Source organism: Salvelinus namaycush, chromosome 39 (assembly GCF_016432855.1).
Source record: "Salvelinus namaycush isolate Seneca chromosome 39, SaNama_1.0, whole genome shotgun sequence".
NCBI classification, from domain to species: domain Eukaryota; kingdom Metazoa; phylum Chordata; class Actinopteri; order Salmoniformes; family Salmonidae; genus Salvelinus; species Salvelinus namaycush.
The window spans coordinates 5,094,802-5,213,917 of record NC_052345.1 but is presented as its reverse complement, the minus strand read 5'-3'; the positions used below and the strand labels follow the sequence as shown (position 1 = coordinate 5,213,917).

The 119,116-nt window shown below is 43.0% G+C and overlaps 6 protein-coding genes across 7 annotated transcripts in view; 3 read left to right on the top strand and 3 right to left on the bottom strand.

Annotated features, from left to right (window-relative positions):
* Positions 1 to 15,781: 15,781 nt before the first annotated feature.
* ldlrb (low density lipoprotein receptor b) lies at positions 15,782 to 36,307 on the top strand. The gene is made up of 17 exons (XM_038978645.1): positions 15,782 to 16,118; positions 24,769 to 24,894; positions 25,075 to 25,197; positions 25,855 to 26,232; positions 26,481 to 26,603; positions 26,764 to 26,886; positions 27,244 to 27,366; positions 27,576 to 27,704; positions 28,000 to 28,171; positions 28,294 to 28,521; positions 28,832 to 28,950; positions 29,217 to 29,356; positions 30,474 to 30,615; positions 30,744 to 30,896; positions 31,236 to 31,496; positions 32,211 to 32,374; positions 32,746 to 36,307. Exons 1-17 carry the CDS (start codon positions 16,040 to 16,042, stop codon positions 32,779 to 32,781), a joined length of 2,619 nt encoding a protein of 872 aa, XP_038834573.1. The 5' UTR covers positions 15,782 to 16,039; the 3' UTR covers positions 32,782 to 36,307.
* A 14,443-nt stretch (positions 36,308 to 50,750) lies between these two features.
* ap1m2 (adaptor related protein complex 1 subunit mu 2) lies at positions 50,751 to 58,887 on the top strand. Its single transcript, XM_038978992.1, has 12 exons — positions 50,751 to 50,967; positions 53,785 to 53,941; positions 54,167 to 54,234; positions 54,445 to 54,575; positions 55,489 to 55,636; positions 56,182 to 56,308; positions 56,503 to 56,645; positions 57,041 to 57,112; positions 57,191 to 57,349; positions 58,050 to 58,175; positions 58,374 to 58,449; positions 58,619 to 58,887. The coding sequence occupies exons 1-12, from the start codon at positions 50,926 to 50,928 to the stop codon at positions 58,642 to 58,644; spliced, it is 1,275 nt and encodes a 424-aa protein (XP_038834920.1). The 5' UTR covers positions 50,751 to 50,925; the 3' UTR covers positions 58,645 to 58,887.
* Positions 58,888 to 59,358: 471 nt separating this feature from the next.
* Positions 59,359 to 61,561, top strand: cdkn2d (cyclin-dependent kinase inhibitor 2D (p19, inhibits CDK4)). The gene is made up of 3 exons (XM_038979275.1): positions 59,359 to 59,502; positions 59,850 to 60,019; positions 60,474 to 61,561. The coding sequence occupies exons 2-3, from the start codon at positions 59,876 to 59,878 to the stop codon at positions 60,864 to 60,866; spliced, it is 537 nt and encodes a 178-aa protein (XP_038835203.1). The 5' UTR covers positions 59,359 to 59,502; positions 59,850 to 59,875; the 3' UTR covers positions 60,867 to 61,561.
* Positions 61,562 to 66,878: 5,317 nt separating this feature from the next.
* On the bottom strand, positions 66,879 to 76,024 carry si:zfos-323e3.4 (volume-regulated anion channel subunit LRRC8C). Its single transcript, XM_038978848.1, has 4 exons — positions 75,693 to 76,024; positions 72,640 to 72,788; positions 70,261 to 70,394; positions 66,879 to 69,992 (listed from the first exon to the last, which is right to left on the bottom strand). The coding sequence occupies exons 2-4, from the start codon at positions 72,778 to 72,780 to the stop codon at positions 67,811 to 67,813; spliced, it is 2,457 nt and encodes an 818-aa protein (XP_038834776.1). The 5' UTR covers positions 72,781 to 72,788; positions 75,693 to 76,024; the 3' UTR covers positions 66,879 to 67,810.
* Positions 76,025 to 78,941: 2,917 nt separating this feature from the next.
* On the bottom strand, positions 78,942 to 99,347 carry keap1b (kelch-like ECH-associated protein 1b). 2 transcript variants are annotated; one of them, XM_038979028.1, is made up of 9 exons: positions 99,220 to 99,347; positions 89,968 to 91,419; positions 89,000 to 89,101; positions 87,561 to 87,806; positions 85,752 to 86,048; positions 84,681 to 85,060; positions 82,605 to 82,810; positions 82,143 to 82,319; positions 78,942 to 81,166 (listed from the first exon to the last, which is right to left on the bottom strand). In XM_038979028.1, exons 2-9 carry the CDS (start codon positions 90,172 to 90,174, stop codon positions 80,889 to 80,891), a joined length of 1,893 nt encoding a protein of 630 aa, XP_038834956.1. In that variant the 5' UTR covers positions 90,175 to 91,419; positions 99,220 to 99,347; the 3' UTR covers positions 78,942 to 80,888. The 2 variants fall into 2 exon arrangements, with proteins under 2 accessions (XP_038834956.1, XP_038834957.1); XM_038979029.1 differs by lacking the exon at positions 99,220 to 99,347 and adding an exon at positions 98,552 to 98,573.
* Positions 99,348 to 114,289: 14,942 nt separating this feature from the next.
* The window catches only part of s1pr5b (sphingosine-1-phosphate receptor 5b), a 5,449-nt gene continuing 622 nt past the window's right edge, over positions 114,290 to 119,116 (bottom strand). Inside the window, exons 2-3 of the mRNA XM_038979308.1 lie at positions 117,458 to 118,089; positions 114,290 to 117,295 (exon numbers count right to left, since the gene is read on the bottom strand). Coding sequence (XP_038835236.1) covers positions 116,367 to 117,295; positions 117,458 to 117,764 — 1,236 coding nt within the window. The 5' untranslated portion in view covers positions 117,765 to 118,089 and the 3' untranslated portion in view covers positions 114,290 to 116,366. The remainder of the gene's footprint in view (positions 117,296 to 117,457; positions 118,090 to 119,116) is intronic.

The following is a 119,116-nucleotide window of genomic DNA, read 5'->3' as shown; positions in this document are numbered from 1 at the left end:
CTGAACCAGGTTTTCCTCTGGGATTTTGACTGTTCTTAGCTGCATTGTTTCTTTTCTATCCAGAAAAACTCCCCCAGTCCTTAACAATTACAATATGTAGAGTGGTACTCCGTAATGGATTTGCCCACAAAAACATTGCATTGCTTTTCCACATTTTTTGTAGTATTACTTTAGTGCTTTGTTGCAAACAGGATACAGTTTTATTCTTTATAGGTTTTCTTCTTTTCACTCTGTCATTTAGATTAGTATTGTGGAGTAACTACAGTGTTGTTGATCCATCCTCAGTTTTCTCCTATCACAGCCATTAAACTCTGTATCTGTTTTAAAATCACCATTGGCCTCATGGTGAAATCTCTGAGCAGTTTCCTTCCTCTCTGGAAACTGAGTTAGGAAGGACGCCTGTATCTTTGTAGTGACTGGGTGTGTTGATACACCATCCAAAGTGTAATTAATAGTTTCACCATGCTCAAAGGGATATTCAAAGTTTGCTTTTTTATTTTTACCCATCTACCAATAGGTGCCCTTCTTTGCGAGGCATTGGAAACCCTCCCTGGTCTTTGTGGTTGAATCTGTGTTTGAAATTCACTGCTCAACTGAGGGACCTTACAATTATCTGTATGTGTGGGATACAGAGAGGGGGTAGTTATTCAAAAATCATGTTTAACACTAGTCCATGCAACTTATTATGTGACTTGTTAAGCACATTTTACTCCTGAACTTGCCATAACAAATGGGTTGAATATTTATAGACTCAAGACATTTCAGGTTTTAATTTTTTATTAATAAAAAAATCCACTTTGACATGATGAGGTATTGTGTGTAGATCAGTGAAACAAAATCTCAATTGAATCCATTTTTAATTCAGGCTGTAACAACAAAATGTGGAAAAAATCAAAGGGTGTGAATTTTTTCTGAAGACACTGTAGGTGTGTGTTAATCGTCTATGTTGACAGAGGCCCTCTGTTAGAATTGCGACCGTTTCTTTCTGTGTTGGTTCTAGGAATCTGTGTACATTTGAGCAAGGCTCTGTCCTAAACTGACTTGAGTTGAAATGGAATTGACCCCAAGCTAAAACTGACATACAGTACCTGTCCATGTATTATACCATAACTCACCCAGTAACTGCACCAGAGACGCTGCTTACAGTAGTTGTAACTGCTATTACTATACACTCTGTTATTACTGACGATTGTATAACAATTTATTAAGCGGCAAATCCTATCTTCCATTTAGGTCAAATTTTCACTTAGTCTCACTTAGGCCTGGATTCAATCCGGAAGCGTGGATGATCCTCGTTATAGCGCATTTGACATTTAAAGGTAATTCCCGATTGAGCCTACATAGGCAGCGTTTACCGTGAATGCAGTCTCCGCCAATGCGGAAATGTCGACTTTCAATGGTGCATAGTCGGAAAGGGCCGATCGAATTAAATCTATCCCAAAGTCTCCCATTGACGTCAATGCTGACTACGTGAAAATGATATTTAAATGGAAGTTAAGTTTGCCCCTAAGTATTAATAATACATTAAGTAATGTAGCAGTAAGTGAAATTTCAAATGCTTCTATTTGGATGTTGTGCTGCTTTCCTAGCGTAGCTAAACAGAATGTCAGACTGTTTGAATCTACTTTTTTGCACATTTTCTTCCATGTTTGTTGTTTTTAAGATGACGGACCAGAGGGACAGTAGTTCTTCTCTGTATTAATGTATGCCTCATGGCGGTACGGTGTTAGATATCTATGGTTATGTCATTCTAGATATGCATGTATACACTGAGTGTACAAAACATTAGGACCACCTTCCTAATATTGGGATGCGCCTCCTGTTGCCCTCAGAACAGCTTCAATTTGTTGGGGCGTGGACTCTATAAGGTGTCAAAAGCGTTCCACAGGGATGCTGGCCCTTGTTGACTCCAATCCTTCCCACAGCTGTGTCAAGTTGGCTGGATGTCCTGTGGATGGTGGACCATTCTTGATACATATGGGAAACTGTTGAGCGTGAAAAACCCAGCAGCGTTGCAGTTCTTGACACATCAATAAGAGATCACAGCTTTCACCTGGATTCACCTGGTCAGTCTGTCGTAGATAGAGCATGTGCTCTTAATGTTGTGTATACTCAGTGTATGTGTGTAGGATACAATCCAATGTACTGTATTATTTCATATGACAAAGTTAATGTTATGAGTAGGTCTGAGTGTTTTGTGCAATTATGTGACATGCCTGGATTTGAACCTTTATTTAAAGCTTTTTCATCAAACTGTCCTCTTTTACTTTCATGTCATATAGTTCAGGGCCATCCTAAGTCAATTGCTTCGATTTTTGGTGTAATGATCATTTCTGGAAAAGGTTTTAGATACAAGATAAATGATTGCGCAAAACACAGGGCCCTAGAAGAGGTATCAACCAAAGCGGCAGTATTCGACTCCCTCCTTCGATGTTGGGGTGCTCAGTATCGTGTTGTCATTCACTGGATCTTCACGACTACAGTAAGGAAACCATTGAGAGATATAGGCTACAGTATTCATATTCAATTTCTTATAAAGAAACGTGATGATTTCCATTTCAGATCTACAGGTAATTGTGATTAGTGCATGATGGTGTAATGGCAGTTCTTGTCCACAGTGAGGCGATCTCACTCAAACCTTCCAAGCAGCCTTTCCCAGCTAAACTGAGGTGTGTTCCTATCTCATTAGTAGACTAGATAGATCAGATAGATCTTTACAATGCGTTTTTATTTCTGTTTCCTTCTTGAGTGTGTGTTAGTGGGGTGAGTGAGTGTGTGTTAGTGGGTGAGTGTGTGTTAGTGGGGTGAGTGAGTGTGTGTTAGTGGGGTGAGTGAGTGTGTGTTAGTGGGTGAGTGTGTGTTAGTGGGGTATTTTGACAACAGAGAAGCAGTGATGCGAAGAACACTTCTTGACAGGTCAACCAAAAACACATTTTATGTTATTCCACAGACACAAACTCTCATCAACAAGAGGTTGCAAGAGGTCCATTTAAGGTCAGGTGACTCAGGTCAACAAATGAATGTCTTTCTATCTAACCTGTTTAAACAACATGGAATACACCAATCAGAAGTGATGTTTAATTTTGCGGCACATTGGGTGGATTCGATTATGCTGAGTTGTGGGGCACCAGGCAAAGGCCCATCACCTCATTGGGCTAAAGCTAGTAGGGAGGAGCAGCCTTCTCAAATAGAACAGTTTAGGCCACTGGTTTATTATTTTTATTTTAGGAACTTTGTTGGGCTTTCAACTTACTCTCGAAAGTTGTAAAAGTAGAATGCACAAGGTGCAATTTCGAAATTGGGTAGTGCATCATCAGTATTCCTCTTGTCATGTCGGTCATTGCAGGCCCTAGAGAGCTATTTATAACTTGTCAGAAATATAGAGATCAACTAGCCCATGTCAGCTAACGTTTATTTTAGCTAGGTTTTTTTAGCCCATAGATTTTGTTGTAATGTTTGAGTCACTCAAATATCACATGATTAAACATTAGACATGGCAAAATGTATATAATTGCAAGAAAATTAGCTTTAAACTGCTAAATGTTCTCTCCGCCAACAAGAGAGGTGTGAACAGTTTGAAATAGACGTGCAGTGTGCGTACGTGCGTGTTCCCCAATGCTGGAAGGGGGACCTGAGTGAATAAGTTTGGGAACCACTGATTTAGGGGGTTAGAAATAAATTCCTACGCCACCCGTGATGTAGACTAGAATAGCTTTCTGGACATTTAGACCCTCTGTTAAATTACACATTTCTCGAGGTAGGAATATCACAAAAATTTGATCAATGGCTCATTCGAGAGAAGACATCCTCCGAGTTATGACATCGGCCAGTTTTGAAATTTGACACATATGATAGATGTTTTGGCGATGTAAAAGTCTTACACCTATTAACTTCCAGTGTAGTGAGAGACTTTATCACAGTGCTACGTCATACCGTCCGGATTTCTGCCTGCTTGAACGCTAATAACTCAGATACACGTGAAAACATGAAATGACTAAGGGAATCGATAGAACACCACTCAGAGATGCACAAAAACAATATAATATAAAACATCAGTGAACCTTTCCTTTAAACTGATGGATATCAATGGGGATTTTTTAAATTGTTACTTAGATTGATGCACTGGTGTGTCAATCAACTCTAGGGGATTAATTACAAACTGCAGCAAATGTTGTTATGCGTATGGAGCCTATATTTTTGTTTCTGGTTGATGTTAAGCCACAACATTAGGTCATAGTTCAACCTTACCTGTTAAAAACACATTTCATGTTTGTCCACAACATGACAAGAGGTCCAATAAATTACTCACTATCTGACTGATATCAACAACCTGGATTACACCAATCAGAACTGATGTTTATTTTTGTTGAGCATTGACAGTAGGCACAGGATAGAGAACGGTCAGTGTAGTGTGCAGTCTCTCTAGGGGGGCAAGTTGATGGCAATAGAGTGTGTGTGTGTTTTGACAGGGGCCCCAATGTTTGACTTGGAAGGGTTTCTCACTCTGGAGCCGTGCTTCGAGGAACACTTCCTGACTTCTAGGAACCCCTTGTCTGGACCTCTGGAGGAACGCGCACACACACATCCAGAGCAAGTCTCAGCGAGCTGTTCACATCTGTCAAGGGGGAGGGGCGGCACGTTCATGTTCTCCCAGTTGGAGGGAGGATGGGGAGCGGGAAAGCCATGTCCATAGAACGGGTCCTAAACGTGAGTAGAACAGGTAGGGTAAACACTACCTAACTTGGAAAACAAGTTGTTGTTTTGAATGTAGAGTCCTTAGGATTGCTATCTAAAGGCCATATGAAAAAGGTTATATGAAGTCAATCAATAGCCTCTGAGAAAATATGTTTTACACTCGCACACACCAACAGGGCCAGACAAGATTAAAGCTAAAGCCATCCTTTACATTACGAGGGATGGGGAGAGGTACCATTTTCACAGGCCACATGAGTCTGTCTGTGTGTGCGTGAGTGCTAGTGTGTGTGCGTGAGTGCTAGTGTGTGTATGGACACAATGGTCATCACCCCTCTTGCTGTACCAAAGTATGAAGCACTTATCAGAGTCAGAGGTCTTAAACGTTAGGCCCTAATTGGAGTAGAGTGTAGCCCTCTTCCTCCCACCCTATCCTAGCACTGGGCTTGAGATGCTGTATACAGAGTACAGGGCCGTGGTATCAGCTTCCAGTCCAACCGGCACATGGCCTGACTGGCTGCATCTATCGATCTGTCAAGGACACACACACAAAATAATCACTCTAGGACATGCAATGTTACTTGATTGAAGACTACTGCACTGAAAACCCTGTGTTGTTAGATAATGTGATATAGGATATTGCTGGAGTGTTGCCCAGGCAGGGTGTTTGGTTCCCACAAATGCTCCATGTTGCACTTTCTGTCTGAAAGGGAGATCAGTTGTCAGCCTCGGGGTTCGTTTAAGTTCAAGATTCCATTGTGTTTTATAGGAGTCAATGATTCAAATCAAAGTGCATTTAAAATCGCAACACACATTAGGGAAGTCAAAGCAAACAGGAGCAGTGAAAGAGATGCATAAAAGAACATAAAAACACAAAAGATGTCGAAAACAATCAAATCCAAGGTGTGACAGTGGTGTGAACTACCTTGATTCAGCACCTGAGTGAGCCAACTCATCCAGCATGCAACAGTAGATAGGATGGAATGTGATGAAAATGAGTCATCGTTATCAACAAGAAGTGTAGGAAAGTAATCAATACTTCACAGTTTCTGTTGGGCAATCATTTTTGGTAACGGTAGTAGCCCTAACCCTACCTTCATGTCCACATCCTATTTCACTGGCCACGTGTGTATGGACACAATGGTCATCTCCCCTCTTGCCGTGTCAGAGGATGAAGCACTTATCAGAGGCCTTGATAGTTAGACCTGAGTTGGAGCAGAGTGTAGCCCTCCTCCCGCCCTATCCTATAGAGCTGGGCCTGAGAGTACAGCAGTGGAGGCTGCTGAGGGGAGGACTGCTCGTAATAATGGCTGGAATGGAGTGGTATCAAATATATTTTGTAGTACCATTCCATCAACTCCATTCCGGCCATTATTATGAGCCATCCTCCCCTCAGCAGCCTCCACTGGAGTACAGGGCCGTGGTATCAGCTTCCAGTCCAACCAGCACATGGCCTGACTGGCTGCATCTATCTATCTGTCAAGGACACACACACAAAACATTCTACTGTTCAGCAGAAAACAAAACAATCACTCTCTAGGACGTACAGTGTAGACTACCACTGCCGCTGTGTTTTTAGATAATGTGATATAGGATAGTGCTGGAGCGTTGCTCAGGCAGGATGTTTGGTTCTTTAATGCTCTGTTGTACTCTGTCAGAGAGATATCCATTGTGATAGGAGCCACTGATTCATAGATGTGACAGTGAACGCCTTGATTCAGCAACCAAATAATCCAGCATGCAACAGTAGATGTGATGGAAATGAGTCGTCATTATCAACATGGAGTGTAGGAATGTAATTAATACTTACAGTTTCTGTTGGGCAAGCATTTTCGGTAACAGTAGTAACACTAACCCTAGCCTCAACCCTAACCCTAACCCTAGCCTCAACCCTAACACTAACCCTAGCCTCAACCCTAACACTAACCCTAGCCTCAACCCTAACACTAACCCTAGCCTCAACCCTAACACTAACCCTAGCCTCAACCCTAACACTAACCCTAGCCTCAACCCTAACACTAACCCTAGCCTCAACCCTAACCTCAACCCTAACACTAACCCTAGCCTCAACCCTAACCCTAGCTTCATGTCCACATCCTAGTTAAACCCTAACCCTAGCCTCAACCCTAACCCTAGCTTCATGTCCACATCCTAGTTAAGCCCTAACCCTAGCCTCAACCCTAACCCTAGCTTCATGTCCACACCCTAGTTAAATCCTAACCCTAGCCTCAACCCTAACACTAACCCTAGTTTCATGTCCACATCCTAGTTCAACCCTAACCCTAGTTAAACCCTAACCCTCAACCTTAACACTAACCCTAGCCTCAACCCTAACACTAACCCTAGCTTCATGTCCACATGTCGGTTCAACCCTAACCCTAGATTCATGTCCACATCTCAGTACAAGCCTAACCCTAGCCTCAACCCTAACCCTACAACAGAGTTACTATGGATACCTTAACAGGAAGTGTCAGTCAGGGAGTTGACCCAGATCCACTTCCTGCTCAACTATGTTCCTTCCTGTAGAAGTCAGAATATAATGTAGTTTACAATGACAGGAAGTCACAACTATCGTAAACCATGTTTAGTTTGATAACGTAAAGGAAGTCAAGGCCATAGAGGACATTGTATAGTGAACATTTCCACTTAATAAGTTACATATTTGACCACCCATATCTAAATTGGAATAGGCTGGAAGATAGTTTATTGCCCATGAACAAAAGATGACAGGAATTTGCTCTGACAATGATTAACTCGGTACAAAAGTATTTCTGTTACTACTAGTTCTTCTTCTTCAGTCATGCCATGCTGTATGTAGGTAGGTAATTAACGTGCACTTGTCTCTTTCTATGTCAGTCTGCCTACATTTATGTGCAGGTAAGGAATTAACATACACTAATTCATACACTTGTCTCTGTCATGTCAGTCTGTGTATTTATGTATGCATTTACACTACATGATCAAACTATGTGGACACCTGCTCATCGAACATCTCATTCCAAAATGATGGGCATTAATATGGAGTTGGTCCATAGCTTTGCTGCTATAACAGCCTCCACTCTTCTGGGAAAGCTTTCCACTAGATGTTGGAACATTGCTGCGGGGACTTGCTTCCATTCAGCCACAAGAGCATTAGTGAGGTCGGGCACTGATGTTGGGCGATTAGGCCTGGCTTGCAGTCGGCGTCCCAATTCATCCCAAAGCTGTAGGATGGGGTTGAGTACAGGGCTCTGTGCAGGCAAGTCAAGTTATTCCACACCAATCTCTACAAACCATTTCTGTATGGACCTCGCTTTGTGCACGGGGGCATTGTCATGCTGAAACAGGAAAGGGCTTTCCCCAAACTCTTGCCATAAAGTTGGAAGCACAGAATCGTCTAGAATGTCATTGTATGCTGTAGTGTTAAGATTTTCCTTCACTGGAACTAAAGGGCCTAGCCCTAACCATGAAAAACAGCCCCAGACCATTATTCCTCCTCCACCAAACTTTACAGTTGGCACTATGCATTGGGGCAGGTAGCGTTCTCCTGGCATCCGCCAAACCCATATTCGTCCGTAAGACTGCCAGATGGTGAAGCGTGATTCATCACTCCAGAGAATGCATTTCCACTGCTCCAGTCCAAATGTGGCTAGCTTTACACCACTCCAGTGGACACTTGGCATTGCGCATGGTGATCTTAGGCTTGTGTGTGGCTGCTCGGCCATGGAAACCCATTTCATGAAGCTCCAGACGAACAGTTCTTGTGTTGACGTTTTTTCCTGAGGCAGTTTGGAACTCGGTATTGAGTATTGCAACCGATGACAGATGATTTCTACAAGCTTCAGCACTCTGCGGTCCCGTTCGGTGAGCTTGTGTGGCCTACCACTTTGCGGCTAAGCCGTTGTTGCTCCTAGACGTTTCCACTTCACAATAACAGCACTCACAGCTGAGGTTATTGTAGCAGCAGCTGGGGCAGCTCTAGCAGGGCAACAAACTGACTTGTTGGAAAGGTGGCATCCTATGACGGTGCCACGTTGAAAGTCACTGAGCTCTTCAGTAAGGCCATTATACTGCCAATGTTTGTCTATGGAGATTGCATGACTGTGTGCTTGATTTTATACACCTATCAGCAACGGGTGTGGCTGAAATAGCAGAATCCACTAATTTGGAGGGGTGTCCACATACTTTTGTATATATAATTGTATGTACAGTATGTATGTGTGTGTATAGTTTATACACAATTACACGTACACTCGTCTCTGTTTTTCAACAACTGACAGGCCGCCCGCAGGTGGTAAAGGTAGGCAACAACACATCTGCCACGAAGATCCTCAACACGGGGACCCCTCAGAGGTGCGTGCTTAGTTCCCTCCTGTACTCCATGTTCACCCACGACTGCATGGCCAAGCACGTCTCCAACACCCTCATTAAGTTTGCGGACGACACACCGGTGGTAGGCCTGATCACCGATAATGATGAGACAGCCTGCAGAGAGGAGGTCAGAGACCTGGCAGTGTTGTGCCAGGAAGACAACCTTTCCCTCAACGTGATCAAGACAAAGGAGCTGATTGTGGACTATAGGAAAAGGAGGGCCGAGCTCGCCCCCATTCTCATCGACAGGGCTGTAGTGGAGCAGGTCTAGAGCTTCAAGTTCCTTGGTGTCTACATCACCAACAAACTATCATGACAGTTGTGAAGAGGGCATGACAATGCCTATTCCCCCTCAGGAGACTGAAAAGATTTGGCATGGGTCCTCAGATCCTCAAAAATGTCTACAGTGGCACCATCGAGAGCATCTTGACTGGTTGCATCACCCACCGCCTGGTATGGCAACTGCTTGGCATCTGACCACATGGCGCTACAGAGGGTTGTGCGTAAGGCCCAGTACATCACTGGGGCCAAGCTTCCTGCCATCCAGGACCTCTATACCAGGCGGTGTCAGAGGAAGGCTCCTTAACAGCTTCTACCCCCAAGCCATAAGACTGCTGAACAGTTCATAAAATGGCTACACGGACTATTTGCATTGGCTGGGCTTTTTTTACGCTGCTGCAACTCGCTGTTTGTTATTTATGCAGAGTCACTTTACCCCTACCTACATGTATATATTACCTCAATTACCTTGACTAACCTGTACCCCCGCACATTGACTTGGTACCGGTACCCCTTGTATATAGCCTCATTATTGATGTTTTATTGTTACTTTCTTAAACTTTCATTTAGTAAACATTTTCAAAACTGCATTGTTGGTTAAGGGCTTGCAAGTAAGCAATTCACTAAGGTTGTATTCGGCGCATGTGACAAAAGATTTGATATGATTTTATGTCAATCTGTCTGTGTTTGTAGGTATAGAAGGAGGAGCATGTCAGTCTTTCAACGTACAGTATGTCGGATGTTGCAGGAGGAGCTACACATGAGAAGAGTAAAATAGGTTAAGATTATGGCTGGGCTCTGTTGGCAACCCACTACTATATCTATGGTGATATACAGTTATTAAAACACTACTATATCTATGGTTATATACAGTTATTAAAACACTACTATATCTATGGTGATATACAGTTATTAAACTACTACTATATCTATGGTTACAGTTATTAAAACACTACTATATCTATGGTGATATGCAGTTATTAAACTACTACTATATCTATGGTGATATACAGTTATTAAACTACTACTATATCTATGGTTATATACAGTTATTAAAACACTACTATATCTATGGTGATATACAGTTATTAAACTACTACTATATCTATGGTGATATACAGTTATTAAAACACTACTATATCTATGGTGATATACAGTTATTAAACTACTACTATATCTATGGTGATATACAGTTATTAAACCACTACTATATCTATGGTGATATACAGTTATTAAAACACTACTATATCTATGGTGATATACAGTTATTAAACTACTACTATATCTATGGTGATATACAGTTATTAAACCACTACTATATCTATGGTGATATACAGTTATTAAAACACTACTATATCTATGGTGATATACAGTTATTAAAACACTACTATATCTATGGTTATATACAGTTATTAAAACACTACTATATCTATGGTGATATACAGTTATTAAACTACTACTATATCTATGGTTATATACAGTTATTAAACCACTACTATATCTATGGTGATATACAGTTATTAAACTACTACTATATCTATGGTGATATACAGTTATTAAACCACTACTATATCTATGGTGATATACAGTTATTAAAACACTACTATATCTATGGTGATATACAGTTATTAAACTACTACTATATCTATGGTGATATACAGTTATTAAACCACTACTATATCTATGGTTATATACAGTTATTAAACCACTACTATATCTATGGTGATATACAGTTATTAAAACACTACTATATCTATGGTGATATACAGTTATTAAAACACTACTATATCTATGGTTATATACAGTTATTAAAACACTACTATATCTATGGTTATATACAGTTATTAAGCCACTGCTAATGTAGGTCTGGATTGAAATCATTGCATGCTTCATCCATGGCCTGAAGGAGGTTGGTACGCTCATGGGGATGGCAATTGTACATCTTCCACCTGTATTGTAATCATGTATTGTATTTTACTGTACTTATGTATTGTTGTGGTCCTGTACGTGGCTCAGTTCATAAGAGCATGGCACTAGAGTTGTGGGTTCGATTCCCACTGGTGTCACATACCAAAATGTGTGGACTGTTGTCACTTTATATCAAAGTGTCTGCTACGTAAATGGCATATATTACAGTATTACAGTACCGTATTGGCCAATGCAATTTTAGTAAAGGGATGCATTTCTTTCTTGTTTTGGACTTTCTGGATTATTTGCGTATTGTATTATTGCACTGTAGAAGCTAGAAACACAAGCATTTCACTGCACCTGCTGTAACATCTGTTAATGTGTATTTTGGATCAATGGTTGCGTGGTGAAAGATGTTTTATTTTTTTATTTCACCTTTATTTAACCAGGTAGGCTAGTTGAGAACAAGTTCACATTTGCAACTGCGACCTGGCCAAGATAAAGCATAGCAATTCGACACATACAACAACACAGAGTTACACATGGAATAAACAAAACATACAGTCAATAATACAGTAGAAAAATAAGTATATATACAATGTGAGCAAATGAGGTGAGATAAGGGAGGTAAAGGCAAAAAAAGGCCATGGTGGCGAGGTAAATACAATATAGCAAGTAAAACACTGGAATGGTATTGAATTGAATTGAATTGGTAGATTTGCAGTGGAAGAATGTGCAAGTAGAAATAGAAATAATGGGCTGCAAAGGAGCAAAATAAATACAGTAGGGGAAGGGGTAGTTGTTTGGGCTAAATTATAGATGGGCTATGTACAGGTGCAGTAATCTGTGAGCTGCTCTGACAGCTGGTGCTTTAAGCTAGTGAGGGAGATAAGTGTTTCCAGAACAGAGATTTTTTCAGTTCGTTCCAGTCATTGGCAGCAGAGAACTGGAAGGAAACACCAGTTCAGTGAGATATATAAAGATGTCTACAAACATAATCAATGAACATTGAGTGGTCACTCAATGCTTAGCTGGTGGCCCAGCTAACAGGGGCCGACCAGAAGTGAACTGTACATTTCCCCTCTTGGAGGATGAATAAAGTAGTATCTTATCTTATAACTGATAACTAATTAACCCCTCCTCCTACTGAAACACAAACACACATATCACCCCATGGAAAGATTTCCTCTATTCTATAAATATTAACAAGGCTTCCCCTGATTACATGCACACACACACACACACACACACACACACACACACACACACACACACACACACACACACACACACACACACACACACACACACACACACACACACACACACACACACACACACACACACACACACTATCACCTCATGGAAAGATTTGCTCTGACACACACATTCTATAAACATTAGATCCACCCCACACTCTTAGAATCTCTCTCCATTCCAATGGGCTTGCTCACAGACAACCTCTAGGTCTTTCCTTTATCCACTAGGGGTGGGTGGGACATGTCATCTTGACATGTCATGTTTTTTGTGTTGAATTCCTGGTGATTTTACAGTAGAGAGTTCCCAGAGTTCCATTTAATAGGTTCTAGGAAAATGTATGACTTTCCAAGATGAACTGTAAACAACTAGAGGGGCTGGATCGAGGAGGGGAGGAGCGGTAGACTAGGAGAGAGAAAAGGGGGGCAGGATTTCCATCATCCTCCCTAGTCTTATTTCGGGAATCCCCAACCAGCCTCCAACCGATTATTGTACACCAACCTTGTGTATCAATACAGGCTGAATGGAGGGGACAACATGATGGCAGGAAACATAACATAAACATAATAACATAAAACGATTGTGTCAACAATGATTTTCATTTATTTTGTCCTTCCAGTTACTGAATCTGTGTAATACCAGATTTATATATAAATACTCACTAAATAGAAGAGTGATAACAATGTGGAGAATAGATATTGAATATACAGTGTATATACATAGATAGATATGATGGCTAATGTGATTTAAAGGTATCTTCTAAGTGTGACATCCCTCCCTGCTGGGATCTCCTGTTTGGCAGTCTGCGTGTTGCAGGAGGCCAGTGGGCAGAGTTAAGATCGTCAGCTGATGTGGCGCACCTGGGCAGGCTTGGCCTGCAGGCTATAAAGGGTTGTCACATCAGCCAACTCTCGGTCTTCCCTGACTGGCAGGCTGGCTTCCACCACCTTTAGTTATTTTTAGTCTGTTTTCACCATTCAACACCCTCTCCACTCATCCACACACTGCATACACTACTGATCCTACAGACGTCCACAGTATGTTTCTTATTATTTAGTTGAATAAATGTATTCCTTTTTACATTTAAGTCATGTGTGGTCTCCCTTTGTTGTTACGAACTATGAGTCAGGTCGTAACGCAAGTTACTAAATCTGTTTTGAACTGTCTGTCACACCCTTGGGAGTCCCGGCATCTTGCTCAACTCCCCAAATACCTCAGTTACATCAGCCAATAGGACTCCTATAAGGAGTAGCCTGTTCACTCTAGTCATACTTCACATACAGCAAATCATTTATGATCCACAAGACTTATGTTTTGCAATATTTATTATGCCATACATTTGTTTTGCAAATCTGCCCACGTTGCTGACTTAGAGAAACTAGGGTACATACAGGATGTGGTGGAAATGATGAACATTTGAATACAGATAGCATGCTGCCATTGGCTCAGGATAGACTTGACAGTATATAAAGTAGTGTCTAGTTGATTTAGATGTTTTAAATGTTCCATTCATTTACTACATTTTCCAAAACAAAAGTCTGTCTAGGTGAAGTTGAACTTTCTGCTGTGAGAAAGAGCCTTAGATTCATGGAGGAGCTGCTATTATTTCTATTCAAATTGATTACTGTGCAAGAGAATGGTTATTGGATTCTCAGACCGGTTTTGATATGGAATAGAATGTGACAGCTTACATCATAACTGTTATCTTGTGTAAATGGCACTTTGTTCCTGGGAGTAACATTGAAACTGTACAATTGTATTGTGTAACCGTTTTGAAATACTTTTCAATGGCCAAGAACATACCATTGAAGCTTAGATTGACACAGCTGCTGAAGGCTTCTAGTGAGTTTCCTAATATTGGACTTCTTGAAACTATCTTGCAAATTCTCTGCAAAGCATTTGGCAATGATTTCACTACTGAATAGGCCATTTTCTTATGTAATACTTACAATAGGCTTTGTGTAGTGATTCAACAAAGATACATTCCTACATGAACAGTAAAATAGCTTATTGTTGTTATTGTATAGCACGTACAAAAATTAAATGTGATTTTACCTCCACCAAACTTTACCCAGGTGGTAAATTCTATATCTTGAATTCATCCTGTTTAACTTTATTAAATGTTTAATTTCTTGTTTTTAATTATTCTTCTTCATGAACACAACAGAAAAACACAAGCTTTTCTTTTGCACATGATTTGTGTACATGTGCCAGCCACAAGACTATGGGCACAAAACCGTGACTCGTCAGTGAAGAACACTTTTTGCCAGTCCTGACTGGTCCAGCAACGGTGGGTTTGTGCCCATAGTGTTTGTGCCCGTTATTGCCGGTGATGTCTGGTGAGGACCTGCCTTACAACAGGCCTACAAGCCCTCAGTCCAGCCTCTCTCAGCCTATTGCGGACTGTCTGAGCACTGATGAAGGGATTGTGCGTTCCTGGTGTAACTGGTGTAACTCGGGCAGTTGTTGTTGCCATCCTGTACCTGTCTCGCATGTGTGATGTTCGGATGTACCGATCCTGTGCAGGTGTTGTTACACGTGGTCTGCCACTGTGAGGACGATCAGCTGTCCGTCCTGTCTCCCTGTAGTGCTGTCTTAGGCATCTCACAGTATGGACATTGCAATGTATTGCCCTGGCCACATCTGCAGTCCTCATGCCTCCCTGCAGCATGCCTAAGGCACGTTCACGCAGATGAGCAGGGACTCTGGGCATCTTTCTTTTGGTGTGTTTCAGAGTCAGTAGAAAGGCCTCTTTAGTGTCCTACGTTTTCATAACTGTGACCTTAATTGCCTACCGTCTGTAAGCTGTTAGTGTCTTAATGACCGTTCCACAGGTGCATGTTCATGAATTGTTTATGGTTCATTGAACAAGCATGAGAAACAGTGTTTAAATCCTTTACAATGAAGATCTGTGAAGTTATTTGGATTTTTACGAATGATCTTTGAAAAACAGGGTCCTGAAAAAGGGACGTTTCTTTTTTTGTTGAGTTGAGTTTATTTCACTTTTATCTACTTCACTTGCTTTGGCAATGTTAACATATATTTCCCATGACAATAAAGCCCTTAAATTGAAATTGAAGGTGGGGTCAGGCTAGGCAAGACAGGGAAGCCAGCCCAGCCAGATAATGATAACAGTAACATTGTGGTTGGGTGACTCTCTTTCTCTTACTCTCTGTCAGTGACTGCTGTAGCTCCACCCCTGCGGTGCTGATGTCGAATTTCAAGTATCACACCACTCTGCTGATCCCGCCCACTTGTAGGACCTCATAGAAATAGTCAGAAGTGACTCAAAAAATCTAATATTTCTCCCTGGCACTAGTCCTAGACACAGGCGCACAGTAAGTCTTCTCTATATACCCAAACAACAGTCATTTGTTTATCCCAGTTTGTTTTAGCTGTGACTGCAACATCCACAAAGATATAGAAGCATCTCTCAGTTGAGTTGAAATAGTGCTGTTCAGTAGGCTAGCTGTCAAACATTTTGCGTGCCGGGTGGTCGATATTAGACCAAGAAGAAACACTTCGAATTGCGTGGAAGCCCAAAGGAGAAAAGATGCTACCGACTCGTGTGGGAATCACCTGGCTGACGGCATGTTGCCTGGTGTTGCTTTCCCACTGTTTTGCTCCTACAGGTAAGGATGTGAAGTCAATTGTATCATGCAAGATGCTTATGATGCGTATTTTTGGGGCTGACTCCGGCTGAATGCAGAGCGGGTTTTGCCCTTGGGGTTCTCTAGTCTAAACGATCTGACATGAAATATGACATCTTTAAATTACTTATAACATGACATAGTTGTCAATTGCCTATATTTCAGTCAGCTTTTTATTTTATGTCTGACATGGAATTGCAAATGCAACCGTGCTGCTCACATAGAATAAATGGCAAAATTTACATTTTCTCAATTAATTTCTATTTTGGTGATTTAATACCAGTCGAATGTTAAATTAAACCAATGTTTATACCCTCGTGTCCTAGGCTGAACTTGTAATAGTGGGTTTAGTGCGCAGGAAGGGGGCATGTTCTTGACATTGAGAGTCAAGCGCTAGCTAACAGCTTTTCAAGACATCTTCCCTTTCAAATCCGATTTAAGATTAACTTAAACATATTGTCAACGAAAATGATAGTTTATCTATAAAAGTTCAAATGTATCAATTTCGTCCGTATGAACGGAAGCTACGCTCGGGAAGTCGATTGGCTGTTCTTCAAATAGTATGTAGCCGCGAGCCAATCCGAATGAGAAATAGGCTCGTCACATCCGGTAAACCTACTTGTCAAGGCTGTCTGGTTTTACCTGTGGGCTTGATGTGTTGGAGGAAAAAGACGGTTGTCAACGAGAAAGGGCGCGGCAAAAGGGCGTCTAGCCCAGCATCTATACCGTGTGGCAAGAGGTTATTTAGCCCAGCTTCTGTGCCATGTATGGAGGAAATAGAACAACTTCGATTTTTACAGGAATGGTTTTATATTACACCTTTGGATAGCCTGTTTTGCAAAATTCTGATTGTTGCAGACCTTCCTGATCACTCATTTTATGCATTTATAGGTTAGATGTAGCTTATGTCAAAATACATTCTCAATTGGCATTTAAAATCATAGCTTTTGTCATCAACAATGAAATGTAATAGGCTTATTAATAGATGCATGTTATTAGGATATGTTTATCACCTCAAGCAAAGTCTGCTTCCTTTAGATGTCTTGATATGATAAAAACCCACCAACTTCCTTCACCTTCTGTGGCCCCCAACCAGTAACCCACAGTAGGAACTAAACACACTATCATACGACTCACATGTCCATTAACTTATTTTCTAACATTATTACAATGTATTACATTGTATTGCAATGCATTAACAGCAGTCGAGGCAAATTCCTTATTGGTTTCAGTAGGTAGGCAAAGGGTGAACTTACCGGCCTCTAGGTTAATATTGTATTGTGTATTAGTCTAGTTGTAGCTCCATTCTGCCACCCCGTTCTACTGTAATCCCTCAATCTTTAAGGTTGCATCACAAATGGCAACATATTTCCTTTAAAGTGCACTACTTTTGACCAGAGCCCTATGGGACTATGCCATTTGCGATGCAGACTAGCTCCTGCTTCCAGGGATTTGAAGATTAGAACTTCCATCCAATGTTTATAGTTCAAGCTATACATTAATGTAGCGATTAAATCTGCTGCTGACATGTGCAGAGTGTGTATGTCCATGAGTGTATGTGTGTGTGTGTATGTGTGGGGCCCCAACAGTAGGTCAGCTGTTACTGTATGTGTGGGGCCTTAGCAGTACTGTAGGTCTGCTGTTACTGTATATGTGGGGTCCCAACAGTAGGTCTGCTGTTACTGTATATGTGGGGTCCCAACAGTAGGTCTGCTGTTACTGTATATGTGGGGTCCCAACAGTAGGTCTGCTGTTACTGTATATGTGGGATCCCAACAGTAGGTCTGCTGTTACTGTATATGTGGGGTCCCAACAGTAGGTCTGCTGTTACTGTATGTGTGGAGCCCCAAGGGGCTGTATTAGTTGACACCATGAAGAATAACGGGAAAATCCCTGTAGAGTTGCATCAGTGGTTCTAGAATAGAATAGATTCTAGAATAATCCCCATATGAATCATGCAGCCCCAAGAGCATCTGATAGGCATAGCATGATGTACATTCTCCTAACACACCAGATCTCTCAATCAGTCACCAGTGGCATGCAAAAACACCCTTAATAACCTCACAATGAAGGTCCAAGTGGAATTGGATGAACTAGTATAAATCAAGTGCAGTTAGATTAACTAGTATAAACCAAGTGCAGTTAGATGAATGACTTTAAACCAAAAATGCAGTTAGCTGAACTAGTACAGACTGAGTTCTGTTGGTTTAGCGTCTTGACAGACGACCATCAGTGCACGTGTCACCTAGTTCTAAATTAATCTGTGGCTATGGAAAGACCAAGCCCTGACCTTTGGCAAGATTTGTGTATACATACAAACACTTTTCTCGCCGTGTGGGTGTGTGTTTGTGTGTGCCACTGCCCACGTGCCAAAACAAGCAGAAATGCATAGGCAAACTAACTTAAAGAAACAAGCCTGTCACACACAATGACAAGGGCGTTGGTGATGACACCAATATTAGCCCCGCCTTTGACCTATATGGACCGTCCTCCTGTTGTCATCCAGTGTAGCCTTTCATACACTTCAACTAAAGCTGCAGACACTGTTGGTGTTGCTGCTAAACAATATAGTCTTTTCAGCTCTAGTTTTACATTGACATTTTAGTCATTTAGCAGACGCTCTTGTCCAGAGTGACTTACAGTTGGATTCATTCATCTTAAGATAGCTAGGTGGGACAACCACACATCTCAGTCATAGTAAGTACGTTTTTCCTCAATAAAAGGAGCTATCAGCAAAGTCAGAGCTAGTAAGGGGGAGGAGTCGCGTGCTAGTGTTGTTGGATTACTTAAGATACTCGTTGAAGAGGTAGGCTTTCAGATGTTCTCTGAAGATGGGCAGGACTCTGATGTCCTAGCTTCAGGGGGAAGATGGTTCCCCCATTGGGGTGCCAGGACAGAGAAGAGCTTTGACAGGGCTGAGCGGGAGCTGCACTCTCGTAGGGTTGGGAGAGCCAAGAGACCAGAGGTGGCAGAACAGAGTACTCGGGTTGGGGTGTAGGGTTTGCGCATAGCCTGCAGGTAGGGAGGGGCAGTTCCTCTTGCAGCTACGTAGGAAAGTACCATGGTCTTGTAGTGGATGTGATCTTCGACTGGAAGCCAGTGTGGAGTGTGCGGAGGAGCGGGGTGACATGGGAGAACTTGAGAAGGTTGAACACCAGGCGGGCTGCAGCTTTCCAGTTCAAATATATAAAAGGTTACATGGATGACATTTGGGGCTATTGGAAAGTCTATTGCAGACCAGGGTCTGGTTTTTAGTGAGCATGTTCTTCTCTTCCATCCGTAGCAAAAACACCAACGTTGAATGACCTTACATGGTCAAGTTGTCATCAAGCAGGCAGGCAGTGTTTATTAATAGAACCTGATGAAGATTGGGAGGTGGGGACTCTCTCTATAAAATGTTTCGCTCTCTCTTTCTTTTTCTCTCTCTCTCTTTTTGTCTCCCTCTCTCCCGCTCTCTCTTTCTGTCCCCCTCTAACTTTCTCTCTCCTTCACTGTCTCTTTCTATCTCTCTCGCTCTGTCTCTCCTCGCTCATCAGCACGGCTAAATCAAAGTGATTTCTGTTGTATGTTGGCAGCCATATGAAGGTCTATTCAGGTCATGATGTAACTTGGTCATGATACTAACCTTTGAAGACAGTAGGCGTACATTACAAGAAGTGAGCACTGTCTGTCTGCAAATAGGGCTTCCTCTATTTAACTGTGAGCCGGCAGCAGTGGATAGGCCTTTACAGTAAATTGGCATCCAACAAGCACCTAACTACATTAAGGCCCTGTCCGGATGGCAGCTGTGGTCAGCTGTGTGTCTCTGCTAAAGGTGCACGGGTCAGCTGTTTATTCACCAACACCCGCCCGCAATTGCTAATAAGCCATCCACAACCGCCAGATCAAGTGTAAATCTGAGGCCCACACCCAACCCACAAATATAGAACATGCACTATAGGCTACAGTCAAAGACGGCAGAAGATTTTTTGACATCAGTTTGACCAGTTGTAAGGAAAAAGAAAGCTGTGAAAACGACCCAACGTGTTTCTGATCAGATTTCAGTTGGGCTTCGATGCACATTTTATGTGGTTCAAATCTAAGTGTATTTGTCACGTGTGCCGAATACAACAGGTGTAGTAGACCTTACAGTGAAATGCTGAATACAACAGGTGTAGTAGACCTTACAGTGAAATGCCGAATACAACAGGTGTAGTAGACCTTACAGTGAAATGCCGAATACAACAGGTGTAGTAGACCTTACAGTGAAATGCCGAATACAACAGGTGTAGTAGACCTTACAGTGAAATGCTGAATACAACAGGTGTAGTAGACCTTACAGTGAAATGCCGAATACAACAGGTGTAGTAGACCTTACAGTGAAATGCTGAATACGACAGGTGTAGTAGACCTTACAGTGAAATGCTTACTTACAGGCTCTAACCAATAGTGCAAAAAAGGTATTAGGTGAACAATAGGTAAGTAAAGAAATAAAAAGACAGTGAAAAACAGTAGCGAGGCTATAACAGTAGCGAGGCTATAAAAGTAGCGAGGCTATAAAAGTAGCGAGGCTATAACAGTAGCGAGGCTATAACAGTAGCGAGGCTATAACAGTAGCGAGGCTATAACAGTAGCGAGGCTACATACAGACACCGGATAGTCGGGCTGATTGAGGTAGTATGTACATGTAGATATGGTTAAAGTGACTATGCATATATGATGAACAGAGTAGCAGTAGCGTAAAAGAGGGGTTGGTGGGTGGTGGGTGGCGGGACACAATGCAGATTGTCCAGGTAGCCAATGTGCGGGAGCACTGGTTGGTCGGGCCAATTGAGGTAGTATGTACATATGTACATGAATGTATAGTTAAAGTGACTGTGCATATATGGTAAACAGAGAGTAGCAGCAGCGTAGAAGAGGGGTGGTGGGGGGCACACAATGCAAATAGTCCTGTCCTGTTCCTGTTCAGGAGTCAAAAAAGGTTGAAATACTATCAGATTGTATGATGAAGACAGCACCTCTACAGACGGTATCTAACTGAGCAATGTATTCTCTCAAGATGCAGAAAGAAATCTTATTTCTCCACTCCTGTTCCCAAGTCCAAATTCAGCCTACATTTGGTTTATAATTTACCTGCAAGAAAGGCTACGTTTTGCAGGAGTTATTGTTAAGGCTCTGTGAGAGGTTATAGACCTACAGTCAGTGTCCAGATCTCACTTTCCATTTAACCCTTCTGAACAGTAGGCTACAGTTCCCTTGACATAGGCCTATTTTAAGTCCCGTCTTGTGACTGTCAAATTTGTATAGTGTCTCACAATCACACATAACACAGCAGCACTGCTATCCTCCGCTTTCACTACTTCACCAAATCTTTCCCAAACACCACCGTTCTCCTTATTTTCAACTCTCCTTTGGCAGCTTTTGTCTTATTGAATGAAATTTCAACCATGTCCTTAACTTTTTCTGCCTGTTTCCCGAAAGCATTTGGCGATTGGCTGTGTAGGCTATTTGGAGGGCAGCTAGAACCTGAAGCTTAGTCTTCTGCACTAATGCCAGATAGCCTACATTTATTAAATAAGAAGCCCAATGTAGCCTGTTGATAGAAATTGCACTAGAATTATACATTGATGGATATTTTGAAGGTATTGTTTCTCTTTATTTAACCTGCCTGCCACACACATCCGCCAATATTTAATGACCATGAACCCGTCCGCCCCGCGGATATAACTGCTGGGACTGCAGGTTATAAGTCAACCTCCTCATCACTAGTCTCTGCCTCGCTCTGTCTATTTGTCTCTGCCTCACTCTGTCTATTTGTCTCTGCCTCACTCTGTCTATTTGTCTCTGCCTCTCCTCCCCCGTGGGTCAAATTGTGTGGGGATGGCGTCAGGCATAGGAAGGAGAATGCGAATCAGGTGACTTGCCGGTAATTCCATTTGCAAGACAGACATGCGGGCGGGCGGGCAGAGAGACACCTAAGAATGTGCTGATTGGTGAATAAGGAAGGTTGCTTAATGGCTTTTTGGTTCTTAGAATCTGAGATCATTGTGCAATAGTTTACAGGCTGCATGCAGAGCTAGTTTGAATGTGATTTGTTGTAACTAATGGAAAGTACCCTGCTGGTAGAACTGTGTAGATTTGTTAAAGTAACGTTCCACTCGAAATACAACAGGATTTTCCCCACTCACTTTGTCTGAAGTCGATTCCCCAAGACAATTCTTTTCTGGAGTAATTGTGAAGAAAACCAATGCAATACAATACAACTATTATCCCTCAAGGAAACGCGACAGAGAAATCACCCCATATTTGTTATCTTGATTTAGTTTAGTCACAACCTCAAAGACAAATAAAATGCCCATATGGTGACTCACTGTACATACAGTAACCGTACAGACAGTAGGTGGACTGCATTAAGTGGGCCCATAAGGAAGTTAAGTAGACAGGAACCAAACTTCTATTTTATGATTGTTTAATAATAATTAACTGTAACCTGAACAGTGTACCACAAACAAACTTCCTCCGTCTTCTGTGCTTGGTTACTACGCCAAGTGCATGGCTTAGTTATCGATCAATGGTATGCACGACACGCACACTAATACACTCTGACGTCACGACACACCCACACTGGGAGAGAGGGCTATGTATTGCTATGGCGTGGCCCAACCTTTCCAGCCAGATGGTTTTGGGTTCAAACGTAAGCTAAACTTGCCCTCTGTCGTTGATAACGTCTCACATCCAAAGCAAGTCAATGGAAAGAGGTTTCCATTCACACTGGCTGGGCTTTTTTAAAAGATAAATGACTTACAACATCCTGGGAAAATAACTCTCACCCACTGCATTTCAATTAGAGACCATGTTGAATACAGTACAAGTCCTCTATTACCCAATGTTTATCTAATCGTATAGGCTACAAAGAGAGAGTGCAGTACAGTATGCTTGGGAATGGAGATTTGTGACCCAGAGAGAGAATGGTAGACATAGTTGTGACGTACAGTCTAACACACTGTACACACAGATGCATGTTGAGAGAGTACAGTGGGCTATGCTGCTGGAGGTTGAGCGTCTTGTGACCTAGAGAGAGAATGGTAGAGAGAACACAGTATGCAGCTTGAGAGGCTTGTACATTTGTAGATGATGGGACAGAAGATTAGCAGGAGAGAAAATGAAAACACAGACAGAGAAATAGGGGAAAGATGAGAGGAGAGAGACAGACAGAGAGAGAGAAAGGGGGAAGGAAGACAGAGAGGATCATGGAAAGAGAGAGAGGCAGAGTGCGTGTCAGGGCCAAGTAACGTCTCCGTTTTCACTTGAGCGACTGTATAAGTCTCAGGGCGAGCTAACAGTTGGCCGGCCTCGTAAATGTATCACCACTCTCTCCAAGAACAGCTGGAATAGGATGGGGGGGAAACTATTCCTGGAACCTCCACATCTGGTTGTGTGTGTGTGTGTGTGTGTGTGTGTTGGGTTCACTGGAAACACAGACACAGTCCTGGCGGTTACAGTGCCTGGGTATCATAATGGTTCAGCAGGTTTCAACAGTCGTTTTTTTCCCATGAAAAGCCCTGATTGATCAAGTCAGGCCAACATTTCTCAATACAAGATCGTCTTATGATATTATAGTCCCACATCTCTACAGGAAGGTGTGAGCATTGGTGACGTCACATGCCAATAGATGGAGCAAGCACCCTCTATCTTTTGAATCTACTTCACTAACTCTCTGTGTAGCAACCGACTTTACGACTTGAGTCATGCCTGTGTAGCCGCGGTTACTATTACAAGTGTCAACATCCGACAGCTTGAGTTCAGAAAATTCCTGGTGTTGTGACCGGTTGTGCCCCACCTCCCCCTGTTGCTCTCACTAGTGCTCTTGTTATGAGTATTTTGAGGAATGTCCCTCGAGGGCCAATCAGCAGCTGGTGGTGTGATTATGACTCCTCCCCCCTTCCATTGTCTTAAAGAGACAGCCTTGGGCTCTGACTCATACTCTGTTGCCTCAGGCACAGTGGAGGGAGAAACTGACTTAGTGACCGAGACCTTGCAGAATATTGAAGGCTCCATGCTAGCTCTACCTGATGGCTCTCACTTCCTTGTTGAAGACATCTTCACTTTGATTTGTCAGATGAGTTCAACGAGGTCTCTCCCATGGGAAACTCCTTCACTTCCTGTTTAGAAATGCTCCATAGTGTAGTCTTTTTACGTCATAATCCTTTATCTTTGGACTCTCACTACTGTAGCTCTTATCACACATAATTGCTGGTCCCAGAGGGGCACTACAAAACATTGTAGAGGATGTGTTCTTCTCACCAACAACAAGATATAATCCCAATCTTAATGGCCGCCAGATGACTGCCCTCTGTTGTCAGCGAGCGTTGTTGAACATGAACTAACCGAGGGAAGTTACTTAGTTAAATGTTAGTTAACATCCGTCACTACTACAGACCTTTTCTATCCTCTGCGTGAGCCTAATGTTATGTGGTACTAGTGTCACATGACAGAAAATATGTATAATGAATTATTGCCCTATATTGTAAAAACTCACTGAGTCAGTATCAAATACACTCTGTTAAAATGTCTACCTTGTATATTATATTTGTACTACCTTGTGTCCTGTTTGCCAATCATTTACAGTTCTCCTGGGTTTTTCCTCCCCTAGATGCTGCGTATACATGTGGGACAAGTCAGTTCAGGTGTGGCAACGGGAAATGTATCACCAGCCGGTGGGTGTGTGACGGAGGTGATGACTGTGGTGACGGAACTGACGAGCTGCCAGCCGCCTGTGGTGAGTAACTGACTCTTCCTCCTCTTTTACTCTTCTTCTCTCTCCTCTTTCTTTTCATACTCTCCTTCCTCTGTTCTCCTCCTCCTCTCGTCGTCCTCCTCCTCCTCTTCAGATAAGATATAGCTGTTAAGATGTGTCACACAGACTCTAATGTCTCTATCTGTCTCTCTGTGTCTCCAGAGGCTAAGACCTGCCTGCCCACTGAGTTCAGCTGTGGAGGCCCACTGAACAAGTGTATCTCCGGAACGTGGCACTGTGATGGCAAAGATGACTGTGACAATGGAGCTGATGAGAAGAGCTGTGGTAAGATAACAGTACGGATGTAGGATCTTAATTTGATCACTCTGTTGCAGGAGAACTTTCCTGCAATGCAGGACATCTAACATTTGTAGTGTATTTGAAGTTTAAGAAGGCTTATGAAGTACTTCACTTTGAAATTTGACTCGATTTTTCCTCACGAAAAATGTATCAACCTCTACAGAAATGTCCATTAATTATAATCCACGTAATAATTCACATTTCCGGTTGCTGCAGGATTATTTTCCTTCTGAAGCAAACTGTCTCAAATTAAAATCCTACATATTTGCATTCACTAGTCTAGTCCAATAGTGTATATGCTGTAGCCAACTCTTCTATCGTCGTCATGCCTGATAGACTGTAGTCATCACCATACTGAGGACAAACTGTTCTGTTCATCTCTGATTACCTCTGTAGTTAGTGCATGATGATGTGTTAAGACTTCAGTTTGTAATCACTAACTGGTACTATCACCACATGACTATGGTCCTTGTGTCTATGTGCCCATTGAACCCTTAGACAAAAACCTCTCGTTCTTTTAGTGACAATAATATTATTTATAGATATAATAACATCCTAAAGACACGAGTACAAATACTGTATCACCCAGTCCCAAACCTTCCATATTCCTAACCCTTCATCCCTCCATCACCCTCCCTCCAGCCGCAAAGAACTGCACGGACGACGAGTTCCGCTGCGCCAACGGTCAGTGCATCGCCGTCTCCTTCGTGTGCGACAAGGACAACGACTGTTCCGATGGTTCTGACGAGACTTCCTGTCCCGCCGTCACCTGCGGTCCCAACGCCTTCCAGTGTAACAACACTGTGTGTGTACCGCGTCTCTGGGCCTGCGACGGCGACGCCGATTGTGCCGACGGTTCAGACGAGTGGCCCCAGAGCTGTGGCGGGAGGGACACCAAACCGACAACAAAGCCCTGTGGGCCACATGAATTCCACTGTGGGAGTGGGGAGTGTATCCATAGGAGTTGGAGCTGCGATGGAGGCAAGGACTGTCATGATAATTCAGATGAAACCAACTGCAGTGAGTGGAAGGTTTTTTGACAATATTCTACTCTGCTTCTGTCGTTTCTCTCTGAAACATTTTTTTTCTCCCAAAGACAGAAATATGCTTATTTAGTTAAGTGTTTACAAAAACAAATGTTCATCTTCCAAGATATACTGTATGAACAGATACTAAACTAAGGGACTCTTAAGAGAAAATCCCAATCGCTCTTTTTCTGTCCATCTGTCTTGTTGTATTGTTTATCTAACCTCTCTCTCTCTCGGTAGGTCGGCCCACTTGCCAGCCAGATGAGTTTCAGTGTAACGATGGCTCCTGTGTCCATGGTAGCCGTCAGTGTGACCACCAGTTTGACTGCAAGGATCTGAGCGATGAGATGGACTGCAAGAGCGGTGAGGCTCAGCCCTAATGGACACACACACACACACACACACACACACACACACACACACACACACACACACACACACACACACACACACACACACACACACTCCCTATAGCTGTACTATATGTCTAATAATATTCTCCTCTTTCTTATTCTCCCCCCAGTGGATGTGTGTGAGGGTCCGAATAACTTCAGGTGTAAGAGTGGGGAGTGCGTCACCGTGGACAAGGTGTGCAACGGGCAGAAAGACTGCCGAGACATGTCCGACGAACCTATCACGGAGTGTGGTGAGTTGGAACCGTAGACATATTCTGCGTCCCAAATGGCACCCTAATCCCTGTTTCGGCCACTACTTTTGACCCATGGCCCATAAGGAACTCCCTTTACACCCACATACCATTCAGTGGAAAACAGAGGAGAGAGACCACATCCCAGCTAGGAAAATATGATGGAGACAGCTAGCCAAGTGGTTCAGGCCAGTCTGGTCTGGCCAAACTAGTTAGTGGTTGTAAAGAGTGAGGTGACTGGTTTAGTCTTGCCTAAGGAAAAAGGCTGTCATCATGGACATTGAGGATGATGGTTGTTTCTTATAGATTTCTAGATAGATATATTTCTTCTAACTGATTTCCGGTCTGATTCTGCAGGCAACAACGAGTGTTTGACCAATAACGGCGGTTGCTCTCACACCTGTACCGACCTGAAGATTGGCTTTAATTGCTCCTGTCCTGCTGGGTACAGTCTGGGGAAGGACAACAAGAAATGTGAAGGTGTGCGGAAATAAACATTTATACGACACTTTTCTAAGACTCTGAACTCAGCACAGAAGATTGTAATGACTGAGCTCTAAGTCACCATAGTGACAAGTGCCAGATAAGATCGCAGGACATTGGATTTGGATCAAATCATACTATGAATTGCCACAACTGACCCCTGACCCTATCTTCTGACCTCTAACCCTGTTTTCCTCCTGCTGTAGACATTGATGAGTGTGCTGACCCAGACACCTGTACCCAGATCTGTGTGAACATCCTGGGAAGTTACAAGTGTGATTGTGAGGAGGGCTACGAACTGGACCCCAAGACCAAGACCTGCAAGGCTGCCACAGGTACGTGTGAGATGGAGGGACACACTAGCTAAGCTACATTCCGACAGCCACCCCAGCATACCACTTAGAATGGATGCTTGATAGATTACTTGCTAGTGTGGATATATGAACAGAGCCTTGGGAGGAATTCTGATGTAGTCTGAACAAATCAAAGCAAAGAAGAGGTTTAGGTAGTTTCTCTGAGGCCTCATTATTAAACAACAACTTTCTAAATGTGATGTAAATATAGTTAAGTAAAGTGGCAGACTTGAGGTCGAAATCTAAAACTTTCTAAATATAATGGTATGTCTTCCAGGTACTGTCCCCTACCTGTTGTTCACCAACCGCCACGAGGTGAGGAAGATGACTGTGGACCGTAGAGAGTACGTCCCTCTCATCCCCAGACTGAAGAACGTGGTGGCCCTGGACATGGACATGCCTGGACACAAGATCTTCTGGTCTGACCTGTACCACAGGAAGATCTACAGGTGAGGACCTACTGGGGGAAGGGGAGTGTGTGTGTTTGTGTGTATATATATATATCTGCAAACAGACAATATACAGTATTTGTTCGTTAACAAACATCTATTTTGTCCCGCCCCTTCCCCAGCGCCAACATGAACTTGGCAGGGGACTCCTCCCACCACAACGTGGTGATTGACAGCCAGATGGAGGCGCCGGAGTGTCTGGCCGTCGACTGGATTCACGGTAACATCTATTGGACGGACAGCGTGCTCCAGACCATCTCCGTGGCAACCACGGACGGAACACGGCGAAAGACACTGATCAGCGAAGGACTGGAGAAACCAAGAAGCATCGTGGTGGACCCAGCCAATAAGTAAGACACTTTGGTTTTGATTGATTTTATTAACCTTGTTTGGGTCATAGGCTATTGATCTGAATTCATTAGTATCATGCTCAATAGGGCGTTGACTGCCATGAAAACCAAATAGATAAATCTTCGACAGGATGCTTTTGTTGTCGAACATATTGGAATAATTGAATGAGTGAGGATCTCTTTCGCAACAAGAAACATGGCAGAAGCTCAACGTGTCAGTGTGTGTGTGATTTTCTCTAAAGACTTCCAGACGTTGTGCTGAAGTGTGTTCGAGGTAGGAGTTTTGACTGACGGTACTGTCTGTTTCCAGCTTCATGTACTGGACTGACTGGGGCAACGAGGCCAAGATCGAGAAGAGTGGGCTGAACGGTGCTGACCGCGTCGCCTTGGTAACGGACAACATCATGTGGCCCAACGGCATCACGCTTGGTAAGAAGAGTCCACTGATTGGACACTGCAATGTAGTGATGTGTGATTGGACACATTGGTGTTTGCTGTCTCACATGATTCTTATACTCGTATACAGAACAGTTGAGATTTTGTGTTGTGTTATTGTTGGAAGTTATATCATACTGTAGGTGTACATTATTTAAATGCATTCAAATAATCTGCCTCGTTATCATGCGTGGAGGCATTGTTTATAAGTTCATGATTATACAGTTGGATTTCTCTAACGCGCTGTGCCTCTCGAACAGACATAGTTAACCAGCGTCTGTACTGGGTGGACTCTAAGATGCACACCCTCTCCAGCATCGGCGTAAACGGAGAAGGACGACACACACTTATCTACAACGAGGACAAGCTGGCTCACCCCCTCTCTGTCGCCGTCTTCGAGGTAAATGGTGATAGAATGTTAAGGTCTCCCTAACTGGAGTTCCATCTGGAGTATAGTTATGGACAGGTCCTAGAGGAACTGTAGGACGGGAAAGGGAGACTTAACTGAACCAGTAGAGTCCAGTCCATGAGGGCAATGGTTACAATCCAACCTCAGAACCTCCTCTAGGTCCCTGGGTCGAGCACCATGGTCTTCCCCCTCTACCCTGGCTGTGGCCCCAGAACCACCTCTAGGTCCCTGGGTCGAGCACCATGGTCTCCCCCCTCCAGCCCACACCAACCTGGCTGTGGTAGCTTTAATTAAAGGGGATTTCCAGGTTCAGAGTCTTATACACCAGCCTAGTTAATGAGTTTAGCCATGCAGCTAGCCAGCTTTAGCTGTATTACAGAAATCCATCCATGTAGCTGCTGAATGGAGACCAAACTGATCTTACAGTATCCAGGCCATAGGAGGTTAATAAGCCCCATATCTGAAACTGTTGGTTTCCCCCATTTAAATTAGGACAGATACATTAAGTCTTTGTTTGTGGATGGATTTGTAAGTACGCTATGTACTGACTATGATATGCACTGACTATGTACAGTTGGTTAACTTTGTAAGTACTGTATGTACTGACTATGGACAGTTGGTTAACTTTAAGTACTGTATGTACTGACTATGGACAGTTGGTTAACTTTAAGTACTGTATGTACTGACTATGGACAGTTGGTTAACTTTGTAAGTACTGTATGTACTGACTATGGACAGTTGGTTAACTTTGTAAGTACTGTATGTACTGACTATGGACAGTTGGTTAACTTTGTAAGTATTGTATGTACTGACTATGGACAGTTGGTTAACTTTGTAAGTATTGTATGTACTGACTATGGACTGTTGGTCAACTTTGTAAGTACTGTATGTACTAACTATGGACAGTTGGTTAACTTTGTAAGTACTGTATGTACTGACTATGGACTGTTGGTTAACTTTGTAAGTACTGTATGTACTAACTATGGACTGTTGGTTAACTTTGTAAGTACTGTATGTATGTACTGACTATGGACAGTTGGTTAACTTTGGGTAACCTAGTTTTTCTTCCTGTCTCTCTTTTTTCTGGTTTCTCTCATTTGTTTCACAGGAGAAAGTATTCTGGACCGACATGGGCGACAGAGCGGTCATGAGCGCCAACCGCCTGACAGGAAATGACATCACTGTACTGGCGGAAGACCTGATGCAGCCAGAGGACATCATTGTATACCACAACCTCAAGCAGCCCATCGGTATGGCAACGCACACTTTTTAAAAACATAACAAATCTCATATGAATAACTGTAATTAACTTTAAAAGCTGAATCAGGTGGTCTAACACTCACTCTCTCTCTCTCCCCCTTCTCTCTCTCTCTTATAGGAAAGAACTGGTGCACAGAGAAAAACTTTGTGAATGGAGGTTGTGAGTTCCTATGTCTGCCTGCTCCCCAGATCAACCAACACTCCCCCAAATACACCTGTGCCTGTCCTGATCACATGACCCTAGGCCTGGACATGAGGAAGTGTGTGGCAGGTATGTGTTTTCCTCTGTCGAACCCTATGGAACTTTAGAGAAGAAGGGTGCAACTCTTGCACTGTAGACCCCTTTCCTGCAGTTAAATGACCAGATCGCCCACCTCATGGGTGGAATGTTATTCATATTTTCATTATTAATCATCATTAAAATCCGTTTAAGACCAAATATTTTGTAGTTAAAAGCTAGTTCAAAAGCCAATGGATGTCAAAGTGTTAGTGTTTATCCTCATACTCACTGTTCATGGTCATTGTACCTTTTCTCAAACTAACTGACACGTTCTTGTGTGTCTAAGCTTTAACCTTCGGTGACCTTTACCCCCGTCTCTTATCTCAACAGCTCCAACAACTACCGCTCCCCCCACCACTCCCAAAACTGCAGCCCCCATCCCTACCAGGGCCCCAACCAAACAGCCAGCTGGTCCCACTTCAACTACAACTACCTCCTCTGCCCGCCGGGCCCAGCCTCAGGACCCTGAAAGGTCCTCGACCACTCACAGTCCACAGGAAACTGCGGTCACAGGTCAAAGTGGCTATGTTGCCATGCCCAAAGTAGCTGAGGCATCACACCATACTGTGCTCTACATTGTCTTACCTATCAGTGAGTATTTTACCTAGTAGTATCAGCATAATGTCTAGTGCACTGATAAATACAGTAGTACTGTAGTAACCTACTCTCTGTTTATGTGTTGACATACACTGAGTGTACAAAACATTAGGAACACCTGCTCTTTCCATGAGACTGACCAGGTGAAAGCTATGATCCATTATTTATGTTACGTGTTAAATCCACTTCAATCAGTGTAGATGAAGGGGAGGAGACAAGCCTTGAGACATTTGAGATATGGATTGTGTACGTGTGCCATTCAGAGGGTGAATGGGCAAGACAAAAGTTTAAGTGCCTTTGAACGGGGTATGGTAGTAGGTGCCAGGTGCACCGGTTTGAGTGTGTCAAAACTGCAACGTGGCTGGGTTTTTGACTCTCAACAGTTTCCTGTGTGTATCAAGAATGGTCCACCACCCAAATGACATCCAGCCAACTTGACACAACTGTGGGAAGCATTGGAGTCAACATGGGCCAGCCTCCCTGTGGAATGCTTTTGACACCTTGTAGAGTCCATGCCCCGACGAATTGAGGCTGTTCTGAGGGCAAAAGGGGGTGTAACTCAATATTAGGAAGGTGTTTCTAATGTTTTGTACACTCAGTAAAACACATCATTGTAAAAGTTAAACTGGCTTTACCTACCATACTTTATCAACAACAACAATTACAACAACAAGAACTGACCTTTGACCCCCTATCTCCTCTCTCCAGTGATGATGTGCCTGGTGCTGTTTGGTGCAGTGTTGCTATGGAGACACTGGAGGCTGAAGAACACCAACACCATCCACTTTGACAACCCCGTGTACCAGAAGACCACAGAGGACGAGTTGCACATCTGTAGAAACCACAGCCAGGACGGATACACCTACCCACAGGTACTGTCACTGTCACCTAGCAACCCACCAAGCAACCCAGTCACTGTCATATTACTTATGTAGACTACACGTGTCACCAGGGTTAGAGTTCATTCCATTTAAATTCTCATACTGTGTTAAGATCAATTCCATTTCGATTAAGTAAAATAATGGGATGATTTGCCCATCGTTTTCCTATGTGGAGTTGCAATCCACTTAATTTCCTGAACTGAGTTTAAATGGAATTGACCCCAATCCTGCAGGTATTCTGCAGTGGCCAACAGATAGCATGTGACCGTTGATTATGGATATAGCCTATGAAATACTGCTTGTAGCGGTTTTCAGTGTTGTGTGACTTTGTGTTTATCGTTATTTTCTGTCTCCCTTCACAGAGACAGATGGTGAGCCTGGAAGAAGACCTGGCATGACTAGTAGAAGAAGAAGAAGAAGAAGTGGATATGAAGAATTGTATTTAAAGAGAGAGAGATTTTTGTTTGAAAAAGTGACAAACAAAAAACGATGAAGGTCATTTTAACCCTAATGCTACTGAAACGTCCTTTCCAATCCTATGATGATGACCTCATCTCGATGACCTAAGTTCCTGGCTTCCTGTTCCGAAGATTCCGACCTCAACACTGTGCTGCCATCCAAGACGAAGAAGAAGGGAAAAAAGAAACTCAAAAGAAGAACAACTTGGTTGCCATGGAAACCAACCCCCCCAAAAAAGGAATGGAAGAAGAAGAAACATACAAACGGAATCGTTGTGGTCTCGAACACAACCCTGAGGAGAAAAAAACATCTGGAAGCCATTTTGCCAAACATCGGAAGGACTTGAAAATGAAAGACACAGTAAATGCACAGTTGGACTGTAGTCGTCCGTTCTTTCATAATGTAAGAGCTCTTACCTAGGTGACCTGGTCCCAAATGTATGTATTTTCGGCTAACTCCTCGTCAGAGAGAAGAATAATTGTCTAAGCACATAATGTACAGATTTGGTACCAGGCTAGGTCCTGGAACTTGGCTCTTTGACACATGGAAGTTCAAAATGACAACCATCTAACACAGCTTCAACTTTGTTTGTTTTTGTTACATATCACTTAGCAGCTCTTTTGTAAATGAGTGTACATTTGGCTACTTACTGTAAAATAGGCAAACTTTTGTTCTAATGTTGCATAAGATTGTGCATAGCACTGTACAGAAGACGTCCTACACTTCCAACCCATTTGATTCTTGAGTTCAGTTTGATCCCACTTCCCTTGTCAGCCTGACAAAAGCACTAGAAAACACAATTAGCACGATATGAAGAATGTGTTGAAGATTGTGAGTTTAAAACAGGCTGCAGTCAAAAAGCTGTCTTGTCAAAAACGGTACCTAGTTTGTATGTTTATGGTGTACTTAACAATGGACATTGAGACCTCTGGATGGCCTTACCATCTGACATTGACACATGCACGTGCCTAGTCACTTAGCACCAAACATCACCACATCTTAAAGTGGAGACTTTCCCAGGGGGGACATTGAACTATGGTGTGACACTACTCTGAGGTGAAATGTGTGAGTTGTCGGCACTACTCTTGAGGTGAAATGTGTGAGTTGGCGGCCCTAATCAGAGCTGAAACTTGTGAGTTGTCGGCACTGCTCAGAGCTGAAACTTGAGTTGTCGGCACTACTCAAAGCTGAAACTTGAGTTGTCGGCACTACTCAAAGCTAAAACGTGAGTTGTCGGCACTACTCAAAGCTAAAACGTGAGTTGTCGGCACTACTCAAAGCTAAAACGTGAGTTGTCGGCACTACTCAAACCTGAAACATGTGAGCTGTCATTGGTCTCTTTACATATTTGTGCCTTTGCCATCATCAATGCAAGCATTTCTATACTCTCTCCAGCAATGTGTGTAATGTCTAGTGACGTACATGTTCTTACGGTATGTGGCATACAGTGTTTAGAAGAACCCAAATGCCTTATGACCTCCTTTCACTATAGTCAACTATAGCTGCCATGATGGTTCTCTTGCCTTTGCACGTGCAGCAGACATCCTGTCTCTTGGTAAATATGATCTTATAGCCCCTGTCAACTGTTGCCTTACACAAGTTAGTGAGTTGAGTTGTTGCCTTCTATCTGGTTATGGCTTTACACGCCTTGTGCATTTTCGATATATTCCAATTTGTGCATCAGCAAGTTACATCCAAATCGATGAGCATTGTTTGTTTTGTGGACAATTTTAAAGATAGCTGAAGGCCAGCAGCTGAAGGCTAGTTGAAGGCCAGCAGCTGAAGGCTAGTTGAAGGCCAGCAGCTGAAGGCTAGTTGAAGGCCAGCAGCTGAAGGCTACTTGAAGGCCAGCAGCTGAAGGCTAGTTGAAGGCCAGCAGCTGAAGGCTAGTTGAAGGCCAGCAGCTGAAGGCTAGTTGAAGGCCAGCAGCTGAAGGCTAGTTGAAGGCCAGCAGCTGAAGGCTAGTTGAAGGCCAGCAGCTGAAGGCTAGTTGAAGGCCAGCAGCTGAAGGCTAGTTGAAGGCCAGCAGCTGAAGGCTAGTTGAAGGCCAGCAGCTGAAGGCTAGTTGAAGGCCAGCAGCTGAAGGCTAGTTGAAGGCCAGCAGCTGAAGGCTAGTTGAAGGCCAGCAGCTGAAGGCTAGTTGAAGGCCAGCAGCTGAAGGCTAGTTGAAGGCCAGCAGCTGAAGGCTAGTTGAAGGCCAGCAGCTGAAGGCTAGTTGAAGGCCAGCAGCTGAAGGCTAGTTGAAGGCCAGTAGTTGAAGGCTAACTGAAGGCCAGTAGTTGAATGCTAGTTGAAGGCCAGTAGTTGAAGGCTAACTGAAGGCCAGCAGCTGAAGGCTAACTGAAGGCCACTGGTTTTTGTCTGTATGCTGCTCACTGTTCTAAAGAGTTAAGCCATGAAGAAAACACCCTCCGTTTGATTTTTTTATTGAGGTGGAAAGCTGACATGGTGAATGATGGTGAATGACATCCTGGTATGACAATACTAATTATTTTTGAGAATATGTATATAGTTTGTTTCTGTAAATACTACATCCTCAGTTCGCTGTGGTATCACCCTGTTCATTTTGTACATTTTAAAACGTGAAAAATATGTTGTACATATTACAGATTTGTTTTATTTATTTATATATATATATATATATACATATATAAATATCTTGATTGGATGTTTTCTTTTCCCAAGCTCTTGTGTCTACTGTGAATGGTTACACAGTTGTTAATATTGTCCCATCATCATAACCAACCAACCAATGTTCATTATCCATTGAATCATTATCTTGGTTGTGTGAATGGTTACACAGTTGTTAATATTGTCCCATCATCATAACCAACCAACCAATGTTCATTATCCATTGAATCATTATCTTGGTTGTGTGAATGGTTACACAGTTGTTAATATTGTCCCATCATCATAACCAATCAACCAATGTTCATTATCTTGATTCATTATCCATTGAATCATTATCTTGGTTGTGTGAATGGTTACACAGTTGTTAATATTGTCCCATCATCATAACCAATCAACCAATGTTCATTATCTTGATTCATTATCCATTGAATCATTATCTTGGTTGTGTGAATGACACTGCTGGGTCTGAACAACAGTGTAAAGTTCAGATCCATATATCTATGGTTCTGGTGAAGTTAATGTTTGTTCTGTTATAAGGTTATGTTTTCATTCAAAGCTGATGGAAGATTTTACATTTTATAGACTAAATTGCCCCTGTTGTGCAGTGTTTTATGACATCAGGTGTGGTTATGGTGTGTAAAGCACAATGTTGTGTATCACCCTAAGATGTACGAGTCCACAGGACAGAGCACCAACTGCAGCTTGCCTGTTACATGCAAATTGTTCTTCTTGTTGATTCTTAATTTTCCTGTTCAGAGAATCCAATCTCAGTGACCATTGTTTTGTTTGTGTTTGTGATTATTTTGTTAAATAAAATAAAAATAATGATCAAGGTTTATCTGTCACGTCTCTTTCATCCCACTGCACAGATAGTGTCTTCCTTGTATGGCTGTGTCATCGTTAGAACAAAAAAAATACAGAACTAGAACGTTCTAGCCACTGAACATACTGTATTACTCAACCCGTTCCTGATAACGGTGGGAAGCCAATCTAATAAGGCTTTTTGATGTAGGCTTTCAGTTTTACAGTTTTTTCGGAACGAAGGCCTAAGCTACAACTTATTTTTGTTCTCAGTCAGTTGTTAATGTTTCCTAAAGTTGTTTTTTTATGCGCAGTATTGTATTCAGTCTCTCACTGACATCTCCTTCCCGTCAGTGTGTGTGTTTTACAAAGCCTTTTACCACCAGTGTAAGTCCAGCTTTTGTTATCACGTGTCAAGGTGAAGATACAACAAGGTATAAAATAAATAGAGCCGGCACACTCAAACTCCACCACGCACCTGTATTCATAAACAATGTTTCACCAGGACCTGATGAGGATCCTTGCAGGAACTAAACGTTGTGGTTAGAGCGTTGGGCCAGTAACCGAAAGGTTTCTGGATCGGATCCCCGAGCTAACGAGGTAAAAATCTGTCGTTCTGCCCCTGAACAAACTAAACGTTGTGGTTAGAGCGTTGGGCCAGTAACCGAAAGGTTTCTGGATCGGATCCCCGAGCTAACGAGGTAAAAATCTGTCGTTCTGCCCCTGAACAAACTAAACGTTGTGGTTAGAGCGTTGGGCCAGTAACCGAAAGGTTTCTGGATTGGATCCCCGAGCTAAAAATCTGTCGTTCTGCCCCTGAACAAACTAAACGTTGTGGTTAGAGCGTTGGGCCAGTAACCGAAAGGTTTCTGGATCGGATCCCCGAGCTAACGAGGTAAAAATCTGTCGTTCTGCCCCTGAACAAACTAAACGTTGTGGTTAGAGCCTTGGGCAGGTAACCGAAAGGTTTCTGGATCGGATCCCCGAGCTAACGAGGTAAAAATCTGTCGTTCTGCCCCTGAACAAACTAAACGTTGTGGTTAGAGCGTTGGGCCAGTAACCGAAAGGTTTCTGGATCGGATCCCCGAGCTAACGAGGTAAAAATCTGTCGTTCTGCCCCTGAACAAACTAAACGTTGTGGTTAGAGCCTTGGGCCAGTAACCGAAAGGTTTCTGGATCGGATCCCCGAGCTAACGAGGTAAAAATCTGTCGTTCTGCCCCTGAACAAACTAAACGTTGTGGTTAGAGCGTTGGGCCAGTAACCGAAAGGTTTCTGGATCGGATCCCCGAGCTAACGAGGTAAAAATCTGTCGTTCTGCCCCTGAACAAACTAAACGTTGTGGTTAGAGCCTTGGGCAGGTAACCGAAAGGTTTCTGGATCGGATCCCCGAGCTAACGAGGTAAAAATCTGTCGTTCTGCCCCTGAACAAACTAAACGTTGTGGTTAGAGCGTTGGGCCAGTAACCGAAAGGTTTCTGGATCGGATCCCCGAGCTAACGAGGTAAAAATCTGTCGTTCTGCCCCTGAACAAACTAAACGTTGTGGTTAGAGCGTTGGGCCAGTAACCGAAAGGTTTCTGGATCGGATCCCCGAGCTAACGAGGTAAAAATCTGTCGTTCTGCCCCTGAACAAACAACTGAACGTTGTTCCCCGATTGGCCGTCATTGTAAATAAGAATTTGTTCTTAACTGACTTGCCTAGTTAAATAAAGGTTAATAAATAAATAGGTGAAGCTTCTGAGTGTGCCGGTTCTTTATTTTATACCAACTGTTTTCAGCCCTGCACCCAACCTATGTATTTATTAACATTTACTTAACTAGGAAAGTCAGTTAAGAAAACATTCTTACCGATGAAACATGTCAGTTTGATCACACTTGACTACTAATAAGGAATGCAATGTGCAGGCTGTGTGTTCTAAGCTAATTTAAACCCATGTTTTTATTCTCACTTAGAGAATATTCCACTTGGATTACCATTGTGGGAGTAATGCAGTGTTGAGAACAGCCTAGAACTTTGGTCTAACATTTCCTGCCCCAATATGTCAAGGTCACCCAATTCTATTCTATGATAATCCAGTCATTCCCTGTGAACAATTAAGTTGCTGACTTGTGACAAGGACGTTTACAATGAAGTCCTTGCGACCCAAATTCTCCTTTACAATTATCCAGTCATTTTCATTATACAATAGAGTTCTGATGTATTTGTAACAAGGAAATTAGCACATTTTGGAAAGTCATAAGGCCCTCAGAAAGAACCCTCCAGTCAAGAATGACTCAACTGTACTGTACGTGTAATATCATGGTCCTGAAAGCCTAAAACTGGATTGCTAGGGATAAACTCATATTATACTCACTGCAGTATTACAGGGTATTTCAGTAACCTCACTGAAATGGGTTATTTAGGACAATTACAGTGTAGAGAGATTGATGAATGTGCACATTGTCGCGTTTCATGTTCTCTTTTAAAGTGGCTCATTGGGAACCACCCAAAGTGTACAGTTGGTCTTCACTTTAGAGCTGTTCAAAGGGAAACATCATGACTCTGCAATGATGGTTTGATTCAAGTTACAGTACATTGGTTTCCCTGAGTCATCACTTGTCTTTGCAATGGAAAATGTGATAGGTAAGGATGTATTCAAGGGTGTATAAACGGTGTGTATAAAGGTGTTTCTTTTAACGCAGGTTTTGTGAGGAATTGCCAGTAGACCTACAAATCTAAGTGTATTTCCATCCAGACTTCAGATAATAAAATGCATAATGTAATACAAAGTCAAATCAAATCAAATTTTATTTGTCACATACACATGGTTAGCAGATGTTAATGCGAGTGTAGCAAAATGCTTTTTTTTTTTTTTTTCCCACAACAGAGTTGTGGAGATCAGACAACCAAAAAACTTGGATTGATCTGGCTGTGAGACTACCCATACATTTCCCCCGAACATGGAATTACACACATGGGAGTTCTAGAATCTAACTGTAGAACTGTCTGTAGTGCAGATGGTCTCAAACTACAGACAACATCCTGTCATCATTTAACAGCATCCATAATTCATCCATAATGATGGATCTTCCCTCTATCCTCCCACTCTTCTCTCTATACACCAGAGACTCAAATCAGCACTCTACTTGCATAATGGAACAGGGAGAGAGTTCCGGAACAGGGGAATTAAGATGTGGAATCAACCACCAATAGTGAGTTGTGGGAAGAGAATCTACACTTATAGCACTCTATTGAAGTCAGAAGAGAACTCTGCAACATTACAGTCTTTGGTTCAAGATTGCTTTAACAGCTGGAGACGTTTGCTTGGAAACTAAACCAGAGAGGGAGCTGGGATTGAACAAACAAAGATCACACCACCAGCGGCGTGTATCCGTGTATACAGATGATTTATTTATTTTCAAATAATTTATTTAGTCTCTCTGTGTTTCATAATTTTCCTTCAATTCGCAAGAGGCTGAATGTATGTCACCGGAGAAAGCATCTGAGCGAGCAAAACAGCGCCCCTCTGTCTCTGTATGTGTAGGCCATCTATCTGATGCTGTCTGGTCCAAAAGGGTATGACATTATTGCCGCCTGTAGCATTGAATACAAGGGAAGCCAGTTTGGATTTGGCATCACTCCTATCAAATTCATCGGGAGTGTACGTCATTGACAGAAACAACTTGAATTGTTGCGTCTCGTTGTGTTGTTGTCCTCCAGTGGCTAGCTAGCTAGAATTGTCTGTTTCCTAAATTAGCCATGGATGGAGATAGGGATACTTAATTCTCTGTACTGGCAAATTATTATAATTGCGATTCTGATCCCACCATAAATTCATACATTGTGCCCCTGGCCTGAGAGGATGGAAGTTCAACATGTAGCTAGTAGGTTAATGTTAACTAGCTGGCCTGGCGCATCATTGCCCATGAAAGGAAGTTAGGCTAGCGAGCAAGCATTTTAGCTAGGTAGGCTAGGACAACAAAATATATGTGTACTGTATGACAGAGTGATAGACCGTTTCGTCAACATGAAAGAGAGGAGGATAGCATTGGCGTTTGTCTACAAGTAGGGTGAGTCAAAAAAAAGTATACTTGCACGAACGCACACACACACACACACACACACACACACACACACACACACACACACACACACACACACACACACACACACACACACACACACACACACACAGAAATCAGAACCATGGACAGCCACATCATATTTACTGTAGCTTACATTGATTGGACTAAAAGTTTTTGGTATATTTTAGTTGTCACCTAAGCATAGGTGGTTAGATGATGTTGAAATATTGAAGTTGAAATGGTGCTGGAATAGTGGAGGCAGCACCTGTTTTCTTAGCGACTTGCGGTACCTCTCCGTGGTTCTAAATCAATAGTTGTTTAGTGTTCCGAAAATGTCGGAAACATGAACTTGCTTGAAAATGATTATTTATTTATTTTTCTTCACATTTTCAAACAGTACATTTATATACCTAGGATAGGATAAAGTAATCCTTCTAACCCCCCCCTTAAAAGAGTTAGATGCACTATTGTAAAGTGGTTGTTCCACTGGATATCATAAGGTGAATGCACCAACTTGTAAGTCGCTCTGGATAAGAGCGTCTGCTAAATGACTTAAATGTAAATGTAAATGTATATTTTCCAACGGGGCTATACATTTGGGTAAGGTTTTTGTCTCGCCTGAGTAGCCTCGTTTCACTGCCAAAAATACAATTAAACCATCTAGTGTTCAGAGAAATAACAACACAATGTCAAATACAGGTAGCCTAGTCAAATAATTAGCATTCAATCACATTAACCGTTACTCTCTCGTGGGAAACCTTCACTCTTGCGCAGACATTTAGAAACGAAACATGAACATTTGAAAAATAAGCCACAGGAGTTTTTTGAGTGAGAATAAAGATGACTTTTAAGTAGTAAGACATGTATAAAAGCAACAGATACTGTTAATAAGAAAGGGCTAGAAGCATCTTATATGTTGAGCTACCGAGTGGCTAGGACAGGCAAGCCCCAAACTATTGTGGAGGACTTCATTTTTTCTGCTGCCGTGGATATGGCTGGGGCAATGCTGATGGAAAAGGCCAAAAAAACTATACAGACAATGTCTTCATCAAACAACACTGTTTCACGACGCATCAGTTACTTGGCAGGAGATGTTTTGAAACAATTACTGCTTCACATACAAGCCAGTTAATTCTATGCGTTACAGCTGGATGAGTCAACAGACGTGGCGGGCCTGGCACAGCTCCTGTTATATGTCCGTTTCGTTTAGAGAGGAAGACATCCTCTTCTGCAAACCACTGGAAACCAGGACAACAGGATAGGATATTTTTTAAGTACTGGACAGCTTTGTGACATCAAATGGACTTTGGTGGTCAAGATGTGTTGGTATCTGTACTGATGGTGCAAAGGCCATGACAGAGAGACATAGTGGAGTTGTAACGCGCGTCCGAGCAGTTGCTCTTGACGCCACTTGGGTACACTGCAGCATCCACCGAGAGGCTCTTGCTGCCAAGGGAATGCCTGACAGCTTGAAAGACGTTTTGGACATTACAGTGAAAATGGTTCACTTTGTTAAAGCAAGGCCCCTGAACTCTCGTGTATTTTCTGCATTATGCAATGATATGGACAGCGACCATGTAGCGCTTTTACAACATACAAGAAGTGTGTTGGTTATCAAGGGGCAAAGTATTGACACATTTTTTGGAGAGATAAGCTTAAAGTTTTCTTTATTGACCATCATTTTCACTTGTCTGACCGCTTGCATGATGACGAGTATCTCACACGACTGGCCTATCTGGGTGATTTTTTTTGCTCGCCTGAATGTCCTGAATCTAGGATTACAGGGACTCTCCGCAAAATTGAGACTATGATTTAGAAGTTGGAGCTCTTTTCTGTCTGCATTAACAAGGACAACACACAGGTCTTTCCATCATTGTATGATTTTTTTGTGTGCAAATGAACTCAAGCTTACGGACAATGTCAAATGTGATATAGCGAAGCACCTGAGTGAGCTGGGTGTGCAATTACGCAGGTACTTTCCCGAAACGGACGACACAAGCAACTGGATTCGTTATCCCTTTCATGCCCTGCCTCCAGTCCACTTACCGATAACTGAACAAGAGACCCTCATCGAAATTGCAACAAGCGGTTCTGTGAAAATGTAATTTAATCAGAAGCCACTGCCAGATTTCTGGATAGGGCTGCGCTCAGAGTTTCTTGCCATGGCAAATCGCGCTGTTATGACACTGATGCCCTTTGCAACCACATACCTATGTGAGAGTGGATTCTCGGCCCTCACTAGTATGAAAACTAAATACAGGCACAGATTGTGTGTGGGAAATGATTTAAGACTGAGACTCTCTCCAATACACCCCAACATTGCAAAGTTATGTGCATCGTTTCAGGCACACCCTTCTCATTAACCTGCGAATTTATTCTGCCACCGTGTCTTCTTATTGTCTCGGCCTTTAGGCCTATATACCATGGTCGCAAGGCATATGAACTAACAGGTTATAGAGCAAACAACGCAATTATCACAGCACTTAGGGTGTGATATGGCTTTTTTCTGGCTTCCCCAGTTATTTTGCCCGCAAACCGTTACTGCACACCACTCAGTGACAGTGCCATTGACAAGAGTGACAAGCAAAAGTCACACCATTAAGAGTACTTGACAAGAATGTTCCCTTTAGGGGCTGGTCATAGCTAGGTGATACTTAAAAGAGTCCAGTTATACCAGTCTTTCAAATAGACACCACCGTCTATCAATCAACCCCCAACTCTAACACCCCAGGCCGAATGTGTCAAGCGTCTCAGAGTAGGAGTGGTGTTCTAGGATCAGGTCCCCTCTTGTCAATTTAATCCTATTACATCTCTACAAGGCTAAACTCATCCTTGATCAGCTCCTGCTCTGAGACTCTTTGTGAATACTGGCACTGGTCCCCCCGTCCATCTTATTGATTCACAGCACTCCTGCTCTGAGACATTTGATACATTGTACATACAGCCCCTTATCTCCTTCCTAGACACAAGAGAGAATGCATCTGTGTACTGTAGATAAAGCCAAGGGCTTGGATCCCATTACGGCAGTCAAAATGATGGAGATTTGTTTCATTTGACCCAATACTCTCTCTCACTCCCTAACACAATCTTGTCTGCATGGTACCTCCTAGTACTAACCCTGACTGATAGCAATGTTGCAATGTTTCCTCTCACTATAGTCAAAAGATACGACACATGTATGTCAATATGATCCATTTTAAGTCATCAAGGTGTGGCGATTATATCACATTTTACTATATACAGTGCCTTGCAAAAGTATTCAGACCCCTTGGATTTCTTCACACTTTGTGTTACAAAATGGGATTCAAATTAATTTCATTGTAATTTTTTTTAATTAACAATCTACACAAAATGCTTTAATGCACAAGAGGTTGGTGGGATCTTAATTGGGGTTGATGGGCTCGTGGTAATGGCTGGAGTTTGAGAGGTTTCCTTCCTCTGTGGCAACTGAGTTCGGAAGGACGCCTGTATATTTGTAGTGACTGGGTGTATTGATACACCATCCAAAGTGTAATTAATAACATCATCATGCTCAAAGGGATATTCAATGTCTGTTTTTTGTTTTTTTTACCCATCTACCAACAGGTGCCCTTCTTTGCGGGGATTAGAAAACCTCTAGTCTTTGTGGTTGAATCTGTGTTTGAAATTCACTGCTCGACTGAGGGACCTTACAGATAATTGTATGTGTGGGGTACAGAGATGAGGTAGTCATACAAAAATCATGTTCAACACTATTATTGCACAGTCCATGCAACTTATTATGTGACATATAAAGCAAATGTTTACTCCTAAAGTTATTTAGGCTTGCCATAACAAAGGAGTTGAATACTTAATGACTCAAGACATTTCAGCTTTTCATTATTTATTCATTTGTCAAAATGTTGAAAAAGAAAACAATTCCACATTTAAAATATGTGGTGTTGCGTGTAGGCCAGTGACACAAAAATCACTATTTAATCCATTTTAAATTCAGGCTGTAACACAACAAAATGTGGGAAAAGTCAAGGGCTGTGAATACCTTCTGAAGGCACTCTATCTACCTAAATGACTTTGTACCCCTAGACATCGGCTCTGTACTGGTACCCCGTGTATATAGACAAGTCATCGTTACTCATTGTGTATTTATTCCTTGTGTTATTATTTGTCTATTATTTCTCTCTCTGCATTTTTGGGAAGGGCTCGTGAGTACGCATTTCACCGTTAGTCTACACCTGTTGTTTACAAAGTTTACATTTGATTTGAATGGTATTTAGCTTACTTATATAAAGTATATATAGGTGAGCTATGCAAGAAGTGAATGAGTAGATTAGTCTATGAGCTGTGATGTCGTTATCCACTCCTCAAGGACAGACCTGTTCTCTATCAATGAATAACATCTGACAGGAACTAGCAACCACATTCCTTAGTAGGAGTGGTCTACACGTGGAGTCTACCTAGACAGCCAGGAACATCCGATGGATAGAGAATACATAGGATCACCTTGTCATCCTCGTGATATTTCTGTCAGGTTTTTGAGCGGTACCTATGCATGTGCAAAAAGTTTGCCAACATTTATAATAATGTATGCCATTTAGCAGACACCTTTACTTAAAGTGGCTTATAACAAGTGATTGCATACATTTTTGTACTGGTGGCCCCAGGAGGCCCCAGCGGGACATTCAGTACAGTTTTACTGTAGATCAACAGTCTTCTGATAAATCTTTCAATTCAACATATAACTGCAATACAAAGCTGGGGGTGCAATTCTGGGGTTTTGGCCTAACCTTCACTCCCTTCGTTAGATGCACTATGTTGTATTGAAGCTAAGCTATAATAGTGTTATGATGGGTAAAGTGACACCTGCAGGTAAAACATGTGAAAGTGCAGAGCAATGGAAATTATACAGGGTCTGTATCCACATACACTCCATCAGCATCTCTGTTGACAGATGCACAAAGCTTTCCCTTTATAGCCATTCAAACGAGTCTAGATCCACAGTGTGCTAGACCCCTATGGCTTTAAGATACACACTGAAACACAGGTGACAAACAATGTTTGTCCCCAGGGGATAGGCTCATAGACACTATCTCCTGTATTGTCACCTCACCTGACTATTTACATATTGCCATTCCGCCGTCTCCCATTGGCCAGCGATGTCACAAAGGGGCGGGGTCAGAACATCACACCACTGTGACAGTCTATGAGGGGGAGTGTCTTGTGACATGCGAACAGGAAGTCACTTCAGGAACAGGAACAACAGGTCACTAGCCAGTTTACTAAACAGAACAGAGTGGTACTGGCTGTACTGGTCTGGTGATAAGCAATAACAATACTGGGTCTGGGTCTCAGAGACCCAAAGACTCCAGCCACTACCCAGAGCAATGTTTCCTCTCAGGCTGCAGGGGAGGATACACTTTGACACACACTGCTGCACTCAATCAAACACACCCAAACACATGTAGGCCAACTAGTCATAGGCCAACTAGTCGTAGGCCAACTAGTCACTAGTAGTTCTACCATCGATATCTTCAGTGGTGGCTCTACACTGTTGAAAATTGGTAGGAGTGAGAGTAAGACTGGTCAAGAGCATCACCACTTAGCTGGTCCATTACATTTCTCCATATGCCCCGGTCAGGCCTGTACATACCATGGTGAAGTCTGAGGGTTAAATGAACTGAGCTTGTGATGGTTTGACCCATCATGTGAAGGGGAGATGATTTGACCGGCACAGGTGTTCTTAACTAGGTCATGACAATAGCAGTTGCGTCAATGTGTCGTCTGTTGTGTATGTCTACCTCTTTATGGCACTCAGCAGTGCACTGAATGAACAATAGAATGTACAGTCATATCGACCCACTAGATGGCCAAGCTGCAAAGTCGTAAAAATGTATGGATTTGTTTTTGATTTTTTATCTTAATTTAAGGTAAGGGTTAGGCATAAGGTTAGCAGTGTGGTTAAGGTTAGGTTTAAAATCAGATTTAAAAATCAGTCGTTGGAGGGCAATTTGGGTCACGGTCATTTTCTCATTTGGGTCTTGAGCTGATAAAGTTTAAGAACCCCTGGGATAGATAGTAGCAAGAAGCTACTGTTGAACAGTTTAACTTGTTGACCTACTACATAGTAAAACCTAGAGAGGGAGAGGAAAAGTCATTTGTTTCCCTTGGAGTCTGTCTGACCTACAAGTCATTTGTTTCCTTTGGAGTCTGTCTGACCTACAAGTCATTTGTTTCCCTTGGAGTCTGTCTGACCTACAAGTCATGTGTTTCCCTTGGAGTCTGTCTGACCTACAAGTAATTTGTTTCCCTTGGCGTCTATCTGACCTACAAGTCATTTGTTTCCTTTGGAGTCTGTCTGACCTACAAGTCATTTGTTTCCCTTGGAGTCTGTCTGACCTACAAGTCATTTGTTTCCTTTGGAGTCTGTCTGACCAACAAGTCATTTGTTTCCCTTGGAGTCTGTCTGACCTACAAGTCATGTGTTTCCCTTGGAGTCTGTCTGACCTACAAGTAATTTGTTTCCCTTGGAGTCTATCTGACCTACAAGTCATTTGTTTCCCTTGGAGTCTGTCTGACCTACAAGTCATTTGTTTCCCTTGGAGTCTGTCTGACCTACAAGTCATGTGTTTCCTTGGAGTCTGTCTGACCTACAAGTCATTTGTTGTCTGACCTACAAGCCATTTGTTTCCCTTGGAGTCTGTCTGACCTACAAGTCATTTGTTGTCTGACCTACAAGCCATTTGTTTCCCTTGGAGTCTGTCTGACCTACAAGTCATTTGTTGTCTGACCTACAAGCCATTTGTTTCCCTTGGAGTCTGTCTGACCTACAAGCCATTTGTTTCCCTTGGAGTCTGTCTGACCTACAAGTCATGTGTTTCCCTTGGAGTCTGTCTGACCTACAAGTCATTTGTTGTCTGACCTACAAGCTATTTGTTTCCCTTGGAGTCTGTCTGACCTACAAGTCATGTCTTTCCCTTGGAGTCTGTCTGACCTACAAGTCATTTGTTGTCTGACCTACAAGTCATTTGTTTCCCTTGGAGTCTCTGACCTACAAGCCATTTGTTTCCCTTGGAGTCTCTGACCTACAAGCCATTTGTTTCCCTTGGAGTCTGTCTGACCTACAAGTCATTTGTTTCCCTTGGAGTCTGTCTGACCTACAAGCCATTTGTTTCCCTTGGAGTCTCTGACCTACAAGCCATTTGTTTCCCTTGGAGTCTGTCTGACCTACAAGCCATTTGTTTCCCTTGGAGTCTGTCTGACCTACAAGCCATTTGTTTCCCTTGGAGTCTGTCTGACCTACAAGTCATTTGTTTCCCTTGGAGTCTGTCTGACCTACAAGTCATTTGTTTCCCTTGGAGTCTGTCTGACCTACAAGCCATTTGTTTCCCTTGGAGTCTGTCTGACCTACAAGTCATTTGTTTCCCTTGGAGTCTGTCTGACCTACAAGCCATTTGTTTCCCTTGGAGTCTGTCTGGCCTACAAGTCATTTGTTTCCCTTGGAGTCTGTCTGACCTACAAGTCATGTGTTTCCCTTGGAGTCTCTGACCTACAAGTCATTTGTTTCCCTTGGAGTCTGTCTGACCTACAAGTCATTTGTTTCCCTTGGAGTCTGTCTGACCTACAAGTCATTTGTTTCCCTTGGAGTCTGTCTGACCTACAAGTCATTTGTTTCCCTTGGAGTCTCTGACCTACAAGCCATTTGTTTCCCTTGGAGTCTGTCTGGCCTACAAGTCATTTGTTTCCCTTGGAGTCTGTCTGACCTACAAGTCATTTGTTTCCCTTGGAGTCTGTCTGGCCTACAAGTCATTTGTTTCCCTTGGAGTCTCTGACCTACAAGTCATTTGTTTCCCTTGGAGTCTGTCTGGCCTACAAGTCATTTGTTTCCCTTGGAGTCTGTCTGACCTACAAGTCATTTGTTTCCCTTGGAGTCTCTGACCTACAAGCCATTTGTTTCCCTTGGAGTCTCTGACCTACAAGTCATTTGTTTCCCTTGGAGTCTGTCTGGCCTACAAGTCATTTGTTTCCCTTGGAGTCTGTCTGACCTACAAGTCATTTGTTTCCCTTGGAGTCTGTCTGACCTACAAGTCATGTGTTTCCCTTGGAGTCTGTCTGACCTACAAGTCATTTGTTTCCCTTGGAGTCTGTCTGACCTACAAGTCATTTGTTTCCCTTGGAGTCTGTCTGACCTACAAGTCATTTGTTTCCCTTGGAGTCTGTCTGACCTACAAGCCATTTGTTACCCTTGGAGTCTGTCTGACCTACAAAGCGCTTCCATATGTTATTGTTGGACCTCCAAGTACCCCATATGGGGAATATGGGAAGGCTACTGCAGTCAGTCAAATCTGCATCTCAAATGGCACCCTATTCCCTATATAGTGCACTACTTTTGACAAGTAGTGCACAATGTACGGAATAGGGTGCCATTTGAGACACATCCTAAGGCTGCAGCGGTGATGGCCTTTCCTTCTGGCTTCACATCCAGGCCACCACAACAGGGGAGGAAGAAGAGGTCCGACTAAGAATAGTGGGATTTAATGTTGATGTTTACATTTTTCACAGCTCTCCCTCTCTTCCTGTAGTCCATAATTGATTTGGAGTGTGGGGATGAGTTTTTAAAGTTTAAAATCAAACATTGGTGGAGGATGCTAAACTTTGATTTGGATAAACTGCCATCTTTACTAGTCACCCTTAACGTTACCTGTTTTAGACACATTTTGTCCAAAAACAGGTAAAGTTAAGGGTGACTAGAAAAGTTGGCAGTAGGCCTGCACTAACTGACTAAAACAAACAATGTGTGTGTCTGAAAAATACACAGAGCATTCCTTAGTTTGCATGTCACCCATTGGCCCACATCTGACCCTTTATTATTTTATAGATAGGCCACAGCCTTTGTGAATGTAGCATGTGTGTTTCACTAAGGCGTTGCTGTCTAGTTTACAGCTCAAATAGGTCTACAAATTCTCCTATCTGTGGGTTGGAAATGGCTACTTTAAGCTGGTGCAAACAAAGCTTTTGGACAAAATGAGCAATAAATTGACTAAGATTGACACATGTCCCAACCCTCCCATAACATACACAACTCCTACATGGAAGTCTGTTGTTGGCCATGGCCTTCCTATAGCCTAAATACACACACACACACACAGCTTTCCTATAGCGTGATAAAAGCAAGAGGAATGTACAGAGAGGAGAGGAAGAGAGAGGAAGGGAGATGTAGGGCACAAAGCCGCCTACAGAGGGACTGAGGCCCCAATGGGGAAGGAGGCGAGTAGAGGCACCATACATGTAAAGTAAGGGTTATAACAGATTAAGAAGCTGTAAAGGGATTGCACAAGACAAATCCAGACCTGGGTTCAAGTAGTATTCAATTACTTTAGCTGGGCTTGATTGAGCTTGACTGGCACAGTGAATAGATCCAATAGAATAGTCCCAAAAGTCCAAACTAATTCTGACCATCTGTCATCTTTATGCAGTCACAATCAAACACTCACACACTTTATGCAGGCACAATCAAAGTACACACACACACACACACACACACACACACACACACACACACACACACACACACACACACACATATATATATATATATATAAAAAGATGAATACTATTTGAACCCAGGTCTAGACAACTCCTTATAGGCCTTTGTAAAGATGTCAAGATAAAGAGACCAGAAAACGCTGAAAGGCCTGGGGTTTTGTAATGAAATAGTAAAGTGTCAGATCCTTTTGGGTGGGTTTGACTTTGAGGAGAAACATGTGAGTTTGTTGTTAGCCAGTTCTTTGCAAGGTTCCAAAAGTGACGTCAGAGCAATAAATATCACTGCATTAACTAACAAAACATCTTGACAGACATAATGCCTGTTAAAAGTCAAGGTCACCAGGTCAAAATAAATCTAGTTGGGAAAAGCTCCAGCCATCTAAAGTAAATTCTAGATATGTGAAGCAGAAAATAAAAAAATATAAAATATTTCAAGATCACATGAAACTGTTATCAGCAGGCCAGGCCTACAGACCATAGAGTCTATAGACTGTATGGCAGTGGAGGCTGCTGAGGGGAGGACGGCTCATAATAATGTCTTGAACGGAGCGAATGGAATGGCATCAAACAGATGGAAACCATGTGTTTGATGTATTTGATACCATTCCACTTATACAACTCCAACCATTACCTCGAGCCTGTCCTTTCCAATTAAGGTGCCACCAGCCTCCTGTGCTGTATGGTACAGAATCGATAGGTGTTTTTTTGTAATCGTTACTTTTCTAATGTACGTCTCCCCTCTTGTGGAAGTCGTGAGTATTGCGCTAAAAGTTCATACTTGCATTTCTGGATCTCTTGCGCCATCTCGCGAAATAATCGAGCAGTGCGTCCAGGCCTCTTTTTTTCCATACAGGTGAGTGCGATGTTGTTAATGTTTTACCTGGAGGCCCGTGACGTCAGATCTGACGTGTCCCTTCAAGAAGAGGAACCGTGGAAGCCATGAGTACATTTATACCCATTTAGACTACTTTACTGGCGAAAGGAAACGCTTAAAAGGTTAACTTGAATTTAAGCGGACAAGCTTGTAGTGGTTGAAATACTTGCGGAGTGATTCATTTGGTGCTGATAATGTCTGCCTCCGCTGTCTTCGTTCTGGACTTGAAAGGAAAGGTAAGATCACTTCTCATTTTGATTGTTGCCATTGATAACGTTATAAACAATGTCAGTTTTAGCTTGACTTGACCTTAACTCGCGTTTGTTTGTGATTGAAATCGAGTTTGTTCAACGTTTGCTCTTGCCATTAAACATTAATAGATAGCCTCGTTAAAGATTAATTCGTTGCCTGTGACATTTCCATTCAAGCCTTGCACAAGTCACTTCCGGGACACAAGTGGATAGAAACAGGTCATAAGGCCAGTGGCTGCATCCTTTTTAGACTTGACAAATTCTTATACCAGGTGTTATGAAAAAGGCTATGACAAAATAATTACATATCATTTCCAAACATGAAAGTGAATATAGTAAGTGAGTCAAAGTTGCCTGGCACTTGTCATCTTGTGTACATTGTAGAAGGATAGTGCAAAGATTAACACATTATAAATCACATTTGGTTGGGCAGACAACACAGTAATTCCTGTTGTAAACAGAAGAGAATGCTCAATTCAGGTTTCTTATCCACTAACAAACATTGACCACAACCAGTATAGCCTGAATCTCTCACAGCTAGAGGTGTAATTTGATAAAAATATTCCATCCCTCTACAATAGGCCTAGAAGTCATGGGAGGACAATAGGCCTAGAAGTCATGGGAGGACAATAGGCCTAGAAGTCATGGGAGGACAATAGGCCTAGAAGTCATGGGAGGACAATAGGCCTAGAAGTCATGGGAGGACAATAGGCCTAGAAGTCATGGGAGGACAATAGACCTAGAAGTCATGGGAGGACAATAGGCCTAGAAGTCATGGGAGGACAATAGGCCTAGAAGTCATGGGAGGACAATAGGCCTAGAAGTCATGGGAGGACAATAGGCCTAGAAGTCATGGGAGGACAATAGGCCTAGAAGTCATGGGAGGACAATAGGCCTAGAAGTCATGGGAGGACAATAGGCCTAGAAGTCATGGGAGGACAATAGACCTAGAAGTCATGGGAGGACAATAGGCCTAGAAGTCATGGGAGGACAATAGGCCTAGAAGTCATGGGAGGACAATAGACCTAGAAGTCATGGGAGGACAATAGACCTAGAAGTCATGGGAGGACAATAGACCTAGAAGTCATGGGAGGACAATAGACCTAGAAGTCATGGGAGGACAATAGGCCTAGAAGTCATGGGAGGACAATAGGCCTAGAAGTCATGGGAGGACAATAGGCCTAGAAGTCATGGGAGGACAATAGGCCTAGAAGTCATGGGAGGACAATAGGCCTAGAAGTCATGGGAGGACAATAGGCCTAGAAGTCATGGGAGGACAATAGGCCTAGAAGTCATGGGAGGACAATAGGCCTAGAAGTCATGGGAGGACAATAGGCCTAGATGTCATGGGAGGACAATAGGCCTAGAAGTCATGGGAGGACAATAGGCCTAGAAGTCATGGGAGGACAATAGGCCTAGAAGTCATGGGAGGACAATAGACCTAGAAGTCATGGGAGGACAATAGACCTAGAAGTCATGGGAGGACAATAGGCCTAGAAGTCATGGGAGGACAATAGGCCTAGAAGTCATGGGAGGACAATAGGCCTAGAAGTCATGGGAGGACAATAGGCCTAGAAGCCATGGGAGGACAATAGGCCTAGAAGTCATGGGAGGACAATAGGCCTAGAAGTCATGGGAGGACAATAGGCCTAGAAGTCATGGGAGGACAATAGGCCTAGAAGCCATGGGAGGACAATAGGCCTAGAAGTCATGGGAGGACAATAGACCTAGAAGTCATGGGAGGGGAAAGAGGACATGGTTTCAGGTGGCACAACAGCAAGAGGTTGTATTAGGCTACATGCAAATTAGTAGGCCTAGGCAACTATATGCAGCAGCCGGACGATTATGGTCGAGGGGCCAGAACATCATTATAATAATTTGTACACTGCAAATTGACCACAACTAAGCCAAAAAGACATATTTGAAAATAATAATTTCATACCTTGATTACATTGAGACATGATCATTAAAGTAAACTCAATTTTAGCTGAATTCTTGTTGATTTTAGTCCTTTTTTTTAACAAAAACTAAAATCCTAAAAAAGATATATTATATGTTGATTTTACAAAAAAAAATATCACTTGGGACGGTTTTGGGCCGCCTGTTGCCGAACCCCTGGCCTAGGCTGACACAACAACTGACAAGCCACAATAACCACCGTACTACTGTACACCTAGACTTTGTTGGCACTGCAACATCTTGACTGAGTGACAGGTGTAGCTCTGGAGCCCAATCTCAGCCATCTGATCTCTTGTCAAGGCAAAGAGTTGTCAAGCCCTTATGTTCTTCCTTCATTTACCAATCCTTAGAGATGGAACATGTACAGGACTCAACATGAAATATTGTGTAACGTTTATGAGACCTCTTCGCCTGACACATCCAGAAGGCTGCTGGAATGATGATCTCTAGTTCTACTGTTCCCATATCTGCTCTGTTACATTACCTCATCACCTCTCTCACCCGTTGACCTCTACGTTACATTACCTCATCACCTCTCTCACCCATTGACCTCTACGTTACATTATCTCATCACCTCTCTCACCTGTTGACCTCTACGTTACATTACCTCATCACCTCTCTCACCCGTTGACCTCTACGTTACATTACCTCATCACCTCTCTCACCCATTGACCTTTGTTACATTACCTCATTACCTCTCTCACCCATTGACCTCTAGTAGGACCATGAGTTTTTTAAATCACGTCACATGGTTAGGAAAAACTCAGGTGCCTTAAGGGTGACCTTTGACCCATATAGTTTATTGTTTTTCTTTCCCTATTAATTTCCCCTCTTACCCTGCAGGTGCTCATATGTCGGAACTACAAGGGTGACGTGGACATGGCTGAGATTGACCATTTCCTGCCTTTGCTCATGACACAGGAAGAGGAGGGGCTTACCTGTCCAATCATGTCGCACGGCAATGTTCACTTCCTGTGGATCAAGCACACCAACCTGTACTGTATCCTTATAATGATTTTAGTCGCTAGCCAGCTAAAAGTTAATCATTACCATTTTGTAGCCTGTATAAATAATGTTAGCTTTACTAATGCGATGCTAGTCAAACCTACACAAAGACAAATATGTATTTTTCCCTAGAGTAAAGATGATAATGAACTTTTTAAACATATTACTCTAGGACCTTAGAATAGGCCTGTGTGTTCTATCTACCTTGACGCTCTAACAGTGGTGGCCACTACCAACAAGAACTCCAACGCCTCTCTGGTCTATGCCTTCCTCTATAAAGTGGTTGAGGTGAGTCAGAGGTCTGTCTGTGCTGTCTTAACAACTCCATTGCTGTCATTTTCACCCCAATGGCTGAGTCAGAAGTGTTTCTCACTACCAAAAGACCTGCATAATGTGTCTACTGGTTTCTCCCTACCCATTTGACATAACATGTTCCAAACATGATCATAATTCACATATTATTACTGAGGTTGCCAATCGATGTTGTGTTGTTTCCAGGTGTTCACAGAGTACTTTACAGAGTTGGAGGAGGAGAGCATACAGGACAACTTTGTGGTGGTCTATGAGCTACTGGACGAGCTCATGGACTTTGGCTTCCCCCAGACCACCGACAGCAAGATCCTGCAGGAGTGAGTGACACCCGCTCACTTACTTACTTGCTTATGGCTGTCCTTCGATGATGACGCTGCTCCCAATTGTGGTTATTGTGTGGAGTTGCGTCAGTGCCGTGGCTGTGCAGGCCAATTCCAGACCCGCGTGGTTTGCCACATGGGGGGCAGGTGAATTCTCCACCTCAGAGGGGTGTACCTGCTGCATGCTGGTGTCGTTGTGCAAGACGTTTCAATTCTCCTCTCTGGGATTGTGTCCTGGAGGTGTGTGACACCCAGGTGGAAGGTGGGACGCCAGGTATGGCAGTTGGTTGTCAGGCTCTCCGCTTCAGGAAGGTCTTGCTGTGGTCCTTGATGCGCTTCTTCTGCCCCCTGGCAGACCTCAGTCCATTCGTCAGCTGACCATAAAGGATCTGCAGAGGAAGGCGGTGGGGGAGCCTGCCAATCACAACACACACTGATACACATGTTCCCTGTTACAATATAGTCAATTAGTCATACACGTGTACTGGGTAAATGGAGAGAACGGACTGAGTATGGTTGAGTATGGCGCTTCTAACGCCAGGGTAGTGAGTTCGATTCCCAGGACCACCCATACATAAAATGTATGCGCGCATGATTGAAAGTCGCTTTGGATAAAAGCATCTGCTAAATGGCATATTTATTATTATTATAAGATGCAGCTTTAATAGACAGATACTGGTTCTAGACCCAACATCATAAAGTAAGGACAAGTTTTGGGACTTCTGAAAGTCCAATCAGACTGATCTCCATACTGTCTGTCTCTACTACAGGTACATTGAATGTTATCTTGACTTAGCCTGATTCCAGATCTGTTTGTGCTGTCTTGCCAATTCCTGGTCCTTGTAATTCGTTGTCATACAAAACAGATCTGGGATCAAGCTACTGATGTCCATACTGTCTGTCTCTCCAGGTACATCACACAGGAGGGCACCAAGCTGGAGGTGGCTAAGACCAAGGTTCCCACCACTGTCACCAACGCTGTGTCCTGGAGGTCAGAGGGCATCAAGTACAAGAAGAATGAGGTCTTCATCGATGTCATCGAGTCCATCAACTTACTGGTGAGTGGTTTACCATAAGGACGTTGGGTTTGATGCAATTCGGCAATGAATTTGCTTGTGTTTGGGCAATATCAATAATTGTCATAATTGGTTTTGTGTATATAATGCTTTAATCTCCATAGGAAAATATTGATCACTGAAAATACCAATAACCTTTGCTTTCTGAAAATGTGATTTATTTAATTGATTAAAGCTGGAATCCTTAATTGGATGAACTGCCACGTCTGTTTGTGATAAAACAACAACAAAGAAGTTACTGGAAACAAGGAACACAGTTTTTTTTTCCTCAGACGTCACTGCACGCGCGAACAGCAGAATATGTAGGCCTACTGCGATTGTTTTCCCCTACTGCCGGATGCTCCTCTCCGCCGTATCTCCTCAACAAAACAAAAACAATGCTGAAGATGCTGGAGTGAACACTGATGCTGTTTCCCCTAATGTGGATTTGATCTTTAATTGACTGAGCATTCTCTCAATAAATCAACTAGCTACTGTATAAAAAGTCTCCATCAGAGGTTAACCCCTGTGTCATGCGTTGACCCCAGGTGAATGCCAATGGCAGTGTGATGAGCAGTGACATTGTGGGCACCGTCAAGCTGAAGACCATGCTGTCTGGCATGCCTGAGCTGAGACTGGGACTCAATGACCGAGCGCTGTTCGCCCTCACTGGCCGTATGTACAATACACACACAGGCTAGCAGTGAGCACACACACACACACACACACACACACACACACACACACACACACACACACACACACACACACACACACACACACACACACACACACACACACCACACAGTCACTGCTTCTCAGATGCAATTGCATTTTTGATGTTGATGAAAATGAGTGTGTGTGTTCAGGAGACAAGGGGAAGACTGTAACAATGGAGGACGTTAAGTTTCACCAGTGTGTTCGTCTGTCCCGTTTCGAGAGTGACCGCACCATCTCCTTCATCCCTCCTGACGGAGAGTCTGAACTCATGTCCTACCGCATCAACACTCACGTGAGTTACCTTAATAAATTCATATTGTATCTCTGAAAATGTACACGTGTCCCTCGTAAATGACCTCCCTAATAGCCTATATCCCTCCCTCATACAGTTTCACTCTTCCATTGCACTGTTACGGTACTGTACTGAAATCAATACTTGAGTGAGCTGTAAAGCCCTGTCTGTATCAAGTACAGGTGTGTAGTGGAGGGTAAACACTTCATGCACCATTTTTTATTTTGCCACTTTTTGGGGGAAAAATGCATTGAAAATAAAGGGAGTGTTACTTGACTCACCGCGAACGGCGATCAGCGTTTATTCACCTATTTTTCTACCACTACATCACTGATCAAGTAGTATCATGTCTTTCCAGTTGACGGTAGAACTAACTACATTCTGTATCCCTACAGGTGAAGCCTCTGATATGGATTGAGTCTGTCATCGAGAAGTTCTCTCACAGTCGAGTTGAGATCATGGTTAAGGTAGTGTTATATAGTAACACTCAGTGTATGAATCTATGCATTGTCCTATGCTACAGTTGCCTTTCTCTATTTCCATAGGCTAAAGGTCAGTTCAAGAAGCAGTCAGTAGCCAACAACGTGGAGGTGCGGGTTCCCGTCCCCAGTGACGCTGACTCCCCCAAGTTTAAGACCAGTACGGGCCACGCTAAATACGTCCCTGAGAAGAACCTGGCTGTGTGGACTATCAAGTCCTTCCCTGTAAGTGCTTCATCCAAGCAGCACTTCTGTCTCCAGCCGTTCTTCCCTGTTGACAAAACTCGAGGCCAAATATATAGAGCCATTTTTTTTGTTTACAAGCAAACGTCCCGTTCGAGGGAAGCGTGCGCATCTTCGCAACAAAAAGCTCTGTAGCAGGATAGCTAACCCTGATGTCGGGACCTTGACAAACTTAACAGTGAGAGAGTGATGACCATGAAAACACATAAGACTGATGGCTATAGCTATGTTCAACAAGTATATTATTCTCCTGGCTTTATCTAGCCCTAGTTGTGGTATTTTACCTTGCCTCACTGGCTTGCTAACTTGCTAGGTAATCAATCCTCTGATGACAATGTTGTAGACGATAACCATCTGATTAATTGCACACGCTGCATTTGAAGCCAGAGGATTCTGTATCCCACTCCCATGTAAATAAACCCCTTTATGATTCTGAACTGTGTGCAACTTTTCATGATGTGGCCGTCGGCCGGGAAATGGGTCTATAATGTACCCTAAAATTTAGAACATTAAGGCTCCTGACCTGGAAAAACTCCAGCCTCTTTTTCTGGTCAGGACACATCATCAGAACGAAAAACTCAGGGCCCTATATGAACCATCTCACTCTTTCTGTAATTTTTATCTCTGTATCTCTCCGCCCCCCTCTCTCTTTCTTTTTCTCTCTCTCTCTGTCTGTCTCCAGGGCGGTAAGGAGTTTCTGATGCGGGCCAGCTTTGGCCTGCCCAGTGTGGAGAATGATGAGATGGAGGGCAAACCTCCCATCACTGTCAACTTTGAGATTCCATACTTCACAGTGTCAGGGATACAGGTGAGCTGTGTGTGTGTGCTCGCGCATGTGAGTATACTGTATTGACCTTTGAAAACAAGCTTATGCGGAACCAAAGTGGTAACTTACTTAGCATAAACTAGCATAGGCTACAAGTGCCTCATTTGGTTAGGCAAAACAAATGGTCCATGATATCAAGTTACACTGATCTCTCTCCTCTGTCACTCTGTGTGCCTCAAGGTGCGGTACATGAAAATTATAGAGAAGAGTGGTTACCAGGCCTTGCCCTGGGTCAGATACATCACACAGAGTGGAGGTAGGACTGCCATGCTCTTTAGATATAGCTTACTCATGTATAGCAAAAAGAGACTCATCATTTAGTCATAGAGAGAGAGAAATTTAAGAAAAAAAATATTTTTACTTTTTAAAAGTAGAACTAGTATTTATCCTATAGTATTTTTATTGTTATATTTTCTTTCATTTAGATTACCAACTACGGAGTAACTTCTAAACCATGGTGGTTAACTTCTTCCTTTGCTTCCAGAGATCATTGTTCAATTTAATTGCACACTAAAAAAAGGAAAATGTCTTTGAATTTCATTGAAATGCTCTACTTAATAATGTTACTGTATAAAATTGTTTGTGACTTGTATTTTTATTTCATGCAATGTAATTTGAGATTTTAATTGCTTTACTCACTGTCTCTTAGATTGTTAAATGTTTATATTAAACTATAGCCTTGAAATACCTTTTATGGGGGTGTTTTTCTTGTGTATTATTACATTTAATGAACAAAACATTTTAGCTATGAATGTATTGTTTTATATCATCCAAAATGCTAGCTGCTATTTTAGCCAGAAAGTATATAAAATCACATATCAAACGTTTTTCACACCCATTGGCGCATTTTTCTTCAATAACCCGCCTTTTTTTCTACATGACTTTGGAGACTTACTATCAAATTTCTGACTTTGGAGATTTACTATAACATTTTAGAAATATGAATGAATGTACTTTGAAGAAATCAACGTCCGCAAAATTGCCCGCCTTCTACGCTATGGCTTCTCATTGGTCGACTCAACTGTTACCACAGTGATACTGTAGCAACCAGTGACTGTATGGTGGCAACCAAGTCATTACTCCACCCACCTCGCCATTCAACGCGCTGATTGGTCGAGATACGTTCTGTCCAATGTTTGTAAATGTTGGTTGGGTAAACGGTAGCGTAGTTCTCAGCGCGCAAATTAAAGGTCCTGCAGCCTTCAAAGTTATTCAACATTTACCTGCTGTGATTTATTTCAAAAGTATCTCGGAAAAAGGACAGAAAAGAAGAGCCAGTAACGGTCGGGATCTTTTCAAAACAGACAAGGTAACTAACTACCTTTTCATATGAGTTTTGATATCCCCTTTGAGACTGCTAGCTACTAGCTAGCATTATTATCCTGCGCTACTAGCTAGAATTGGGCTCCACAATTTCTAAGAAATAACTTTGTGAAGTGTGTGTAATATATATATATATATATATGCATTTTGTTCTCACTATAATGTGTTGGTTGAACTACTCGCAACTAGCTTGTTAACGTTTGCTGGTTGGGGATAAATGATAGTGAGCTAGCTAACGAGACGAACTGGCTAGCGTAGCTAGACTATAACAGTTGATTACAATTAGATACTGGGTAGCTACTCAGCTAGCTATTTCTTCTATTCATATTTTAGGGAGAAAATATAGAAATCCGTCCACAATGGTCCTGAGTCAGAGTGATGCGGCCAAGAGCCTGACCGCTGCCGCAGCCAAGGGAAATACGGACGAGGTCAGGAGGATGCTAGGGCCGGAATGCAGAGTGCACCCCGACACTGTCAATCAATTTGGCAAGACCGCTCTCCAGGTAACCAACTTCCTCATTGAACTTTCATTGTGTCCTGGCCTGTAATATTACGACTCAAACTGTGTTGGCTTTGAATGTAATATAGGTAGCTAACTAAGTCTGTGTGGGTGGGAGAGGGAGACAACAACAGATCTGTCAGCCCATGGTTGCTTCCTCAGAATGGTTTCTTATACCTTGTTTGAATGAAATACAGTGAAAACCAGAGTTAAACTATTTTCTTTGAAGCATCAAGTAACAACCTTGTCTATTGCTCATTAATAGCTAAAGTGTTGGACAACAATTCTGACAAATGTACCTAACCTAGCTACCTATATCCTTTATAATTACCCTACATAAAATTAAATTGTTACAATCCCATGAACTCTCTCCCACTAGGCCTGTCAAACACTGCATCATGTGATGAATAACATTTGGTAACGCCCTCTAACATCAAGTCTCCTTCTGTTCTCCCTAGGTGATGATGATGGGCAACTCCAACGTGGCCAGCTTACTGTTGGAGCACGGAGCCGACCCAAACATCACAGACCGGCGAGGAGTCTCACCGGCACATGATGCGGCACGCACTGGCTTCGTGGACACACTCCGGGCTCTGGTGGAGTTCGGCGCGTCAGTCAACAGGCCAGACCACACCGGCACCCTACCCATCCACATCGCTGTCCGAGAGGGCTACCGGGACGTCATTGAGTTCCTTGCACCACTCTCCAACCTGAAACACCCCAACGCCAGTGGAGAGACAGCGGTGGACCTCGCTCGAGCCTCATCGTCATGTACACCGGACGTGGTGGAGCTTTTAGAGAGACAGCTGGAGTCTAAAGTGTTCTCTCACTCCCCACCTCTCCCTCTTTAGGAGTTAGATGGACTCTACCACCAACCCCCCTCTCTATGCCAAATTGGATGATGCATAGACTCCCCTTCTACACCTACCTTACCTACACTCTCCTCTCAAAACCTGGTGACTTGAATTCATTGATGTAAACTTTACTTTGTAAAGTATGATTTTTAGTAACTGGTCGAGGTTGACTTGTGTTTACCGTCCTGTTTTGGCAGCTTATGGAAGAATAAGTATGGTGGACATTATTTGGACACCATTTTTGCACAGAGCAAAGCACCTTTTGATGGTAAATTTGACCTCTTCCCCCCCCCCCCTTTGATTCAGGAGTGCACACTTGTACATGGCTTTATTATTGAGTGTTTGTGATGACTTATATTGCATTATTATTCCTCATTGTGAAGGAAATTGAACTGTTTGTGATTTTTTTCAAACTTTGATATTTTGACTTGACATGGTGTACCCCATGATGACTGCATCGCATGGTAGTTGTGTTTATCTTTGAAAACTTGTCTTTTATTAGGCATATTTAGAATTTTTGGGAATTTTACATGTATTTATTTATTGAAAATATTCTTATGAACTTTTGTAAATAGCTACATTTATTGTCGGTTTTGTTTTTTTGAGATGTTATTTATATACAAATACTATTGAAAATGAAGTATTCATTCCTTCTTGGAAGACTGAAGCACAAAATAAAGTGTTTAACTTGACCTTTTTCTTTTTTGCTTCTATTCTATGGGACTTGGCTAAAGAGTTACTGTTGGTAAAATAGCAATAACAGGTTATACATTTAGAAGTATGTCTGACTATTAAAATTCAGAATCTTGATCAAAAGAATCTTCTATATTATTACACCCATGAAGTCCATATACAAGGATTTTGATGACAAGTGCAGTTCTCTATTGTGGCCACAGGAGGTCACTAACTAGAGTTGAGGAGCCAAGAAGGGAGGCAAACCCATAGAGATAGAGGACTTATCTTTAGATCTGTGCCATTATAGCGTCTGTGATAGGGAAAGGAGGGTACCTAGTCCGTTGTCCAACTGAATGTATTCAACTAAAATGTGTCTAACGCATTTAACCCAACCCCTCTGAATCAGAGAGGTGTAATCGACATCCACGGCACCCGGGGAACAGTGGGTTAATGAATGACAGATTTTTACCTTGTCAGCTTGCGGATTCGATCCAGCAATCTTCCGGTTACTGGCCCAACGCTCTAACCACTAGGCTACCTGTGGCAGCGCTATTGAAGCTACAACCCATAGGAATCCCCACCCAGTTGACTTCTTTAAAATGGTGGGAGCCCTCAATGGCAATGTTCATGCTGAAACGAGTTATATCCACGAGTCTTCTCTATCTCTACGGGCAAACCTGACTAGGTGCAGGTGTCCTCATAACACTTTTGAGATCACAATGTGGTGGTTTCATGCAATTTCAAGAACCTTCACAAATTCATATGATTATGGACAGAAAATATTTTAAGGCTTAAGAGTCTTCTCTTCGTGACTGTCATACCTTTGTATTGTAAACCCAATCAGTTGTGTTATTAATCTATTGTATTGGCATTTCTAAAAAATCTTACATGAGGCCTTTTGACACGGCATTCTCTTAACTCTGGGCTAAGGAGGCTGTTAGCCCTGGGCTAAGTGCAGTGTGAATGTGGCTACAGAGATAGAGTACACTTCTAGATCGAGTACTTTACCTGAGGTAACATTGTCCATTGTATTCTGTTTTGCACTCATGAGTGTTAACTCCAAGGTGAGTCAACAAGGACATTTCTAATGACTCCACAATGGAATGTACTACACAGAGAAAACACAAAGGTAACGGCAGATATCTGGACATATACGCACGGACGCATGAATGAAGGCCCTGTTTGGTTAAGAGTGGTCCAGGCAGTTTACCCAAGTCCAGGCATAGAAGGGCACTGCCTGGCACAATGGATGTGTTGTTTTCCTACAATATGTGCCACAAGCCAAAATTCACCTAACAAAACATCCAAAACGTTCTCTTGACAATGGGGGGAAATAATCTGATCCTAGATCTGTGCCTATGGGCAACCTGTATTTGGGGCTGAAATAGTGCTTAAGCAGTATGGTGACATAATGATAATGTTATGATAACAATGAACTTTCCTAGTCTGGCTACCAGTAGGTTTAGCTATCATTCCACTCCTTGCCACTCCTTGTCATGCTAAACATCTTTGCCATATGACACGGAGAACAAGGAGTGGAACGTTAGATAAACAGACTGGTACCCATGCTAGACCTTTCCATCATACCGGTTCAATTCCTGTATATTTAGCATGCATGATGAAGTAATATAATGAGTCATTATGAGCTTATCACATCTGTTAGGATAGGAAACATTGACACAGTTCCTGCCTCCCAGATATAGCCTGGTCCCAGATCTGTTTGTGCCGTCTTGCCAACGCCTATGGTCATTATCACGCCAATGACCATAGGCATTAACAACACAGCACAAACAGATCTGGAACCAGGCTATCCCAGATATACAACACGCTGAGTAACTTAAATCACGCAGTTGGGACACATTTCTCAAGTTTGCTGGAATTAAATTATATTGCTGGGAGGCAAATAGAGGAAGTATCTTCACCTAGAGGAGATGAGATCAACATCCTATTTGTGTAAATATTGCATTAGGATGGCCAGACCTGTTGGCTGGTACACACCGAAACAAACATAACATGATACGCATTCAGAGACTTGTGCTCGTGCTCTACTTGCTAAGCAGCACAGTTTAGAGTCAACACCCAACCTATTACTCCTTCCAGGAACAATCCCTAGCCCCTCTTGTGTAGATCTGATAGTGATTTGTTAGGTGTAAACAATACGGTAAGAACTCCACCCAGCCTATTAAAAGGCCAGAAGAAGCAATTACCATACTTTGTGCACCTATCGAATTCTATCAGCTCTAGCGGAGTGTCTAGGCCAGAGGTTAGGGCTCCGTTCGGGCTTGTCTATGGCTCTGTCTCAGGGGTTATTCAACTGGGTTGTGTCTGACTAATCCTGGACGTCATTTCCAAACTCCAGATCAACCTTTAACTGACACTAAAGGGAAAGGAAATGATTGGCGGAGAAGAGAGGGACGCGTGTGTGTGTGCATGTGCATACCACGGACACACTGGTGTGACAAACAGTGCTGTCTGCACACCTTTGGAAATTTCCACTGGCTGCTCTCTCTCTATCTCTCTATCCACTCCCCCACCTTCTAACCTAGCCTACTCCCCTACTGTAGCTCCAGCACGAACAGGGAAGTGCAGTTTCCCCCCATTGGCCTTGTCTGTGATTGTGAGTGTGTGGGCTGGCCTGTGTGATTAGGTATTACTGAGGTATGTATGTTCCTGGCTTGGCTGATATGAACGCTTGTTATGGAGACAAAAGGCAGGGCATGACTGGGCTCCTTCTACAGGAGGAGAAACACAACACACTGACAACAGGAACGCTTTGGTGTTTGTGTGTTAACATGGCTGTGTCTGACCTAGTCCATTGAGGCATTGTGCAGTAACTTGCATCTGTAAATAATCAGATCAATGGCCTGATGCCTTTTGTACATGTCTGTGTGTTCTAAACTGGCCCCTGATACCTCCTAGCAGTGTTGTAGTACTCCAGTCTAGGACTGTGACTCGACTTGGACTCAACCAGTGGGGAATTGGACTTGGACTTGGACTCAACCAGTAGTGACTGTCAGAAAACCTCTAATTGAACATACTGTACTAGCTACAACAGCAAATGTTAGAGAGCTGTGTTATCTAGTTATCCTTACAATGTGCAACATATTAACAGATTTGACATTTAAATTTTTTTTGAACCGCAGCTTTTAGCACTACCAAGGGACTCGTGACTCAACTCGTGACTCAACTTGTGACTCAAGTATAAAGAACTTGCAGTCAAGGTTTAGTGACTTGACTACATCCCTGCCTTCTAGTACTATCACTATAGTGTAATACTGTAAAGTATACAACCTGTTGAAAGAGCTGAGTTCTCATATTGCTACAGTATTACTACATTATAGTACTGTCAGCTGACTCCTTACACTGCTACAGTATTACTACAGTATAGTACTGTCAGCTGACTCCTCATACTGCTACAGTATTACTACAGTATAGTACTGTCAGCTGACTCCTTACTACAGTATAGTACTGTCAGCTGACTCCTCATACTGCTACAGTATTACTACAGTATAGTACTGTCAGCTGACTCCTCATACTGATACAATATTACTACAGTATAGTACTGTCAGCTGAGTCCTCATACTGCTACAGTATTACTACAGTATAGTACTGTCAGCTGACTCCTCATACTGATAAAATATTACTACAGTATAGTACTGTCAGCTGACTCCTCATACTGCTACAGTATTACTACAGTATAGTACTGTCAGCTGAGTCCTCATTCTGCTACAGTATTACTACAGTATAGTACTGTCAGCTGAGTCCTCATTCTGCTACAGTATTACTACAGTATAGTACTGTCAGCTGACTCCTCATACTGCTACAGTATCACTACAGTATAGTACTGTCAGCTGACTCCTCATACTGCTACAGTATTACTACAGTATAGTACTGTCAGCTGAGTCCTCATTCTGCTACAGTATTACTACAGTATAGTACTGTCAGCTGAGTCCTCATTCTGCTACAGTATTACTACAGTATAGTACTGTCAGCTGACTCCTCATACTGCTACAGTATTACTAGAGTATTGTACTGTCAGCTGAGTCCTCATACTGCTACAGTATTACTACAGTATAGTACTGTCAGCTGACTCCTCATACTGCTACAGTATTACTAGAGTATAGTACTGTCAGCTGGGTCCTCATTCTGCTACAGTATTACTACAGTATAGTACTGTCAGCTGAGTCCTCATTCTGCTACAGTATTACTACAGTATAGTACTGTCAGCTGACTCCTCATACTGCTACAGTATTACTACAGTATAGTACTGTCAGCTGACTCCTCATACTGCTACAGTGTTACTACAGTATAGTACTGTCAGCTGACTCCTCATACTGCTACAGTATTACTACAGTATAGTACTGTCAGCTGACTCCTCATACTGCTACAGTGTTACTACAGTATAGTACTGTGTACAACCCTTTATAGTGCTGACCTTAGATTCAGCCCTCATTTATTTCTTAACATTGGTTGTGTGACTCACATGCTGAAAATGTAGTCAAAACCACAAGGGATGACAACAACAAAGGAAAAAGGAAGCTTCACTTGGGTCCACGTCATTCACTCATTACAGGTGCATTGTAAAAACGTTGTGAAATACATTTCTGCATTGCCTACCAGTGTCATCATTGTGTTGTTGTGGTGCACTACATTGTAAAATAACACGTTTCACTTTGTGAATGTACTGCAGTGTATCATAATGAAGCCTACAGTATTACTGTATATGATTAGCTAGTTGAATTGGCCTCCATCTAGTTTCAACTGATATGCATAAAACACAATGAAAAACATTCATTCAATGAGTTACTCTCCAAGTCACTCAGTTGATGTGGGAAAAGGTCAAACTCCCAAGACACCGGCATTGAAAAGATTTCACTCTGCGTTTGTCACATCTCCATGACAGTGATACAAAAACCCTTTGTGCTGCATGAAACAACCAGTTGAACAGGATACAGGATCCCCATCCCTTTTACCCTCTGGCTGGATGCAACTGAAGTTCTCTCTTTAGAGATCTCAGAAATATATGATTCCTCTAGTCGGACACAACTAATCTACTACAGAAAATAGTACTCCTGAGGTGCTGACTTGCTGCACCCTCGACAACTACTGTGATTATTATTATTTGACCATGCTGGTCATTTATGAACATTTGAACATCTTGGCCATGTTCTGTTATAATCTCCACCCGGCACAGCCAGAAGAGGACTGGCCACCCCTCATAGCCTGGTTCCTCTCTAGGTTTCTTCCTAGGTTTTGGCCTTTCTAGGGAGTTTTTCCTAGCCACCGTGCTTCTACACCTGCATTGCTTGCTGTTTGGGGTTTTAGGCTGGGTTTCTGTACAGCACTTTGAGATATCAGCTGATGTACGAAGGGCTATATAAATAAATTTGATTTGATTTGATTTGATCTAGCAGGTAAATAAATTGAACAAGAGAGGTATAATCTTTGAGAAGAGAGAAACTGATACTTAGATGTTTTCCTCCCACTACCTTGTATCATGTGCGTTCATATCACCCTCCATCCTTTCTATGGCATAAAACAGTAACTCACTTTGCCAGTTTTTCTCTGTAAACTTAAGGCTCTAATCAATCCATATCATGGAAATTCAGAGTTAGTGGAGGCTGCATTCACGGTAAACTTTGCATTGGTCAGCTCAATCGGGAATAACCTTACCAGTATTTCTAGTGTGCAATACACTTCAGTGATACAGATTGAATAGTGCCCTTAACAAGCCTGCAAGACAGCCTTCATGAGCAACGATGTCCAAGCCACCAGCAAGTTAAATAAAAAAAGAGAATCATCATATGACATACGCTTTAAGGATGACATTTCATCAAGGACAATTTGATAGACATCTTTGTATTAAAAAACATATTAAAAAGTATAGTCATGGCAATAAGTAGGTGAACATGATTTGAAGATGATTTGACCAAAATATATTATATTTGCTAATTATTCTATTGCTATACTGTATGTCCCTCCAAAAAGTCCTTTCTTGAACCTTATATGCTACGGTATGTCCATAGTTCCGACCTTACTTGTCCCCTCGTACTTTCAGGCTCTTATTTGCCTTTAACAAAGTGAATCCCTCATGTCCTCACAACTGCAAACCCACTCAGAGGTCCAATCCTTTCCCACGGAGCTGACAGCTCTGACCAATCAAGTGTCACCAAACCTGACCCTTTATCCTATCTCTCAATTGTTGTCAGCAGCCTATGCACCAGCAGGAGTAAAAAGCCCTTTAAAGTAAGCAAAGTAAGTGTCTCTCAACTGTCTTTCATCCTGCTCCGTACATCAGACGGCAGTAGATCCAGCAGGTTGTCCTCTACCACAAGATTACTGGTCTTCAACAGGGGACAGTCCCCTATCTCAGGAGGTAGAGAGTCTAGTCTGTTCCCCTTGAGCTCCAGGCGCACTAGCTGGGCCAAGTTAGCCACCCTGGGGCTAAGCGAGAGCAGGCAGTTGTTTCCCAACGCCAGGGTCTTGAGCCTCTTGCAGGAGAACAGCTCCTCCGGCAGCTGTTCCAGGGAGTTAAAGGCTGCTGAGAAGAACTGGAGACTCTGGAGTATCCCTACCTCGGCTGGTAGCGACGTGAGCTGGTTGTGGGACAGGTTCAAGTGCCGGAGCTTGGTGCAGTAGAAGAGACGTGACGGAAGTTTCCGGAGCTTGTTCCAACTGACGTTCAGCGTCTCTAAGGACTTCAGCTTAGCAATGTGCTCAGGGATGTAGGTGATGCCGTTGTGCCAGAGACGAAGAGTTACCAGGCGCCGGCAATGTTGTAGACTCAGGATCTCCTCTACTGTCGTCAGCTTGTTTTCCTTCAGGTCCAGTTCCTGAAGGCTTGACAGGCTGAAGACCGCACTGGGGATGCGCTCCAGCTCGCATCCTGTCAGCTCCAGAGAGGCCAGGTTGGTCAACTTCTTTAGGCTGCTGAAGGCTTGTAGTTTGAGGCCCTCATTATAGATGCAGAGACGCTGGAGGTTGACTGCCACATCCCCAACACTCGGAGGGATCTTGGTTAGGCGGCTGCGAAGCGTCAGGACTCTTAGAGCTTTGAGTTCTCTCAGGGAGTCTAAGGTTGCACTGCGGGAGAGTTCGTGGGTCAAAGGGCCACTCAGGTGAAGCTCTTCGAGACTCTGAAGTGTGTACATCCACATTGGTACCTGCTCCAGTCCTTCAAAGGCTAGCCGGAGGACCTTGAGGTTCTCTCTGAGGTGGGTCAGGGCAGCCAGGTGGAGCTTGGCTGGGCAGTGGATGAGGGACAGCTCCTGGAGAGAACCTAGCTGGATTACACTGGAGGAAATAGTCACGTTGTTTAGCAGCTCCAGTTTGAGAGATTCCACTTCAGGGACATCGAAGACGGTGTCGGGAAGACCCGGGAGCATGAAGAGATGGAGTTCCTGACGGTTGTCGGCGTTCCGGGAGAGGCGTCCCCGCAGCTTCTTGCCGGGCCACTCGTGGTTGAGGTTGACCTGGCGAAGACGGCTCTCGCTGACCTCGGAGAGGAAGACGGCGAAGCGTTTGGAGTAGAGCGCATCGTACTGGTCGCTGAGGTGGAGGAGGAACGCAAAGTCGTTCTTGACATCTGGGATGTCGTTGATACCCGTCTCCAGTCTAACATGCTCAAAGGAGTACTCTTTAAGAGGTCGATGGAAGAGCCAATAGAGGGTGTAGATGCACAGAAGTCCGTAGACTCCCACAAAGCAGATGTAACAGTAGCACAGCTTGGAGAAGAGGTGGGCTTTCGTGTGGTTGCAGCAGTAGATTTCGAAGCCGGTCAGCTCCGGAGGAACTGAGCAACGAACTACAATCTCAATGTTGGGGACCAATGCAGCGCTGTAACAGGTGATGAGGACGAACTTGAAGACCTTGAGGGAGGTCTGGAGAACGTACATCAGGTAGAGCAGATCCGCCTCCTCCACATGCGTTCTGAACTTCTTCACCTTCTCGAACAGAGCTTTAGCCTGCTCCCCTTCCTTCTTGTCCAAGAGTGAATCCGCTGGCTGTAGTTCCGGGTTCTTCTTCTCTGGATTTGACTTGATGGACGACTGCCGGAGAAGTCCCACCATCTCCTCCTCCACCCCTGGCTCACTGTCCGGCGAGGCAGCGAACGCCGATGCCATCGACTTCGACATGGTGTTCTTCCTCCATATCACCATCTTTTCCTCGCCACGCTCCTCAGACACCTCACTCAGCGCCCGGGTGGTCCATGGCGAGTCGAAACACTTCCCCAGGATGGTGACAAAGATCTCGATCTTGGACGACGTCCCAGGGAACTTGAACCAGAAGCTGCTGGCCACCATGAAGATCAATGTGTGGATTACCACCAGGTAGGGGAAGTACTTGCCGTACCAGTGCACGGCTCGTTCGTAGCAGTAATGGTTGACGAAGATGTACTGGTGGATGTCAAGGTTGTTCTTGCGTCCGTACACCTCCCGGATGATGGGGCTGTAAAAGAAGAATTTGGATAGTCCATCTGTAGATGCTGTACAGACTATCAGTAACATTTGAACTAACTATCTACTAACCTCGCTCTAACCCAAATACTATACTCTAAACGTAAACCTTATTCTAAACCTAACCCTAACCTTAGCAAGAAGTTGCTTATCAACAGATCCAAACTATCCAAATAGACATGTGTCTTTTTGCTTTATCTGGCCACCAGATTTCCCACCTTAGGAGCTGGGATTCTAACCTCTAGCTCTAGGCTACCTACCTGACGGGCTTGACTAAGGTATGGTGCTCCCATGTCTTGTTCTCGCCGTGGCCGCGGATGTGGCTGCAATCGATGGCCTCTGGAGTTGAGCTGGAGAAATGGCTGGGAAGGCAGGAGATCTTCTCCTGGGTGAGCTATGATGGAGAGAGGGAGGGAAAAAGAGAAAGAGAAGCAGAGTGAGTGCTATTGGAAAGATTAGGTAATGGAACAACATGCAGAGTAGCCACCTACATAACATAAGGCTTAGATTTTTGGGATCTTTTTCTTTCCTGTTCCAGTTGATATCTAACAGCCATGGGTTCAAATAGTATTTGTTTTCTTTCAAATACCGCTTGAACCCAGGTCTGATATCAACCAATGATTAGGATCGTGTGATGAGAAGATGACATATTAAATACAGAGTTAGTGACCTGATTCCAGGGGAAACATTGGTCGATTTAGCAGCGGCGGTATATATCATAATATAGGGGAAACACTAGTTAATGTGTCTCTCTTTTCCCTTCCCATTTGGAGGTCACCACCACTGATAAGAATGCTTTGTTACGTGGCAGGAGTAGATTCAAACAGGACACACTAATCAAATCTAAAATGTTTTCATAATCCAGGGCCAAATGCTTTCTACATATGATTGTACATTAATTCTCTTTTTAAGTTGACCTCACATATCACTAATAACAGGTACATTTATTACATTTAATTTACATAAAGTAAGTAATGCCAAGTATTTTTATTTCATATACTGTAGGCACACCTATTCTTATCGCTACAGGCTACACACTGCCAAAACCTGTCTAGATCCAACAGTTCCATTAGGTGCTTACATTCAGCTGTTGCAATGATGCCCCGGGGGCTAATCTGCTATGTGCTTTAAAGACGCACTCCAGCTATCTTTTGAATTTTTCCTGTTGAAAAACAATATCTCAAGAATAAATACAGTAATATACACGCACTTAAGGGTAAAAAATAATGTTTTGAACAAAATAGTATTTTTTTAAACAAAACTGCAAACTTCAATAGTTGGCCATCATTACTCTGACTGATGTCATCGGCCTCCATAGCCTCAAGAAGTAACGGTGCTGAGGGTGCTGCAGCACCCACTGATAAATCACAATAAAAAACCTACAAATATTAGAAGAAAAATACCCCCCCTCCGATTAGAACGGTGCCTTACAAAAGCTTGACTTTCTCAGGTGGGTCAGCCTGAATTTAAAATGGATTAAATTCAGATTTTTTGGTCACTAGTCTACACACAATACCCCAGAATGTCAAAGTGGAACTTTGTTATTTTTCTTACAAATTAATAAAAAATGTAAAGCTGAAATGTCTTGAGTCAATAAGTATTCAACCCCTTTGATATGGCTAGCCTAGATAAATTCAGGAGTGCAAATCTGCTTAAGTGAACAAGTCACATAATAAGTTGCATGGACTCACTCTGTGTGCAATAATAGTGTTTAACATGATTTTGGAATGACTACCTCATCTCTGTGCCCCACACATCCAATTATCTCTAAGGTCCCACAGTCGCGCAGTGAATTTCAAACACAGATTCAACCACAAAGACCAGGGAGGTTTTCCAATGCCTCGCAAAGAAGGGCACCTATTGGTAGATGGGTAAAAATAAAATAAGAAACAAACATTGAATATCTCTTTGAGCATGGTGATGTTATTAATGACACTTTGGATGGTGTATAAATACACCCAGTCACTACAAAGATACAGGCGTCCTTCCTAACTCAGTTGTCAGAGAGGAAGGAAACCATGAGGCCAATGGTGACTTTAAAACAGTTACAGAGTTTAATGGCTGTGGTTGGAGAAAACTGAGGATGGATCAACAACATTTTAGTTACTCCACAATGCTAACTTTATTGACAGAGTGACAAGAAGGAAGTCTGTACAGAATAAAAATATTCCAAAACATGCATCCTGTTTGCAACAAGGCACTAAAGTAAAACTGCAAAAAAATGGAAAAGCAATACACTTTTTGTCCTGAATACAAATTGTTATGTTTGGGACAAATCCAATACAACACATTACTCAGTAACACTCTCCATATTTTCAAGCAGAGTGGTGGCTGCATCATGTTATGGGTATGCTTGTAATTGTTAAGGACTGGGGATTTTTCAGGATACAAAAGAAATGGAATGGAGCTAAGCACAGGCAAAACCCTAGAGGAAAACCTGGTTCAGTCTGCTTTCCACCAGGCACTGGGAGATGAATTCACCTTTCAGCAGGACAATAACCTAAAACACAACGCCAACTCTACACTGGAATCGCTTACCAAGAAGACAGTGAATGTTCCAGTTTTGACTTAAATCTACTCATCATTCAATGAAAATGTATACCTTCATTGGTAGTTAGTTAGTTTGAGTTTAGTCTTACCTGTAAGGTGCATCCGAACACTCCAATCATGAGCATGGCGATACATAGGTATTCCGAGAACACATCCCACCATGGCTTTAGAACCCGGAACTCGGGGTTCTGTGATGAGGCAAAGTTCCGGAACTCAGTTACTGGTATCATCCTGATCACTGTAGCAAAGTGAGGAAGAAGAGGAGGATGCAGAAAGAATGAGGAAATGACCAGTTGAGGATTAAACCAAAAATAAGCATATCATAAGCAACATATGACTATATCATAATGTATGGATTTAGTTATAGTCACTATATTACAAAATATCCATGTTTAATGTTATAGTAAGCCTGCCTCACATTAGAAGATGCAGGTTGACGTTTACTGTCATGAATTTTGCCCTGGAGGCAGAACCGAACGATTTCCGCTATATGGGCAAGCTGTAAAGTCAAAATTGACTATATTGTAAAAATGAGCTTTTTGGTCTGTATTTAAAGTTAGGGATTAGGGTTAGCAGTGTGGTCAAGGTTAGGGTTAAAATCTGATTTTATGTCTTTGTGGCTGTGCCAGCTAGTGACCACTCTGCAGAGCTGCCTACAGGGTGCCCCAGTATCTGTGCGTTAGAGACCTCTCTAGCGCCCAGGAAGCTCCGATTCAAACTCCCATTCACCAACTCTGAAAGCGTTATAATGTCAAAATATGTTTGTGACTCACCAAAGAGTTTCGCTGAGCAACTATCTTCATTTACCCCCGTTACGGCCGGTAGGTACTTTCAAATAAGGTCTAAGTAAACATTTACAAGCAACCTTTTTTGGAATTGCATACCGGCCGTTACGGGAGTAAATGAAGATAGTTGCTCAGCGAAAATTTGGTGAGTAACGAACGTACATGGCCAATTTATTAGGTACACCTATAGAGTATCGGGTCTGGCCCTGCTTTGCCTCCAAACAGCCTGACTTTTTCGGTGCATGGCATTCAATTGTTGCTCAATTGCTATCAAGGGACCTAACATTTGTCAGGAAAAAATTCCCCACACCAGTACACCACCGCCACCAGCCTGTACCGTTGATACCAGGCAGGATAGGGCCCTTTTGTTTGTCGCACCATTTTCTGTAAACTCTAGACAGTGTCATGCGTGAAAACCCCAGGATGGCGGACGTTTCTGAGATACTGGATCTGGCGCGCCTGGCACCAACGATCATACCACGCTCAAAGTCCCTTAGGTCACTCGTTTTGCCCATTCTAACGTTCAATCGAACAGTAACTGAATGCCTCGATGCCTGTCTGCCTGCTTTATACAACAAGCCACAGCCCTGTGACTAAGGAGCGATCCATTTCGGGAACAGGCTGGTGTGCCTAATAAACTGGCCACTGAGTGTATTTTGACATTATGACGCTTGCAGGGCTGGTGAATGGGAGTTTGAATCTGAGCTTTCTGGGCATTAGAGAAGTCTCTAACCTCCAGGGCAAGATTCATGACACTAAATGCCAACCTGCATAGAAAACTCATCTTACACAAAGACTGGATTATAAGCAACATGTCTCGACCTGATAATAACCTATAATTTAGGAAGAAAGATTTATTTTGTGTTTTCGAAAGGGGTTGGGGAGGGAATAGAATATGTTTCTCCTGAGGTGTCTCCTACAGTATCTATGAGCCTTGCATGGGAAAATGAGGGGCCGGGCTGTAACCGGAACTGTAGTCCAAAGTGGACAAAGTACACTGAACAAAAACATGAACGCAACATGTAAAGTGTTGGTCCCATGTTTCATGAGCTGAAATAAAAGATGCCAGAAATGTTCCATACGCAATAAAGGCTTATTTCTCATGTTGTGCACAAATTAGTTTACATCCCTGTTAGTGAGCATTTCTCCTTTGCCAAGACAATCCATCCACCTGACAGGTGTGGCATATCAAGAAGCTGATTAAACTGCATGATCATTACACAGGTGCACCGTGTGCTGGGGACAATAAAAGGCCATTCTAAAATGTGCCGTACACAATTCCTAGAAGCTGAAAATGTCCCAGTTCTCCCATGGCCTGCATACACACCAGACATTTCACCCATTGAGCATGTTTGGGATACTCTGGATCAACGTGTACGACAGCGTGTTCCAGTTCCCGTTAATATCCAGCAACTTCGTACAGCCATTGAAGAGGAGTGGGACAACATTCCACAGGCCACAATCAACAGACTGATCAACTCTATGTGAAGGAGATGTGTCGTGCTGCATGAGGCAAATGATGGTCACACCAGATACTGATTGGTTTTCTTATTTAAAAAAAATATTGTTATTTAACCTTTATTTAACTAGGCAAGATCCATGTCCCTAACTTTTTTAAAGGTATCTGTGAACAACAGATGTATATCTGCATTCTCAGTCATGTGAAATCCATAGATTAGGGCCTAATGAATTTATTTCAATTTACTGATTTCCTTATATGAACTGTAACTCAGTAAAACCTTTGAAATGTTTGCATATTGTGTTTATATTTTTGTTCTGTAATGTATGACAAGACAACAATGGCTGATCAACAAAGAGAGGTCTCTAAGGAAAGTGATACAGTTGAGGTAATCATATCTTGAGTGTTTTAAATTCAAGAGGTACATGACCATTTCACAACAGGTTTAGTAATTTTGTCTCCCTCGTGTCAGTGTATTTAAAGCAAATAGCCTAGCTAATGACTGAGAATGCAACTACTTCATTCTGAAAACCTTACTTATATTGACCAAAACCATGAACATTTCGACATGCTTTGTGAAAGTATCCTACACTTTTATGACACATGTATTACAGTACACTACACAATGAATCAGGAAAACACAGCTTATTGCACATGAGCCAATTGATTTTACAGTTCTTTATGGCCTCTGCCATACCTTGTGAGAAAAGCATCTGTCACACACAATTGAAGACACAATTTTCGTTTACAAAAGTAGTTTGTAATCTTTTTCACATAATCTATTTTCAAAACAATTCATAAAAGTTATTTTTTTAAGTTCAAATGTATGAAAGATAAAGAATACGTTTAAAGAACCAAAAGTTCTCAAATATTTCTGATATGAATTGTTTCAATTTACCTGAGCTCGTGCGAGATCCACCGGGGGGTAGTCCGCGAGTTGCCCTCCTAACAAAAAGTATCAGAACTCCGACCCATGGCTGCCAGCAAGTTAATAGGCTATTGAGGCGGGGAAATACTTATTGTTTTCGGCTTTTAGTCGATGACAACATGGACCCAAGTTTAAGTTTGAGATAGCTGTTTGAGTGTGAGGTGTCGTTCAGTAGCCTACCACCCACACAGGATTGTCGAAGTCCATACAGGTAATGCAAGCCTTCCGCCTCCTAAAATACGTACGACGCATCTACTCTTACGCTTCGAACACACCGACTGCGTCGTTGCGTTTCGATACACCAGAAGTACGTTCATTTCCAATGGAACGCTGCATTTGCCTTGCAGCATTGCGTTGCAGAGGCAGTTGCAGTGCGTTCTGTGTGGTGCATACGTTCGATAAATCGAACGTATGCATCAAATTGTATGAGTGGACTTGACAGAAAGTAGCAAAATATGAATGTAGATTTTTTTTGTTGCACACATTCAGTAAAAATTTGGGATTACATAAAAACAGTTTGATTGCATAATTTCTTTACATTTTTTATTTATTTATTTGCCAAGTATATTATTTATTCGATGACATCCTCAAATTAATTGTGAGAGCCTATAATATAATTTCCCTCCAATGCAGTTTTGGAGCGAAATGCAATAATAAATAGTCAAGATAGGCAGAGTAGGCTCTTTCAACAATGAGACCAACGTTGAGGAAGGTGGTCTTGATCGCGCTGTTGGGCCGGGACCAGCCCCGCCGAAAGCTAGCTAACGCTAACTAGCCACATCTAGCACAAGCTCACTACTAAACTGACCTGGCAATCCTACTATCGTGGACACTTGTCTCCAAGCAGCATTTTTTGTGTTTATGTCCCTGTAGCTGTCAGCAGTTGTGTCAAAAAGACACGGTTTTGAGGATATTGCGAAAATGATTCTCTCCTCCATGTGTCCAACCGCATGCGACCATTTGCAAAAGGTACCTGCATCAGTATAGTTGCCTAGCTGCGCAAAATGTTATGCAGCAGTGATGCAATGACGCTGTCGGTGTGTTCGAAGCGTTAATCTTACTTTGACTTGCCCACCCAGTGACAGTGTGGCAAAAAAAAATCTACGGATGTGTCCATTTTTTGCTTACATAGGCTATTAAATAGGAATGTCACCTTGACATTGATCTAGAATGAAGAGAAGTGCATCATCATTATTATTCAGCATTTTTTGTTTCTTTCTTGGTCAGTATAATCATTTATATAACTCAACTCCATACTTTTCAATGGAGCCGAGTTGCGATGAGGGTCGGCAGAGTGTACCTCCGACTACATTGAGTCAGTATCAGTCGATACTTGCAGTAATGCCCATTCTTTAATGTGTACCTTGTAACTGTTTGGCAGCATTTTACGCGACCTCCACCAAGGGAGCCATTGAGAAGGAACAGCTTAGTTTTGGCAGGGGATGCATAGAATGCCATTTTTTTTTTTTATATAAAAACTATGGATTGCAACACCCACTGACAACTCTATAACAATCAGGACAAGCACAAGTACACAGTTAGCGTTAAATAATGTATCTTTATAAAATTATCCATAAGACTGGCAGTGCATGCTCGAAGTGGCAAACTTCAAACTCTATTGGATTTCGCGGCGCAATTTGACAGGCATCACTTTATATAAAATGCTATTTTTTCCCAAAACTATAGATTGCAACACCCAGGGACAATAACGCAGATAACCATCCGCAAACCCAAGCGTCGACTGGAGTGGTGTAAAGCTTGCCTCCAATGGACTCTTGAGCAGTGGAAACGTGTTCTCTGGAGTGATGACTCACTCTTCGCCATCTGGCAGTCCTACTGACGAATCTGGGTTTGGCGGATGCCAGGAGAACGCTACCTGCCCCAATGCATAGTGCTAACTGTAAAGTTTGGTGGATGAGGAATAATGGTTTGGGGCTGTTTTTCATGGTTCAAACACCATTGGGATGAAATGGAACGCTGAGTGCGAGTCCGGCCTAATTGCCCAACATCAGTGTCGAACCTCACTAATGCTCTTGTGGCTGAATGGAAGCAAGTCCCCACAACAATGTTCCAACATCTAGAGGAAAGCCCCAGAAGGGCGGAGACTGAAGTAGCAGCAAATGGGTGTACAAACTCCATATTAATTACCATCATTTTGGAATGAGATGTTCGACGAGCAGGTGTCCACATACTTTTGGTCATGTAGTGTATATGGAGTTGAGTTTAGGCTACTTATCTAAATCTACTGTAGCCCAGTGCCTATTTTGCATACCGCTGCCAGATTCACCAAGGGAATGCGAAATGTCAAGTCATCATGAATGGTCAGTACTTACACTTAATTACTTGGTTTATAGCCTACAGCTTGTAGTTACATTATAAAATAAGAAATAATATTGAACAAATGTGAAACAAACCCTTAATAGTAAAATATGTTAACTATTATTTTAATATTGCAAATTTAATCCATAATCCACATCATCAATGTTATCATCAATCATTTGTGATATCGTGGCCATCTGGTGGTATGACGAAAATCTGTGTTTAGGCGCCATCTTGTGGCAACATGATGCAGATCACAGAGTTTCTAAACCCAGAGGAGCAATATTGCGAGACTTCCGGGGACGCTTGTGAAGCAGACCAGGTCGGAGTTTGGCGTTAGAGAAGTCAATTAGAGAAGTGGAAAAAAATCTTCCTTGGTGGTAAACGTTTTCGAAATCTAAAAGGCACAACCGAGATTCGAGACAATGTCTTAAGTAGCTGAGCATGTTAAGACTAACCTCCTGAAAGTGACAAACTGACAAGTTCTAATTTTCGTCAAAAACAACGATATATCGAAGGCATGCCTTTGATTTGACTGCCTGCGCAGTTTGGCGCGAGTAGAACGTTAGAACCGATTACGTGTTTCTGCACATGAATTTAGCGTGATCTGGGATTTCTATTAGAGAAGCAGTTTCTGCCCATTGTCGTATTGTACCGTCTTTGTGTAGTCCCTGATTAGGGCCCGGTTTCCCGAAAGTATCGTAAGGCCAAGTTCATCGTTGGTTCTAACGAACCGGATCCAGGTGCCTTTCTCTCAAAGCTAATTGGAGTATTGCTAGACTAGGCTCAGATCCCCCTCTATTCATTTTGATCGAAAAGGCAAAAACGTATCCTATATCAGCACTTTTAAATCAGACGCTGTGTGAATACGAGCCCAGAACTGGGATTTCGACAAACATATGCCACTGTTAAAATAAACATATTTTAATATACAATGTGTTTTGTACAGTGTTTGTTTGCTGAAAAATGTACAAAGCATTTCTTTAAATATTCTATTATATTTCTTTAACTACTAAGAAGAGGGGAAAAAGCCCCTTTCAAAAGAGGCAACCTTTCTTTACAAATGTAGGCATTCAACAGGCATGCCTAAATACAATGCATGCTTCTCATTAGCAGGAAAACAATATCAGAGTCCAATTTTAATACAAAGTCGTTGTAGTCAGTCAAAGCAAACAAGAAAAAAAGGACAAAATTAATAAATAAAAAACTTCAGCTCTTAAATTCTTCTGTACAAGACTCTATTGGAATATAATATCAATGTACAAAACATCACTTAAAAAAACCTTTGTAGTTTAATTAAACCGCTGTTACAAATACATTTCTTTAAGTAGCCTGTACTAAATAGCACTCTATTCCCAATTTAGTTTTGGCAGGCTCCGGCCCACTGACATTCCTTCTCCATCGAGAGAGCAGCGGAATTGAATTCAGTGCGAGTCATCAGGAAATATTTAGTGCACTACTCTTGATAAGGGCCCATAGGGCTCTGGTCAAACATAGTGCACGATATAGGGAATAGGGTGCCATTTGGGACTCCGCCCTTTTTTTCTCTTCTTCCCATTTAGTGACATTATCAATGTGACTTAATGCACAACAATGGTCACTTGACCCGTGGTTTGGCCAGATGTGCGTACGAGTGTTAAAACCCAAAAGCAATCGCATGGGGGAGATTGGAGATATATTTGTGTGTAATGTTTTAAAATTAATTGACACTTCTTTGTCCTTATGGGCGGTCCTTGTGAGTTCCCTACTCTAAACACTTTTCAGTACATTCCCGTCCCACATATTCTTTATGATTGGTTTGCGACGCTATTGAGCCGATAGTATCTAGACTCAGTCTTGGGGCTCTCTAGGCCTACTTCGACCACTGTAGGCTAAGTCTCCAACCCTCAGCCCGAGCACCAACGTGCTTTCTTGCCACCAGAGAGTGGTCTGTATACTGATGGTGGTAATCATGCCAGCAGGCATAGTAATGGCACTTATATTAGGAAAACCCTAAAATTCCCCATTTGTCCACAGACTTTGCCAAAAGTACTACAGATGTAAGATCTTTCATTTGAGCCAGTTTGCTACAGTAGGAAAATAATCCTACAGCAACAGAAAATGTGAATTATGTGGATTATAATTAATAAGGGACATTTTTTGTGTAGGGTTGATCCATTTTTCATTAGGTAAAATCAAATCTAACATTTTTAAGTGGAAAATTCAAACTTTAGAAGCCTTTTTAAACCTTGAATGCACTACAAGTTTGCATTTACTGCTGTTCAGGAAAATTCTCAGCAAAAGGTACTTTGTCTTACACTTTCTTGTTGTTTGAAGGTATGCAATGTTGTATATTTCTTCCCCTCCCAAAAATATTTGGTTTATCTGCACAGGCTGGTCTTGAAATAGAAAAAAAGTGACTACTAATTTAGTAGACAGAGGTTAGTTAGTAGCCTTTCAAATACATTGTACAGCCCTTTCTCCTCTTGGTGTAGACCAGGGAAACATTGGTCCAAGAGGGAGCTATAGTGCTACTGTGGTGGTATGGGATGGAGCACATAGAAGTAGATTTGAACAGATTAAACAATCTAGAACTCCTATTTCTATGACTTTGCCCATCTGCATTGTTATCGCGGGAACAGTGAGTGAATCAACGTGCTAGATCATAAACTATATACAATTTATCATTAAACAACTTGTCACATATGACTGAAGTTGTGTGAAACCAACATGGCTAGGGAGGGCCTCTGAGATCTTGTGTTTTTCAGAAGACCTGTGTTTCTGTCTTCTATTCAAGGCGGGGGCGCCTTTCCATGGAAGACTGAGGACTGAAGAGGACTGAGCCAGGGATGTTGGAGAGCGTCCGACTCAAGTCCCCTTGCCGAAGGCACCGTGTCTGGAGTTATGGTACGATCCAGAGTCCCCTCCTGTCCCTGAACACCCCAAACTAACACCCTCACAACCGCCAGTGACCTCCGTCCTCTCATGCTTCAGACACTGGGCCAGGTCCTTTTGGCAGGGCTCCATGGTAACGGCCACGCCCACGCCACTGCGGCCCGACATCATGCGGGTCACCTCCGACCACGTGTCCGTCTCCGGTTCATAACACTCCACGCTGTCCAGGAACGTGTTCCCGTCATAACCTCCTGTAGAACGGAGAGGAGAAGCACTCTTTAGGACATAGGATGGGATTTATAACACTTTTATAACATATGAGAATTGTATCTCAAATGTAAATAATAATACATGTATTTTATATAGGTCTTTTCATTACACGTTGAATCGCAAAGTTGCTTTAAAAAAACAACAACAACAATTTAACAAAAAAAAAATGTAGGAGGATCTGGTAGTTATTGGGCGATGGTCTTTCATCATGGGCAGTTCAGAAAGGTAGTATTATGGCCGGAGGAAGCATTGATGGAAGCCAGGCAGGGAGGTAGAGACATCTGACAGACAGGCCATGGAACTCTTCATCAAGTACCTCGTTGTCTGTCGATGCTCACAGCTCCTCCTCTCTAGATCAGGCTGGATCATCCACTACTGAAATGTAGCACCCACCTGGGTCATGCTTCGGGGACTGTAAAAGCGCAAATAAGACCACCACACCTCAGCAGTAGTCCTGAATAGCGCCCTACGAGGCGAGCCTCTGCATCACCTCACGCCGCAGTCCACTTCCCTCTAGGAACCAGAGCAGGAGGCCAAAAAGCCGATGCTGTTTACCAGGTGTTGCTGCTGCATCATTCAAATGGAGCTAGCTGACAAATATAATGACTTGCCATAATCAGTCCTGTCCTCCCATGAGTCACCACCAGATACGTCTCTCAACAAATGATCAAATGATCAATAAAAATGCAACAAAATAAATCAATAAAAACAATAAGATATGCTCTCTCTATGTCACTTCGACACTGGACAACTAAACGTGTCCTAAACACTGTAGTACTAAATACTGCACATCGTATGGGGGTTGATTCTGTCATAATGTATTAGCTAAAACAACATGGGTATTTGGGGCTCCAGGGCTTTGTTTACGGTGTTCAAAGAAAGAATTCTTGCCCCCGAAGCAAATGACTCATAATTACGCTAAAGCATTGTTGCAGTGGAACCTTTTACAATACCCACCCAGTACATAGATCTTCCCATGGTGCGCGGTGACCCCCAGGGCAGAGCGCCGGTGCCTCATGGAGGCGGCAAAGCTCCAGGTGTCAGTCTCAACATCGTAGCGCTCCACTGTGTTCAGCTGGTTGGTGCCGTCGTAGCCCCCCAACACGTAGATACGGTTCCCCAGCGCACACACACCTGATGGGTCAAAGTTCATTATTAGAAGGGCCTTCTTGACACAGGTGGGACTTTAGGCCTACACACAGGTTTCACTCTGAATCTCCCCCCTTCACCCAGAAAAGTGCATTTAAAATCAATTTGAAAACATTGGATTTGTGCAAACACGGCTGGAGAGTCTCTACCATATTCCTGTCCATGCCTTTTAAATAAATGAAGGGGCGTATAAGTACACACGTCGAGAGAAGGGTAGAGAATCAAACCGTAAATTCTGTCCAAAGTCAGTGTGCTCCCTTTGCTCCTCACCTGCCCCAGAGCGCACAGTGTTCATGGCAGCCATGCTCTTCCACTCATCCCTCTCTGGGTTATAACACTCTGAGGAGGAGAGGCGGTGTGTTCCGTCGAACCCGCCCACCGCGTACAGCAGCCGGTTGATGACCGCCACGCCCACCCCAATACGCCGCGTCAACATGGGGGCCACCAGGTGCCACTGGTCCCTGTCTGGGTCATACCTGAGGAGGAGGGGACAGACAGACACTGTCAGTCAAACACACTGACAAAACCTGCGGAGCAGGATAGAGATACACGCCCACAAAATCAACCAACTGGACTATATTTAGTGTGAGGTTGGAAAATCGTGACAAAGTAATTTCTTCCTAGTTTATTTTTAGGCACAAACAACAAATACTTTCCTTGAGATAAAAAAATATGTCCTGTATATAAACGCAGCAAAAAATGAAATGTCCTCTCTCTGTCAACTGCGTTTGTTTTCAGCAAACTTAACATGTGTAAATATTTGTATGAACATAACAAGATTCAACAACTGAGACATAAACTGAACAAGTTCCACAGACATGTACAGAAATTGAATAATGTGTCCCTGAACAAAGGGGGGGGGGGGGGGGGGGGTCAAAATCAAAAGTTACAGTCAGTATCTGGTGTGGCCACCAGCTGCATTAAGTTCTGCAGTGCATCTCCTCCACACGGACTGTACCAGATTTGCCAGTTCTTGCTGTGAGATTTTACCCCACTCTTCCACCAAGGCACCTGCAAGTTCCCGGACATTTCTGGGGGGGAATGGCCCTAGCCCTCACCCTCCGATCCAACATGTCCCAGACGTGCTCAATGGGATTGAGATCTGGGCTCTTCGTTGGCCATGGTCAACAATGACATTCCTGTCTTGCAGGAAATCACGCACAGGACGAGCAGTATGGCTGGTGACATTGTCATGATGGAGGGTCATGTCAGGATGAGCCTGCAGGAAGGGTACCACATGAGGAAGGAGGATGTCTTCCCTGTAACGCACAGCGTTGAGACTGCCTGCAATGACAACAAGCGCAGTCCGATGATGCTGTGACACACCGCCCCAAACCATGATGGACCCTCCACCTCCAAATCGATCCCGCTCCAGAGTACAGGCCTTGGTGTAACGCTCATTCCTTCGACGATAACCGCGAATCCGACCATCACCCCTGGTGAGACAAAACCGCGACTTGTCAGTGAAGAGCACTTTTTGCCAGTCCTGTCTGGTCCAGCGACAGTGGGTTTGTGCCCATAGGCGACATTGTTGCCGGTGATGTCTGGTGGGGACCTGCCTTACAACAGGCCTACAAGCCCTCAGTCCAGCCTCTGTCAGCCTATTGCGGACAGTCTGAGAACTGATGGAGGGATTGTGCGTTCCTGGTGTAACTCGGGCAGTTGCTGTTGCCATCCTCTACCTGTCCCGCATGTGTGATGTTCGGATGTACCGATCCTGTGCAGGTGTTGTTACACGTGGTCTGCCACTGCGAGGACGATCAGCTGTCCGTCCTGTCTCCCTGTCTTAGGCGTTTCACAGTACGGACATTGCAATTTATTGCCCTGGCCACATCTGTAGTCCTCATGCCTCCCTGCAGCATGCCTAAGGCACATTCACGCAGATGAGCAGGAACCCTGGGCATCTTTCTTTTGGTGTTTTTCAGAGTCAGTAGAAAGGCCTCATTAGTGTCATACGTTTTCATAACTGTGACCTTAATTGCCTACCGTCTGTAAGCTGTTAGTTTAACGACCGTTCCACATGTGCATTAATTGTTTATGGTTCATTGAACAAGCATGGGAAACAGTGTTTAAACGTTTTACAATGAAGAGCTGTGAAGTTATTTGGATTTTTACAAATTATCTTTGAAAGACAGGTTCCTGAAAAAGGGCCGTTTCTTTTTTTGCTGAGTTTACTTCCTTGTATAACATCACTTTTCTCCGGACAGAAAATACCAAGTCCTATGGCGCAAAGGGCACTGTTCCAATCCTACATACCTAACCAATCATAACCCCAACCTAAGGACATAAAAACGCAACTCCCGCTCCCTTCATCAAACCTCCCAATCAGATCTCAGTTCTACGAACCTCTCCACGCTGTTATGATGAATACATCCATGCGACCCTCCGACAGCATAGATCATCCCGTCAATCACCCCCACTCCTATCCTGTTCCTGGGTACACTCATGGGAGCACAAGGCAACCAGCAGTTGTTCATGGGATTATAACAATCCAACGTGTTTGAGTCCATATTCCCGTCAGGAGCGTTGTTCCTTCCTCCGACAGCGTAGAACAGCCCAGAGATGACCACGGCAGCCAGGCCACTCCGGGGGACCTGAAGGTCAGCTAGCCTCAGCCAGGCCCCAGTACAGGGGTTGTAGGCTTCCAGATAGGACAGGGACTGACGGAAGTATCCCCCTGCTGTGTAGATGAGCTGGGGCACTTTGGGCGTGCGGCACGAGATCACCTAGGAGGACCACATAAATGTATCAATCAATTGATCCATCAGGAGATTACCTTGGAGAAAAATACATTGGAAATATTTTTGATATTTTTTAATCCCCTTTTTTCCCTCCCAATATCAATTCCGATCTTGTCTCATCGCTGCAACTCCCCAACGGGCTCTGGAGAGGCGAAGGTCGATGACCCACCAAACCACGCTCCTTAACACCAGCCCGCTTACAACACCCACCCGGAAATCAGCTTCACCAATGTGTCGGAGGAAACACTGTTCAACTTACGACCGAAGTCAGCCTGCAGGCGCCCGGCCCGCCACAAGGAGAGAGCAATGAGCCAAGTAAAGCCCCCCCCCCGGCCAAACCCTCCCCTAACCTGGACGACGCTGGGCCAATTGTGCGGCGTCCTATGGGACTCCCGGTCACGGCCGGTTGTGACACAGCCTGGGATTGAACCCGGGTCTGTAGTGACGCCTCAAGCACTGCGATGCAGTGCCTTAGACCGCTGCGCCACTCGGGAGGCCGGCTTTGTAGTTTTTTAAAAACTTTATTTAATCAAGGTTCTTGGCATCAGTATTGAACGTTAAGTGCTAGATACAGCAGCAAGGTCATTGATGCACATCAGAAACAATGGAGGGTGGAACTTTTGAACTTTAACTGTAAACATTTTATTTTACACAAAATACCAACCAACCATCTCACCTTGGTGGGTTTGTGGAGGGTGAGGTCCTGGAAGATCTGAGCCAGGTAGTCTTTACACTGGTCGTCCCACTCCAGAGACTGCAGCTGGGCTTGGAGGAAGTGTGGGGTGAGGGAGTGGCACCGCACGGCCTGGAGCAGGGCCTGGACGTAGGGCCGCCGGTTCTCCCGGTCGTACCGGACCCACGCCACACAAGCCTGAAAGACCACCGACTCACAGCGCACGTTGAGTTCGTCGCGGCTGATGAGAGTGACCAGCTGGCATTGGGAGAGGTTGAAGAACTCCTCCTGGGTCGCCACCTACAGGTGAGGAGGAGGAAAAGAGACTGTTCTAAGAAAAGCATCACTTGGTTGCCAGTCTAAAATGAAGTCATGGAGAATAACCAGGAATTATTGGATATGGTGCCTGGGCAATTGTTAGGCTTCTAGAATTAAAAAGGGGAGTAACGAAGCATTTTGAAAACATTTTTATTCAATGGAGTACACTGAATCACACAGTACACCTTTGGTATTCATCTTATTATGACTCATGATCATTCTTTTGGTTGTGTGTGTGTGTGTGTGTGTGTGTGTGTGTGTGTGTGTGTGTGTGTGTGTGAGAGAGAGAGAGAGAGAGATAGTGATCTTTGCAGAATATATATAAGACATCTCTCCCTGTTAACCAGCCAGCCAACCAGCTCTTCCATGGTAACAGTTTCAGTCTGACTCCCTGTGAAGTCATGCAGACTGACTGCCTGTACATTGAACATACAGGTAAACCCCCATGAGCCCGCCCACACAACGCTCTGATTCCACACGACTCACCCAACTCACGCACAAAACTAACCCAACACACACTCACCTAACCCACTACCACACAATAGTATGATTATTCATGTTGAGTGTTCACCAAGGGCCAAAGCAGAACAGAAACGAAGATGGTGTACAGTAACAGCTGAGACTATTTGCTCAGTGATGACACACTGTGGTGCAGGTGGTGGTGCTCCACCCTAGCAAAGCCTTGACGTTTCCCTTAACTAAACACAGCGAGTCACTTGAGGAAACGGTCTCTGGCTTTTCAAAGACACCAATTACAGGAAGGGACTACAGATCTGAGAAAAGCCATTCATCTGTATAGCAGCTGAATGGCCTGACGGTGACGGTGAAACTAACGATAAGGTTGACTGAATGACTCATCCATATCAAATGAAGATAAGGAGAGACGCACAGTATCTGCTTGAATTATTTCAACTGATCGGAGTCAGGCGACGTGGTCATTTCCTGGGAAAACCCATAGGACATATCGAAAGGTCAAGGAGCAAAGTGTCATGGTGAAACACTTCGTACCATCAACAGTGAGCATGCTCTGGATACTGGACTTTTCCAACTCGTGGGGAGAAAAGAGACTATCATTCTCTCCGAAGTGTGTACTTGTTCACTCCCCTCATGAGTTTAAAAGGATTCTACCTCTATGGTTTGGAGAATCGCAAAACCCAAAGGACGAGGTTAGGCAAAGCTGATCCTGAATCAGTTATGAGGGGGGAAAGCTAACTGGATGTGTGTGTTTTAAAAGGATACTTCGGGATGTTGGCGATGAAGCTTGTTATCTACATCCCCAGAGTCAGATGAACTCGTGGATACCATTGTATGTCTCTGTGTCCAGTATGAAGAATATTAGAGGTCATAACATGCTTGTTAGCATTGGCTTGCGAAACTACCTCCAACTTCCTTCATACTAGATGCAGAGACATAAAAATAGTATCCATGAGGTCATCCGACCCTGGGGAAGTAGATATTTGCTAAAACCCAGAAGACAGTATCTACACCACATACCTGGCTGAAGTTCATGTAGATATATTCCCGAGCTTTCTGATGGAGTTCCGTGCAGCTGATTTGCTCGGCGAAGCTGGCTATGCCGATGGCGTTGCTAGGGTCCAGCTGCGTAACCAGGAAGTCGCAGCAGGCCTTGACCACGCTGTCGATCTGGTACATGACGGCGCCGTTCATGACGTGGATCACACACTTCTCCCCCACAGAGATGCTGGCCGTGTAGGCAAACTCTATCAACCTGCCCATCACCTGAGAGAGAGAAGGAGGGATGTGGAGAGAGAGAAGGAGGGATGTGGAGAGAGAGAAGGAGAGATGTAGAGAGAGAGAAGGAGGGATGTGGAGAGAGAGAAGGAGGGATGTGGAGAGAGAAGGAGGGATGTGGAGAGAGAGAAGGAGGGATGTGGAGAGAGAGAAGGAGGGATGTGGAGAGAGAGAAGGAGGGATGTGGAGAGAGAGAAGGAGGGATTTGCAGAGAGGGAAAGGAAGAGAAAAGATTGGAGATGGAGAGAAGAGATGGGACAGATGGAAAAGAGAGTGGAGGGCAGGTGAGAGAGAATGAGACGAGAGTAGTTAGAACAGTTAGAAGAGACAGGAAGGGGTTGATTCATTTACATCATTATTGTTGCATGAGGGTCCAGACTGACACAATCTGCCTCAGTACTGAGGAACTACACAATCAAATAAAACCGATCGAATCAAATTGTATTTGTCACATGCGCTGAATACAACAGGTGTAGACTTGACCGTGAAATGCTTAGTTACGAGCCCTTTCCCAACAATGCAGAGTTAAAAAGTAAGACAATCGCAAACAAAAACAGTAACACAATAAATACTATCAAAGCCGTGGCAGTGTGGCACAGTTCTGAGTTAGCCTATGACAGAGAGCAGTCAGAGAGCTGCTGGTTTATCAGTTCCCTCATTAGTCAACATGGCTAATCCTGCACTCTCTGTGAGCTTGGTGTGTCTGTGTGTGTCTGCTTGTCTAAAGGCAGCGGCATGATTACGATCTCGGAGCTAACTCAGTGGGGTTGTACGCACCAGCTGGAACAAAGAAGCCAGCGATAAAAGCAGGTGTGTGCGTGCGAGCGCGTATTTTTACCACTGAAATACAACTGTCTTTCTTATGGAGTCAATCTTTGGTCCCTCGTAGGAAAACGTGGAGTGACTGCCTTCCTATCCTGAATGCAACGTGGATAATTACAACTGGGATTTCTAAAAGTCTAGCTCTACTGACACGCCTGGATGAAAGGCGGTCTTCCCACCCTCCTACTTACGCAGGTCTCCCTCATCTATCCAGTGTTCACTACTATTACTCACCGATTCTCACATGAAAATACAGTTGGTTTCAATAGAATTGGTTAACACTTTACTTTAGGCCAACAGTTAGAAAGGTTTATTACATGCCTGTGGCAAGTCTTATAAAAATGTGTTGTAACACTCACCCGGGGGTGTATCCCCTCGATGGGCACCACCTCCATCCCACACTCCTTCAGGCCGTTGGTGAACATGGCTCTGAAGACCGGAGAGGACGATGCCAGCACCACCTGTAGACGTGAACTGTCAGCTTGATATCTCAAACATAGAAAAGTAGGGCTCCTACCGTGTACAAACAATTCAATGAAGCAATATATCTGTTAATCAACTTTTCCAATGTGTTATGAGATTCCCCGAGATCACCATGCACTCCTCTTTCACAAGATGGTTTTAAAGGTCCCCTGAAATCACTAGCATAACCATTTTATTTATATATATTTGTTTGTTTTTTAAGGTCAAGTGCTGTCAAAAACATAATTTTCCTGTGTTTTATATACATTTCCACACTGAAGTTGGAATAATACTGTGAAATTGTGAAAATTATGTGAAATTGTGAAAATTATGATAATGCCCTTTTAGTGTAAGAGCTGTTTGATGGAGTTTTGGCCTGCCTGGTGACATCACGTTAACAGACCAATAAGAAAGAGAGTTCCAAACCTTTCTGCAAATAACAGCTAATTTTCAGTTTTCCCCTCCCCATTCAGATTACTCCCAGACAGTCCTATCAAAATTCTTGCTTGAGAAATTGCTCTTTGCTAGGAAGCTATTATTGTTTATTTTTTACAATTTTAATTGAAAACAATCACAGTAAGGTCCTTAATTGTTACCCAGAAACGATTTGAGATAAAAACAGCTGCATTGGAGCTTTAAAGATCAGAGTGCCAAACATAATTTTTTCCCGACATTTTGGGGGGGAGTTTCACAGAGAGAAACGTGTTAGAAACAAATCTGGGGATAGACAAAGCATGAGGACTAGAAGAGAAGGGCACAGACCCCCCCTGTCGCCAAGGGGGCACGAGTAGTCCGAAGTCAGGAGCATTACCGCTACACCAGACTCCATCCATAGCATAACCGTTATTGACACAATGCTACACACCTTGTGTGCCACGAAGTCCACGGCCTCCAGGTCGTTGTAGCACACGCGAAGCGTCACGTCGCACAGCTGGCCGTCCAGCCGCAGCTCGTTCATGATGGCAAAGGCGGCCGCCGTGTGGCTCTCCAGAGTGTAGCTGAAGACGCGGTGGCCGTTGCGCGTCGACGGCGTCACCACCGCCTTGCACTCCGTCGGGCACTCATTAGACATCCTGACTGACCAAGGATCCGTCCTGGTGCTTCTGTTGAAGCTGTGACAACAACTAAGAACAGTGTTGGGAGTGACTACTGCCAGACATCCTTGCTCACTGAGGGGCAAGGAGACAAGGGAAATGTTGAAAACTGGAGGAGCTAGGGAGGGATTGTAGAAGGTTAGGACCCTTTTCCTAGGGTCTTTGTTGTTTTTTTGGTTGAATGTATGTCTGTGACTATAGAGTTCAGAGAGTACCAAATCGGCTTTCTTAGAAAAGGTTCAAAAGACGGTTTCTTAGCCCTTACTCCTCAATTCCAGCCATTGTGTCTATAAGAGTTTTTCGTACAGTCTTACTTATTCCACAAGCCCAGCCATAGTGCACATTCAGGTGCTATTGTAAAACTAAAAAAAATACTTCTACATGAACTGCCAGTCATGGTTATGTATGTTATAACCAGGCCAATCGTAATCCACCACGATTTATGGCATCATTCAAACCAGTGTTCTAGATTCTCTCCCACCTGCCCTTGAGTAAACTTCTCTTCTCTTGTCTTTTAATTAAAGGAACAGCAAGATGTAATGGTCTTTACGGCAGGAAGTATGCAGCAAGTCCGAAAAGACGCATTAGGGAAATTACTGTTATTCACGTCCGCTTGTTGATATGTTTTTCTCCTAAAGGGGAACTTTCTGAACAAAGGAGAGAGTCAGCAACAGTCAGAAAAACAGACAGATGTGTCTAGTACTCTGACATCTTCTCTCAAGTCCAACTACTCCGTTCAGAAGTTGTCTTTTTTTTAAGTGAAGTTATTTCAAGCATCCACAGGAAATCAATTTCCAACTGAAAAATGTTTTGCCTGTGAAGATAAGCGATCGCAGGTCAAAACTTGCTTATCCATTTTTTGCTCTGAGGCCCAAAAAACAGACACTGATATACTACTGCATCTTAAATGGTGGTCATAATTATAATCAGGACTTAGCTCATGGAGCTAGCTCCACTTCTGCCCAGAGTTGGGTAGAAGAGGGACAAGGATAGGGTAGTAGAGGGGTGTAAACTCCTAAACTCTGTAGAGAGAAAAAAAGAGCAGGTGCCAAAAATGTCGTCAGCGTAAGCTAGCAGCCCTGAGGATTCAGGAATGAGGGGGGGCTCAGTTTAGTTTGGTTGATCAGTTGCTCCACTCTAGAAGCTTTCCCAGAAGTCGCCCCGCTCTGGAATCTCAAATTGCACTGTTGTATTTACTGGGAAGGTCTGGGCGCTGTTGGCAACTAGAAGAGAAGAGAGAAAAGACAGGACAGTTAGGTGTTAGGGTGGATAGGGTTTATCTAATAGTGATGGGGGAAAGAAATCAATACATTTACATATCGGGATATACTTTATCATACTGACAATATTTAAATAATATTTTTGCGCTAGTTGGCTGTACCTGCACCAAAATGTCCGTATTTTCCCTTCATAGCTTGCTCACCATCTTCCTTTAATTTGTTTTTAGCACTTATTTCCATGTCTGATCAAAACAGATAGCAGTCTGGAGCTAGAACTTTCATTTTCGAGAGTGATTTAGCATGTTATATGACAAGCGAATGACTCAGCTAAATAACATCCCGAAGCCATCCAACCTCAATCACTCCAGTCAGAACAAAGGACTGTCCTAGAACAGAAAGAGATATACAACGTAGATAGATATACCTTTAAGGTAATCAAAGAGTTTACAGTCACACCCATGAATCCTCTTGGGAGGGGTCACAGTTTCTCTTAGTCACTGTGACTAGAGCCAACGTGCTTTTAGACAACATCACAGCTCTAGGAGAGCTTGGGTGTCTCCACAGATTCCACACAAGGGAATGCAGAGTCCCCCCCTCCCACCAGACCTGGGTTCAAATACCATTAGAAAGCATTTCAAATACTGCATCTGTGCTTGATTGAGCGTACCTGCTGCAATGGAACCAATAGAGATGTCTCAAAAGTACAAACCCCACCCATCTGGCTCTTCAGGCAGACTAGAGCAAATGCTCAACGTATTTGAAAGATTTGTAAAAGAGTCTGAACCCAGGTCTGGCGGGGAGTGGGTAAGATAGCCCAACCACTAGTCGAGAGTCTGATCCCAGTGATGTACTGAGGAAGACAGAGTGAGTGACTTGAATTAGGACAGAATTGAATTAGTCATCGTGACTGAGTGTTTTTTTCTCCCTGGACTGTCCTGTGACCAATCTGGCTACAGCAGTGGAGAGTAGGAAAATAGCCTCTCTCTCTCTCACACACACACACACTCGAATAAGTACGCTACAGGCTATACAGGTGTTAAGCCTGTCCATTCACAACTAGGCCAATACAAAAGTCACTATAGAGAGTCATAGTTACTCAGCAACAATTGTTATCGTGTTATTGCAGCTGCTCTGGCCTGAGTGGGTAACATAACTGCAATGTTACATTTTGCACATAATGATTACCTGTACAAGTAGATAAGAGAACTGACTGGCTGAACTGAAGGGCTGGAGGACAAGTTATATGGCCAACCTGTTCTACATGCCTCCCAAATGGCACCCTATTCCCTATATAATGCACTACTTTTGACCAGGGCTTATAGGACTCTAGTAGTAGTGCACTATGTAAACTCTTAGAAAAGAAGGTGCCATCTAGAACCTAAAAGGGTTCTTCGACTGTCCCCATAAGAGAACACTTTGAAGAACCCTTGTTGGTTCCACGTATAACCATGTTGGGTTCCATGTATTGCTCTCTGTGGAAAGAGAGCTACATGAAACCCAAAACGGTTATACTTGGAACCAAAAGTGTTCTACCTGGAACCAAAAACAGGTTATCTTATGGGGACAGCCGAATAACCCTTTTGGAACTCTTTTTTTTCTAAAAGTGTAGGGAATAGGGTGCCATTTGGGCGCAACCTTAGTTGTATGGTCTGCCTACCTACAGTTCTATCTAGGTAATTATACTACCCTCCCTCTATATTACATGAAATCCTGTACAACTCTCTGAAGTGAAACCAAGATTAGACTAATATTATGTGGTTGGACCATTCTCTGTAAAGAAGACAATGCTTACATTGGACACTGATATATTATTACAGTGTGTAGGCCTAACTAAAGTCAAGTTGGGCCATTCCTACAATGCAGTGCCTTTTGGACCTCGTAACTTTGGAAAAAGGAAAAAGTTCAGAAAAAGGACTTTTGACTTTCAGATAAACATATTGGTCAAGCTCAGGCACTTAATTATTATCATTTTTTAACCGGTTAGGCGCATAATCCTAACAGGGTGGAACCTAACCGGGTGGAAATGTTGAGCCTAAATTAGCCATCGCACTGTGAGTGAGCAAGATTGAGCTTAAATGACTTCTACTTCTCTATCAAATATATTTTAAGCTTTTGAAATGTGGTAAATTCTCTCTATAATTTAGCCTAACAGGGTGGACATTTATGAGTTGGACATACAGACTAACATGAAACATGGACAAATAGATCCAACTGGGTGTTTATATTTATTTAGCTTTGTTGTTTTCTCACCAAATAAATTAAGGGGTTGTTTTCTTAAATGGAGAATTACAACAAACTATATCAGGGATACACAGACAATCTTTAATAAAATAATTATGAAAAAAACATTGTTGAGAGAATTTAACTAGGACTATAAAATAATGAAGAAAGATTAATTATTTTATGGCTTATATTTATTGTGGAAGTTGACGAATAACACCCAGAGACATGGCAAAACACCTACATCCACTAAGAAAACAGTTCCAAATGCATTACAATTCAGTTTTAATATGCATATTTTTGTGTTTAAGGTAAAAGGACACCTGACCTTATATTTAAATCCTTTTGGATTCCACATTTTACACTAAAGAAGAAGTGATATTTCCTGGGGTAAGAAAAGGCACTGCATTGTAGGAATGTATAGTTACCCATTATAGCTTAACGAGGAGATGTAGGAGTTGTAGCTTAACTAGGAAATATAGCTTAACGAGGAGATGTGAGAGTTGTAGCTTAACGAGGAGATGTAGGAGTTGTAGCTTAACGAGGAGATGTAGGAGTTGTAGCTTAACGAGGAGATGTAGGAGTTGTAGCTTAACGAGGAGATGTAGGAGTTGTAGCTTAACGAGGAGATGTAGGAGTTGTAGCTTAACGAGGAGATGTAGGAGTTGTAGCTTAACGAGGAGATGTAGGAGTTGTAGCTTAACGAGGAGATGTAGGAGTTGTAGCTTAACGAGGAGATGTAGGAGTTGTAGCTTAACGAGGAGATGTAGGAGTTGTAGCTTAACGAGGAGATGTAGGAGTTGTAGCTTAACGAGGAGATGTAGGAGTTGTAGCTTAACGAGGAGATGTAGGAGTTGTAGCTTAACGAGGAGATGTAGGAGTTGTAGCTTAACGAGGAGATCTAGGTATAACTCCTACATGTAGGCTACACAGCAGCAGTAGTAGGCCTAGTGGTAAGTAGACCTATATTGTGTCTTTGTTGTGTGAAATCTCATGGAAGGCCTATCCCTCACAGTTCCTTGGGAAAGAAATGTCACAGTTTAATAGTAGCCTGTTGCTCACTGACTCTGACAACTCACATAGTGTACTCATCATGGAAGAACTCACCCCCTCAACTAGCGGAGTTTACTCAACGATGATATATACACTGAGTGCACAACACATTAAGAACACCTTAATATTGATTTGCCCGTTTGCCCTCAGAACAGCCATAATTTGTCGAAGCAAGGTGTCAAAAGTGTTCCACAGGATGCTGGCCCATGTTGACAAAACTGTGAGAAGCATTGGTCAAGTTGGCTGGATGTCCTTTGGGTGGTGGACCATTCTTAATACACACGGGAAACTGTTGAGCGTGAAAAACCCAACAGCATTGCAGTTCTTGACACAAACCTACTACCATACCCCGTTCAAAGGCACTTAAATCTTTTGGTCTTGCCCATTCACCCTCTGAATGTCACACATACACAACAATCCATGTCTCAATTGTCTCAAAGCTTAAAAATGCTTCTGGTCTTTAACCTTCATCTACACTGACTGAAGTGGATTTAACAAGCAACATCAATATGGGATCATAGTTTTCACCTGGTCCATCTGTCGTGGAAAGAGCAGGTGCTCTTAATGTTTTGTACACTCAGTGTACATCTCGATGGAGTTTAGACGAGTGTAGGTGGACTGTAGGCTACCTCCAACTACATCGAGCCACCATCAGTCAATACTTGTAAAAATGTCAATTCTTTAATTTTTTCCTTGAACCTATGTTTGTTCTGTGTAGCTGCAAGCTTTTCTTTGTTTACTAAAATCTGTATTTTTTGATAAAAGTAGCATTTTACATGAACCCTGTCAAGGGAGCTATTTGTTAACTGAGAAGGAGCAGCCCATCATGGCAGGACAGACTTTCAGTTTTGGAAGCGGGCGTAGAGAATGCAATTTTATCAAAATATGCATTCTAAATTCAACTGACAACTCTATTACAATCAGGACAAGCACAGGTACACAGTTAGCGTTAAAGAATGGATATTTATAAAAGTATCGTGTGGTGGTGCATGCTTGAAGTCGTAACTTCCTACTCCATTGAAAAACTGGATTACGGGGTGCAATTTGACAGACTTCACATAAAATTAAGTTTTTAATCAAAAACAACAGATTTCAGCACCCAAAGAAAAGCCTGCAGTTACAAAGGACAAACATATGCCGCGTTCACGTGCTAGTCGGAACTAGGAAACTCTACAATTTCCGACTTGCTAACTGGTTGTAGTTATACACGTGCCGCGTTCAAGCAGTTAACAAGTCGGAAATGTCAGTTTCTTTGATCCGACTAGCACAAGAACGCAGCAATAGGTACAAGGGAAATCATTAAAGGGATAGTTGATCCAAATTATAAAATGACACAATGGTTTCCTTACCCTGTAAGCAGTCTATGGACAAGTTATTACAGCAATTCATGCTTCGGTTTAGTTTCCCTGGCACTGGTTCCACATGCTAACGTTTCAGTATTTGTGGCACAAATCCCATTCACATCATGGGAAAATATCTCAAATTGATTGTGAAGCTCAACAAAGTCACTTATAAATGATTTGAACATTATGCGCAGAAAAAGCTAATATCGGTCCCATGACTTGTGGTGGTACCATAGAAATAGAATGAATAGAACGGGCGTCCCCATTCAAGTCATAATGGGTGGACTGGCAGCAGTGGCTGTCGGTGCCATTTAATATGAGGGAGGACGATTTTTTTTAATGAGCATAGCCTTATTTCTATTACAGCATATTGGATGACTGCTATTCACATTCCATTCACCCAGCTCAATGTAACATTGATAGGTTTCGGTTACTACACGATACTCAAATTTCCCCTATACCCATCATGAGGTTGCTACAACCTAGCCTATGAATGAAAGTTTACAACATAGGTGCACAAGTTGAGAGAAAAATTTGAGTAATCAAGGTTACAGACATTGACACATTGAATACCGCCTTGCACTCTCTTGCCTGCATCTAGCTGATTTAGGGTGTAATCATTAGTCCAGCAGTTGCAAATGAGAGTTTCTATTGGAGAAATTCATGTGTTAAACCCATTTAGTTTGTTTCTGTTTAAGAAACGTTTATCAACAGAATCGGCAGAATGAATACTCCCCTGACCACATGCAAACACAGTTCACTTTCATAGCAGCCACATACAATCAGCATGATCACTTTGCTTGTTAATTCCTTCTCACATCTTCGCGCTCTCCTCCTCTCAATTTTTCCCCTTTGTTTGTGGACTTCAGTGCACAACACATCAGCTGTCTGTGACCAGGCGGAAAAAAACTTCCAAACCATCATAACAGCTACACACAGCCTACATCTTTGTCACCATATTAGCTAACATCATACTCATAAACAACATAGCTACTAGAACTAAAGCATAGTAATCGCTACAAATCATGCAGTACAGTCAGCAAGCAGTTTAGCAGTTACACCTGCCAGCTCCGGTGGCAATAAATTAATCAAACCAAAAGCTTAGCTTGACTTGGAAAAAAGTTCCAGTGTTGGATAGTCATAGCCTGCTAGCTAACATGGCATCCCTCTCTGTTTGAGCAATGTTTGAGTAGGCTAAACTATCTAGCTGCATTCGCTAACTAAGTAAGTGAAAGTGGAGAAAACACAATAAAATATAGTTAGCTCTTGCTTATTCATTTTTTAGGAAATGAAACTGTTCAAAAATTGTCTCTCTCTTTGAGTCAACTACTCACCACATTTTTGCACTGCAGTGTTAGCTAGCTGTAGTTTATGCTTCCAGTATCAGATTAATTATCTGATCCTTTGGGTGGACAACATGTCAGTTCATGCTTCAAGAGCTCTGATAGGTTGGAGGACCTCATCTGGAAGTTGTCATAATTACTGTGTAAGTCTATGGAAGGGGGTGAGAACCATGAGTCTCCTAGGTTTTGTATTGAAGTCAATGTACCTAGAGGAGGACGGAAACTAGCTGTCCTCCGGTTACACCATGGCGCTACTCTACAGAGTGCTGTTGAGGATACTGCAGACCTTCATTGCAAAACAATGTGTTTTAATCCATTTACGTGAATATATTTAGTATAGTGTTATCTAAAAAGGTTACCTTTAATGTTTCGCTATTTTTATGAAATTCACTCCTGAGGAGCCTCCACTAACTGTCACATTTTGAGTGTACCCATGCTTAGGTTTAAGATAGGAAGGTTAAGACAGACAATGGAGTCGCAATAATGCAGAGGGTCTACCGCTCTGAATCAACCATGGGACCAGCTCAAGCATAGTAGCTACGCTGCTTAGGCAGAACGCATGCGGTCTGAAGCAGATCATAAGGTTGGTGAAAAATTGTAATTGAAGCTAATGCAAGACTAAAAACATATATCCAGCTAGTTAACATAATCTTCAACCTACACGTTAAGACAAAGGGGTTCTAATATCCCATAACTCTTTGCAATTCATGGGACCAGCTTTGTAAATTAGAAACTGCCCTCGTAGTCAATTTGTCTATAGGCTACACTCTTCTGGGCAGACCACGCTGGAACCCTGTATGGAAGATATCCCTGTTACAGGGATTTACACTACAGCTATCCCTCAACAGGCCTACAATCCCCGGCCTAAAGTGGACACTTTCTCCGCGCCAAATACGATAACGTTACTTAGCAGAGAACGACAATATGTTTCAATTTGATGTGCGACATGAGAGATACGCACTTGCAACAAAGTAGACTACAAAATTGCTGGATTGTCTGGGAAAATCTGTATTGTTGCTTAATCGGAGTTACACTAGTAACTCGATCCCATAACTTTCTCGCGCTTCTTAAATAATTAATTGAGAAAGACATTGCACATTTTGACACTAGACGAAAGACAAACTGATCGTCTACCGGTAGCCTAACCGTTCCTAAACTATCTGAAACAATGCCCACCTGTATTAAAAACGAAGGCTTATTTCAAACAAGATTGATAGAGACTGGCAATGCGCCTTCGCCAGTGACTCATCTTATCGTGGACTGTAACTAGCGCTGACTGTGATGAGGGAGCAAATTACGGAACTGCGTGTACCAAAACATGACCCAGAAGTCAAGAGTCCTTATGTAAACGGACATAAAGAAAGTGCTTACCGCGCAATTATATAGCACCATATGATTTTGCTACAGATTTCAGACAAAGGGATGGCGATTTCCCAACAAATAGGCTACAGTGATACATTTAGCTTGCTTGGTGAGTCACACATGTAACAGTTATAGCTAAACACATTGAAGTGTTGGCATGCACTAACGTTAATACTTCACTACTCGTTCACAACAGATATGACCATTAGGCAACCAATCGATGTACTATTAGGCTATAGCAACAAAACACCACGGCTATTAAAAGCAAACGCTGTGAAAAACAGTGTCAGACAATCAAAATTAGCTTCGCTGTCAGTAACTGCCTGGCATTATTGGTGTCGACTCGATTCGTGGAAAAAAGGTTGCCGATTGGAATCGGAAACATCATTCATGAACATTAACATTCTCGCGACAAAATCACTAATATTATATATCTTCAAAATCAATCGTGATCGGCTTTCTTAATAGTAAAATAGACTCACATAGCTGAATAGTTCCATCGCTGTCTGTGCGCCACATAGGAACGGGGGAAAGCTGTAACTCACCATGACTAAGCATTGTACAAAACTGATTCTCGCTGCCAAAATAAGAGTGGGCCTCAATACGAGTCTGCTGGCCTCCATAGACAAGTATGAGCGGAGGGAGGGGACTTTTACGGAAGAGGAGTTCTTAGAATAAAGGATGCGGGACTAGTTCTGCAACGTTCTAAACGCGTTTCTGACAATCAAATATTGACAAAATTAGCCCAATTTTCTAAAAATATATATTAGAAAGCCGTATTCGAAGAGATTGTACAATCTGTTAAATAAATGTGTGTGCACTTTACAGAAATAAGGAAGACAGCTTTGAATGAAGTGCTGGCTATGCACTTTTCAATAAAACTGAGTTACAAGTTCACACAGAAACAAAGCACAGGGAAAACTGAATGAATCATAACAATGAACTACAGTAGATTGAATGAATGAAGCTAGCTTTTACACTGACAATGCATATATTTTTTTGAATGAATGACGTCATTCTGAAATAGACAGCTGTTCAGTTGAATAGGCCTATATGAAAATATACATTTAGTTTCATTCAACAGCCCCATAATAACATATTATGATATGGCTCACCTGATATAGCTCACTTCATATTCCCATGGATTTGAACCTTTGGGTACATTTTCCATTCAATTTCACGATATGATTATTGTACAACTGGACACGTAATATATACTGCTTGTTCCAGGTGCGGAAGGTGCTGACACACCAATACATACATATTGTTCTCCCCTGGGCAGTGTTCTGCCTCGAGAAAATACGTAATTCCAGCAAGTACTGTAAATTCCAGAACAGAGCCACAAGGTGGCACTGAAAGCTTAGTTTGTTATGTTGGGCACACACTACACTTACCCCATTTCCTTGTCCCAAATATTTTATTCCTCGCATCCTCAACCCCAGGACGTGGGTGCTCGCATTACACGATCATTTCCTAGTTGATCCTGCCTGGTGTTCTACAGATGGAATTGAAGGTGAAAACGTAATATGGACAACTGCATCCTCTCCACAGCTCCACCAATAAACCCCGACTATTTCTTCCATTTCTCTTCTTAAAATATCATTTTATACCTAAACTTAACTACACCGCTAACCTTATACCTAACCCTAACCTTAAATTAACGCCACCAATTATTATTTTTTTTTTCATGAATATTTATGATATAGCCAGTTTTGACTATCTGGCTGTTGTAACCAGTGACAACATGCGTGTTGTTGTTGCTTTCCTCTTCGCCATCATGTGCTTAGTGCTTATTGGCTATTGGCAGTAGTCATTGTCCAATTGCGTCGTAGCACATGCTCATACTACAGTTGCAGACAATGAATGATCAGCTAGGGAAAATCAGATTTCCAACATTTTGATGCCATATTTCCAATTATATAAAATACACTACATTACCAAAAGTATGTGGACACCGTGACACTTGCTTGTCAAACATCTCATTCCAAAATAATTGGCATTAATATGGAGTTGGTCCCCCCCTTAACTGCTATAACTGCCTTCAGGGAAGGCTTTCCACTAGATGTTGGAACATTGCTGCGGGACTTGCTTCCATTCAGACACAAGAACATTAGCGAGGTCAAGCTCTGATGTTGGGCAATTAGGCCTGGCTGCCAGTCAGCGTTCTAATTCATCATTAAGGTGTTCGATGGGGTTGAGGTCAGGGCTCTGTGCAAGCCAGTCAAGTTCTTCCACACTGATCTCGACAAACCATTTCTGTATGGACCTCTCTTTGCACAGGGGCATTGTCATGCTGTAACAGGAAAGGGCCTTCCTCAAACTGTTGCCACAAAATTGGAAGCGCAGAATCATCTAGAATGTAATTGTGTGCTGTAGCGATAACATTTCCCTTCACTGGAACTAAGGGGCCTAGCTTGAACTTTGAAAAACAGCCCCAGACCATTATTCTTCCTCCACCAAAATGTACAGTTGGCACTATGCAATCGGGCAGGTAGCGTTTTCCTGGCATCCGTGAAACCCAGATTCATCTGTCGGACTCTGATGGTGAAGCGTGATTCATCACTCCAGAGAACGCGTTTCCACTGCTCCAGAGTCCAATGGCGGCGAGCTTCACACCATTCCAGCCGACGCTTGGCATTGCGTATGCTGATCTTAGGCTTGTGTGCGGCTGCTCGGCCATGGAAAACCATTTCATGAAGCTCCCGACGAACAGTTATTGTGCTGACGTTTCTTCCAGAGTCAGTTTGGAACTCGGTAGTGAGTGTTGCAATTGAGGACAGACAATGTTTACGTAAATGTTTACTTCAGCACTCGGCGGTCCCGTTTCTATGAGCCCTATCACTTCGCTGCTGAGCTGTTGTTGCTCATAGACGTTTCCACTTCCCAATAACAGCACTTACAGTTGACCGAGGCAGCTCTAGCAGGGCAGAAATTTGACGAACTGACTTGTTGGAAAGGTGGCACGCTATGACGATGCCACATTGAAAGAACATTCTTCAGTAAGGCCATTTTTATTTTATTTTTATTTAACCTTTATTTAACTAGGCAAGTCAGTTAAAAGAACAAATTCTTATTTATAATGATGGCCTAGGAACAGTGGGTTAACTGCCTTGTTCAGGGGCAGAACGACAGATTTTTACCTTGTCAGCTTGGGGATTTGATCTAGCAACCTTTCGATTACTGTCCCAACGCTCTAACCACTAGGCTACCTGCCAATGTTTGTCTATGGAGATTGCATGGTTGTGTGTTTGATTTTATTCACCTGTCAGCAACGGTTGTGACTGAAATAGCCAAATCCACTCATTCAAAGGGGTGTCCACATACTTTTGTGTATAATAGTGTATTTGTAACACATGTTCCACCAACAGGTTTCTGTGCCAATGCACCATTCAACCAATAAACAAAACATACTGACATGCTTTGCATTTTCAACACCACAATAAATATACTATGTCAATTTCAACAAACAGCAAACACATCCCTCCCTGCCTTGTAGGCATAGCCGTGGGAAGTAGGGTTGCTGTTCATTAGAGTTACCAGCCTCAGACATTTTTGCCCAAATAAATGCTTCACAGAGTTCAAGTAATAGACACATCTCAACATCAACTGTTCAGAGGAGACTGCGTGAATCAGGCCTTCATGGTGGAATTGCTGCAAGGAAACCCCTACTAAAGGACACCAATATAAAGAAGAGAATTGCTTGGGCCAAGAAACACAAGTAATGGACATTAGACTGGTGGAAATCTGTCCTTTGGTCTGATGAGTCAAAATTTTTGATTTTTGATTCCAACCGCCATGTCTTTGTGAGAAGCAGAGTAGGTGAACGGATGAACGGATCTTTGCATGTGTGGTTCCCACCATGAAGTATGGAGGAGGAGGTGTGATGGTGTGGGGGTGCTTTGCTGGTGACATTGTCAGTGATTTATTTAGAATTCAAGGCACACTTAACCAGCATGGCTCCCACAGCATTCTGCAGCGATACACGATCACATCTGGTTGGCACTTAGTGTTGTTAGTGTTAGTGTTGTTTTTCAACAGGACAATGACCCAACACACCTCCAGGCTGTGTAAGGGCAATTTGACCAAGAAGGAGAGTGATGGAGTGCTGCATTAGATGACCTTGACTCCACAATCACCCGACTTCAACCCAATTGAGATGGTTTGGGATGAGTTGGACCGCTGAGTGAAGGAAAAGCAGTCAACAAGTGCTCAGCATATGTAGGAGCTCCTTCACGACTGTTGGAAAGCATTCCAGGTGAAGCTGGTTGAGAGAATGCCAAGAGTGTGCAAAGCTGTCATCAAGGCAAAGGGTGGCTACTTTGAAAAATCTCAAATATATTTAGATTTGTTTAACCCTTTTTTGGTTACTACATGATTCCATATGTGTTATTTCATAGGTTTTTATTATAATAACAATGACATACAATAATAATGATCAAACAAATTATTATAAATAATGTGACTTCCAAAATGTCATCCTACCTGAATAGGGAGTTGTGCAGTAGCCTGTATTAGTCTCATCTTAGCCCACTACAATATTAAAACGTATATTCAATTCCCCTTGTAGGCTTTTCACTATAGGTATACGCTTTTCCCTCTAACTTTTGTTTTACTTCAATGAAAAATGCCTCCATCTTGACAATCAACAGTAGCCTAGGCCAAGGCTCCTCTGCTGCTCTCTCTCCTCAGCAGCAGGCGCACCTGCCAGCAAGGCGTGAGAGAATGATGCTGAAGCGCACATTTGGGGGTGTAGGCTACCAACCTCGTCACTGTGCACTTTCACCACCCTGTGAAGTTCATAATAACTTTGTTTTTTATTCAAAATTCCGGAAACAGGCATAAAAATGCCAAATTAATATCACCAATCAATGACAAGCGAAAATTAATCTTGGATTAAATTGATAGATGCCTCCATCGCCCTTAACTAAACCCTTATTGGAGTGCCAATACATATTTCTTTGTCTTTTACAATGTCTTTTTGTCTTTTTTTTGTCTTTTATTATGAGAAGCACAGTGTTTAATAACAAGAAAAATGTGTTCTTACCTTCTACAACTTATAAACAGCTTTTTGTCTCCCCCTCAGGATGATCAGTCCCTCAGTTGGTGTCTAAAAAACTCTTAACACTTCTATCAATTAGGTAACCTTAACCTCAAAATCTATCTTAAACTAAAAAGCTACAGGAAAAATCTTCTTCCAGCAGGCAACAGGTTCTTCTAGCAAGCTCAAAGAGAGTTGTACCTCTCCCTAAAATCCTGCCTCTTTTATACCATACCCCTCATCTTCTGCTAGCTCATCGTGGCTAACACCTGCCCCGATGACGCGTTCAGTGGTTGATACCTAATGTGGCCATTTCTCAAAAGGTGCTTTTTCAGCACCCACTAGCCCCCACCTTATCCTCGCCTAGGCAAGAGGTGCGCCACCACAGGATGTCCCCCCACCCCCCTCCTTGCCTCCCCTGGCTGCTCTGACCTGGGGATTTCCACCCTTAATATACTTTATTAACATTACCTTTTAAAACCTTATTTTTTAAACATGAACCTTTCTTATTCCCTTCTAACTTCACTCAATGCTAATCCTACTCCAATTTAATTTATTACTCCAGTTATATCTTGAACACCCAACATTTTAAATATAATTTATAACATTTAATCATTGTGACATTTTATTATCAAACCTTGTCCTCCAAGCCTCTTCAACATAATCCAAATGTGCTGTACGTCAAAACAAACATTATAACATTATTAACCAGTTTACTACATTACTTTAATCCCCTTTAATAATTTTTCAACCTTTAACATTCAACATATTTAACCTTCAATAATCATCTTAATAAATCTCTGTACCAATTTTGGCTCTGTCCATGTCCATTTTCTTTCAATATTCATTCTTCTTTATGCTCCGTGCAAGTGAAACTTCATGAGTGTGTGTGTGTGTGTGTGTGTTAGTGGGGCCCTCCTAGCCATGCCCTCTGTCACTAAAATGTCAAAGAAAGCTAGGCCTTAGCCTGCTATTCTTGACAATATATTGAAGCGTTAGGTTCTAGGTGCGCAAGGAATAGCCGCTCGGATTGGGGAGGAGGCAGAGCATGTGTTAAACTTTCCTGAATAACTGGGCCTGCCGGGAGCATATGTGGCCACATTATTATAGGACGACTTGGGAGAATGATGATCTGCAGCAGACAGCGTATTCAGAATCAGAAGTAAAATACAGCCAGACTGGCCTGCTACTGTGCTTTTCTAGACCTTATAAACTGAGTAGAACCACAACTGATCCAAATCAAATTCACTTTTGTTTTTCCGCCGTTATTCAAATGACATTTTCACTGCAGCCTAGAGTAGGCTAGAATGTTGTACTCACTTGAAAACAATAATGCAATTATTCATTGTGGTGTTATAGGCTAGTCTACACTCTTAGAAAAAAAGGGGTTCCAAAAGGGTTCTTTGGCTGTCCCCATAGGACAACCCTTTTTGGTTTCAGGTAGAACCTTTTTGGGTTCCATGTTGAACCCTCTGTGGAAAGGGTTCTACATGGAACAAAAAGGTTTCTTCAAATGGTTCTTCTATGACAGCCGAAGAACCCTTTTAGGTTCCAGATAGCACCTTTTTTTAACAGGAGTTTAGGTAGGATAATTGTATTGTCCCTAAACAAGATCAATAGGGAAGATGTTTGAGCTGTGTGTTACGTTTTCACTGTTCTTTCATTGATGCCTATTGCATATCTGGACAAACAATCCACCTACCACTATTCTCACTATGGATGGTGGATAGAGGGCAGGATAGACCGATAGACTGGTAGACTATACTTAGCTGTAGTATAGTAAAAGTTAGCACATGGAAAAGCGTAGTGCATAAGGGAAGTACCAAAACACCTTGATATAGGGGAGGTGCATGTTACGGAAGATTTCCTCCTCTTCGTCTGAAGAGGAGGTGTAGGGATCGGACCAAGACGCAGAGTGGAAAGTGTTCATTATTTAATGAAAGTAAACTGAACACTTCAAGATACAAAAACAACAAACGTGACCAAACCGAAAACAGTCCCGTGTGGCACGAACACTGACACGAAATACAATCACCCACAAAACCCAACACCAAACAGGTTACCTTAATATGGTTCTCAATCAGGGACAACGATTGACAGCTGCCTCTGATTGAGAACCATATCAGGTCAAACACAGAAATAGACAAACCAGACACAAAACAATGAATGCCCACCCAACTCACGTCCTGACCCACTAAAACAAACAATTAACACAATAACTAGGGTCAGAACGTGACAGTACCCCCCCCCCTCCCCCCAAGGTGCGGACTGCGACCGCACCACCTAAACCTATAGGGGAGGGTCTGGGTGGGCATCTGTCCGCGGCGGCGGCTCTGGCGCTGGACGTGGACCCCACTTCACCCTTGTCTTTGTCCGCTTCTGTGGCCTCCTCAAGGTGGCGACCCTCTGGGCAGACTGGCAGTGCAGGCGGCTCTGGGCAGACGGGCACACCTGTAGGGAGGAGACGGAGAGACAGCCTGGTGCGTGGGGCTGCCACAGGACCCACCAGGCTGGAGAGACCTACAGGAGGCTTGATGTTAAGAAGAGGCACCTGAAGGACCGGGCTGTGGGGGAGCACTGGAGCTCTGGTGCGCAGCCTTGGCACCACTCCCCCAGGCTGGAATACTACTCCAGCCCGTACCCTCCAGAGTGCAGGCACAGGTTGAACCGGGCTGTGGATGAGCACTGGAGATCTAGTGCCTACTACGCGCACCTCTCCCTTAGGCTCCACTCCCACATTTGCCCGGTACGAGCGGAGCGTAGGCATAGGACGCACTGCACCCTCCCAGCGCCCCGGAGACACAGCACGCAGAGCCGGCGCAGGATACCCTGGCCCGAAACTGCGTACCGGAGACCAGACGCGCTGAGCAGGCACAATACACCCCGGCTGGATGCCCACACTCACATGACACTTTCGGGGGGCTGCCCTATAGCGCACCGGGCTATGGGCACGCACTGGCGACACCGTGCGCTTAACCGCATAACACGGTGCCTGACCAGTAACGCGTTGCTTATAATAAGCACGAGGAGTGCGCTCAGGTCTGCTACCTGGCTTAGCCACACTCCTCTCTAGCCCCCCCCCCCCCCCCCCAAAAAAAAATTCTGGGGTTGCCTCTCGTACCTGTCGCGCTTCCTCCAGCTCAGCTTTGGGGCGGCGATACTCCCCAGCCTGTGCCCAGGGTCCTTCTCCGTTCAAAATCTCCTCCCATGTCCAGGAGTCCTGGGATTTCTGCTGCTGCTGTCGCTGCCCTTTTCCACTCCGCTTGGTCCTTTGGTGGTGGGTGATTCTGTTACGGCAGATTTCCTCCTCTTCGTCTGAAGAGGAGGTGTAGGGATCGGACCAAGACGCAGAGTGGAAAGTGTTCATTATTTAACTTCTTATGGCTGCAAGCCCGACGTCGGTACACTTATGACAACAGCCAGCTCAAGTGCAGGGCGCGAAATTCAAAATATATATTTTTAAAATATTTAACTTTCACACATTAACAAGTTCAATACAGCATATGAAAGGTACACATCTTGTGAATCCAGCCAACATGTCCGATTTTTAAAATGTTTTACAGGGAAGACACAATATGTAAATCTATTAGCTAACCACGTTAGCACTTTTTTTACTCCACCAGTTTTTTACTCCATCAGTAGCTATCACAAATTCGACCAAATAAAGATATAAATAGCCACTAACCAAGAAACAACTTCATCAGATGACAGTCTGATAACATATTTATTGTATAGCATATGTTTTGTTAGAAAAATGTGCATATTTCAGGTATAAATCATAGTTTACATTGCAGCTACAATCAGAAATTGCACCGAAAGCAGCCATAAAACTTAGACACCAACGTCAAATACCTAATTACTCATCATAAAACATTTCTGAAAAATACATAGTGTACAGCAAATGAAAGACAGGCATCTTGTGATTCCAGCCAATATTTCCGATTTATTAAGTGTTTTACAGCGAAAACAAAATGTAGCGTTATATTAGCTTAGCACAATAGCCAGAAACACTTGGGCGCCGACGACTAGTTCGCATCTACGACAGATATATGAAATAGCATCATAAAATGTTTCTTACTTTTGCTGATCTTCCATCAGAATGTTGGACAAGGTGTCCTTTGTCCAGAACAGTCGTTGTTTGGATTTAGAACGGCAACTTTCCCTCTTCATTTAGCACGCGCACTAGCCAAGTGGCACGGATCTCTCCAACGTCAACAAAGTTAGAGAACGGAACACGGCAAAACTCCCGAAAAAATTTCAATAATCTGATTAAACTATATTGAAAAAACATACTTTACGATGATATGGTCACATGTATCAAATAAAATCAGAGCCGGAGATAGTAGTCGTCCATAGCGGCAGCTAAACAGAAGGCAATCCCACTGTCCACCTCGCGCTCCCAAGAGTACCGGAAATGAGGGACACGTCATACAAAGAGCTTGTATTCAACTTCAGACCAAGATAAACACTAAATTTATTCTCTCACAGCCTCTTGACATCCAGGGGAAGGTCTATGAAGTGCACGTAGACTCTTACGTAGCATGCCCATGTATAGGCAGGAAGTAGAACAGAGCATCGATTTCAGACTTTCCACTTCCTGGTCAGGAAGTTTGTGCCAAATGAGTTCTGTTTGACTCACAGATATAATTCAAACGGTTTTAGAAACTAGAGAGTGTTTTCTATCCAATAGTAATAATAATATGCATATTGTACGAGCAAGAATTGAGTACGAGGCCGTTTGAAATGGGCACCTTTAATCAGAGCTACTCAATACTGCCCCTGCAGCCATAAAAAGTTAATGAAAGTAAACTGAACACTTCAAGATACAAAAACAACAAACGTGACCAAACCGAAAACAGTCCCGTGTGGCATGAACACTGACACGAAATACAATCACCCACAAAACCCAACACCAAACAGGTTACCTTAATATGGTTCTCAATCAGGGACAACGATTGACAGCTGCCTCTGATTGAGAACCATATCAGGTCAAACACAGAAATAGACAAACCAGACACAAAACAATGAATGCCCACCCAACTCACGTCCTGACCCACTAAAACAAACAATTAACACAATAACTAGGGTCAGAACGTGACAGTGCATGCAAGCAGATTAGGAAATGTGGCTAGGATGGAAGAAATTATGTAGTAAAACCTGCAAAATAGCGAATATAAACCAGGGAGAAAACGCACTACCCTCCCCCGGCCCAAAAAAACAACACACAATCCTCCCCAAAGCAAAAAATAAAAGTTTGACAACCCACCCCTATTTTCAACCACCCCTCCCCCCAGTAAATTGCGATATGTCCCTAACATCCAATTTTCTCATATCTCTATTCTCCAATTACCTGGGGCCTTTAGGAACAGGATCTATGAGGAAAAAAACACATCTTAGACATGAATTGCACATCAATGCTGTTGATCATTCAGAGACAGAACATCTTAACTGGCAATAACCACCACAGAGCTAAGATGATTGAAACCACTCTTTGCAGAGAAGGTATTTAAAGGCCCAGTGCAGTCAAAAACATGATTTCCCTGTGTTATATATAATTAAACAATATTAGGTTGGAAAAATACTCTGAAGTTGTAAAAATTATGAAAATGCCCTTTTAGTGTAAAAGCTGTTTGAAAAGTCTGTTTTGGTGGGATGGAGTTTTTTCCTGCCCGGTAACATCACCAGGCGGTAAATTAGTTAATAGACCAATAAGAAAGACTTCCAAACCTCTCTGCCAATAACAGCTAGTTTATAGTTTTCCCCTCCCCACTCAGACCACTCCCAGACAGTCCCAGCAAAATTCTTGCTAGAAATTGCTCTTTGCTAAGAAGCTATTTTTGTTTCTTTAAAGACCATTTGAATTGAAAACAGTCACATTATTGTTACCCAGAAATGATTTGATATTGAGATAAAAATGGCTGCATTGGACCTTTAATAAACTTAATATTGCAGGAGTAGCCCAGAGCCAGCTTGCAGCAGAGACCATATTGAAACTCATTCATGTCCAAATTCCAAATGTTAATGTCTATGCTTGAAGGAAAATGAATGTTCACACTTCATTAGTGATGAACAATACACCTTCATTCCAATAACATCATATTGAGCCTTGGGAGACTATTCTTAAATCAGCTTTAATTTGTGTGACACTAGCAACTCATCTGTGTGAATTCAGTCTATCCATGGCCCATTCTGCCATTCCACTGCAGGAAGGAAAGGTGGCCCAGGACCAGTGTTTGGGTATTCCTGAGACAGATACTTGGGAGTCTCTACCTCGCCATCTACCCTGGGTACAACTTGCTCCTTTGTTGTGCATAAGAGACCTTAGAACAGCTGCGGGGAATCGAGTTTACAGTCCTGCAGCACAGGGGTGAGTGCCCCAGGAAGGAAGCCAATGTTAGGGTTTACCGACCTTTGACATCTTTCAGAACATGGTCATGTTCATGGAGGTAGAGGCAAAGTGTGGCGCTAACAAGTGAGGAAACCTATAGGCCTACAGTATATACACGCTACCAACGTCTGCTGTAGGTCTTCTATGTGGTCATCATATCGTGGAAAACCGGTATGTCAGATTATATGTTTGATCTATGTATCCAAGTTCGTAGATCAACTCACAGGTTACAACCACACAATACTTCTCTCATGTTTTCAGAGCCATAGTAACAACTGGAGAGTGGGAGAGACAGAGAGAATGAGACAATGAGAGAAAGAGAGAGACAGAGAGACAGACAGAGGGGGATGATTCATCTGTTTTGTGGTAAACTCTATGTACAGTACACTGTGTGGTATTAGTATTGAATGGATTTGTCTTTTCAGACCAGCTGGGATTATGTTACTATATGCTGTACACTACGCTGCTTCTATAGTAGACTCATAAATCATCCACACGTGTCTGGTGTGTATGTGTGTGTGTGTGTGTGTTATTCCCTGTGAACCATCTAATAACCTGAAAGCCATCGCTATAGAAACAGATAATCCAGAGGTGTTTAAAGTCTCACAATACTAACTAAAGACACTTCACTCTACGGGGTTAATAATCTTTACATGTTAAACCCGGGTAGATTATTAGGATTTACTTAAATGTACAGTAAATAGATCTTATGGGATTGTTTGTGAAACATATTATTCACTGTAATGGGGGCAACTCAATGATCCTAACTGTAACCCTAATCTATAGAACAGGCAGAATTTGTACTTAAAATAGTGATTTTTAGACACAAGTGGCAACTTCATATAGTAGGCCATTCAAGGAGTTGGTCTGATGGTGCCCTCTGATGTCATCGGCAATGGAAAACAGAAGAGGAAAGGCCCGCCTGCCCATGTCATGAGGATCCCTGGACCACCTATTGAGAAATGCCATTTGTTAAGTAAATAAATTAACTGAAAAGGAGACTGGAGTGCAGCTTTAGAACGCTATAACCCTTTTATTACCATACATGTGTATGTCCATTTCTGGGCCATTTCTGGGCCATTTATGGACCGTAACTATGACGCACTGTCACGTTCGTCATAAAGATCGGACTAAGGTGCAGCGTGGTATGCGTACATTCTTCTTTTATTAAAGAAAGAACACTGAAAAATCTAACAAAACAACAAAACGAACGAAACGTTCGACTGGGAACTGTCGCCGGAAGCTCTGGACTGTGAAAGCGCACTGGAAGCCTGATGCGTGGTGCCGGAACTGGTGGTACTGGGCTGAGGACACGCACCTCAGGGCGAGTGCGGAGAGGAGGCATAGGACGTACTGGACTGTGGAGGCGCACTGGAGATCTGCAGCGTAGAGCTGGCACAATGCGTCCTGGCTGGATGCTCACTTGAGCCCGGCAAGTACAGAGCGCTAGCACAGGACGCACTGGGCTCTGCAGACACGCCGTAGACACAGTATGCAGAGCCGGCGCAGGATATCCTGGTCCAAGGAGGTGTACTGGAGACCAGGAGCGCTGAGCCGGCACCATCCGTCCTGGCTGGATGCCCATTCTAGCCCGGCAAATGCGAGGAGCTGGAATAGAGCGCACCGGGCTAAGAATGCGAACTGGAGACACCGTGCGCATCACTGAGTAACACGGTGTCTGACCAGTCACACGCTCCCCACGGTAAGCACGAGGAGTTGGCTCAGGTCTCCAACCTGACTCAGCCAATCTCCTCGTGTGCCCCCCAAAATTATTTTATTGGGGCTGCCTCTCGGGCTTCCGTGCTAACCGTGTCCCCTCGTATCATCGCCGTTCCTCCTGCGCCATCTCCACCTGCTTCCATGGCAGGGTCTTGTCCCCTGTCATTACCTCCTCCCAGGTCCAGGATGTCCTCCACTCATCTTTCACTCGGGCCCAGGATGTCCGCTCCTCATTAACACACTGCTTGGTCCTTTTGTGGTGGGTTCTTCTGTCACGTTCGTCATAAAGATCGGACCAAGGTGCAGCGTGGTATGCGTACATTCTTCTTTTATTAAAGAAAGAACACTGAACAAACTAACAAAACAACAAAACGAACGAAACGTGAAGCTATATGAATAGTGCAGACAGGCAACTAAACATAGAATAAGAACCCACGAACACAAAAGGGAAATGGCTACCTAAATATGATCCCCAATCAGAGACAACAATAAACAGCAGCCTCTGATTGGGAACCATATCAGGCCACCATAGACATACAAATACCTAGACCTACAAAACCCCATGAACTACAAAAAGCCTAGACAATACAAAAACTAGCATACCAACTCTTGTCACACCCTGACCTAACCAAAATATAAAGAAAACATAGATATCTAAGGCCAGAGCGTGACACACACTGCCAGAGAACAAGACTAGTGTACCTTGGATGAGTTACGAGCTGGGATTATGGGTCAGCCTGGTGAAACAACCCTCATTATGTCTACATGTAACTAATGTATTCATTAGTGCACCGCACTTTTTGCCAAGGATCACGAAAACAAGCCTTTCTTATTGGGCAAGCTCAGGTAGTCATCCCTTCCTGTTACAGTCTTTTTTCCTCCCGTTTGATGCTGTATTAATACGAGCCTGGTGTAACAGGTTAAGAGAGACAGGAAGGCCATGTGTCAGGGGCCTCGCTTTGAAGAATAGGCTCTTTGTGTGTTCGCAGTCAGTCAGACAGGAGCTGGACGACGGAAATATTTGAATCATGTCAGAAGCTATACAGTATCCAGACCAATGTTATTAACAGATGTTGGAGAGGGGGGTCTGAGACTGTTTCCTGCCACAGTTTTCTAAGAAATGCTATTTCACTCACTCAGCTCCTCCACAATGGGAGGACATGCACGCCAACGCACGTATGCACAAGTAGACGCAGGTTTGCACACACACACATAGTGCCTTCAGAAAGTATTCATACCCCTTGACTTATCTACAGTTTGTGTTACAGCCTGAATTCAAAATGTATTCAATTGTTGTTTTTCTCACCCATCTACACACAACACCCCATAAGGACAAAGTGAAAACATGTTTTCAGACATTTTAGCAAATGTATTGAAAATTAAATACATAAATATCTCAGTTACATAAGCACACCCCTGTTAGAATCACATTTGGCAGTGATTACAGCTGTGAGTCATTCTCGGTAAGTCTCTAAGAGCTTTGAATAACTGGATAGTACAATATTTTACGGCCGGCTGTATCACAACCGGCTGTGATTGGGAGTCCCCTAGGTCGGCGCAAAATTGGCCCAGCGTCGTCTGGGTTTGGCCGGTGTAGGCCGTTATCGTAAATAAGAATTTGTTCTTAACTGACTTGCCTAGTTCAATAAAGGTTAACATTTTTTTAAACAATTAAAAGCTCTGTCAAGTTGGTTGTTGATCACTGCTAGACAGGCGTTTTCAAGTCTTGCCATAGATTTTTAAGTTGATTTAATTCAAAACCGTAACTAGGCCACTCAGGAACATTCACTGTCTTCTCAGTAAGCAACTCCAGTGTAGATTTGGCTTTGTGTTTTAGGTTATTGTCCTGCTGAAAGGTGAATTTGTCTCCCAGTGTCTGTTGGAAAGCAGACAACCAGGTTTTCCTCTGCTTTTTTATTTTGACCCATCTATCAGTAGGTGCCCTTCTTTGCGAGGTATTGTAAAACCTCCATGGTCTTTGTGGTTGAATCTGTGTTTGAAATTCACTGCTGGACTGAGGGACCTAGATGTGTGGGGTATAGAAATAAGGTCATCATTCAAAAATCATGTTAAACACTTTTATTGGAGAGTCCATGCAACTTATTATGTGACTTGTTAAACACATTTTTACTCCTGAACCTATTCAGGCTTGCCATAACAAAGGAGTAAAATACTTATTGACTTAAGACATTTCAGCTTTTAATTTGGAATTAATTAGTAAAACATAATTCTACTTCGACATTATGAGGCCAGTGTTTAGGCCAGTGACACAAAACCTCAATTTAATCCATTTTAAATTCAGGCTGTAACAACAAAATGTGGAAAAAGTCAAGGAGTTTGAATACTTTCTGAAGACACTGTACACCTGTGCATGCATAATCCTGGAGAGTGAACACCAACTTCATAATCAGATTTGTCAGAAAACAGTTGTTTTAATCATGGTAGAACCTTTTCCCTGTAGTACAAAAAGCATATACTTTACAGTACAAAGTACAAGCCCTAACAAATTCCTTTAGAAATACAAAAATAAATTGTTCAATACACAACATACAGTACAAAAGTATGGTGTACCATCTCATTCATCCATCCGAATACAGAACACGTTGTATTTTTGAATTGCTAGATGACATGACCAGTTTAAATGTAGAAAAATATACATTCAGGTCCATAGACTGTATAGGAAAACCCTCTCTAAAGCCAGTAATAACATATGTGTCAATGGGTTTGTGACTTAGAATTGCACTGTATACATCTGTGTATCTTCCCACTTTGATCTTGATTTATAGCTGACAAGCACGTTCTTGTCTAACGTTACCAAACAGCCAATGCAGCTGGATGATGACGACTAGCAGGTTAGGATTGTAACCTGTAACCTTGTGATCTGTTGTTTTATCGGTTATAACACGGTCTTCAAAGCACAGACCCCCAAGTGCAACAGATGGTTCTTATCGATACAATAACACAAGAGGAACACGAAGGACTGCATGAAGTCCTTTGCTTGGTGAAGAAGTCCATCACCGACTAGAGCTGCAGGTAGTTGGGTTCATGGTGACATTCTTATAGTAGTGTTTTTGTGTTGTAGTGTGTGTGATGGCATTTAAAATATGAATTCCAATCAGGAACCAACAGGTAGTTTCCACTTGACTGAGTAAGCTCAGAACAACAGTTACAGCTACAATGCCACTAAAACAGTGTGGAGATTTTCTCCTGAAATTATAATCCTAGTCACAGGTGGCTGGTGGCACCTTAATTGGGGAGGAGGGGCTTATAGTAATGGCTGAAACAGACTTAATGGAACGGTATAAAACACTTGGTTTATATGACTTTTAACACCATTCCATTTATTCCATTCCAGCCATTATTATGAGCCGTCCTCCCCTCACCAGCATCCTGTGATCTTAATTATGTTTGGCATCTCCCTCCACATCCAGGTACCACAATGTTTAGGTGCATGCGTAGGGTTCCATTGTGTGTTTGTGTTTTAAAGAGCAACTGGTGGGTGAACAACACAGCATCCACTTCCTGTATAGGCTTCTGTTTGGGCACACTGTATGTAGCTGTATGGGGTTATCACAACCGGCGTCTCAGACTGTATCCCAAATGTCAAAAGTTGCGCACTATATAGGGAATAGGGTGCCATTTGGGACACAGACAGGCACAACATGGACTTTCGAGCCAGCGAAGTCCTGGTGTCCACAGGCATATTATTATTATGTCCATATTATACCTTCTTTATGGCATTTCAAACAACAACAAAGAAAACGTTGGGTGAAGTAAACCGAGGTGCACTCGCCACAACAACTCAACATGGTTGGAATGTCCAGTTTACAGTCTTAGTTCTAGAACAGAATGTCCCATCTTAATCCACGGCTTTCAATGGTCTCTCAATGCAGAGTTAACTTAGTGCAAATCAGTTCTGGAAGGTTTCTGTGAATACAAGAAAAGTTGCTTAATTCACATTTTCATTTCTTCCACCTGGCTTGATGTTTAGTCATCCTTCTTACAACATCAGTCTTTTGATGTGGTGATATTGCTGCAAGTGCACCACTACAGACTTGCTGAAGAAAGATATATGTCTGAACTTGATGCTCTCATCAAAAACACCTGTAGCTATATCTGTCGCAATCATAGATCATTCACCTGTCTTTTTGAGGGTTTGCTCTTAGGCTTAGTTCACTGGCCAGAAGAGAGCTATAGATGTAGGCTAGTCTGCTGGAGGCCATCGGAGTGGAGTTGCCAAACAGGAAGTGATGCAGTTTTCAGGTGGCCATATTGAGCACTCCTGTTGTCCACCACTTCAATATGAAGTTCACTCCATAGAAATACAATTACTTGAAGGGACAAAGCCCCTAATTCTGTGGTTTACTCTCTCAAACACAGAGCTGCCCAAAGGGTCCCTCAGGCCTGCTTTTCAGGAGCACTCATGTTGTCCATGTTCTATAGGAAGTTCCCTGTCCATCACAGAGCTATCCACTTTAGGCTCTTTAGACCTTGAAGAGCTTGGGGTAGAGAGTCTTTATGGGTGACTGAGCCGTGATGATGTTCCCAGAGGAGATCGTCGTCTCCAGGCCTTCCAGCTTCTGCGCTGCCACCTCCGTCTTACTGAAGCTACACTCCAGGAACGGCACCCCCATCCTCTTCACCTGCCCGTCCTTGGTCATGAGACACGGGCGGCAGAGCAGTTTTAGAATAGCGCGACGCATGTCTTTGCTGGTCAGGGTGTATATTATGGGGTTGAGGAGCGAGTTCACCATGGCAACGCCCAGGAAGTAGTCCGCCTTGAGGAGCAGTCGGCAGCGGCGGGCAGGGCAGAATGAGTCTAGGCCGAGGAGGAGGAAGAGCGGCAACCAACAAGCGATGAAGACGCCGAGTACAATAGTGACTGTCTTGAGGAGCGCCATGTACTTCTGGGATTTCCTGGCGAGGCCTTTGCGAAGACTTCCCTTTGCTCCTCCGAGGCGTTGGCGCTGGGTGTTAGTGCGCACGATACGGAAGACGCGGGCGTAGAGAACGACGATGGCGAGGAGCACACCGCTGAACACGGACACGCAGCACAGGATGTAAGACTTGGCGTAGAGCGGGAGAACCGTGGAACAACGGTCCAGACGACCCATACAGTTCCAGCCCAGGACGGGGAGCACCCCCAGCAGCCCTGCTAATGCCCAGCTCCCTCCGATCAGAGCCAGCATCCGACCCTTCTTTGCCCCGTGGTATGGTTTCATTGTCACCATGGTAACGTGGCGTTCTATAGCGATGGCCAATAGGCTGATGACGGAAGCGGCTAATGTGATAAAGACGCCTCCTTCCCTCAGAAACCAGAGTATTGGAGTTAGTCTCAGTGTATTAGGACCAGACATGATGATGTTGGCCATGTAGGTGACACCGGCCAGCAGGTCCGACAGAGTCAGGTTACCTAGGAAGAAAAAATAGAAAATGTATGGATTTGCATATGGTGGATTTTTTTGGTATTATATTGTAACATAACATTTTTTTAAAGTTATATAAAGTATAGTCATAGTAATAAAGTTCTCTGAAGAAAGGGGGGTGGATGTAGGACAAAACCAACAACGGTTACCTAGGAGATAGTACATGGGCAGGTGGAACTTCTTATTGGTCCAGATGGCTATTAGAACCACAGCATTCTCCAGGATGATAAGAAGACACACTACCAGGAAGGCTATGGCTTCAGGTTTTAACCCCTCACGATACCGGTCTGTCTGGAGCTTGCCTGTGTAGTTGTAGTGGGTCACAATGACGTCATTGTTCTGGTAATCCCAGAAGAATTGGAGCAGGCTTGGAGAGGAGGTGTTGATGGGCAGAGAGTCTATAGATTCAGTGGGGAAGGCCCCAGCGTAGGCAGCACGGGAGGCTTCCATCTCCATGCTTCTTTACAGTTGGTTAAGTCTTCTTTAGTGAACTCTTTGGTTGACTCTTTAATACCTTATTCTAGGTATTAATTAACGCATAGTTGAACGTGTCATGCTTCAGTTACCGATCAATACCAGTTGGTATGGGGGCTCTCTGTGAGTTTCGCTCCATAGAATGACAGAACTATAATCCAATAGACAAGAAGATGTTCGTTGCAGCTGAGCCAGGTTCTATTTCCCCACGTATCTGATCACAGGTGTTATGCTTGTCACTACCACTAGGGGGTGCTCGTGTGCTCTGTTTGGAGGGGTCTTGACTGAGCCGCTTATTGTCCAACTCCTGTGAATTAAATAATACAGAGGACATTAGGGTGAGAACAGTATGACTAATTACAAATACATCATGAAAAACAAATAAACAAACAAATATAAAATAACTCAAAACATTTATCTACATTTTAATTTTAATTAAATTAGTCTATTGAATGCACTCTTTAATTCGTTGCCCTAAAACGTTTGCTATATAGTGATTCATTTTTCATTAAAACATTGGGCTTATGGGAAGTGTGGAGCAGAGTCGACATTGAGATAGCGACACATGCGCTTAGTTTAAAACACACAGTGACAACACCACTTGGTGTAAAAGTTTTGACTGAGTTAGCGAGTACCTAAAGAGGCCATGTGAAATGTTTCAAGCTCTTTCCTTAACTACCTTAATTATGTTTAAAGAGTGAGTTAATCATGTTAACGATATTAGACATTCAGCGTCATAACAGCGCGTGGGTAAAGTTGGCACACGCAGACACTTTCACCTGCCAACTTCGTCATAGCACAGTCGGGGTGAAATGTCAGTAGGTTGGAGTAAATGTATGTTGCTCATGTTTCCAGAACGAAATCAGTGTAGAATGTATGGAATTTAATCTGGAATGCATATACTTTCATAAATAATGTCTTGTCAAAAGAAATCGAAACCAGAGTGGAGAATGTCTTTGATCAGATCATGTTTATGTAAGAAAACCATTAAGTGTGATCAAGGGTCGCATTCCTTTGAGTCTTGTGTTTTGAGAATGGATTTTTTTCTTGCCTTGAGTCATATGTTAAGATTGTTTAAATGGTCTTGTCTGGAAACGTTAACTCAAATCTAATCTGTAGCCAATGAAATTGGGGCAACAAACTTGAAGTTTCAAGGTTCAAACTATAGAATTGCTAGGAATTAGAATACTACATTTAAAAGGATTTCTGTGTTTCAAACAAGCAACAACAAATGCCTAGCCTACACAAATTCCACAATATAGCCTGGATATAATAGGATACATATAGATTAATCTGTAACTGTTCTTAAAAATATGATAGTGACAGTTCCATTG

Coding starts and splice junctions, on each gene's coding strand:
- cdkn2d (XM_038979275.1), top strand. CDS start 59,876: ATGGTCCTGAGTCAGAGTGATGCGGCCAAGAGCCTGACCGCTGCCGCA. Junction 60,020..60,473: donor TTGGCAAGACCGCTCTCCAG/GTAACCAACTTC, acceptor TGTTCTCCCTAG/GTGATGATGATGGGCAACTC.
- keap1b (XM_038979028.1), bottom strand. CDS start 90,174: ATGTCTAATGAGTGCCCGACGGAGTGCAAGGCGGTGGTGACGCCGTCG. Junction 82,811..84,680: donor CATCATAACAGCGTGGAGAG/GTTCGTAGAACT, acceptor CCTCCTCCTCAG/GTATGACCCAGACAGGGACC. Junction 82,320..82,604: donor CACTGTGCGCTCTGGGGCAG/GTGAGGAGCAAA, acceptor TTGACCCATCAG/GTGTGTGTGCGCTGGGGAAC.
- si:zfos-323e3.4 (XM_038978848.1), bottom strand. CDS start 72,780: ATGATACCAGTAACTGAGTTCCGGAACTTTGCCTCATCACAGAACCCC. Junction 70,395..72,639: donor TGTTCGGATGCACCTTACAG/GTAAGACTAAAC, acceptor TCTCCATCATAG/CTCACCCAGGAGAAGATCTC. Junction 69,993..70,260: donor ACCTTAGTCAAGCCCGTCAG/GTAGGTAGCCTA, acceptor CTTCTTTTACAG/CCCCATCATCCGGGAGGTGT.
- ldlrb (XM_038978645.1), top strand. CDS start 16,040: ATGCTACCGACTCGTGTGGGAATCACCTGGCTGACGGCATGTTGCCTG. Junction 16,119..24,768: donor CCACTGTTTTGCTCCTACAG/GTAAGGATGTGA, acceptor TTCCTCCCCTAG/ATGCTGCGTATACATGTGGG. Junction 29,357..30,473: donor TCTCTGTCGCCGTCTTCGAG/GTAAATGGTGAT, acceptor TTTGTTTCACAG/GAGAAAGTATTCTGGACCGA.
- ap1m2 (XM_038978992.1), top strand. CDS start 50,926: ATGTCTGCCTCCGCTGTCTTCGTTCTGGACTTGAAAGGAAAG. Junction 53,942..54,166: donor CAAGCACACCAACCTGTACT/GTATCCTTATAA, acceptor ACGCTCTAACAG/TGGTGGCCACTACCAACAAG. Junction 57,350..58,049: donor GGACTATCAAGTCCTTCCCT/GTAAGTGCTTCA, acceptor GTCTGTCTCCAG/GGCGGTAAGGAGTTTCTGAT.